Source organism: Sardina pilchardus, chromosome 22, assembly GCF_963854185.1.
Source record: "Sardina pilchardus chromosome 22, fSarPil1.1, whole genome shotgun sequence".
NCBI classification, from domain to species: Eukaryota; Metazoa; Chordata; class Actinopteri; order Clupeiformes; family Clupeidae; genus Sardina; species Sardina pilchardus.
The window spans coordinates 26,470,263-26,604,473 of NC_085015.1; the positions used below are offsets into that span (position 1 = coordinate 26,470,263).

A 134,211-nucleotide genomic window follows, 5' to 3' on the forward strand; every position below is an offset into this window, starting at 1 on the left:
GGGATTTTCACATTTTCTTGCACCACTGTACGTACTATGAAGTCTAAAACACACACATTGTATCAAAATTACGTCAACATGTATGGAATAACATGTTCAATGAAACTGGTCTCATGTTTGATGAAATGTATTTAATGAACTATGATCACTTCTGTAAGTTCTGTAAGTGACTTAAGTCAGGAAGTCCCTTCTCTGGACATGATGTGTTGGCAAGTCCAGATGCAATCTAATTCTGTTTAGTGAGACCCTCAGAAGCATCCAACTCAGCAGAGGGCTCCTCCTTCAGCTGAGTCTCACAGGCTGGGAAAAAAATGACAAAGAACAAAAACAACACTTGCCATGTATCAAAGAATGCCATTAAAACTAAAATGAATAAATACATGAATGTGTCCAGACTTTGATCACATTTTTAGTTGCTTTTATTTACCTGGCACATTACCGTTCTGCTCTTCAAATGAGGTAACGTTGTGGTAATGCCCAACTTTAGCTCCTCTCATTATTTTCTGATGAAGAAAGAAAACGATTAGTTCAAATTCAGAAATTGATTAATGAAGAAATATTAAATCTGCATACTCACATCAGTCTGAACGGATTTGTCCTTCACTCACTAGTCTGTCAGATCACAATTAGTCCACATAATAGACACATTACAGTGACCCGTTACATAAACTGAACTGTACCTTGAAGGAGAACTTGAATTTGGGCATCTTGAAGAAACAGCACCCTGTGGTCTCTTCCTCCTGAGCCATCTCCTGATGGCCGGCAGCACACTCAGGAGCCTTGGTGACCTCAGCCAGAGAGTCCCTCAGCTCGCTCTTCATGGCCTGAACCTGAGAGGAACCTGCAAATAACAGAGTGTTCTATACATCTTCTTCATTCAGAACTGGTTACGTTAGAGCAGGTAAAAGATTATTTTACAGTATATTGTATATCCAGGAAAAATTTGAAAAATGTTCGATCCAGTTGAGGTGATGCTTTAGATACCATCATGAACTTACTTGTGCTTGGAACAAGAGAGCCTTCACAGTCAAGGAGACTTTGTGCTCCATTCTTTGATTTCTGAAGAACACATAGCTATATCATGAGTAAAAGGTATACCCTTCAAGTGTGTAGTACTGTATATTGTTTAGTGCAACACTCCATGACCAACTTAGCTCAATTATAAGCATCAAACTTTACCTTCCAATTGAATTTTGGCATCTTCAGCCAGGATGGAGTAATTTTCTTTTTGGTCTTATTATTTTGCTGTAGTCCAGTTACAGCTTTAATCGGTGGGATCCTAGGTTCAGAAGCTGCTACGTTTGTTTGGCTACAAGTTTTTACAATCTCTCCTGTCAATTTCTCCACAAGGGAGGACTCAAAAGATGGATCTTGTGATTCCAGGGCAGAGCACAGCACATCTTCAGACCCAAACTCTCTAGTAAGATCCTTGTAAACATTTCGGTACATCAGGTGAAAATTCACTTGCTGCGGATGACTTTCATCACCTGTGATACCAAAACGTGTGTCAAGCTCACACAGAATCTTCTGGATCAATTGCCTGGAGATATCCAGAACTTTATCCGGAACTCCGTCCTGATGGGTGGTGGAAGTGCGTAAGCTAACTTTCCTCAAAAGTCGAATGACCAACATGGAGACTAGGGAGGCATAGTCATTCTTGAAATCATCACTGTTGGCAGAAGCAGCACTTCCCTCATTTCCCTCAGCATTTCCCTCAAACATGTTGAGGACACAGGGTGATGTTGTGGTCTCTAGGTTCTGCTGGGAACGTTCTCTGACGTCAATCAACAAAGCACTGAGGATCTCCTGAACCAGTGCTATTTGTTCTAAATCTTCTGCACTCTTAAGAGCAGAAAGATCCCACATCATGGACAATATCACTTGGCTTATGACATGTCTGGCGGAAGCCATTGTTGTTTCCTCTTCACTGTCAGAGGAAACAGATTTGGAAAACAATTTCCTCACCGCATTCTGAATGGCACTGAACATTGTTTCCGATGTTGAGCAGATCCTTGTCATAGACACACCTCCCATGACTCGTGCTGTCTCCACAAGATCTTTCATCCCCGCAACGACATACCCAACAACGTCATATGCTGCTGAGCGAACATTTTGGCTCATGTCTTCGTTCATGGAGTCAATAACATCACAGACAAAGTCATCAACAATATCATCGACAAGATCATCAGCAACAGACTGTGAGTGGGAGCCGGGTGGATAGAAGGCAGGAAGCTCACAGAAGTTTGTCTGACTCTCTGATTTGGTGTTTGACTCATGGCAGGAATCATTGTCAAGAGTTGTGAGCAAAACCTCACTCACTTGCTCGGTTGCTCTTTTTCTAAATTCAGTGCCGGTCAGCTGATCCAGCAAAGGAATTGAGAGTGATATTCCAAAGGCTTTGGCATGTTCAGCCCTCAAGGGTCCCTCTATTAAAACAGGCACACCATTGACTATAGCAACACGTTCTTGCAGAATCTCATCGGCTTGTTCATTTAGTGCCAAAAGCATCTCATCTGTGAACCTCAGATTTTCCTGCTCCAAGGACAACTCTCCATCCTTCTTGGCATCTGACATGCTTGCCCTGTTACAAGGCAAAACACATGTAGATATCTAGCAAAAATGTACTGCAAAGGTAAACTACACACAGTTGACATAAAAGTAAAAATAAGCGCCACAATTCCACACAAGGATTATATTTGGGCATGATTTACAATCAGGAAGCTCTACTTTACGGATGTAAAGATGTAATAAATACTAAACTCTACTTTACTATGATAGATGTAATAAATACTAAAAGCTTGCATTGTATTAAAATAGTCATTCCAGTGATTAATGTGCATACTGAAGTGTGAGTTGCCCTGACCTTGTTCCACATGGAATCACGTATGTAACAGGAATACATAGAACCTTTCTGAGGGCTGGGATCAGGAAACGACGAGTTGTCCGGACCACTTTCGCTACTGGGCAGGAACAAAGCTGACTAACGTCTTCTTTGGTCCCCTAAGTAAACAAAAACAGACCAAAAGCTTTTTCATTCGCATGTTAAAGGATACTTGTTTTTGTTCAAGCACAAGAAATAGTCATAATTATCATTCTCAGCAGTAGAATTCTGAAGACTAGGAACAAGCTGTTTTGGGATACACGCAGGCAACAGTGACCATAACATCTGGTTATCCCTTTAATAAAGAGGTAAACGTTAGGTCATTACGACAAATACAATAGTGCTGCGATGCGCATGTGGAATGCCAAATGGCTATGCTGGCAATCTAAGAAATGTCCAATACCCGTTAAAGGAAGTTTCCTTTTACATTTATTCAGACATGTTCTGGCCAACTACAATACAGTTTGTTTTGCTCTAAATTAAAACTCGACTACACTTTAAGAAGCAGCAATCATTTTAGTAAGGCTAGTAGACTAATCAAAGAGCTAACGCAGAGAGACATTTATCTCAAATCTTAACATTTCAAATCCATAGCCAAGGCCTATTTACAATAGGCCACGTAAGACTTATAACTCTGCGATCGGACTATTCCGGAGCTTACCTCGTTTCTCTCGGACATTGTTAGGTCGGGAAGACAAAGGCCTGTAAATAGTCAAGTTATAGGCCTAACGTCGAGGAATTGCATAGCCTATCGACCTTCTCAAATGAAGTTAGGTTTTGTCTGAGAGCATTTAACTCATTACCATGCAAACTAGGGCCTAGGCTATTATGACCTAATGAAACAGCTGTTTTGCGTCACAATGCCCTGACCTGCTTGCTGCAAAGCTAGGGCTCTACGCTAGTTAAGTGATTTCCTAAAATATCCCAAAATTACTCCACTTGCGTGTTGTGCCTAACAACGAACGCACTTAGCTGTTCTAATATCTCGGTGCTTATTGTTCAAATAAAATTGTTCTAAATCGTCCCTTTAGAATGTAGAAAGGTTAACTTTCGCTATAACGTCCAACACATCACCTCATCGTATTAGGCTGTGTCAATAGCCTATTCATAGCCTATAATATACTGTAAGTGACATCAGTGAGCTGAACAATTGCTGTCTTCGTTAACAGTTTCTCTTCAGTTCAATATATTTTTTGTACTGTACTGTATTCTGTAGATAAATGTGTGGCAGCTGATAATGTTGTAAGTTATTTTATATAGTTATTGTTTTTGCTATTTGGGGGGTTGGGATGGGGGATGTTGGCCCTCAGCCTCACTTGCTGTATATAATTTGGCCCTCGGGGGGAAATAATTGGGGACCACTGCTGTATACCGTAACCAGTCTACAGTAGCCGGTTTCATGCTACCTGGAGCTAATCTGTGACAGTCTGTTATCAGAATAAATGGTTGAGAGCCAAAGACAAGTGACAGCTTTGCATGATCATTACACAACAAAAGAGAGATAACTCTGTTATTGATTTGTCCTCATTCCTATGTTTTCAGCAGACTGGCTTTCAACATTAAGATACTGCTATAATAGGATGATTCTGAACTACTGTAGTTCTAGGCTACTGGTTGTCCAAAATAAACAACGAGTCTAAATTAGTGTCTCATATCCTATATAACAGAAAAACATGCTTTCGCTCTCAATTTTGAATTCTGTCTGAAAGAGTGTGTGAAGTAGGCCTACAGCCATATAGAAAAAATATGTGAAAATCTATCATTTTCATATGGTGTTGAAATGTGAAGCCATTTGTCATAGTGAGTCGAATAGGGCTAATATTGCTTACATTTAAGTGAAAGTTATCATTATCATAACATTGAGCTATAGAGTAGAAGTTAAGGTCTTTTAGGCTACTGCATTTTATGTCATCAGCATAGCTCTAAATTGTTTTCATTTGCACTGCCATGTTATGTATTTGTGTGTTATGTTACTGTATTGCAGACTCAGGAAGTCCAGAACGCATGCCATTCAGACAGTGGGGTTCCAGCACTCTGAGTGGTTCTCCTGTGGTCCGAGGGTGAACAAGTAAACCGTGAAGACATTTTACGATTGTTTAGACTGGATTTTACCATCTGTGTGGCTTCTTCAGTGTACCTCTCCTCTTCTGTTCATCAGTTCACCAGTGTGTTTATTTTATATAGTGGATGCAGGTGAAACTCTTCTGCATGGAGAGGCTGGACAACTCTCTGAAGCAGTGGTGGCACCTGACCAACACCTTTTACATGGAGATCCCAGAGGTATTCTAATTAGCAAACACTTGGTTTGTAAGGGGGGTTTTCCATTGCATGGTATCAGCTCAACTCCACTTGACTCGCTTTTTTTGATTTTCCATTAGCAAGAACTGGTACCTGGTACCTGATACTTGGTACTATTTTTGGCATCACCTCAGTTGAGGTTCCAAGCGAGCTGAGGCTATACCAAAAGGTGACGTTAATAACATTACAGTTGTTTTCTTCAGTGTTGCTATGGCAATCAGCTAGCTTATGATGGTACTTTGTTGTAGTGGAAAACGAACACCTGGTACCAAAATCGAGTAGAGTCAAGTCCAGTTGATCTGATAACATGCAATGGGAAAGCCCCATTGGATTGTCAGTTACCTCTAATTCCTCAATGGTTAGGCTAACACATTGTGTCACAAATTTATTTCTAGGGAAGCTGTGAGCAGTAAGCTTCCATGAAGCTTGTCGTCTACATCCAGGTTTAGACACTTAACTGAAGAGGTGTTTCTATAGTCATGAATCTTCACCCCCATTTAAAACAGAATTTATGAGTGAACATGCAGACCGTTATTGAGGTGGTATAAAGACCATGTTTGTTTCTATTTCTAGCAGTAGTGTAATGGGGTTGTCCATGTGTCGTCCGGCATTGAGATGGAGGCCAGCTTTCATCTGGAGATGGATGAAGTCCAGGTATTTTTTCTTACTGTCACCCATCAATTCTCTACTAAATTTTATTTCTTATCATTACCACAAGGAGAATGGTCTTCTACAGATGGTTGAGATTTTTAAGACCTTCCGGAATATTACCCATCTCTGCAGATGGAAAGGTGTCGACCACGGAACACACTAAAATATTCATTGTCCCCGCTCCTACCTTCCCTTCTCCTGATAATGTTCCTGTCAATACTGATGCTCCTGGCCTGGACACCGCTGCTGGTTCTGATGCTGCCGCTGATCCTGCTACTGCTCTTGACGCTGCTGGTGGTCTTGACACACCTGGTTCTGGCGCTGTACGCGGTCCTGACGCTGCCCATGGACGTGGTGCTCCTGATTCTGCCACAGTCCATAGTCGTAACGCTGCTACTGGACGTTGCCCGTGTTCCTGGCGCCACTGGTCCTGACGCTGCTGGCCCTGATGCTGCCGGCGCCGGCTCTGTCCGTGGTCCTAATAGTGCTGGTCCTGATGCTGGTGCTGTCCGTGGTCCTGATGCTGCTGGTGCTGGCTCTGTCCGTGGTCGCTCTCTCCGACGCTGGTGCTGATCTTGTTGCTGTCTGTGATCCTGATGCTGCTGGTCCTGACGGTGCTGGCACTCTGAACTCTGCTCAAGTAACATGAAGTGCTTATGATAGTGCTACTCCCCAACTTTAAGCTGCAGTGTTCTCCGGTGATAACCTGCTCTTGTTAGCGATTCCATCCTGTCATTCTAATGCGTTTTGACTGTTTGCTGTAGTAGGGGTCAGGAGACAGCAACCTGCTGCCTTGAGGCCGTGTAGGTTCACTCCCTGTAGTAAGTACTGTGCTTGTGAATTAGGAAAACAGAACAAAGGCCACAACAGGTATCACAACAGGCGAAATCCAAAAGCCAGCAGATTAGGCTGGGTTTACCCAGTCTAGCACATGATATATTCTTGCTCACCATTAAAACACAATATAGAGACCAAACATTAGTCACTGACTGGGCGTAAGATATGAATAAGCCTTGCGTCACACTTTATGCCATGTTGCGCCAGGTGTACCACAGGCACTGATCTATAAAGAATACCCGGATAGTGCATCTACGTCAAAATTCTGAAGCCTCAGCGCGGCGGCCATTATGGGACCACTTGCCATAGGAATGCATAGACAGTAAAAGACAGTAAAAGAATGTTGCCGTTCTGCAACAATGGAATTGGAACACCACGCCGCCATTAGGTGCTGTGTCCACCAAACGCGTTTTTTACAGCCAGAGTGCCCACAACCTCCTCCTCTCGGCGCTTCGATAAGTGTTTATTGTTGCTAAGTTACCAAAACCAGAGACGGTTTATAACGAGAAGTGCCATTGACGAGCCCGGCGCTGTTCTAAAAGTTGAACAGATTTCAACTTTGAGCGCTCTGAGCGCTGTAACAAAAAAGGTCGGCGCCGACAGTTTTTTTCCGCCGAGGGCGCTCAGCGCTGTGAGCGCTGAGCTACATAGACTTTACATTGAAAATTGTTGCCGTCGGCGCAAAAAACGCGCTTGGTGGACACAGCACCTTATGGGACCACTCGGGACAGTTCCATTGGCTTCATTGTTGATGGGTCAGCAACAATGAGATAGTCTATCCAGGTATTCTTTAAGGCCAGTTCAAACCGAAGATTTGCGACGGTCTGAGACGGTTGCGGAGAGCAGTTGCGGCTGTGTGAATCAAAAGTTGCAAGCAGTTGCAAGCAGTTGCAAGCCGCCGCTAAACATTCAACATGTCAAATCTTAGTTGCATAGTTTTAGAACGTTGCTGGTTTTTAGAATGTTGCAGCTCGTCTCGTCGCAGATCTTGTGTTTGAACTGGCCTTTATAGATCAGTGACCACAGGGCACAGTGGTTTAAGGGATTTTCACATTTTCTTGCACCACTGTACGTACTATGAAGTCTAAAACACACACATTGTATCAAAATTACGTCAACATGCATGGAATAACATGTTCAATGAAACTGGTCTCATGTTTGATGAAATGTATTTAATGAACTATGATCACTTCTGTAAGTTCTGTAAGTGACTTAAGTCAGGAAGTCCCTTCTCTGGACATGATGTGTTGGCAAGTCCAGATGCAATCTAATTCTGTTTAGTGAGACCCTCAGAAGCATCCAACTCAGCAGAGGGCTCCTCCTTCAGCTGAGTCTCACAGGCTGGGAAAGAAATGACAAAGAACAAAAACAACACTTGCCATGTATCAAAGAATGCCATTAAAACTAAAATGAATAAATACATGAATGTGTCCAGACTTTGATCACATTTTTAGTTGCTTTTATTTACCTGGCACATTACCGTTCTGCTCTTCAAATGAGGTAACGTTGTGGTAATGCCCAACTTTAGCTCCTCTCATTATTTTCTGATGAAGAAAGAAAACGATTAGTTCAAATTCAGAAATTGATTAATGAAGAAATATTATGTAGCACCCCTGTATGGTTTTACTTGTAGTGTTACAGTTAATACAGTGTTAAGAATATATACATTAGAGGGAGGCGCTGTGGCACAGCAGGCTACAGCGCTCGTACCATAAACGGGTCCGAGTACCCACGGGGACACAGGTTCGAATCCGGCCTGCGGTCATGTCCCGATCCCACCCCATCTCTCTCTCCCACTTGTTTCCTGTCTACCTCTTCACTATCCTGTAATAATAAAGGCAAAAAGCCCCCCCCAAAAAAATAAAAATAAATAAATAAAGAATATATACATTAGATACATTAAGAATAGATATTTAATATGTAATACTTACCAGTGATTTACCTTTATGTGCTGTGTAATACTTACCAGTAATTTCCTTCTATGTGCTGTGTATGATACATTAACATGGTCACAAATATTTCAATGGGGACTTTTACTTTGACGGGGTATATCTTGTGTATGGGTTCACGAGCTACGGTAGAGTTCTAGAGAGACGTTAGAGCCTGCAGTTCTGAATTGACGGGAATCGTATATAGTGAGAGTATATAAATGAGTTTAGATATGTAGGAAGTTTTTTGATATTAATGATTGTGTAGATATTGTATATAGGTCTTCGTTTGACTAAAAGTTACTTTGAAAGTGTCTTTGGACGTTTTCCTCGTTTAAAGAGGATAGGGTTTTATTTTACACGGGAGTTTAAGTAGCAGCTAACGTCAGCTATGAACTTTCAGCTTCTCCGCTAGCAGCTAGCTGTATGCTAACGTTTCACACTGCTACTAGCTGCTACCTGGATCGCACACCATCGCGAGGGAGTGGATTTCAGTTAAGTAGACTGGATTGAAGGAGAGACGACGGGGAGGGACATCGTCCAGACCTTCATTCGTTTGGAGTTGTTGGTGAGGAGGAGGCGGCGTTTTGGGCAGGCTAATGCTAGCTTTTCCTACTGGCGCTACCTGGATTACTGTCCCTTATCAACGGCTACGTGAGTAGGAGAACCTTTCGTTTGCTACGAGCTCCAACACGCGCGCCAACGAATGGGTACCCCAGACTTTCTGTTCATGTGTTTACACCCGGGTGTTTATTTTTCTTTTTACTGTTATGTCATGTGTATGTGAGATTACAGTGACAGTTATTTGAGTGTTGGGTAAAATAAATGTCATCATTGGCATTTAATATAACCTCTGTCTGTGGGTGTTCACTTGATTGTGCTCATTTGGCTTTTGGGGCCGTATGCTAACATTTACAGGTAAAACATTAATGGGGTGTTTTTGAGTGATGTATGGTGTTCTACCATTCAGTTAATAAGCTAGTGATAATTATTTAATGTCTGACCTTCAGTATTCAGAGATATATTCTTTGAGGTTAACTCAAAGTGGGGGCTCACACTGTTTATAAAAGATCAAGGGAGGTGTAATAATACAGCATTTTATAATAGCCATTTCCATAGGCTATCCCAGGCCTTTTAGACACCCTAGGTGAGAAGGCCCTTAGACATATCCTGCCTGGTGCATCCCATGTAAGTGCCTCCCTGTGTATGTGTGTATTGCTTAGGCCTGTCAGTAGGTTGCCATACATTTGACTTAAATAGTCTGCTTAGTGGGAGTGTTACACGTGGGGACTTTCGTCCGGGATTTGTTTCAAATGTTGTTGGTTTTTTCTCTGTCTTTTCTGAAGTGGTAATATGACATTTTATGCTTTAGCTTATTGTGTTAACTGAAATTGTAATACTGTATGTTGGTGAGCCTTTCTTGTCTTTAGGCTATATGTGCTATTGTGGGTGGTATATAATTATATATTTTTGAGAAGTTATTGCAACATGGAGGCAGATCAGATAATAAGCTGGTGTGAAGAGAGGGGTGTTGCCCTTAAAAATGCCATTGTGCTTAGTAATGTGCCTGTAGATGTTACAGATGAGATGGTATACAGTATCCTAGACAATGCTAGAGTTTTTGGTAGGTCCAAAGTTAGAGGCCGTTGTCTAGCACGCTGTGGAACAAGCCAGTTAATTCTTGTTGAGATATCACAGGATATCAATAAAGCCAAAATGCCTGAGCAGGTAGGTGTTGGAGGTGAGGTGGCTCCCTGGTTGGTCAGTATTGCTGTTGAAGCTCCGCCAATGAAATTACCTCGAGATCAGGATGTTTTCAAGGCTAAGTTGCAGGCATTCCTGGCCCATGAGGGGAAGACTCTTGCTGACATGCAAGACCTGTGCAACCCAGTTACACCCCCCTCCGCACCGTTAGACCTGAACACCCAGCTTGTCAATGCTATCTCTGCTCTGGTTGATAAATGTCAGACTGCACCAGTAGAAAATACAGCCTACCGCAAACTTCGTTTATTTTCTGGTGTGAAGCCGACTCCTCCTGGAGAAGAGGAGTATGATGCATGGGCAGAACAGACAACTCACATGCTTGACGAGTGGAAGTGTCCAGATTCACTGAAGAAGCAGAGAATAGCTGAGTGTCTTAAAGGGCCAGCAGCAGATATTGTCAGATGCCTGAGAGTGAGAAACCCCAATGCAATGGCAAATGATTACTTAAGAGCCCTTGAAACAGCTTTTGGAACCACAGAGAATGCCACGGACCTCATGTTTAAGTTCCGTAACACATTCCAACTTGAAGGTGAGAAACTCTCTGCATATGTGCTCAGACTGGACAAACTGCTTCACTCAGTGCTTCGTAAAGGTGGAGTGAGCCTGACTGACCTGGATAAGACCCGGATTGAGCAGGTTGCAAGAGGTGCATTGTCTCATGACCTGGTTGCCCTCCGCATCAGATTGACCTACAAGCTTAGATCTGCCCCCAGCTTCACTGAACTGCTCTGTGATGTGAGAGAAGAAGAGGCTATGATTCTGGAGAGGCCTGCTGCTCCTCTTGTTGCTGCATCTGCCATGGTTGGGCCTGTTGAATATGCCACTGTCTCTGCTGTATCTCCTTGGCGTGAGCCCAGCCCTGTGTCTGTTGCTACAGAAAAAGGTCCTTCTATAGAGAGTCTGACTAAAGAGGTGGAAGAGCTGAAGACTGAGGTAACTCGCCTGCTCTCTTTTGCTGTTTCCTCGCCCTCAGTAGCTGCACAGACTCCACCACAGAGTTTCAGCCAGAAGTCAGAGGGAAGGTCGTTTACCAGAGCACATGGAGAGCGACAGGACAAGCCATACAGAGCTGATGTTTTCTGCTACAGATGTGGGGAAGATGGCCATTTCCAGCGAGAGTGCCAGAACTCTGAGAACCTCAAGAAAGTCAACCAGCGCCTCATAAAGCTGAAGCGGCCGGCGGGAAACTCTCCAGGGGCCCAGTAAAGGAACGGACTGGCGTCCCGGCGATGGCACGTTCCACAAAGTGTGAACCACTGAAAAGACATGAAGCTGCACTCCCAGCAGGCCTTATTGGGCCTAGCTCGGTTGTCTCAGTACAAATTGAAGACATTTATGCAAAAGCTTTACTTGACAGTGGGTCTCAAGTTACCCTACTTTATCGCTCATTTTATAACAAGTATTTGAAACACATGCCATTGACTCCGATTGATTGTTTGGAGATATGGGGACTCAGTGCTGAAGAATATCCCTATGATGGCTATCTGTGCCTGAAGCTTGAGTTTAATAGCGACGTAGTTGGAGTAGCTGAGACAGTAGAAACACTTGTGCTTGTGTGTCCGGACCCCACTTTCAAAGGGGAAGCTGCCATCATCGTAGGGACAAACACCTCTGTGGTGAGAAAACTGTTTAATTCCTGTAAACTCAAAGGAGGAGAGAATTTCTTGATCACCATGACTGTACATCCTGAGATTAAAGAGGCCTATAGGAGATTTGAAGAATCGCCTGATGAGGTTGCTGAGACGGAAAGAGGCACAGTTTGGCTCGCTGGAGTTAAGGCAAAGACTGTACCCCCAGGGGGAACTGTGACAGTTACTGGCATCCCGAAATTCCCTGGTCACCTGTCAACTCAGACAGTCCTAGTTGAGCATTCTGAAGAGGGGCCATTTTCTGATGAGATCATGGTGATGCCCACCCTCAAGAAGGCTGAAGATGCCCAAAGTCGTCGCATCACAATTGTTGTGAGGAACATCTCTACTCGTCCAGTAACACTGAAACGTGGAATGCCCATTGCACACCTGTTTCCAGTAGATATTGTGGACAAAGACCCTATAAAGGAACACCACAATGACCTGGGTGAGCTGACACCATCTGCATTCAACTTTGGTGACTCTGCAGTCCCCCTAAAGTGGAAGGAACGGCTATGTGGAAAAATGATGGAAAGAAAAGACGTTTTCTCTCGCAGCGAGTTTGATGTTGGACGAGCAAAGAACACAGAGCACACCATACGAGTGACTGATGACAAGCCATTTCGGGAGCGCTCCAGACGTCTACCTCCAGGTGATGTGGCAGATGTGAGAAAACATCTTAGTGAACTCCTCGAAGCTGGCATCATCTCAGAATCAAGAAGCCCCTATGCCTCACCTATAGTGGTGGTGCGCAAGAAAAATGGTGCAATTCGTATGTGTGTGGATTACAGGACTTTGAACAGAAGAACAGTTCCTGACCAGTACACAGTGCCACGTATTGAAGATGCTCTTGCCTGTCTGAGTGGTAGCCAGTGGTTCAGCGTGCTTGACCTGAGAAGCGGATATTATCAAATACCCCTGGACAAAGCTGACAAAGAAAAGACTGCCTTCATCTGTCCAGCTGGATTTTACCAGTTTGAAAGGATGCCTCAGGGAATATCCGGTGCACCAGCCACATTCCAGCGTACAATGGAGAGAACAGTCGGAGACATGAACCTGTTGGAAGTGCTTGTTTATTTAGATGACCTCATTATCTTTGGGAAGACGCTTGAAGAACATGAGCAGCGATTGCTGAAAGTATTGGACAGGCTGAAAGAAGAAGGACTAAAGTTGTCTTTGGATAAATGTCAGTTCTGTTGCACTTCAGTGAACTACTTGGGACACATTGTGTCAAGAGATGGCATTGCTACGGACCCCTCTAAAGTGGATGCTGTGAAGTCCTGGCCACGTCCAAAGAATATCTCTGCTCTCCGCTCTTTCCTAGGCTTTAGTGGCTATTACCGACGCTTTGTGAAAGACTACTCCCGAGTCAGTTACCCACTCAACCAGCTGTTGAAAGGCTGTATCACTAAAGGCAAGTCGGTGCAAAAGTCTAGAGAAGATACAAATGCTCACAGGTCCAAGGTGGATGAGGAGCCACAGCAGCTGTTCCATTCCTCTGAAGCGTTCGGTCCTAGGTGGAATGACGCCTGTGAAACTGCATTTGAGATGCTCAAGCAAAGCCTCACTGAAGCACCTACCCTGGCCTTCGCCGACCCACCGCTGCCCTACACTCTTCATGTTGATGCTAGCCGAGAGGGTTTGGGAGGTGTGCTGTATCAAGATCAAGGAGGTGGTCTGCGTCCCGTCGCTTATGTCAGCAGGAGTCTCTCTCCATCTGAAAGAAATTACCCCACACACAAGCTGGAGTTCTTGGCTCTAAAGTGGACTGTCACAGAGAAGCTGCATGATTATCTTTATGGAGTGAAGTTTGAAGTTCATACAGATAATAATCCGCTAACATACATCCTCACTACAGCTAAATTAGATGCTGCGGGACATCGCTGGCTTGCTGCTCTCTCAACATACGACTTCAGTTTGAAGTACCGGCCGGGTAAGCAGAACATAGATGCCGATGCCTTGTCACGCCGTCCTCATTTGATGGGTCCTCTTGAAGACGAGTGGGAGATCATTCCCTCTGGCAGTGTCAAAGCCATGTGTCAAGTGTCCTATGTCTGCGGTCAGAAATACTCACAACCACACAGAGCCATTGACCTGCTCGGGGCATCCGAACAAGCTATACCCACAGCTTATTGCAACGCAACAACTGTATGCACCCATCACCTGCCCAAGTTGAGTTCAGCTGACCTAGCTCAGTCACAGCGCACAGACCCATGCATTGGGGAAGTTTTGAGGGCCGTTGTTCAAAAAGATGTGAGTAGTGCAGACAGGAAGAAACACAAGGATGTCTCGTTGATACTGAAGGAGTGGGAAAAGCTAAAGTTGAAAGATTCAGTCCTCTACAGAGTCACTAAGCCGCCAAACAAGCCATTGCGTCACCAGCTGCTGCTCCCACAGGAGTTCCGAGTGATTGTGCTACAGTCATTGCATGATCATTCTGGACACCTAGGGTTTGACAAGACCTATGGGCTTGTACGAGAGAGGTTCTATTGGCCGTGCATGAAAGCAGAGATTGAAAGATACTGCAAGAGCTGTGCCAGGTGTATCCAGCGAAAGACACTTCCAACGAGAGCTGCTGAAATGTCACATCTTAACAGTGATGGACCCATGGATCTCATCTGCATAGACTTTCTGTCCCTCGAGCCAGATTCCAAGAACGTCAGCAATGTGTTGATAGTTACAGATCACTACACCCGCTATGCACAAGCCTTTCCCACCAAAGACCAGACGTCAGCTACTGTAGCCAAAGTGCTGTGGGAAAAGTACTTCATCCACTATGGTTTGCCTAAAAGAGTACACTCGGATCAGGGAAGAGACTTTGAGAGTCGTCTCATTCATGAACTTCTTGGCATGCTTGGAGTGAGAAAATCCAGAACCACCCCATACCACCCCCAGGGCGATGCACAGCCTGAACGATTCAATAGGACTTTGCTCAACATGCTTGGCACTCTGGACCCTGTAGAGAAGAGAAAATGGAGCCAGCACATCAGTTACCTCGTCCATGCATACAACTGTTCAAAGAACGACTCTACTGGCTATAGTCCGTACTTTTTGATGTTTGGACGTGAAGCTCGGCTGCCCGTTGATGTATGCTTTGGTGTGTCCAGTGACAGCTCTTCCGCAAAGTCATACCCGAGGTATGTTGCCAACATGAAGCGAGACCTTCAAGCTGCTTACCAGTTAGCTGAAAGCATGGCTGGGAAAAGGAACGAGGGAAACAAGCAGCGGTATGATCAGAGGGTCCGATACTGTCCACTTGCTCCTGGTGATACGGTTCTGATACAGAACGTTGGCCTTCAAGGAAAGCATAAGATTGCAGATCGCTGGAGTTCAATCCCTTACATTGTACACAGTCAGATGCCTGGTCTACCTGTGTTCAAGTTGAGGCCAGAGAATGGAGTTGGTCCTGAAAAGATTTTGCATCGGAACCTGCTGTTGCCGCTTGGGCAGGAAGTCAGACTGAGACCAGAGGGTACCCCCGAGGTTCCTAAACACAGAAGGAGATCCAGCAGGAGGCTGAAAGAGAAGAGAGCGCCAGTTCCTGAGGCTGTGGAGGAGACCATTGTAGACAGTGAGGACAAGATGTCTGACTCTGACTCAGAGGATGACAAAGTGGGTGCGTACACCTATCAGCAATCACCTCCAGTGTGGATGCAAATTGAAGACTCAGGTGTTCATGCAGAGCCTTTTGGTCTAGACCTTGACCCAGATTGGTCTGCAGCGTTCCATGACCTCGATACTTTACCTGGCGACCCCTGCCGAAACTCGCAGTCTGAGAACACTCTTCTGGAACATGAAAGTTTGGATGACATCCGGCCAGAGACAGAGATGGAAGCCCTAGAGGATGAGGAACAGGAGCATGAGACACAACGGCGACCATACACCACAGAGGTGACACCACAGTCAGATGGAATGACACGTCCACAGAGAGCGAGAAAGGCCCCTGAAAGACTGACCTATGACTCGCCAGGGCAGCCAACCTCACACTCTTCCACACCATTACAGGGTAGTTCAGTAGAAATGACCTTAAGGCCCACAGTAAGGTATATTAGTACACTATTTAAATGGGTGGGTGGAGGAAAAAGTGTCTAGGGAAAGGTTTGGTCATTTACCGGATAGTAATATAATTGTAGGTTCTTTCTCTTTTTGCATTCGTCATGAGGACATGCCGGTTTTAGTGGGGGGAGAGTGTAGCACCCCTGTATGGTTTTACTTGTAGTGTTACAGTTAATACAGTGTTAAGAATATATACATTAGATACATTAAGAATAGATATTTAATATGTAATACTTACCAGTGATTTACCTTTATGTGCTGTGTAATACTTACCAGTAATTTCCTTCTATGTGCTGTGTATGATACATTAACATGGTCACAAATATTTCAATGGGGACTTTTACTTTGACGGGGTATATCTTGTGTATGGGTTCACGAGCTACGGTAGAGTTCTAGAGAGACGTTAGAGCCTGCAGTTCTGAATTGACGGGAATCGTATATAGTGAGAGTATATAAATGAGTTTAGATATGTAGGAAGTTTTTTGATATTAATGATTGTGTAGATATTGTATATAGGTCTTCGTTTGACTAAAAGTTACTTTGAAAGTGTCTTTGGACGTTTTCCTCGTTTAAAGAGGATAGGGTTTTATTTTACACGGGAGTTTAAGTAGCAGCTAACGTCAGCTATGAACTTTCAGCTTCTCCGCTAGCAGCTAGCTGTATGCTAACGTTTCACACTGCTACTAGCTGCTACCTGGATCGCACACCATCGCGAGGGAGTGGATTTCAGTTAAGTAGACTGGATTGAAGGAGAGACGACGGGGAGGGACATCGTCCAGACCTTCATTCGTTTGGAGTTGTTGGTGAGGAGGAGGCGGCGTTTTGGGCAGGCTAATGCTAGCTTTTCCTACTGGCGCTACCTGGATTACTGTCCCTTATCAACGGCTACGTGAGTAGGAGAACCTTTCGTTTGCTACGAGCTCCAACACGCGCGCCAACGAATGGGTACCCCAGACTTTCTGTTCATGTGTTTACACCCGGGTGTTTATTTTTCTTTTTACTGTTATGTCATGTGTATGTGAGATTACAGTGACAGTTATTTGAGTGTTGGGTAAAATAAATGTCATCATTGGCATTTAATATAACCTCTGTCTGTGGGTGTTCACTTGATTGTGCTCATTTGGCTTTTGGGGCCGTATGCTAACATTTACAGGTAAAACATTAATGGGGTGTTTTTGAGTGATGTATGGTGTTCTACCATTCAGTTAATAAGCTAGTGATAATTATTTAATGTCTGACCTTCAGTATTCAGAGATATATTCTTTGAGGTTAACTCAAAGTGGGGGCTCACACTGTTTATAAAAGATCAAGGGAGGTGTAATAATACAGCATTTTATAATAGCCATTTCCATAGGCTATCCCAGGCCTTTTAGACACCCTAGGTGAGAAGGCCCTTAGACATATCCTGCCTGGTGCATCCCATGTAAGTGCCTCCCTGTGTATGTGTGTATTGCTTAGGCCTGTCAGTAGGTTGCCATACATTTGACTTAAATAGTCTGCTTAGTGGGAGTGTTACAATTAAATCTGCATACTCACATCAGTCTGAACGGATTTGTCCTTCACTCACTAGTCTGTCAGATCACAATTAGTCCACATAATAGACACATTACAGTGACCCGTTACATAAACTGAACTCTACCTTGAAGGCGAACTTGAATTTGGGCATCTTGAAGAAACAGCACCCTGTGGTCTCTTCCTCCTGAGCCATCTCCTGATGGCCGGCAGCACACTCAGGAGCCTTGGTGACCTCGGCCAGAGAGTCCCTCAGCTCGCTCTTCATGGCCTGAACCTGAGAGGAACCTGCAAATAACAGAGTGTTCTATACATCTTCTTCATTCAGAACTGGTTACGTTAGAGCAGGTAAAAGATTATTTTACAGTATATTGTATATCCAGGAAAAATGTGAAAAATGTTCGATCCAGTTGAGGTGATGCTTTAGATACCATCATGAACTTACTTGTGCTTGGAACAAGAGAGCCTTCACAGTCAAGGAGACTTTGTGCTCCATTCTTTGATTTCTGAAGAACACATAGCTATATCATGAGTAAAAGGTATACCCTTCAAGTGTGTAGTACTGTATATTGTTTAGTGCAACACTCCATGACCAACTTAGCTCAATTATAAGCATCAAACTTTACCTTCCAATTGAATTTTGGCATCTTCAGCCAGGATGGAGTAATTTTCTTTTTGGTCTTATTATTTTGCTGTAGTCCAGTTACAGCTTTAATCGGTGGGATCCTAGGTTCAGAAGCTGCTACGTTTGTTTGGCTACAAGTTTTTACAATCTCTCCTGTCAATTTCTCCACAAGGGAGGACTCAAAAGATGGATCTTGTGATTCCAGGGCAGAGCACAGCACATCTTCAGACCCAAACTCTCTAGTAAGATCCTTGTAAACATTTCGGTACATCAGGTGAAAATTCACTTGCTGCGGATGACTTTCATCACCTGTGATACCAAAACGTGTGTCAAGCTCACACAGAATCTTCTGGATCAATTGCCTGGAGATATCCAGAACTTTATCCGGAACTCCGTCCTGATGGGTGGTAGAAGTGCGTAAGCTAACTTTCCTCAAAAGTCGAATGACCAACATGGAGACTAGGGAGGCATAGTCATTCTTGAAATCATCACTGTTGGCAGAAGCAGCACTTCCCTCATTTCCCTCAGCATTTCCCTCAAACATGTTGAGGACACAGGGTGATGTTGTGGTCTCTAGGTTGTGCTGGGAACGTTCTCTGACGTCAATCAACAAAGCACTGAGGATCTCCTGAACCAGTGCTATTTGTTCTAAATCTTCTGCACTCTTAAGAGCAGAGAGATCCCACATCATGGACAATATCACTTGGCTTATGACATGTCTGGCGGAAGCCATTGTTGTTTCCTCTTCACTGTCAGAGGAAACAGATTTGGAAAACAATTTCCTCACCGCATTCTGAATGGCACTGAACATTGTTTCCGATGTTGAGCAGATCCTTGTCATAGACACACCTCCCATGACTCGTGCTGTCTCCACAAGATCTTTCATCCCCGCAACGACATACCCAACAACGTCATATGCTGCTGAGCGAACATTTTGGCTCATGTCTTGGTTCATGGAGTCAATAACATCACAGACAAAGTCATCAACAATATCATCGACAAGATCATCAGCAACAGACTGTGAGTGGGCGCCGGGTGGATAGAAGGCAGGAAGCTCACAGAAGTCTGTCTGGCTCTCTGATTTGGTGTTTGACTCATGGCAGGAATCATTGTCAATAGTTGTGAGCAAGACCTCACTCACTTGCTCGGTTGCTCTTTTTCTAAATTCAGTGCCGGTCAGCTGATCCAGCAAAGGAATTGAGAGTGATATTCCAAAGGCTTTGGCATGTTCAGCCCTCAAGGGTCCCTCTATTAAAACAGGCACACCATTGACTATAGCAACACGTTCTTGCAGAATCTCATCGGCTTGTTCATTTAGTGCCAAAAGCATCTCATCTGTGAACCTCAGATTTTCCTGCTCCATGGACAACTCTCCATCCTTCTTGGCATCTGACATGCTTGCCCTGTTACAAGGCAAAACACATGTAGATATCTGGCAAAAATGTACTGCAAAGGTAAACTACACACAGTTGACATAAAAGTAAAAATAAGAGCCACAATTCCACACAAGGATTATATTTGGGCATGATCTACAATCAGGAAGCTCTACTTTACGGATGCACTATGATAGATGTAATAAATACTAAAAGCTTGCATTGTATTAAAATAGTCATTCCAGTGATTAATGTGCATACTGAAGTGTGAGTTGCCCTGACCTTGTTCCACATGGAATCACGTATGTAACAGGAATACATAGAACCTTTCTGAGGGCTGGGATCAGGAAACGACGAGTTGTCCGGACCACTTTCGCTACTGGGCAGGAACAAAGCTGACTAACGTCTTCTTTGGTTCCCTAAGTAAACAAAAACAGACCAAAAGCTTTTTCATTCGCATGTTAAAGGATACTTGTTTTTGTTCAAGCACAAGAAATAGTCATAATTATCATTCTCAGCAGTAGAATTCTGAAGACTAGGAACAAGCTGTTTTGGGATACACGCAGGCAACAGTGACCATAACATCTGGTTATCCCTTTAATAAAGAGGTAAACTTTAGGTCATTAAGACAAATACAATAGTGCTGCGATGCGCATGTGGAATGCCCAATGGCTATGCTGGCAATAAGCAAGGTAGGCTATTCTAAGAAATGTCCAATACCCGTTAAAGGAAGTTTCCTTTTACATTTATTCAGACATGTTCTGGCCAACTACAATACAGTGTGTTTTGCTCTAAATTAAAACTCGACTACACTTTAAGAAGCAGCAATAATTTTAGTAAGGCTAGTAGACTAATCAAAGAGCTAACGCAGAGAGACATTTATCTCAAATCTTAACATTTCAAATCCATAGCCAAGGCCTATTTAGAATAGGCTACGTAAGACTCATAACTCTGCGATCGGACTATTCCGGAGCTTACCTCGTTTCTCTCGGACATTGTTAGGTCGGGAAGACAAAGGCCTGTAAATAGTCAAGTTATAGGCCTAACGTCGAGGAATTGCATAGCCTATCGACCTTCTCAAATGAAGTTAGGTTTTGTCTGAGAGCATTTAACTCATTACCATGCAAACTAGGGCCTAGGCTATTATGACCTAATGAAACAGCTGTTTTGCGTCACAATGCCCTGACCTGCTTGCTGCAAAGCTAGGGCTCTACGCTAGTTAAGTGATTTCCTAAAATATCCCAAAATTACTCCACTTGCGTGTTGTGCCTAACAACGAACGCACTTAGCTGTTCTAATATCTCGGTGCTTATTGTTCAAATAAAATTGTTCTAAATCGTCCCTTTAGAATGTAGAAAGGTTAACTTTCGCTATAACGTCCAACACATCACCTCATCGTATTAGGCTGTGTCAATAGCCTATTCATAGCCTATAATATACTGTAAGTGACATCAGTGAGCTGAACAATTGCTGTCTTCGTTAACAGTTTCTCTTCAGTTCAATAGCCTATATTTTTTGTACTGTACTGTATTCTGTAGATAAATGTGTGGCAGCTGATAATGTTATAAGTTATTTTATATAGTTATTGTTTTTGCTATTTGGGGGGTTGGGATGGGGGGGTGTTGGCCCTCAGCCTCACTTGCTGTATATAATTTGGCCCTCGGGGGGGAAATAATTGGGGACCACTGCTGTATACCGTAACCAGTCTACAGTAACCGGTTCCATGCTACCTGGAGCTAATCTGTGACAGTCTGTTATCAGAATAAATGGTTGAGAGCCAAAGACAAGTGACAGCTTTGCATGATCATTACACAACAAAAGAGAGATAACTCTGTTATTGATTTGTCCTCATTCCTATGTTTTCAGCAGACTGGCTTTCAACATTAAGATACTGCTATAATAGGATGATTCTGAACTATCTACTGTAGTTCTAGGCTACTGGTTGTCCAAAATAAACAACGAGTCTAAATTAGTGTCTCATATCCTATGTAACAGAAAAACATGCTTTCACTCTCAATTTTGAATTCTGATGTCTGTCTGAAAGAGTGTGTGAAGTAGGCCTACTGCCTGTGTGTAATACAGAAAAAATATGTGAAAATCTATCATTTTCATATGGTGTTGAAATGTGAAGCCATTTGTCATAGTGAGTCGAATAGGGTTAATATTGCTTACATTTAAGTGAAAGTTATCATTATCATAACATTGAGCTATAGAGTAGAAGTTAAGGTATTTTAGGCTACTGCATTTTATGTCATCAGCATAGCTCTAAATTGTTTTCTGCTGTTCCATTTAAAAGATGTTTTCAAGATCATTTGCACTGCCATGTTATGTATTTGTGTGTTATGTTACTGTATTGCAGACTCAGGAAGTCCAGAACGCATGCCATTCAGACAGTGGGGTTCCAGCACTCTGAGTGGTTCTGCTGTGGTCCGAGGGTAAACAAGTGAACCGTGAAGACATTTTAGGATTGTTTAGACTGGATTTTACCATCTGTGTGGCTTCTTCAGTGTACCTCTCCTCTTCTGTTCATCAGTTCACCAGTGTGTTTATTTTATATAGTGGATGTAGGTGAAACTCTTCTGCATGGAGAGGCTGGACAACTCTCTGAAGCAGTGGTGGCACCTGACCAACACCCTTTACATGGAGATCCCAGAGGTATTCTAATTAGCAAACACTTGGTTTGTAAGGGGGGTTTTCCATTGCATGGTATCAGCTCAACTCCACTTGACTCGCTTTTTTTGATTTTCCATTAGCAAGAACTGGTACCTGGTACCTGATACTTGGTACTATTTTTTCTGATGTCTGTCTGAAAGAGTGTGTGAATCAATCATTTGCCTGTGTGTGATACAGAAAAAAATATATAGATCTATAATTTTCATATGGTGTTGGAATGAGAAGCCATTTGTCAGAGTGAGTCCAATAGGGTTAATATTGCTTACATTTTAAGTGAAAGTTATCATTGTTATCATCACATTGTCCCCGCTCCTACCTTCCCTTCTCCTGATAATGTTCCTGTCATGATGCTGCTTCTGGTCCTGACACCCCCAATACTGATGCTCCAGACTGTGAGTGGGCGCCGGGTGGATAGAAGGCAGGAAGCTCACAGAGGTCTGTCTGACTCTCTGCTTTGATGTCCGACTCATGGCAGGATTCACTGTCAAAAGTGTTGAGCAAAACCTCACTCACTTGCCTAGTTGCCCTCTTTCTAAATTCAGTGCCGGTCAGTTGATCCAGCAAAGGAATGGAGAGTGATAGTCCAGAGGCATGTTCAGCTCTCATGGGTCCCTCTATTAAGACAGGCACACCATTGACTATACCAACACGTTCTTGCAAAATCTCATCCACTTCTTTGTTTGCTGCCAAAAGCATCTCATCTGTAATCCTCAGATTTCCCTGCTCCAAGGACAACTCTCCATGCTTCTTGCCATCCGACGTGCTTGCTCTGTTCCAAGGCATAAACACATGTAGATGTCTAGCAAAGATGTACTGCAAAGGTAAACTAACAGTTGACATAAATTTAAAAACAAGAGTTACTGTGGAAGTATTTGATGAACTAATTTATCTGAGCAAAACCTGTTTAGGCTTCAGCTAGATGTCATTCCCAGTTTCCCTTAGAATGTCAAGACATCACTGGATATGGATACTTGATGATTGGCACAGTGCATTTGGTCTCTTCTCTGGGCACCCCCCGATCTGATTTTATTTGACCATGAATACGACATATCTCTCTAACAATGCCACATTGTGACACCCTCAGTGCCATGCCCATAGACATATAGGCCATGCCTTTTGCCCGAACCACTTCAGCACCAAGGGGCTGGACAGCTCCAGCCCATTCTTCAGGACTCAAGAATAGTTTCAGGCTGCATCAGGCCTTGCCACAGGGACGACAAAAATCCTCTGTGGTGAGGGTGAGAGAGCGGAGGAAAGTCATGTCTGTTTTTGATTTGTTGTTGTTGTTGTTTTATTCTTTGAAGCCGTTGAGTAAGACGAAGCAATAAACAATGTTAGATCTCAAGGAACCTGCATCTCCTTCACCAGACTTTTCAAATTCAGAAGAGCCCCCCCCCCCCCACACACACACACACACACTCTAACCACTCACTCTGTGGGTAATAAAGACAACTCTTTTGTCCACTGCTTTGCTTGGTACAGTACAATTGCAGAAATATAGACTAACCCTTTATCTTGTCCGTCTGTTGGTGCCATCAGCAGTCAACAGGTGCCTCTTACCTAATCTCAGCCCGCACAGCTTTTGCAGATGGAACTGAGGGGAGGGCGCTGTCCCTGTTGTCTCCATTGCAGAGCTTCTCAATTCCAGAGGCAACAGCCTCGCTGCTGGTCTTGGTGGAAGCTGCTCTGTAGTCTAGCTTCTCAGCTGACAGAGCCTGGCTCACAAGCTCAGTGGCCTCTGCTAACACTTTTGACACCAGCCCCGCAGCCACCTCTTGTATGTTGTTGTCCACAGCAGCAGGTGTATTCACATGAAGACTGGTGACAACTGCTTATGCAGAAGGCTCTCTGAGTCGTCACCTCATCAACCTACGTAGAGGCCACACTCTTGCTGGTATCTGCCCAAACCTCCGACACCAGTCCTGCAGCCACCTCTTTTTGATGTGGGAGAATGCTCTTTCCCACAGAATCTGCTGCCACTTCTTTCTTGACGCCCTCATTTTTCAGCCGCTGCTCCTCCTCCTGGCGGTCGCCAGGATTGGCACGAAAGCAGCAGCTGACCGTATTCCCCATTGTCCTGGGACCTGGCTGGGGGCTCAGCTCAGGCGCTCAGGCCCGTAAGCACATTTAACTGACATTGTACGAAGGATTTTTGACCGAATTATAGAATGACACAGATCGGATTGAGTTGTAGGCCTACAGTATATTTGTTTGTTACACAGGGCTCACGCCTCAGCCCTTCTAGTGCAATTATAGGCTGGTCAGCTAATAGAAACAATTTATGCACGATTCATACAAACTAATAAAATGTAAGACCTTCGTTTATTACTTAGGCTACTTGTTCAGGATGTCACCAGGAAACTTCAGTAGTTGCTTTTTCCAACGAGTAGAGGTTGAACAGTGTTTTACGCTTGTATCCTGAGGTTCAGAGTAAACGGCAATGCATATCTCCTTAAATCTTTATGAGAACAGTCGTCATAAAGGCTACCGAATCGTTGACCATCTATGACGTGGAAGTCAAACCTGTAGGCCTACGTGAGAAGCATGTCCAAGCAAGAAGCAGGTCATCCTCTTTCCACAGATGGACATCAGCCAACTAACATAAAAAAGCATTTATTATCATGACATACGATAATTGATTCACAAATTATTTGGGAAAATAATATTACATAAGTAAAAAATATACAAAATATACACCAATCATTAACATTCATAAAACCCGTGAACATTCGTGAAGTAGTCAAGTACTACTGTACAGTATGTCATGTCAATCAATGCATTCAGTGGCCAGTGCACATTTTTGCCCTTATCCCAGTCAGTTGTGGGAGCAGTTACACGAGATTGTCAGTAATGGGGGAAGAGCACCAGCAACACATGCTTGATAGAGCATCCATAGTTCTGGCTGCACAGAACCAATTAAAGTTAATAAAATATCCTCATAAAGACAGCATCCCTTAACTCTTCATGCATAACATTTGAAGCAATGATAGAAAATATACCCGACATAAAAATAGAGATCCTAATTTCATAATTGTTTCAATGGATCTACTATGTTCAAAATTCAAAAGAAAACAGAATAAAAAAAGATATTTCCCACAATTCAGTTGCTTGACAGTCTGTTGTCTGTGAAGTATTCCTAAATCACCTTTTGAGACTACAGCATTATACGTTCTGCTAAAGCAGTTAGTCAGGCTTGGCCAAGTAGGGGCTGGTGATGAAGCCTTAGGGTCATTAAACAGCCCTATACTCTCACGCAAAGACAGCTGTATAAGTGGAGATCTCATTGGATTAGTTTTAAAATAGCTGTAATTTGGACAACTCAAACATGTTTGCACGCTTAAATCCTACATCATAGAAATGTTTAAAAGGCCTGTTGGGGCATGATAAAATGACAAAGGCTTCTGTATGTTTGTGTCTGTGTGAGTGGGTGGTAGTGGTCACCTAATTGGAAACTAATTGGCAGACGATGGCACTGAAAGTGGGAAAAGTGTCATGGAGTGTGTAAAAGGGGAGGCAAACATTATTCAGTTGTCACGTTTTGGTTTGGCCATACTGGAAAGGCAAGGAGGGGTAGAGAAGGACCCAGCACCTCCCCCTAGGGATAGACTAGTACATCTATATACTGTACTACACCACAATCAGCATTCATCAAGAGAAATATACTCCACTCCATGACCAAGTCCACGTTCATCATGTAACCTACTGTGGCCAAAATGTAGTACCTGTGCTTTATTAGCTACATGTAAGGCTCTGGTTATGCAAGTGGATAACTAAAGAGGACTATTAAAAAGGAAAACCTTGTGGCAAAGATGCACCAGTAACACTAAATGCTGTCAGATTTCCTGTGTTCTAAATTAAAAAAGAAAAGGAAAGGGGAAAAAAAAAAAATCATGACCACTGAAAAAAACTAGAGGTAGACTGGCAACATCAACTTTGATTTTAGGTTAGGTTATGGTTAGATAAGCCTCCTTCAACAGAGAAAATAAAGCTTTGTGAATACATGGCAATGAGGAATGTATGCAGATGCATGAGGCTGTTGCACACACACACTCGCCCATATTGCTGTAGCCAAGCATGGACAGCACACCAAAAGTCAACAGCAAGGTCATGAGTTTCAGGTAGTTTGTATACAGTCATATGTACTGTTTGCAGTTTTCCAATCACAATATATTGGATAACCGTGTCTGCCGATGTGAAAGTAAATGACAGACATATGCTTAACTTATGACAAAATATAAAACAGTACAATTCAAAGTGCTTACTCCCCAATAATGAACTGATATGACTTATTTGTTCACCATGTGAAAGTGAGGCATTTGATCCAAGTCCAAGGTGGATGTTTTTACATTCACCTCTGCTATAATCTCACCACTGAGAGCCTACAATGATAATGGACTTGAATCAGGAGCAAGAAACCATAGGAGTCATCACGTTATTTTCCTAATTGTGCATCTGGTGGGGAACTGCCACAGATCAACTTGGTGCCTGTGTGTGTGTGTGTGTGTGTGTGTGTGTGTGTGTGTGTGTGTGTGTGCGTGTTTTAGGGGGCATGATGAGGTGCATGATACCTAGCCTTAAACAGCAATCAGTCAAAAACATACAAAACAGTTTCTCCATACTTCTTGTGCCACTCTAAATAAGACATATTTCACTTCCCGAACTTCGTATCTGAGGAGAACATATTCTACCTCTGTGTTTCAGAAAGGAAAGCAAGCAAACCAAATCAGGAGGAAGTTCTAGTGTTGTTCTTGAAAGGAGACATCAATGTGGATCTGACCAGGCTGGTTCTAGCGTCAGACACCTGTCCTCTTGAGTGGTGACAAATGCAGACTTCATAACTTGAGGGCCAGGAGAATATCTGCCTTTTCAGGGACTACTTCAGAGTTCAGTTCCCAATCCTGATCATTAATAGGACCTCAAAAAGGGGAATTCATGCCCAATTTTGTCTCAAACTGTAGCTTTTGCCTCTTCTGGTAGCGTACCCGGACCCTAAAACACAGCAAAGTCTGCATTAGAAACAAAGTATTTTATCCTGTCTGACAAACAGTGCACTCATTGCACTCTAGCAACCTCAATCAAACGCTTCTTTTCTTTTTCATGCTCAGGTTAGGATTCTTTACCTGATTTCATGTAGTTTGACAACTTCATTCACCAGGGCCACCAGTATGGTGGACAGGAAGCCCACTAGCCAAACCATTAGGGGGATGTGACCAAGTGAGAAACTCAGGTTGGCATTCCGGTCCTGCCACAGCTGAAAGTCCACTGTGGCTTGTAACACCTGGCCCAGCAGCCTGTTGCAAATCATTTGAGTCAGCCCATCATTAACAGCAAAATGCCTGTGCTTTGTTTTCCCTCAGGTAACTATCTATAGTATCTGTGTCATGATTTTCTCCATTTCTCAAGAGAACGTGAATCAACACGACCCTAAACAAAAGCCATTATAAATGTAAATCAATGTAAATCATAAGTTGAGTGGATATCAGAGGAACTGTGGCACAAGTGCTACCATTTGTGCCACATTTGGGTCCATGTGCCTACGGAGTCAGGCACCTCTTTCTCTCTCTGAAAAGAAAAGCCTACTTAAAAATGCATTGCTATAAATACTATTCTACTACTACTAAACAATTAAAATTTTCAATTCAATTTAAATTTAAACAATTTAAATTTTCACATCTTCAATTAAATTGTCAGCTGTTTTTTTTTACTCACAAATATAAAGCATTTTTTTGCAAGAGATACAGAGAACTACCCCAGCAGTGTATTTGAAGTTTTTTATGCTACATTTCAAAGTTAGTCTAAACAATTGGTAATGACTAGTTACTTAGATGGCTTGAACAACAGGACAAAACAGTAGAGGAAGAGCAGAACAGCAAATACAATATGCTATTGTCTCCAACAGATGTCGAGAGAAGCACTTACACCACAGGCACAGTGAGGCACCACCATGTGTTACTGAAGGGGTTTTTCTTCCACAGAGGCTGAGAGCGATGCACATAGCTCAAAGAGATGACAACTAAAGAACAAAAATTTAATTCTGTCATGTCATTTCTGTATATGAAAACGATGAAGTGAAATTATAACATTTCTATTTGGCCATAACTTTACCTGTGTGCAAGGCCAAGAATCCAGCCATGACCTTCTGTACCAGCAGCAGACCATTTGATAACTCATTAAACCACCCCGGAGCATCAGGACTGGAGCTATGACAAAAAAGTATGCTTTTATTAGCATTTTTGATCAAATAAAACAAATTAATATCAACATAAATTTAACCCTGTTCTTGTGAATCCCTTCATTTCAGGAACTTAAATATGATATTAAAATAATCCGTAACATTTCCATTTTATAACATGACTAAAATGACAAACTATTGAGCAACTCTGTAGGTATTTAGTGATCAGCAGTTTTATGAGAGAAAAGGAAGTACCTGGCAGTAAATATGTGCAAGCAGCTGACGTTGACATCGGCTTTGGTGAAGTTAGCAGCTATGGAACACACCTCTTGCAAGGAGAAGCCCAAACCCAGAAGGTACGTTATCATGGTCAGACCAAATTTTAAGAAGAAGCACCCCAGGAAGTACTGCTGCGTCTGAGGAGTGGGCAGAAGAGGTTTAAAGAAAGCTTAAAAAGTCAAACTATTTGAAGATAAAGAATACAACTGACAGAATACAACTCTCAAACGCATGCTTTACTGCCAGATGAGTCAAACAAATAGAACAATGACGTACCTTTCTTGGAATAGCATCCAAGTTCTTACCAGTGGCGACAGTCATCACTGAACTGTCTGGTGGTTTACCAAGGAAGGATACACTGCAAAAGCAAGCATTAAATGCATTCAACACCATGTTTATGTATGGTATAAACCATGCATCATGAATGTCAGTCTCCAAAAATGGCTAGTGGTGAATGTTGCAGTGTTTTCATTAATTTAAACTTTTTACTACTGTTGCTGTATTTTCTTCAAAAATAACAGGACGAGCTACGTATATAGAGGAATGCATCATTCTGATTTCGGGCTGAATACAAGGGTGTGGTCAGTACACTGATTTTTGTATTTTTTTTTATTTGTATAAAACAATGTCTTGCGGATTATACACAATGCAGTTTGTACACAGGAAATTATTGTAAGATGTTATTTGAATATTTCTGAATTAATCTGTTTGTTCTATATCCTCTTCAGGAAAAATAAGGAGCATTCATAAGGAAAATCTAGTGATGAAGTTAATTTGGAAATGTATTACTGAATAAATGTAAAGTATCTGATACAGGCCATGATCACTTTGTCGTCAAAGGAAGACTTTGCATCATCCATTGCTTGTTAATGATCAGGACCTTGTGTCTTACCTGAGCAGTGGATAGCAGAAGCAAGACAGCCAGAGGATATCAGTGATGTTCATGGGAGGAGGCAGCTGAGTCAAACAGGCCAGGAACTACAACGAAAACAATACAACCAATCACATACAGTACAGTAATACACTATTAACCTAGATACAAACACAAGAACTACTAACCACTTGAGTAGTCAAGGTTTAGGACAAACTGATGTCTTTGCAGTTTCAGGAGTACTTTAGTATTGAAAGCCATTTTCTAAGCTTTGAAGCAGGATCGTCTTACAGCCAATACGGTTTTCAATTTAGGCTAACAATGGCAAAGTACTAAGCATATGTAAACAGCACCCATCAGTGACACAAAGGTGACTGCATACTGCATTGATCTTGAGAAACACTAGCACTGATATTTGATGGGAAATCCCCTTCTTGTTAGGACTGCACACTTGTGCTGGTTTTATTCCATTACAATGCATTTTTGCTTTACCTGAATGATGACCAAGGTCAGCTGGCACTGCAACAAGAACAGGAAACATTTTCTTATCCCATAAGTAGTGTGCCTTGCCTGGAGACAAAGAGAGTATGGTAAGAAGGCGTTAGATTAGATTAGATTAGATTAGATTGCACTTTATCAATCCCCAAGGGGGGGATTATTTTGCTACCTGGCAACCACACACCACAACATACAGTACACCAGTAGGACAGTTGATACTTAAGACAGGCACAGTACAACACACACTACAACAACACATACATACTGTAGGTATGCACAGACACAGGCACTGAAAGGACACAATAATCACAGCAACCTCTGCAACTTAAATCAAAACAGCAATGATAGTCAGTAGCTCTTGTTAAAAAGTCTGATAGCTGTAGGAACAAAGGACCTCCTGAAACTCTCTGTGGAGCACCTCGGTAGAAGGAGCCTTTGGCTCCTACCACTTTTAGTGAACATGCTGGACACTCACTGTTCCAGGATTTCCACAGAACTTGGGCATGTGCCAATTTTATTCAGAATAACTACGACATAGACTACTTCAGTGCAACCGGTGATGTTGGAAAGGCAAGTCTGTTTAGTTGCCTCACTAGTTGTCTCTACTGTCTCGTCAATACACAACATGAATGATGCATTGAAATGTGTTTTTGCGCAATCCCATACTGCACCTGTTCAATGAGCTTCACCATGCTGACACTCTCTCCCTGGTGGAAGGTGACCGAGCAGCCCAGGGAGTTGAGCTGGCCTGAGAGACTGAGGGGAGTGATCTCGTCACTGTTGTCACTGACACTGCAGCCGGTGGCATAACCAAACGTCTCCCATGAGCAGCGCGACGGGTACAGCGGGTCCAGAGCGATGCTGAAAAATAAAGCCCAGTTAGCACAGCACCGACCCACTAGTCAGCGTACATGTCTTTGTGTAAATAATATCAGGATATAAATAAATGACTCGCTTCATAAAGTACCTCCTGGAGGCAATACTGGCATGCCTCTGATTATATATCACAAATAAAACTAAACTCAGTAACAGTGAGCTTGACATTGTCTACATTGGGTCGATGGCTTGATCTACTTGGCATCAAAAGAGACCGATTCCTACCTCAGATCACTCTGAAGGAACAAGCAACTGTTGCGGAAATTGGCCGAACTCCCAAGGCAGCATGTGACCTCCCTGTTCTCCTGCATGATCTTCATCATCTCACACATTGCTGTATCAGAAAGACATGAGAATAAACGTGAGGCTGAACCCCCTACGGTGTGTTACTACTGCTACTGCTAAGTGAGAGCAAACCAGGAGACTGACTTTCAGGGGTGCAGTCTGTGAAGAGTGGAACAAGCAGAGGCACATTGTCGATGTTCTTCAGGTGAGGACGCACTTGGTGAATCCCACGAGGCAGTTTGGCCTTCAGAAAACAAGAGATCCAAAAGTAAGAGGACAGACACAGAAACTGAGCCTAAGACAATAAGTGCTTCTTGCTATTGTTTCTAATAACACATTCAATTACAGCAAACATTGGATCATCAGTAGACTTACTCTAGCCAGAATGATTACTTTCCCATCTACCTCTGCATGTTTAAAGACCCACATCAGCCATTGATTAACCCCTAAAAACTCATCTTAGTTCCATACTAAGTTACTCATTTTCCCCTTCCCATCCTCCCTGGGCTTAAAGCAGTTTGTATTTCTACCCCCTATGACTCATCTACGATGTGGGGAGCTCACTGGGTCCATCCCCCTCTCTGCTTACAACTCCACATTCTTGCAGCTAGATTTCCCATAGGATGTTTCTAGCTCTACTTGGACCCTGCTTACAGAACGCTGCACAATGGCAAGTTTTCATTTTGGAGTAATTATGGTCACCTACAAGTTCATGCATCACAACTGTGATGAATGCATTCTCTATTGCTTTGTACAGTGTAAGAAAATCAATACTAGGATCATAGGAGCTTGATTATCAAACAGCTGACAATGTTATACTAAGGTACTGTAGCTTGCTTTATCTTGTAGAGCTACATAAGCTATGGAGGAGGAGGTGGTCTTTCTTTATATATGTGCGTAAGTAAAATTACAGTTACAACCTGCTACAGTAAATAAAGCCCTAAAAGAGGGCAAAAGGTGCGATGCACAACATACTCGGTTGCAGTCCTCCAGAAAACTGGGCACATCGCTATCAGTGGGCTGGAAGCTGGCGAGGTCAGAGTGGCCCTCCTCTTCTGGTAATAGTGGTCCTTCAGCCTCATCACGGGAGTCTTTCAACAAAAGAATCTTACATTGGAACAACTTCAAATATATATATATACTGTATATGCCTTGTGGATGCAAACTCTACATATTAATGTGGGAAATCGTATAAAAAAAAAAGTAACCCATGAAGCCTGCCCTGCCAAGTTACTGGCTACTGGTAATTCTGTAATTCACCTTGCAGGTGGTCATCGTGCAGCGAGCCAGCCTGACTGGGGCTGGAGGGGGCCCCGTCACACTGGCCATCCCCATTGGGCGTTAGAGAAATGTGGCAGTTCCATCCGGTCTCCAGCCCCATCTTCTCAGCAAACACCTACAGTACAGAGCACAACAAGCACACCCAGGATTCCTCAATTAGCTTGAGCACAAAGGAAACAAATGCGTTGCCATTCAAATACTGTGGCCACAAAACGAGTCAATGAACCATGCAATTTATGAAATCCAAATGTTCTTTTTGTGTGCATAGAAATATAACTCCTCTTCACTTACACTAACAAGTGTGAGCAACTTTATTACTAAAATTTCGATTTGATTTTCTCTTTTTTTTTACTTCAAGGACTTGCCAAACATGGACAGACAAATTACAACACTGTATCCTTCCCATAGTTCTTTACACTTATCCTGACTATTGGGGATACAATTACAACTCGCTGAGAATAGAAAAAACTGAAATCCCAGGATATTGTGACATTGAATGTGAGGTAAATCTTCTTTCTTGTAGCATACGGTGATGCTATAGTACATTACAGCAATTCCATATGTTGCTGTACAAAGATGCTTTATTTTTACCTTGCTGCGCAGTTCATCTTCCATAGAGAAGTAGACAAAACGGATGCAGGCAGTCACCAGTGCGTCAATAAGCCGCACAGTGTCCAATCGTGCCTGGAACTGTGACGACACCATGCCCATGAAGATCTGACCACTCAAGGCCTGCACACAGTCCTCACGCTCCAAGCCTTCACAAATGCCCTCTGAGACACGGTCAAAAGAGAGAGAACGTCAAGAGAATGAGCAGAGAGTTTGACCAGAGACAAACGTAAAACGTACACTAGAAAAGCTAGCACAACCAAAACTGGATTGAAAGGGCTGAATGGCAGTATAGTTATGTTTGCTCGTGTTTGATGCAGAACTACGGTAAGTTGTGTTTCCTGGTCGAGGGGTGAGTAAGTATTTATTTTCCAAAAAAAAACAACTCTTCTCACCACAGTGCTGTTGGACAATGTACGGTATGTGTGTCAGTAACATTTTCACCAAAACCCTCTCCCCATCACTGTTGACTCACCATCCGAACTCCAGCTATTGCGACGACTGCCTCCATATTTGATAGGAGTGGTTCCAGGTAAGTCCAACCCAGAGAACAGAGTTGGGCCTGGAGCCAGTTCTACACACTTCCCATTCAACTGAGACGAGAGGGTGACCTGCATGGGCTTATAGGCAAATGCAGAGCAGTAACCCGATAGGCAGGCACGCTGATAAAAATCCAGCACCTTCTTCCTACAAAGGAAAACAAAAGGAAGAAATAAAAACAACATTTCAGACTGACTGCTGAGAATAGTTGCAACAGAAAGTGTCTCTGATGAGCTAATGCAGTTGATCCAAAAATGTTTGTCTTGTGACCCCGCATGGATATCACATTATATGATATAAACTTATTTTTTAGGGCAACATTTTATGAGATCATTTATGAGGACAAATGAAAATGCTCAAACATTTTGTTGCTGTAATTGTGCAATTATTTGTTTGCTCTTCATTACAGATCATTATTCTGTGGACTGCATTTCAGTTTCAGGTATAATGTTGGGAAAGCCTGATCTAATGCTTGATACTGTGCAGGGACACTTCACCGATTAGCATTAATCTTTGTATCTTTAGACACCCAGTCATGTTTTTGAATGGTCGTGCATCATTCCCTCAATTTGCCTTGAGATGAGAGAAATACGGATTTCAATGTTGGACTTCCTGCTTTCAATGATTTAAAAATCATCATTTTACATCATTGAAAGCAGGAAGTCCTATTCATGGGTTTCATTGAAATCCGTATTTCTCCCATCTCAAGGCAAACTGAGGGAATGATGCACGGCCATTCAAAAACATGACTGGTTTTCTAAAGATACAAAGCTTAATGCTAATCGGTGAAGTCTCCCTTTAATATCTCCATACTGTGTGCTCTAACCAATGTCAGTAGGAGTAGTTCATGTCTCCATACTGTGTACTCTAACCAATGTCAGCCAGTAGGAGTTGTTAGCACCTGTCCTGCCACTACTATACTACAGTACAAAGCCTATATGGTCACATTCTATTATGTGAATACTTTTATTTGCAGAGAGCAAAGATGTACAGTAAATGCAGACTGATTTCAGACCTGTCAGAGCCAGAGAGAGGATAGATGTCAGAACCATCCCAGAAGTCTGTGCAAGCCTCCAATATAAGATCTGCTGAGCCATGTGAAAGCATCTGGACATTACCTGAGTTAGAGAGAAACACAGTTGAAGGCGACAAATCAATTTAAATGGTGCTTTGATCACCAGAAAATATGAAACAAAATGATGGAACTATTCCTTCGGCTATGTAGCTATGGAAGAATGCTACTTACTGGTGGTACCGTCCCGCACGAGAAGGCTGATGAGGTGATTGATGGGAGGCTGGCGCTTATTGAAGTGGTGTGAGCGGCGTGGGGCGGACTCCTGACTCTTCTCTCCCGAGGGCAACTGATACAATGCCAGGTGATTCTCCTGCTTGAAGAGCTCTCTTGCCCCAGGAGTGAAACCTGAATCCAGACAGCACAGTACATCATGTACACGTGTATCTGTATATTTAGTCTTGTTGATAACTGCTGCATTTCGCAAGCTAAGCTGCCTACGTTGCAAGCGAATAAGCTAAGGATAGCTGACTGGATGGTCCTTGCGAACCAAGGCAGTCTTACTGCAATCATGGCGTTGTCAGGTAAGACTCTATAGTGTCTATATCTCAGTGACTTTGACGATATCTAATCCAGAAATTCGATGGGTGTACAAAGACTATGGAGTTTTGTTTGATAATAAACGCTCAACGGTGTAGTGACGCATGGACTTGTTCCTCACCTATGAGCCGTGAGAGTTCACACAGGCCCCAGGGCACATGCAGGGGCAGCACGGCGCCGTGGCTCTCCTGCAGCGCCAGGTTGGACAGGTGGTCGGAGAAGCGGCACAGCTGCTGGGTCACGCTGGCGTTGCACAGGTTCAGCAGGATGTTCAGGCCCAGGGGCTTGAGCGAGGGCAGGTGGCCCTGCCAACCGGAGTCGTCAAACTGAATGCTGACCGGGTTCTGCTGATCCTGAGACAGACTGAGCATCTCCAGGTGGTAGTCACACACAAAGTCCTCTGCTTCTGCTTCGCAGCACCCAGTGGCATCCCCTGCACAGGGCTGTTGCTAGAAGAGAAAAGAGCACCAGTAGGTACATCAAGAGCCTTCATACAGAACCAGTCCTATTTTAGCACATACTAAAAAGGAGCCATCAGCGATTTTAAGCTATTTCTAACACGTAACATTTTTTGTAGCATCTAGCAGATATCTCCTCACAATCCGCTAAACAATGGACCGACGGATGTGACGTCATCCAAAACCGCTGACATCTTCTTGGATAGATGATGTGAATTTCATAAGATTCGGCTGCCATTTCATTCATGTGTGGCTGTATATTACTCTTCAGTGAACACTACAACTGTGTGTGCGTGTGTCTGATGGAGATGTGTGAGATGGTGATGAGGAGCGGGATATACCTGAGACGGTTCCTCTTCGCCGCCTTCTGTGTCGTGGCTGAAGCTGACGTTGGAGCCGGACGGGTGCTTTGTGCGCGAGGTCTGAGGGGCACGGCGGCCCTTTTGTGTGTCGGACGAGCGAGCCGTGTCATGGGAGGTCTCACTGGGCTCCTGCTCTCCTGACATGAGTAGTGCTGAACAGTCGCCCATGGGGAGGCTCAGCAGAGCTTCTCCTTCCTGGACCTGCTGTCAGAGAGGATGAGAGGAGTTGATGGCTGTGTGAGTGACTTCCTTTTACGAGTTAAAACAAGCTAGTTCGGCTTTGAGGATCTTGAGTCATGTGACCAAACATCTTACCTCATCCCGGTCTTCCTCTCCCTCCATTCGGCAGTAGGAATTGATTGACAGGTCATCTCTGAGGTCGTCCTGACTGTCATGAGGCATCTCCACGCGGCCACTGAAGAACAACACAGTCTCTGGGCTGGGGTTGGGCCATGAGAGGATTCCCTGCTTGTCCACACAGCACAAAACCTGTCCAGAACACACACACACACACACACACACACACACACACACACACACACACACACACACACACACACACACACACACACACACACACACACACACACACACACACACACACACACACACACACACACACACACACACACACACACACACACAATTCTATAATTCCCCTTGTGCTAGCCATGGAGCTAACCACTATATGACAGATTTTCAATCCAGCCAGTTGCGACACACTGAATGGCTCACTGAGTACTCACTGTGACTGATCCCAAAGCGTGCAAAAGACTGGAGGTATAGCAAAGTGTACGGGATTCTCCCTTTAGCACCCCCACCAGGTGCCTCCACACAGAACGTAGCATCTCCTACACACACACAAAAGCAACACACACAAACTAATGAGTAACTACCTTTGACAGGAGTTTCTGATTTATAAACTGAAGAGTCTTCTTTCTTTGAGTCATTAGAAATGCTTTTGGAAACCTAAAACGTTTTGGTAAAAGCCCAGAACAAAGACTAAAATTCTATCTTTACAAATTCAGGCTTGTGGTGTATCTGCCACACACCAAAATCAGAGATTGCTATGTCAAATGATTTGGTGCACAACGAAGAGTTTGATTAGAAGGGACAGCAGGCCAGGGTCAATACAGACAAAGCAGTGTTCTCCTGTTGAAATACGGTAGAACTAGAACAAAAGAAAAGGTAGCTGACATACAAAATGCAAGATCATTATAACTTGTGAAAATCAACATGAAAGATCATGTGATCCTTTTTAATTTTTTAAGATTCGCCTATTGATTTTGTATGCCATAGATTCAGAGAGAAACTTACAAAAAATTTGTTTGGTGTGAATCTAGCAGTTCAATGTAATTTATGAGGTTATGATATGATGTTTATCATTTTTAATTACTTGGTTTTGTATATTAAATGAATGACCATTCTGTTTGCAGAGTTTTTGCATGATGAAAGTGACCAGTTCTGACATATTCATTTGACAGTCATATTAATATAAAATTTCACAGCAATGCATACAAGGTAATATCTTCACATAACTACAAAAATCAATACCTATGTATAATTTTGTAGGACACTATTTTTGATATTTTGATGATATACTGTATAGTTATGTGAAGGACAGATAAACAGGTGCCATTCTCATAGGCAATCCAGGAGAAGCTCTGCACTTCAGCATTCCAGGCCATGAACATGTACAGTAGCAAATAGGCTTTAGCAGCACAGCGCTGATCGCTAGATCATCAAAAGACAGTGCTAACTCGGTTGTTGATGGGGTGTTCAAGGTTTTTGTTTACCTTGTAGATACTAGAAATAAAGCATTAAATTACAAGAATCAAAGCTCTCCCACGTATCACTTCCAAAGGGACCATGCGTATGGGGCAAACATAAGTGATCACTTCCAAAGGGACCATGCGTATGGGGCAAACATAAGTGATCACTTCCAAAGGGACCATGCATATGGGGCAAACATAAGTGATCACTTCCAAAGGGACCATGCATATGGGGCAAACATAAGTGATCAGGCAAAGGAGAGGGATGACAGGGGTCAGGCACAAGGCTCAAAGCAAGATAGAAAAACAATTACCATCTAGCATGATGGTAATGATGGTTGGCAATGGAAACAATAACAAACAGAGAAGGTACTTCAACCAAGCAGGATCAAAGCAGCACTAACATCTATTTTGCCAATGGCAGTATTTAAAAGCATAAGTAGTGACCATAAGTAATGCTAAAAAAAAGAAATACATTCAATGAAGCAATGAAAAGCTAGCGCAAAGGACCGGGATGAGTGCTGAACATGAATGGGGGGGGCAACGAGGAGAGGAGTTGTGAGGGTATACCTGAGAGGACACGACCTCCGTGTAGCTGCTTAGTGTGTCCTCAGAGAACTTAGCAAGCTGGAGCAAGAGAAGAGCCTCATTAACAAAGTGGGCCCCTTTTGTTAGCTTTGCAAAGCCACTTTAAGTTCAGGCGTTAAGAGTGGGGTTTGAGCCTTCGAAACAAGGACAAAAAGTTCCTAGATAGCTCGAGGAATACACCACAACTGAAAGGACATCATCCATGTCCTATGAACAGTTGATTTCCAAGGACACAATTCAAATGACAACCAGTCAATTACAAAAAAAGTGGTAAAGGATTGGTTGCTGTGCCTTGAAAATTGCATCAAAACGTAAAAAAATATAATTTCTAATTAAAAATACTGACTTTGCTCTTAGATGACACAAATATGAATTGGAACCGGGTACAAAAATCCATATCAGCTTTTTACAAGGAAATTCAAAATGATAAACATATCTCCGGTCAGACAACTCGAGGGCTGAGAACCAAAGGGGCGCAAGTGACATTTTGGTCAAAATTGAGTTATACATATCACCTGAAAGCTCTTGATGAGCTCGTTCTAACTGACAAAATTATAGAAGTAAAATATTTATAAATATAACGTTATTGAGCAAAAACCAAAGGTCTTTAAATTAACTGTGACCATATAGAAGCAGTTAGATTTGTTTTGGCTCTCCTGTAAAGTTGGTGAAATGTCACTTACGCCCCTTTGGTTCTCAGCCCTCGAACTGCCAAAACTATACTGGAACTAGAGCATGCCAACATTTCTGGTGTGAGCTGGAAAGTGAAATTAACCTGCCTGTGTCTATTAAAGCTGCTGTCAATGTTGCTAGACCCGTACCCGTGCTGCTAGACCCATAATAATGGCACATCTGAAGGATACCATATTTTTCATGCCTTCATGCCTCCAGACTTACTCATCATTAGTCCAGAAGCATTTTCAATTTTGATAAGAAAAACTATTATACCATAAAGTGAAAACTTGCCATTGTATCTCTTAAACAGATACAGTACATTTGCATTGGATCTGTTTCTGGGGTATTCTATATCCATTGAGTTGAAATGGAATTGATTTGCTTATGTGGCTTACCAGTCCAGTGGGAGAGTTGCGGCTGGACTCTGCTAACACTCGAGCTTCCCCATATGCATTGACCAGCACCCACATGACGGGGAACAGTAGAGGAAGAATAGGAAGAACTCCCATCATCTACAAACACAAGATAGGGAGAATTCATAGTCTGTCAGTCATTTTTCAACCATAAATCTGGACGAATGGGACCCATGATTTGTCCAATTTTTTTTTTCTTTCAATTTGCTGATGTTTCATGGGAAACATTTCAGTGAAAATATACTACACAAAAACATGATTTTTAAAGTTGAAGGTGTAGTGTTGCAACAAATTACTGCTGATTTCAAATTACAACTAGGCACACCAGATGACCACCACATAAAGTAAAAAAATGAGTGAATAAAATGAAATAACAATATTACAGACATTTTTTAATAGGCATGGATGGTTTAAGAAAACATGGCAAGTGGACCTATCAATAACCTTTCCCACATACCTGTAACTGGAAGAAGTTGAATAGAGCTGGAGTAAGACTGGGAGGGTCACAGAAATAACGCACTGTGTTAACAGTGAAGAAGACCACCTGCATGGGAATAAAAGATATTAACGACACAGCAGGCGACAGATCATTACATCACATCCATCTAATCAAAAATACAAATGTTACCATACCAACACAGCCGGAGATGCATATTTGGCCATGATGGTCTGAACAGTGAAACGCTCATTGTCCATGGCTGTGATTGGTCGAGACAGAGCCATGTCTAAACTGTTCCTGTTGAAGATTTGAATATGTCAGAAAGGGATACATTTGAAGGAACAGAGGTATAAAGGATTGCACAGGGATTCAAATCCATTCAAACGCAGCGTACAGGTGAGGGCTAACCTGATATGATTGAGCACAGGTGTGCGTACCACCCTGAACAGCCGGTGCTGCTGAGGGCTGTGGGGTCCCCTCTTCTCAATCCCACGGGGTGATGGTGGCGGAGAGAAAGGAGGGAAGAGATCTCCTGGCTCCAAGACAATGTGCTCATCGTCCTACCGAACAAACACACAAATAGACTTTGACTAGTGACAATATCCTATTTCTGATGAATGCAGAATGCAAATAATAACAATAGGAATAAATGATCTATAAATGAAATACGTCAATGGAAGAGTCATGTTATGTCTAGGGCTTGTGGTAGCCCAATACACAACCTTAAACCTATATGATAACAATGTAGATTTCTGGTAACAGTTCATAAACTTCTGCTTCCTCTACCACTATCTCCGTTGACTATACCTGTCTGGTGTTTAACATCTTGCACCCCTGGTAGTAGTATTTATTATTCTAAGATTAATAGTCATCTAAGGTCTCCTATGCAATGTATCTTGGATGTTATTCCTTATTGTAAGTCACTTTGAATAAAAATGGCTACTAAATTAATAAATGTAAATATAAGTCCATTACTTTCAGGAGTTTCTCTCATCTAAGAGTTTTGAGAATGTGGGCCCAGATGTATTGTTTTGCAACATGATTTGTCACTAAATTAACACAACATCAGATGGCTTATCTTCCCTGTTTTCATCCACTCTGTGTTGTTCTTGGCCCAAGATGCCCCAGTCCCAGAGAGAGAGAGAGAAAGAGCGAGAGAGAGAGAGACAGAGAGAGAGAATCACCTTAATTCCTCTGAGAGAAGCAAATGTCTCCTGACCAGGCCTGAGAGCAATAACATCACCCTCAACCAGTAAACTGACGGGTAGATTGACCAGCTGTTCATCTCGATAAGTCCAGTGTAAAGACCAGGATGGGGAGGATGGAGTGTAAAGGTCAGGGTAAAGCGCAGGGGCCCATCGGAATGGCTGCCCTCCACAGGCTTCCAGGTGATCTATAGGGAATAGGGAGAGTTGGATTAGGGTTCAATGAACAAAATATACTCAGACCAGGAGCCCACAATATTCAGAGCAGGAAATGTACACATTAAGACAACATCAAACAGCAGTCTGATCCAGAGTCCAGCAGAATAAGCATCATCCAGCAAAAAACACACAGTAGTTTAGAGCCATGCAGTTCTTCACAAAACCATATGCATGTACAAAAACACCAACAACATACAGTATGCAATACTGTAGAGTACAGTATGCACTATGCAGTATACATACTCATACGAACGATAAGGTCAGTGTTGTCCTTCACTAAAGCCTCACCACTGAGCTGTGTGATGATGGCCTTGAGCCTCCGCACCATTTCACTCTCCTTCAGGCGCTGTTGCCGGCTGATGAGGAGCAGGTTGAGCACGAGCAAAAGGAAAAGGGCCCCAGCATTCACTAGCTCGATCCCACCACTGACAACAACACAGGCCAAAAACAGCACCGTCACTCTTTCCATCGCAGGCACAGTAGCAGAGATGTCATAGCATTGGCTTTTGTATAACCAGACCATGCAACGGTTGTGTTAACATTACAGTGCAATGTAGCTTTTTTTTGTTTAAATGCTTGAGGCATAACCCCCCCCCACCCCCAATCTGATGTTTCATTTTTTACAAACCATGTTCCACAGTGTTGCATATAAAACTAATGTGCACCATACTAAACTTTTCTGAGAGGAGTAGCAATTACTTCACCTGCCATTTGGCTGGCTGCCATAGCAGCAGACCAGCCCAAAGACCACCACCAGAGTGAGCGCAGCCCCTGGCCAATGAAAGCAGGAGTGGCGATTGCTTTGGTGAAGGAAGCTCTGTTTCCATAAATCCTGTAATCGAATATAAAGTCAGCAGTGAAGTGTGAACTGTTTCTGAGATGCTAGAAGTTAGTGTGTTTGTGGACCTGCGGTGGAAGTGAGGGTGTGGTCTGTGTGGGAGACACACATGTTGAGACTTGTCAGAAACGTTTCCTGAATCTCAAATGCTGTCTAATGTCAAAATGTATACCAAAATTAGAACAGAATCCTTAATGCGCTATATTCAGGTTTGTGTACTTAATAATTCTGTAAAATGTATTTTTTTACTTAACAAAACATTGACATAGAACATTAATGAAGTAGGGCTGGCAGACAACACCTTATTGAATTTCAGATAACTAATGTAAATATCAAAACAACTGAGGTTGACAAGAAATGGATACAAAAACACAGTTGGGATCTAAATAGTTTAACTTATTTTTCATGAGCTTGATTGATTATTATTCATGCCTTTGATGGTGACATAAATCAACCTAAAAGACTATAACAACAAGCAGCAATGATGCAGTCCAGCATGATGTAGTTGGCATGGCAACATAATGTCTGCAACTGTCTTGCTTGCTGACAATTTCAAACACACTTTAAGCAACCACCTTCAACTTACCAACAAGGACACTGGGACAGTGACTAGAAACTTGCAACGTGTGCAACGTTATTAAGTGTGTTGGGTCACAGGATTAGTAAATACCTGTAGAGTGGGTCTCCTTCTGCCAGACCTCTGGTGTTGCTCTAGAAGGTTGAAGAGCTGGTTGTGTAACGTCCGGAGAGCCTGAGTTGTAGACAGCCCAAGGGGCGTCAACGGTTCCTCCTAATACAGATAATGATATGAATATCAGAAGTGCCCCTATTGAAAATGATCCTCTATGACCCTACATTTTTTTTAAAAGAATGTCATGCAGCAACATGTAATATTTAGACATACTAAATTTTAGACAACATAAGTGCTGTACCTGCATGTAGCAGTATAGTGACTTTGACACCACTCAGATGGCCATATTATGTATAATATTAGGTTATAGTGAGCTGAATTTTGTATCCCCTACTACACTTGGTTTTCAGATAGACAGGCAGACATAGGAAAAATACTGTATATACTACCCTTGTACTAATTTAAAGGCATGCAATTCTGACCAAAGAAGATATTTCAGCTCAACAAACAATAAAAAATAACTGCTCTTGCTGCTCCCACAGGAACATATTGCTTGGCTAGAACAGTGAATGCTTTGATCTAGGCCACTTTTCATATGATCAGGACTGTGTGTGGACACTGGATGACACCCAAAGCACCCACACAGTACAAACAACTAGAAGACTATTAGGAGCAATGAGCTGAATTTGAGAAACATTGTATTGCATTGGAAATGGGGACCAATTTCCAATAGTATTGCTATGAGCTGGAGCAGACCAGGAGAATTTGGATGATCCCAAAATCTGTCTCTCTATCTCATCCTTTCACTGAGCTCAATTCCCATGGCTATAAATAAAACGTTTCCCACACCAACACAACATTGTGGCAAAGCCACAGAGAGGCATATTCAAAATGCACACAACAAATCGGAAGCTTTTACAAAAGCCCTAAGGGAAAACACACTATAAATAGTAAGGAATGCTCTGACTACAAGATATATTTGTATATGTACATGTAAATGTATATGTATACTTGTGTGATTGTATTATTGTGTGATTAATCAAAAAAAACATATCCGTCTACTTTTTTTTTTTTTTTACAATTGAGACGATACTGAATGCAAATTTCAAATCTTAACAAAATGTCACATTGCATTATTTGTGTTTGAATTATTTGGCAGACAGCCTAAAAGTGTGCAGGTGTGTGTGGAAGTCTCATTTCATTGCACTATAAGTTGAGGCATTTGTTGAAACTTCACACAGCGTTTTGTTATTGTTTGAGATACAGGTTGGTCCCACTTCATTTGTTTTCAGTTCATGGAGCCAGGGCTGTGTAAGAAGATTGTTTGTACAGTGTACTCAGAGAATGGATCTAGCCAATCAAAAATATATTTGCTGAGTGTTACAAAGTGCTTGCCTCATTGTTAGAAATCACTTGGCATTGGTTACCCTACATTTACCTCAGTTGGGTTATTCATTTACTTCAGTTTTATCCTTCACCTATACAGACTATGCTAATCAGTCTTTTCTGATCAGCTGAGGAAAGTTTTGAGACATCCAGTTGTTAATTTGGTCAATACACTGACAAAGAGATGCAAGGGTACCATAGACATTAGGCTACAGAGTGCGTTAATTTAGGTGACATTAACACAGCTATGACAAGAAACCAAATTGTTCTTGATGAAGTAGGAGCATATAAAGGTTGAATAATAGTGTCCCCAAGATCGACCGCTGAGAAACACCACAGGTCAAGAATGTTGGTGTTGAGGTACAATTGCAAAAAACAACAAAGAAGCTTATTTCTTGTAAGGTAATAGGAAAACCTGTCTATCTGCTTTTACCATATGTAAAGCAATGAGATGTGAAGCAATGTCCAATTCTCAATCCAAGTGGTAAGATCTTCTTGAATAAAAGATAAGTTAATAGTTAAATCAAGTTTAAAGGTGGGCCACACCCATCTAAACCTGCATAAACTTCCCAACATATTTATAATTTTTATAACATTAGATACGTAAGGTAGCATTACACTTGAATGCTAAAACCTGCATCATGACCAAATTTGTATCAAGTTACTTTACATACATCACACCTTCATATCTCAACCTAAACCTTCTGCAATATGGCCAAAGTCAACTTCCAGAGGCTGCCTCTCGCCTTCAGTTCATGACAAACCCATGTTGAAATCCACATAAAATATTGCACCAGTTAGAACACAATCTCAAAGATTTCCACTTTCTTCCAGCAGCAAGAAACTTATTGTCCTCTTCAGTCAGACTGTTAATTATTAGAGAACACAACTAAAGCAGGAAGAGCTGATTTGAAGCATAGACAAATATTAAAGGGCCACCCTTTATGCAAGACTATACATTAACAAACTTGGTTTGACCAACAGTACAACTCTAAAATGTTCAAAGTTGCTTTGAAAAAACTCTTAAGGCGTGACAGCCTTCCAGGAGCAGTCTTAACCTAGCATGGGTGTTCCCATCCTGCCTTGCGTGGTGATTTCATTCACGCTGCTAAGGCAGTATGGAAACTATCGCCCTAATTTTTGCCTGAGATAGGGGACCAATTACAGAACGGGGGGGAAGCAAGACAATGATGAGCTATGCACAGACACAATTGATAGACATTCGTGGCGCCCAATGAACGGATCTGGGATTTTTTCAAAGACGAGAAAATGAACGTCTGGTTGCCAGACCACGTTGGTACATCAGCCTCTTAGCGAATCTTTCCAGAAGTAATACATACACATTCAGGCTATTATTATGAGTATGAAATGTGAAAAGACCCCTCAGCACAATGAGTTTTGAGAAAATGAGGAATTCCTTTTAAGAGTAATTCCCACTTAACATCAGGCATGACTGAATGTTCACAATATTGTGATTGCATTGACTACATTCTTGAAAAACACACCCAGCCCTACCCTCACTTAAGAGGCACTGTAGCAATTCCCTACCTGCTTCTTATCCTTTAGCTCCATGGCAACTGCTGACTCCCAGCATGCTCTGTCAGAAGGTGGTGCACTGGTTGTCTGGGGTAACAGTGATGCTGTTATGCCGTGATGCTTTCTTTGCTGCTCAACAACCCTGTGGAATATAACATATCTTCAGGCACTTTAACACATAGTAATGCCTCACAAGAAAAAGAAGCATTTCAGTCTATTAGAAAGGATTTAAACCAAGTCACTACTTCACTTCACCACCTCTTCCTGAAGTAGATTGATTTTGGTTTCAATATATTCCAGGGTAAACTGAGAAGACATGTGTCCTTACATTCAGGTGACATACTGTAGCAAAGAGCAAGGAAATAGTCATGCAAATTTGAGGAAAAACAACACCGACTGAACATTCACGAAACAGTCCTGGTACAGACAGACTATTATCGAATGCAGTCAACAACAAGATGCAAATAGTTCATTAACAGCCGTAGCCCATTAGATAATCCAAGTTGTTAGATGTAAACAAACAACACGTGCAACTGTGATTTAGAACTGTAACGAACAGTGCCAAGGCACAAATCCTTGACATGGAACTTACTCCAGTCAGCATCATTGGCGTATCGTCAACAGTCAAAGTTAACGTTATAGGGTGGCGTACAGTGGGGAAGCGCCAGGGGCAAAGAAGCTATGTCAAAGGGCTAAATAAGAGGAGAATCCCTTACTTTGATTTCGGTCATTCCAAACCGCACGTCTAACCTTTGAGCCGCCCCTTCATTCACGTTAATCAGTCAAGTCAGAGTGGGGCAGGATTGAACAGTACTAGCTTGTATGTTATGTGTTGACACTTAACTGAAAAGACACCAAGTCAAAACAGCCAAACAATTCTAATGCAAGTGCATTTAACTGTCTTCATCCTGATGGACACACTGGCTGTCTAACACAGCTAGCATCTCAACGTTATATGTTAGCTAGCACAGTTAGCAAAGGACAGTAACTGTTATCGGCTTAAGACAAAAGCAATAATGCTGTAAACTCGAGCGCATTACTGAATTACTTCATTATGCTCCACATGAAACTGTGGCTCGTGACTCTGTCAACAATCGCCAACTTGCATATTTCTTAAATGTGTTGGAACATGTCAGATATTAACAGGTCACATATTAAATGCTTAGCTAGCTAATATCAGGAAACCATAGGGTATGCTAACTAACGTTAGGTTTTCAAAGCTTGGCAACATACGCTCTTCAATACGATAACCCAGTATACTGGAAACATCAAATGCATCATCATACCTTATTTTGAGCACAGACTTTATTTCTGGTGTTGCCTGTCTGTATAGTAGGCTACCATCCCTGGTAATACGACCATCCCTGACTCGTACCTCAAGTTCGCCCACGAATGACAGCCATATTCCAGTAGGAAGTGGCGACAAACTACGTAAGATACTGATTGGATGGGGCCGTGCACATGATGTGAGTGTGAAGTGAAACAGAGTGAAACCCATGGTCAAAACAGATTAATGAACCTGTATTTAGGCTAAGTGCAATCACTATGGTAGCCTACCTGGACAAGCGGCTGGACATACACATTTTTTTTATATATATTCAGTTCTCCTGCAGGTTCATCACATATTTAAAAAGCACATCATTCACATTGGCTATCCACACCATCCATACTGTATGCCTCAGTAAAGTCATTTAATTTGTAGCCTATAGCATATTCAAATGAACAACATGGCAGAAACAATATGCCTTGAATATTATCAATTGTGCAAGACGCCATGAATATACTGTAGTTAGGCAGTGTAAAATGAAGTAGGCTACAATCAAATAATACAAAATAGAATACAACAAGAATAAAACAATTTGAACAAAAAAAGGGGTTTAAAAGGGGTAAAAGAAAGCATTAAAATAAAGTAAGATACTAAAAGTGATAAAAACTAAATACAAAAAGATAAGAATGAAGTGAAATGTACAGATAGGTGGAACACCTGCTAGGCAGTGCTGCCAGTTGCACCTCCTCCAGTGCCCACTGGTCAGCTGCAGGGTCATCAGCCAGGCACCATTCCGCAACGTTTCGTTCCTTTAAACCTGGGACGTCTCCTGGTGGCGGAACAGTGACAGGAACGTCTCCCTGTCACCCCCTGCAGCTGACGGGTGTTAACCCTCTGTGGTTAGTTGTTCTTTCCCCAGCTCTTGTCTTTCCTCCTCAACACAAATGCTGCACTTGTCGGCCTCTTCCGCTAGCTCTTTGGTTGCCTTCTTTAGATTCCTCCGGTTACTCCTTCCTTCAGCGCTCTTCCTCCATTCTTGTCATCTCCGCCACCACAACCTCTTTTCCTCTCTTTGCGGTTGGCCTTGGACCAGAACCGTGGTGCTTCTCCCCACCCTAGCCCTGCTCTTCATACCTGGACTCTACTGACAATCTCTTGATGTTGCAGACAACTGACAGCTTGGTTGACCGTAGTTTGGGCGTTCCACTTACGGCCGGTCAGAACCAGTGGCGGTTTTAGGTACGGGCGAACCGGGCGGTCGCCCGGGGCGGCATCTTGTATGGGGCGGCACGAGTGCTTAACCCTATGAGCCCGACTGACGCAAAGTGTGTCAAAAAACTCCGTAACGGGAGTAATTCAGTCTAGAACCGCCACTGGTCAGAACCTTGGGGTTCACATTCCAGCCTGGTCAGTGAACTCTCTCAACTCGAGAACTAGCTTGGCCTTTTCCTGCATGTAGCCCAAACTGATGGATTGAAGAGGCCAGTTTCAGAGAGGCACCGTGGGAGCACCAACCACTTTCGGATGAATGTGTTTCTTTTGGAATAAATGTTTATTTTGGGATGAATGTGTTTCTTTTCCATCCATCATACTTGCAGTGGATGAGGGGGTCTCATTCATTTCCAGTAGCCACATCACCCTCCTATAGAGCGTAAATCGATATCACCAGACCTTGTACTTCCCTGGGAGTTGGCTTTGGTTGATCGTTGTCAGGCCTTCTGAGAGTTGTTTCATCACAGTCCTCCCCATCTGTTTGTCCATAAGCTCTATGTGTAGGCTATATATTGTGAACTTCCAGGGTTCCAAAGACACAAGGAGAGAGTTTCCAGCAAAACGGTTCCTTTTATTAACTCATAAACCCTCAAAAAGAGGTGATCAAAAATGAAACAAAAACTTCTCGATTGTGAGTCTGGAAGTTGGACGGGCCCCTCTTGGCTAATCTGCAGTCCACTCCGCTCTTCAAAACTCCTGGGCACAAACAATCACACTTGAAGCAGTTTAAACAAACAAATTACTGCTTTAAATCAAGGACAAAAGCTTTTTGGGTCTCACTACCACAGCACTGCTTTTTCGCTCTGTCTCTCCTAAACTCAAACAGGTCTTTTTTGGGTGCTGATCAGAGCTCAATCTAACAAGTCACAGCTGAACTCCAATTAGTGGATGTGCTGACATCCCTAGTCTTCAGAGCACCTCCCCAGGGTCCTAGAGCCCTTCCAACATAGCCCAACAACTTACCCAAGGGGATCCGGCGACGGTTTGCCCTAGTGGGACAACAGGAGCAGCTTGGGGTAGGCCTACCACAATATAAATTACTTGGCAGGACTTTTACTTTCTGAACCCGGGATGTCTGTTTAGAACAAGTGGGTGTTGTGGATAGAGGACATGCTGCATTCAGACAAGATTTCTGAGATTTCTTAAACAAAGAGATTGAATTCTCATAAATTCACAATTCATAAATCTATTTTCGTATGCAAGTTATTTGATACATTAGCATGCATATGCATATTAACTTTCACAAAATAATGCACAAAATGTATATCTAGATCAATCTGGTGAAATAATATCAATAATCTATTTGATATGACATACTTATAAAGAAGAACTAATACATATATGAAAACTAATCCTTTTCTTTAAACATTTGAATATGTTAAGGCCAGAAGACATGAGTCTACCTGTCAAATTATATAGTCAATACATGTGAGATTTATTTATATATGCTAATTCATATGCAATATGCAAATAATTTCATTTACTATGCGCGATACAAACATTTCCCAATCAACTGAGAATAGTTTGATAGTGACCTTAATCAGATCGCTGTAGGTTTTGCCCTGTCTAGTAGTCATCCACATCACCTGAGCACTCGAGTTGAATCTGTTAACCTAAGGCATTTGTCGAGACAATGTTGTTCCATGGATGCATAAAATACAATGTAGTTACAGTTTTTCTCAAATGCTAAAACACATTTCACAAACGTTTCCTCCATGTTCCCCAATGTCTAAACACAATACCCTTTTCTAAAGCTACATAAGCACAACCACACTTTCTCACTTCAAAACTCAAACTTTCACACCAAAAGAGCAGCTCGAAGCTTTCAAAAATGTAAACACTATAAACACCATTACACACTACAGCAAAACAATTGAAAACACAATGCTCAATTTGTGAGAAGGTACTTTGTTTCATAACTGCCAATGCATGCCAATTTTAAAACCTTTAGAGTAACGGATCTTCTTAGATCTCTGCAGAGGATTAGGCATTTTAAGAGTTCTTTTCCAAAACGCTATCCACCATTTTACTAATGAATTTTCATAAATGTATTTCTTAAATTTTGCTTTTCAAGTAATCTCAGTGAAACTGTAGGTTATTGGGTTATGTTTAGTTACAGTAATTTATCTTTACTCAATAAAAACAAAACAACTGCATTTTTATTACCTGAAACACACAATTACTGTAAATACAGTAACATGATTTGTTACAGTACAGTAATGTCTATAAAATGGATTTATAGCGTTTTGGAGAAGAGCTCTTCATTTAGAGTTGTGAGTTTCATATGAAGAGTACAGAAATTCTCCAAGTACACTATGTAACACAACTCAATGCTAAAAAACAGAATCTATTGCACACAACAGTACACAACAGAAAACGTGATCAGGGTGTGAAGTTCTTTTATTTTCTTCATTCACACCACACACACACACACACACACCACAGTCACGCATTAGCACCAAGTGTCTTCATTTTTGAGTCATTGTGTGTAATGAATGACGCCAGGTGTGTTCATTGTGTTCAGTTATTGCTGACTGTGGCAAGCATTTTGCATCACATGAGCTTTCATTTGAGAATATGTTTTGCAACATGTGTTTTAGCAAGGAAAAATGTGCTTAGATTTATGAGAACGGAGAATTGAGGCTAGATTTAGTAAATGTGTTTAGACAACTGGTCATTTGGTGGATTGGCTTTTGTGTTTTAGCATTTGAGAAAAACTGTAATAGGGAGTGAACCGGCTCTCCCTAATGGGCTCTGGTGTCAGTTTGTAAAGTTTAGGCAAAGTAGGAAGTAACGTTAATCCCTGACCAATGTGATTGGTTAAGCTGGACCAATAATGTCAAAGTTAATGCTACAGTATGTCTCCGCCCGTTCGTCACCGTGAGTGTGGTTTTAACAGAGAGCCTCTCTGGTGTGTTTCATTTGGTCCTTGGATAAAAGGACTGCATAAGTTTAAATAGTAAAAGCAACTTCCTGCACAACTGTTGACTGCACCTTTAAAAGGGCCAGGGCTTTTGTGTGTGGGAGACCTATTGAACTATGCAAGTTGTTGTTTATTATCCATTTGAAACCAGTCTGTTAATTTAAAGGAAGAGAAAGAGAAAGTATAATGCGAAATAATCCCCTGACAGTGTAGTGTTGATCTGTGACACTTTAGCCTATGATGTGTTAATGTTTCAGCATCAGTGATGTGGAGTGAAAGATTTGCTACAGAAATATTGGTCAAATGAATTCATTCAAAGAAAGTAGCAGCATGAACTCTCTTCAAATCTCTTTTCTTAAGTATCTATATTACAGAATGTTTTATTTAATTGAAACAGGAGGGGAAAATCAAGTTCAAGATCACACTGTGCATTGCATCACACAAGAGCTATCCAAACATCAGATAAAACAAAACTGTTGTAACTATAAAAACAAAGCAAACATCATTACATCAGCATTCAAATGTGTATATTTAGACTTTAATGAACAATAATAAAATCTTAAAAACCATGTTAATCCCTTCTCAGTTGAAATTATAGGTGCAATTAGTTAGATGTAGGCTGTATTCACAAAATAATTATAAATTTTCAGAGGAATACATGCTGAAAATGGACAGTAATGGTATGTAAATTGCAGTTTGAATATATGAATATATTTCATTAACACATCATTATGTGTAATTGCTTGACAGAATGTAGGTAGGACACCATTCACCCCAGACTATGAATCACAAATTCTATACCAAACATCTCTGAGCTCTCAGAAGCACAGCCATCTAAGGGCTACTGTGTAGGCTCCACTTGCTCCTCCATGATCACAGCAATGATGTGACACAGCTCTTTTGCCTAGTTGCAAACACACAGAGACACACACAACATGAGCTGATGAGTTGGTTCATTTCTATTCGGTGTAGATGATTGCTGTAGTATGTAAGAAAGTGTAATTGTGCTTCCTCTTTGTACCTGTTTCAGCTGAATTGTGATGGTTTGGGGATGAGAGCTGTCAACATAGGTGATTTCAACTGCTGGTGTTTTCCCCTTTTTAGGTTGATATGAGCGAAGTGACTGTACTCCTTCTAGAGGTATCATCATTGTTATATCCTGCAAGATCATGTCAGAGACACAGACTGAATGGAAATGCCATGTGCTATGCTATGAAAATAGCCCTACTATATATTAAAAAAAAATCTAATCTGGAGGTTTGAGAAAATAGCACCAGGGCACAATCAGACTATTCATGAAATACAGATAGTCACCTCCTATAATAGAATGGCAGCAAATCTGCCAAACAGGAAGTGATATAAAATCTCAAAACAATGTGTACAAATTGTACAAAACAAAATGTAATGTAAACACAGGAACCCATTTTGAGTAAGCTAAAAACATGTGCATAATTTGATCATGAGGGGGCACTGCCACTGCCATAGCCTAAATGGCTTAGCTACCTGTTGATTTGTGTGGACGCTAACAACTGTCCATGTGTGTTGATTCGTGTGTCTATCTGTGGGAGGCTCAGCCATTTGTCATGACAAGAAAAAAAAAATCACAGGTAACAAATGTTTCCCATTTTCACCAGATTTTCACAGATGATCTTTGGCCAAAACCCGCAAAAGTTATCAAATTAATTCTAAAAACTGTTTTTTTTTTTTTTGTTTGTTTGCTTTGCTTTGTTTATTTCATTTTGGTCCATTAAAATCAGTAGCAACGCCATCTATCGAAGGGAGGAAGTGAGCTCATGACTGTTGTAATTTAGGATAAGCAAATATAATGTGCAGGAGTAATGTTGGCAGAAACTAGGGCTTTTACATATAGGTATTCATTTGAAAATTACACATAGTCAATGTACAAAATAAACAATGTCTACAATGTTTGGATTTCTGATTCCAAGCTTTTCCAAGAAGTCTACACTCAAATATGGCAACCATATGAGTATGAAGATGATGCTGATATGTATAGGCAGAGACGAATGTTGTATGTCCAAGCAAACATGTTAGTTCGGAAATTCCATCATTGTTCTGATGATGTGAAAGTAAGTTTGTTTGGTGCATACTGCACCCCTATGTATGCAGCCCCATTATGGGTCAGCTACAAAAAGGAGACTCTGCGCAAACTTCAGGTAGCATTTAATAACTGCCTGAGGATACTGCTGAAAAAGCCCAGGAGTAGCAGTGTCTCTGTGACTCAGGGCTAAGCACTACAAGCTCTCTTGAGGAACCTAATGTTTAAGTTCATGTCCTGACTTGATAGGTCACCAAACTGTATTATAATGTTGCTTCCAAGCCCCAGGTGCAGCTCGGTCAGATATGAATCACATTTTTGGAAACCTTGGTATGGGTGCCTTTAAGACTATGAACTGTATGTTTGTATACAGTATGTTGTTGATGTTGTATGTTTTTGCTGTTGGGTCTAGAGCCTGTGTAATAAGCTATATAATATAGCTTCAAAAAAAGCTTACCTGTGTTTTAGGGTGGCAGAAAGTGATATCTGCTGCCCTCACTGCCACTATGCAGGGAGAGGGACAGTTCTGGTGATTGACTTTCTGAGCCAGGAAGATGTTTGAACCAAAAAGAGGCAATCCACTAAGGTACTCTGAAGAGATGACCAATGCACAAATGTAATACATTCCATAGTATAAAATATAATTCTGAACAAATCTGAGTTTAACATATGGTCCATTACAGAAAATGTATGATATTTTATTTACAAGTAAAGTGTAATAATATTATTCATCAAGGTAAGAAATTCAACCTTGACAGAGAAGTGGAATGCTATAATTCTAGATCAGAATGCTACTTACGAAGGAAGCGTGTTTTGGCCTCAAATGGATGCAGGGCACCCATGTTTGACAGAAGTTCCTCACAATCAGACTGCAGCTGGTCATTCTTAGCATTCACTCCGTCCATCCTGGGGAGGTACTCTTTCAGTTCAGACCTGGATAGAAATCATAGCAGGATCATACCTGGATCATACCTGATACAGCATCATGACAGTGCTTACAATCACTCTTCTCAATCTAGGCACCTGGAAATGAAATGTGTCCTTTTAACTTTTTTAACTGAGACCCTTAAATCTCACTTAGCACGATAAAGTAAACTTCTATTTCATAAACGGCAAATAAACATAAAGAAGTCGATGTAATTAAACCAAAAGTGTATTCATATAATGCATAAACACTGTTGAGAATCGTATACATTTAGTAATTAAACTCTAGTATTACTCAGGCTAGTAATGTATCTTCCTTCAGATAACATTAAGGAATCAATTAGCAAAATAAATTAATACAAGCTCTTACATCAATCTGGGCCCAGATCTAGTCCTATTAGGCCTGCATGTATGTGCTCACACATTTCATGAAATCATCAAGCGGTGATGAACTTAAATAAAGGAAAACTCTTACTGTGAGGGTGGGTCTGAATTGCCCAATGCAAGGTGCTGAAGTACAGCCAACTCTACAATGTGTTGTACAATTGATGATTTATCCCCAGGGGGCATTAGTTTGCCCTCCAGATAGTCAGCTAGGACCTGAGAAACAGGAGGGAGAAAGGAATTGTGAAATTAGCCAGAAAACGATGCATCGCATTTTGCCAAGAAACTGCAATTCAGAAATGAAAACAGGCTTCCATATTTTGCAGATGCTATCTCCTCTGCCATTGGGCCTCACTCACCAACACTTCCCTGTTCCCTGAATGCTTTTAATTTTATTCTTATGAAAGTTCTATGGAAACTCAACAGCTTCACAAAGTTGTTCGTAAACCAGCGCATTTACTGTACATGGTTTTGATAGCTTTTCGATTCATTGGTAACTTTGGTAAATGTTGCAATTCTGACCTGTTGGAAGTGGAACTCAATGAACATCTGATTTTCAAAGCGCAGAGGGAACTGCCAAACCACCCGTTGGAAAGACAGTATGATGGAGCCGTCATCCAAAAGGAAATCAAACAGGTACTCATTTGGGTGGATGGGCCTCACCACTGTAGCACAAACAGACAGAGAACAGTGAGTACATAAATAGAGTAACTATGTAGGAAAATACATTCACAACAGATGAGCTCTTTTGCACACCCAGCCAGTGCAATGCTTTGCATTATAAAACTTGCATTACAAAATAAACAAAACATTCTGAAACAAGATTACACAGCAAAGCGTTTGTCATTTGAGAGTTTAGCTACCTTGTCCACGGGTTGCTTTGATGGAAAATTCCTTTACTTCCAATGGATCCTCAACACCCATCTCAGTACACATTTCGGTCGCAACCTCCAGGGCCACCTGCACACAGAAATAGTAAATACATAGTTCCTATATAGTTGCTACAAATGCACAGATACCTGTGGACATGAGCTCATCCCTAAGCACATTAATGTGAATGAATAGCAATTCTAGGGATACTTACACTGAAGCTACGAACTTTGCAGGGAAACTCGACACCACCAGGCAACACAATGGCAAGGTGCCGAGTGCTCTTACCAGCCTGTAGAGAACAGAAATGTCACAAAATATTTACAAAATGTTGTCTAGGTTTGATTCTATTAGGCTCTATTTATTTAATGCTCTTTTAAACCATTAAAATGGCTCGAAAAACATTTCACGACTGTGGTACTATGAAAAGGGTCTCTGACTCTCTGACTCTCTGACGCGTAAATGACAGATTTAAGCGAAAGGGGAGAATTTGCACAGGCTGGAATGCGTGTCGTTACATGTTTTTTAAGTTATGCACATGGGAGAATTCCCACCAAAGTGAAAAGTACGTAACTGAAGAATAAGAAACTGTTCAATAAAGACCAAATACATGTAATGGTGCTAAACACACACCTTGTTAAGCACTAATAGTTTATGAGTTCGCTAAAAGACGGAGTGTTGTCGGATACAGAAATTCTGTCCGATTTCTTACCAGCATTGCCTCCATTTCCACATGAGATGGAATATGTCTACGGCCTCCATATGCCAGAGAACGGTTAATGTTGTCCACACAGCTGTGAGAGAGATCTTGGGTGTAAAGAAAGAAGATTCAATTCATTACTATGGAATTTAAAAATCAGAGCAAATCTTCAGAGCAAAGCAAGACCCCTCCGCTGACACATCGGAATCCTGTTCATCCTGTTCATCGGAACTTATTTTCCTGATAATGACTGGCGTTCTATACAGTATCTTTTACTTAAACACTGCATCGCAATTAGATTCCGGAGGACATTATTGCTTATCGGTCAAACAGTATCTAGGATTGGACAGAGATGGCTATTGCATAGTGCACTGCAGAGGGGCTTACTGAAAAATATGTCTGTCTGTATACTCACACAGAACAATTATACCAGATTAGGGGATAATAATAGCAGCATCAGATGCTAATAAAGAAGGAGAAGGGGGTTGAGGCAGGGAGGAGTACCTTGGAAAGGGTTCATAGGGTTCTGGGAGCAGTCTTCAATGTACTGCATGGCGTAGGACAACAGGGTGTTGGAGCATGGGAAGAAACCTGTCACCAGATTCAGTAAAAGCCAGCCCCGGGAACAGCTCTCACTGAGAAATAGAAAGCCAAAGTAAGTCTGATGTAGAGGAAACTGAAATACTACATTACATGTGTGTTCATTTTAATTTTTCTAGACACACACAGACACAGACACAGACACAGACACAGACACAGACACACACACACACACACACACACACACACACACACACACACACACACACACACCAGTGTTTCCCATACATTGACTTATTTGTGGCGGCCCACCACAATATCAACACTGACCACCACACAATGATTTTATGTTGTACTACTTAGATGAACTCCTTTCATTGTAGAGCTATACGCACCTTTGTGCAGCCTCTCTGTTCCTCAACAAACATGCATGCACGTTTAAAGAATACATTTTTAAAAATCCAGCAAGGATTGTTGTTGACTGTTGATGACTGGCTAAATCGCAATTAAATCCAGTTAGCATCATAAGTGCATTGCGCAAATTTGTTTAAAATTTGCGCACAAACACACTACCACCACAAATAGAAATACATTCTGTGGGAAACACTGTCACACACACACACACACACACTCACACACTCACACTCTCACACTCTCACACTCTCACACTCTCACACTCTCACACTCTCACACTCTCACACTCTCACACTCTCACACTCTCACACTCTCACTCACTCACTCACTCACTCACTCACTCACTCACTCACTCACTCACTCACTCACTCACTCACTTGTTTGGATTCCTTGAGATCTGTTTGAGGATCTGGCAGTAGATTTCATCCCTCAAAAATTCCTTTTCCTTTCCTAACTGACAAAGACAAGAAGTCCAGAAGAGTCCATAAGATCAAAGTTAGAAATTGATAAGGGTTTTAAATGAGATTTTAATTGATTTTGATTGTAAACTGTATTGTATGAATGATTGCCACTAAAAGATCGTTTTGGTATATGTGGACTTGGCCTAAGACTGAAGGGGTTTCAGCAATAAACATACATTTAGTTGTATGCATACTACACTGTAGTTGTGAGACTAACCTGAAGGATATGATTGACACAATCTCCCTCTGACTGATGCTTCGTCAAAGGCAAGTCACCCATGAACTGCATTACACCTTTAAAAAGAAGAGGCAGAGGAGCAGGGTTTTACAAGCAATCTGTCAATACATACATTCATACATACATACATGTATCATATTATTAGCATTATATTAACATTTGTATGAAAACTATAACTATAGAACTGTACAAATGATTGGTGTGTACTTGGGTGTGTGCTTGTAAACTCACATGTAAAGCATGGAACTGACAGTTCATTGAGCTCGCTGTCAGAAAACAAGATCAACGATTCCAGGATTGGTTCCTAAAATTCATGGAACAGGAACCAAGTTTAGCTAACTACAGTAGGCTGGTTAATTGAGTGTGTTCAAAAGACATGTAAGTGTAAGACTAATCTAAGAGTATCCACCATCATTATCCACCATCCATAGATAACAAATATCACAACTCAACAGAACAGTACCGTGGTGAACTCAACCAGCTGTACAAAGCTTCTTCCATTTGCAGATAAACCGTTACCGTCTGATCTGAAATAAAGAGGCAAAATATGTCTCTAAATGGAGAGTTGTGGTAGTGCTTAAAGATAGTGTATGTATAAAAAGTAGTGAAGTATATATAAAAGCTATGCTATTAGATATTAAAATGGTATTTGACATGAATTCATTCTTTTCTGACGAATGTTTCCTCATCAATCCTTTGACTGTGTCTGCTCCCGTTACCTTGTGGCAGCATCTCTGAAGTACTTCTGGGCAAACTCAGTCATGGGGGTCTGCTGGAAGTCTGGGCTTGTTTCCAACCCACCCTGCATGGGATATTCTGTGTTTCCGCTGGGAATAGGGGTCCTTAGGGGTGCTGCATTGGGCTGTGCTGGGGAGGTCCTGGAGGGGGTCCTGGAGGGGGTCCCGGTGGTCATGGTGGGGGTCCTGCTGGGGGTCCTGGTGGGGGTCCTGGTGGGGGCCCTGGTGCTCTGTCTCCGGTCATCCTGACGCTCCAGCTGGATGTGATGGTAATCAGGTGGAGCTGAGGGTTGTGTGACTTCAGCAGGAAACAGACCTGAGCGACCACCAACAGAGCCAAACTGCCAGCCTGCAAGAGGGACAAACAGCTTCTTTCACACATTCACACAACTCAATAGGCAAGGTCATTGTACTTTTACCAAAATACCTTTTGATGACTGTTCTAACATGCAATAAATAGCAAACTATGATGAGATGAATTCTCACCATCCTGAAGGCCATTCATATTCATCAGCTTGATGATGTCTCCTTTACGAAAACTGAGGAGGCTTTTGTCATCAGTCACATAACTCTTTAGTGCAATAACATACTCAGATCCCTGGGAAACAGAAGAGAAAAAAAACATAGACACTTACTCCTGTGTGAGTAAACACAATGTTTATCAGCTTCACAAACATTTACAACCAAATTGTTTGGGTTTTATGTGTATTTGAGCAGAACCTCGACAAGTTTTCTGAGGAAGAGCTGGACCATGGCAGTGATCTGGGGGGCATGAGAGGACTGCAACTCCAGAGATTCATTGGTGAGGGAAAACACCACTGTATCAGATCCACTGAGTTCTACTGACAACACCTCTGCATAACTACACACACACACACACACACACACACACACACACACACACACACACACACACACACACACACACACACACACACACACACACACACACACACACACACACACACACACACACACACACACACACAGGATAGAGTAGAGAGAGAACAATAGAAGCATTTAGTGGTGACTGAGGTAGTCAGTAAAGAGGTGTCCAATGACTTTTGATCTATACTCCTGCATAATCACTAATTATCACTACTGAACTACAGCTAAGACAACAACATTGAGGAGTCTTAGTGAATAGTTTTCTACAGCTGCATTAAACACTGTCTATGAATAATGTTCCAACAAAGTCCACAGCATTTTTGAATATTTCTGAGACATGCAACTGCAAAATGTTAAACATATTCCAACATTCCATTATGCATATGATATTTAGAAAGACAGCCACCTGTAACTGCAGAGATTCTTCAAGTGTTGGGTGTTGATCCCTGTAGCCTTGGCCCAGCGTAGCAGCTTAACTCCCCGATGAGACACCCCTAGGAGCTGAGCATCTCCCATGACCCCAGCCTACTCCAACAAAGCACAAACATAAGGATGAGGATGAGGATAAGGATAACTTTAATAATCCCCTAAAGGGGAAACTCAGTGCCACCATCAACAATACAGACAACAACATAAAGCAAAGCACAACATGACACACAACAACATAAAGCAAGACACAGCAACAGGAAAAGCAACATACAGTCAGACAGTAGGACACAAGCAGACAGCAAAGCAGACCATGGCAGTGGACTACCAACATGTGCAACATACAGCAGTATAAGAGGAGGAGGTATTAAAAATAAAAATAAAAAGGTAACAATAAATAATGAGCAATTAAGAAAATCAACCCTGATGTCAGAGGTGCTTATTAAAAAGCCTGACTGCAGAAGGCACAAAAGATCTCCTGAATCTCTCAGTTGAGCAGCTGGGGAACAGGAGTCGCTGACTCCTACCACTTTTTATAAAACAGCTATGAAGAGGGTGGTCATCTTGTGACACAATCCTTTTCATTTTCCTCATGGTTCTCTGTTCTATCACATCTTCCAGGGCACTTTGGCTGAGACTTATGATTGAGCCCGCTTTCCTAATGAGCTTGTTGAGCCTGTTCCTATCCTCCACTGCCAAACAGCTACCCCAGCATACCACCGCATAAAAGAGGACACTGCCCCAGAATCCCATTATAAAAAGTGTTTAAAATAGGCCTGCTAACATTAAAAGACCTGAGTTTCCTAAGGAAGAACATTCTGGACAATACAGCCAAGACAGGACACAAAACACAAATCAGCTAAGTATAGTTATATTTCAATGAATGTGTTGTGTCTGTCTGATGGTGTATCTTTGATCATAGGAATGTGGTCAAAAACAGTCAAATAGAGTGGCGTGCACGTATAGCGCACGTGAACGCTGGGGGCAATAGGTTGCTAGACACATTCAGGACTTTGCTCATACAATTAAGGGATTTTTCTCCCAGGAAAATATGAAATTCTGGCGTCTCAACACACCATTTGAAGAGTGAGAAGTTTTGACAGAAATACCCTAAAGACAGCCCAGAGCAAGCAGGGCCTATCTTCTGTCTGACTAAGGTGAACAGAGGCACCTTATCCATTACCACTTCCTGCTACAAAGAAAATAAATCGTGCCTGTTGTTTTATGTTGTCTACAGACAAACATACAAACCAAGCATAACTTCCTAAGCACGACGGACATCAGAAAGTTTGATGCAGTAGCAAATGGAAGCTGATGGAGGGGGAGTGGCACATGCCCCACGTCCCTACCTACAATGTCTCTGCTTTGCCATCGTTCATGAGGGGGAATATGAAAATCGCCACCAGTGTTGGGAAAGAATCCCATAAATGTGAAAAGTATATCTTCAGAATGATAATGGAAAAACATAAAGTCCATTGGAATACCTTACTCCTTCCTTAATCCTTGTATTTAGATGCATTACCTTTAGGGGAAAGAGGCGTGAGAAGTAGTGCTCCCAGTTGTCTCTTGCAGCCATGACAACTCTCTTCTTCACACTATCATCCTGGATGGTGCTGATGCTGGTACCTACTTGGAATCGGCCTGTTTAAATGACAATGACACCATCTGTAAAAATTGTTGAGGCAGTAGTCGTGGACAGCCATGCACAGAGGCTGTCAAGTAGGTCTATCCCAGACATGTGTCCCAGCTTACACACCCAATAGATCTTTCATCTTGCGTCGTTCTTCACGAGTAAGTCTCACACAGGAATCAGAGAAGGTGTCTCTCATTATCTACAACAAAAACATTGACAGGCAGTTTGAATAACCAATGGCAAAACCTGCCATGAAATGAAGCATATATAAATTAGTGAAACCTTTTAAAATAGGTTCATCATAAATTAAATATATAATATTACATAATGCCTCAAAGGTCAGTCATGTAAACATGAAGTGGGTGACTTACCTGCTCACAAAGCAAGTTAAGGATGTATGTGTGGTTAAACTTCTCTTTAGGATAGAAAACCTACCAAAAAGTCAAAATTACCCATTTACAATGTTGTTGACAGTGGTAACTAACTTAATCAACAGACAGACAACTTATTTTATATGCTGTATTATTATGGTAAGATGTCCTTGGTTAAATGCTTAAATCAGCCAAGTACAGTAGTGAATTCATGACCAGCTCACCTCCTTCCTCAAAAACAGTCTGCCTGGCATTCTAGAGTAAGAAAAGTATACACTGGCAGCAAATCTGTGGATCTGAGAGCGGATTTTATCCTCATCTGACAGTTTGTGTTGATCTGCATAAACAAAGCAAGGGCATTATGTTGTGGAAAGCACACATCCTCTGAAACAGATTGTGGTACAGCTGCACAAACAGACTGGTAAGATGTCGTTGCAATTTGCATTTGTCAAAAGTGTGCGTGCGTTCATTGTTATGGTCATCCCTTTATCTAAGCATACACAAACGCCACTGTTCTTACTAAGTGTAGGTGCAGCTGTAGGCGGTGGGTCTGGGATGGCACGGGCAGGAGCGGGAGCGGCAGGTGGGAGTGGAGGGAAGACAGGAGGGGGTGGTTCTTGGGTGCGTTGAGGCCCAAAGAGATCGCCGAGTGAACGCTGCTTCTGCCTCATGCTGTTGGATATGGAGCGCGGCGCCGGCGGTGCCTTTGGGGGTGCAGTTGCAGGTGCAGGTGGTGGCAGCTTTTGCACCTTGGGCTGTGGTGGTGGAGGTTTCCACTCTCTCTGCTCAACGAATGACATTAAGATTATGCATGCACAGAGGCAATATAGAACTGATATAGATATAGAACAATATAGAACAATATAGAACTGAAAGAACTGAAGTCATGATTTAGATCACCTTCTGTTGTGGAACTGGACCTCTTGCCAAGAGAATGGCAATTGCTTCCTCTTTGGGGTCATTCTTTTTTATAAAGGATTTGGCAGGAACCCTGAAATTGAACAAGCACTGATACTGTTACTGTTACTTTTTACTACAATCAAACTAACACACAACACTTAAACGTACAACTCACAATAAACCCATCGCATATTTTTGCATACTGCTTAATGTATTGCATATTGCTTAGCTTCATCCTACCTAACAGGTTCGAATCCCTTGGGTTCAGGAGGAGGGCGGTTTTGGTATTGCTTGATGATATCACGGATGTTGCGGCTGGGCTCTGGCATGGGAGAGACGGGTCTTGGACTGGCAGATCTTGGCCTCTCGGGTTCCTTTAGGGGCACTGGGGCAGCATGAGAGGAACAAGCTGGTGACTTTTCATTAGACATTTTTCTTTGCCCATTTATGCTTATCACAATCTAAATGTTGGTTGTATAAGGTGAGACATGTCTGCCATAGCGTGTATGCTTGTTTACTGCAGGTAAATGATAGTTAGGGAAAGAGGAAGGATATCAACCTTCTTGTCTCACTGGAGATGGAGGTTTGGGTTTGGGTTTGGTTGGAGGTGGGCTGACAACGACAGGTTTTGCAGGCTTGGGTGCTTTTGGTTGCTTTGGTTTGACATCCTGAGAGCCTGAAAAGACGAGTTTGATTTGAATGAAGTACTTTTAGCTTGATTAAAATCCAGACATATCTTTTCATGGACCTCTTCTCACCAATTTTCTGGAAGAACTCCCTCTTATCCTTAAAGGATTCAAGTTCCTCTTCAGGGTTTGACATGTCTATTTCTGGCTGTCCACACACACACACACACACACACACACACACACACACACACACACACACACACACACACACACACAGAGACACAGACACAGAAATACAAATTATTGTGTGAACAAACACATAGCCGCTCTCACTGAACTTGGCTCGAGTGTTATGATTCTTTGCTTGACAACAGGAGTCACCAAGACTAAGACTGGAACTGGAATTGGTTGGTAGTCCACTCCTAAAACGAATGAGTTGCTTTTAACACATCTCTACGTCCAGATAGGGACAGCACAGTTTGTGTTATTTCCAACACATTGCTTTTTTAATTTGTTTCAAGAGTGTACACAGTATGTGTTGAAAATAACACAACTTGTCCATCTCTATGTCCAGATAGGGATAACACATTTGTTTTAAGAGTGTACAAGTGTTACTACTGCAGTGGCACTGTGTTTGTGGGATCGATAAAGGATATAGGTATGGCTATGGCTATGGTTACTTGCAGCATAAGACCGGTCGAACCAAAGCTGTGGGTGTCTCCTTATCAACCCCACTCGCATGGCATATTGCTTATTTGTTAGATACTGTACATGGTAGAACACCATAACTTAGTTACTGTTACTGTCTACTACACACACACACACACACACACACACACACACACACACAGACACAAATGCACACAGGGTGTCATGGCATGTACCTCTGGAGTGCGATGCTGTGCTGGGGGATTAGGAGGCTGTGGGGGAGGAGGAGGTGGAGGTGGTGGAGACGCCACCCTGGCAGGAGGGGGCTTTGGGGTTTGGACTTCTGGTTGTCTGGGGCGGACAGGGCTTCTCTGACGCCTCTGCTGCTGTTGCTGCTGCTGCTGCTGCTGCTGCTGAGTCTGTTGCTGTGAAAGATTCAGGGCCTGCTCAGTCATCCGCTGTGCCTGAGGGAGAGAGGGGTGGTCAATTAGACTGATCATTCACTGACTTCCATGCATTCTTTAGCTGTGGTGCAGCCATAGACATTCAATAGCAGATAGTGATATGTCCTTCCTGGGCAGATTTAATTTAGATGTCTCTTGTGTATGGGGGGAACAATTAGTTAGGTACACCATTTGACATTCTGTCTGCTTGCAATAAACATTCTGTCTCAGTCATTTCTATGGCTTAGACAAAGAGACCAGAGAAGATATTTCAAAGAAAAGCACCAATATTCAACTCTACTGACCAGCAGCCGTGCCTGTTCATTTATGAAAGCTTGCTGTGCGGCGGTTATTTGCTGGGAATTTACAGCAGGCATGCCTGTGGTGGATTGAGGCATGACGCCTGGCATCATCATGGCTGTACAACACAAAAAACAACAAAAACATAATGAGAGTTGCAGAATAGAGGTTGTAGAAGGCTTCAAATAATTATATTTACATGTGAACATTTGAATTATGTTACATTTGAATCATGAAACTCTTAGTTCAAGGTGTTGGTTGGTGCCCCCTACTTAGGGTAGAGTAGTTTATCCAGACATACTTACAAACTAACGTAATTACATAATGTCTGAGCAATACTGAGCTACATTACATTCACAAAGCTCATTTATTTATTTGACTTAGGTAATGTACATTGCATGGGTGCATAGGGCATGGGCATAGCGGCAGCAGCAGGCATCATATTTGGCATCATTGGGTTGGCATAACCTGCCATCATAGGATTCATGCCCATTCCTGCAAAACAAAAAAAGCATGCATTTTGATGGATAACATGTCTTCATTTGAATAAAATGTGTTGCATAATCACAGTAGCACAATAACAGAATAACAGAACAGAATAAAAGAATGAATCAGGGACAATAGAACAGAATTACTGAATGTCAAAGCCAAAGGACTAATCTTGGGGTTCACCCTCTTCACATGTCAATGTGTTTTTTCTACAACAGTCATCAAGAACTCTGGGTACATTAGCAACCATCAAACCATAAAAAAGCTGTCTGCTGTTATGATAAACTAGTTTGCCGTGAAGCGCACCTGCTGCAGGGAACATGCCTCCTCCTCCCCTCATCCTGCGGTTCAGCATGGCCATGCGCTCCATGTCCTACAAACACAGGACCACCATTACATGAGCTGCAGTGTTGGACGCAACAGGTGCTTCTCAACATGCCTCCTCGATCCTCGATGCTCGATCCTTGAGGGGCGTTCCCACTGATCTATAACTAACACTGGATAGACTATCCCATTGTTTTCGCCCCATCATTCTTTATGTAGATCAGTGAGGATCGAGGACCGAGGAGCGAGGGAGGACGTATAAAAGCCCAAATGAGAGGCACCCAACGAGTCAAGATCAAACGTATTTGGATTCAATGGAATTCTGATCGTGTACAATACTCACCGGAGGCCCTTGGTCCAGCACATGATCAAAGAGGTCATCAACATAAGAATCCATTGGCCGTCCTCTCGATCCTTTAGAGCACAAAGACACTTCCTTATTGTACAGTGCAAACTAGCTTGTAGCCTTCAGCTTACAGCAGTGGTCTATGTATTCTGTTAAGCTTTAGCCATACCCTGTGTTCTAGTGGGCTGGCCATAGTCGTCCCAGTCCTCCCCTGTGGCTGGTGGTAGACCAGGGGCCTGCATGGGAGGGGCAGGGGGGATCACATCATCCAGATCGGTCGTGCCAAAACTAATACGACAACACAAAACATAAAGGCACAACACAACAAAGACACAACAAAGACACATTTGCTTTTGGACCAAACATAGCTTTGAATCTTTTTTAAGTTTAACAAGTTTTTGTCAATTTTAACTTTCTGCTGTTACTGATCAAACACTGAATTATACATATTGGACAATGATGAGTATGTGAGGCATTGGCATTTTATATTAAATATGCACTAGGAAGCTGTGTGAAGCTGTAGATGCTATTGACCATTTAGCCTTAAAAGGTTGCAAATAGTGGTGTGGTGCAAACGCTCACCCATCACTGCTGAAGAGATAATCAGAATGAGAGGAGGGCTGGTCAAGGTGAGCATCAGAGTCCACATCAGCTAACAGGTCCATAACAAAGTCACAACCAAGCAGGTCTGTCCAACTCTCTTCTGACAGCAAAGACACTGTCCAGCCTTGAGGTCTGTCTGGCACTCCCCTATTAGCATCAAATATACATAAAAGGAAAATGACATGGACAGCCTTGACACAAGTGTTATTATCATATTATTGGTTAATGACCTTAAACAATTTGCAAATACATTTACATTTTCATAGGGTAAAAGACCAATGCTATTTCAGAATTCTAAAGTAATATTTTCTACTGTATTGTACCTGAACTTCAGTAGCCAGGAAGCCAGCTGCTCTCCTGTGGTCCATGAGTTCACTTCAGACATCAGACCTTCCTCTACAAAGACATCAAACTTGCTATGTTACTATTTGACCCCTGCAGTACTACTGTATATTACCTAACCACCACACATAGATTGAAGAAACATGGTATATTCTGACATTTCAATACTCAAAAAAGAATAAAGTGTTGTTTTAACTCAAAATGTAACTCATGTACAGCCTTGAATTGATCCTCCGTATGTGTGCAGTAGTCCAATCATGATCTTGTACATCTAACAAATGACAATCTAAAGTGACTGCAAATAGTTTTGTTTGAGTAGTCCCGCTTACTGTATGTTTTACTTATCAGCCAACCTGACACTTGAAAAAGAGCAAGGTTTCTAGTAACTGAGCACCATCACTTGATTGGTTTGTGAAACTGTATGGAATGGAGATTATGGTATTTAACCAAGGCCGGGTTTCCCAGATTTGTTAAGAAACTCTTAGGTGCTAAGACCTTCTTAGGAGCGCTCTAAGGGCGTTCTAAGAACGCTCCTAAGAAGTTCTTAGCACTTAAGAGCTTCTTAACGAACGCGGCCCAATACAGTATGTGGTCTCTTTGCTTTTTGGCTGACTTCTCCCCTCTCCCACCACATCTACCACTACATCTCCCAGCCCATCCGTGCTATTTGATATTGTGACATTAACTAACGTAGATTCCTGTCCAATATCCAAAATAAAATGTCTAAAGTCATCACTCCCAGCGGTTGTGACCAATAATGGATGCAAATGACAAAATTAGCATTTCTATACTTTACCATTGAATGTATTCACATTGACCACCATCTTCCCTTTGCGTTGGTTGGAAGTCCACTCTAACTGGGTTGGTGGGTATCGTCGAGCAGTTGGACTTGGTAGCGGAAGGGATGTAAGTAGTTTGTGCTGACATAGTGAGCGATACTCTTCTGGACCCCGGTCTGAAACGAACCTGATCACACCATAAAAAGACAGACCTAAGCAAGGTACTTGGGACACATTTGAAAGTATATAAACTTCTAGTTCCTTGGTTTCAGAAAAAAAACATTTAACTTTTCAATGACATGATTTAAAATATAGACACCCAAGATAAAGGCTGAAGTTTGGAGAATGACCTACTTGAGAAAAGGTTTGTCCAGTGCTGGAGAGGGAGTGAAGGCACTAAGACAGCAAGCTAGGAGCAGCCATGCCCTGGAGACTCCCTCCTCACTTTCCCGGCCCCAGGTGATGTAGGCTAGTTGAGCCAAGATCTCGTCCCTAAGGGCAGACCTATTCTGGCCTTTCTCTACTATGTAATTCCCCAGCATCACCTCCTGCCAACCGTTCAGGGTTGTGTCACCAACAAATCTAAGTATCTGAGGACAAGAGATTTCTCACATTAATGCCATTTATATACTTTTCCCATATACTTATACTACAACTACTACAAATATGTATAATAATAACAAAAACATTCAAATTCACATACATGCACGCACCAATATCAGATTGCGGCAATCAAATCAAATATGTGCGATGATTACCTCACTTTGTTGTTCTATTTTATTTATTTATTTATTTTAAGCATGACCTTTAGTTGTCTCGTCACAGCAGGTCAGCTTTTTTTTAACATGCACAAATCTATCAAATACAGCTTCAGGTGATCAACTCCTTGTGCTATTGGGAGGACATTCCTCACAGTGCTGGATGGACAACCAAGCTTATTTAACATGACACAACATGACGCAGGACAAAGGACTCAATTAAGCAATAAACCCTGAGAGGCCGTACGTTCCATTGAGTTTAGCGTTGGCACGACACGCCTGGTTAATACTTACTTGGGAAAATCTTATAAAATAAAGGCACAGCAACAAGAAATGTAACAATGTACTCATAGATAACCATTTTTCCGCCAAGAAATACAGTATATGCCTAGCAACGTTGAGACGCAGCAACTCTTTGAACTGGATCAATCAGTTTTAAAAAGAGCAATGTACAGTTGGCAGGTGGCAATAGCAAAGGTGATATTGTATAGGGGATCTGTAAACCTTCACGGGGGTGCCAGTAGCCTAAATCCCTAGCCAAAGAACCTTTGAGCCTAAAAGAGCATTGGTAAAGAGCTATTTATCCTTGATCTTAAATGTGTACCTTGATTTTAACCATAAAATGTGTACCGGTAGCTACATTTCTATTCTAAGTATTCTATCAAGAACACCAGCCCTGCAAAGATAGAGCAGAGGAAATGTTTGCAGCAGCCAGACTTACCAGCTTGTAGATGTCTAAGGCCACATGGGCGTCTTCGGGGTCCAAATGTGTAAGAGGTCTCTGCAGAGAGTTCCCCTGAGGCTGACACCAGCCATCCTAATAGAAAAGGGTACATAAATATATATTACCAGACATAATTGGGCCATCCTACAGTAATAGAGATGGGTATATATTTTACATACTAACACACATGACAATCCACTTTATCTATATAGCACAATTTAAACAAACACAAGGTTTCCGAAGTGCTGTACACCACAACAATGAGGATAAAGGTGATAAAAAATAAAAGTAAAAAATAAAAGCAATAAAAATAACAGTAGGATAAAAGTAATTAAATAGCATAAAGTAATAAGATAAGATAAAACAACATACAATAAAAAAATAAGTAAAATCAAATCAGAAGAAATAAATAAATAAGTGAAGTGCACTGCACGCCTGGAGTTAAAAGCCAGTGAAAAAACATGGGTTATAAGCAGAAATTAAAATTGAAACAGTGAGGGGGCTTGTCTGATGTAGAGTGGCAATACATTCCACAGTTTTGGAGCTGCAACAGCAAAAGCTCGTTCTCCTTTGAGTTTTAGGCTAGTTCTAGGCACTGTCAGGAGCAGCTGGTCAGCTGACCTGAGAGAGCGGCTGGGAATGTAGGGGTGTAGCAGCTCAGAGAGGTACGGTGGGACAAGGCCATTCAAGGCTTGGAGTCATTGGAATGGTTATTTGACTTATTTTGGGTTGAATGACGGCTGGTTGAATGACGCTTCCCCCTATAGTGCCTCTGAGCAGAAAAACCACACATGCAAGTTTTGTGCCACCCCAGACTGACCGATTTAGGAGTTTTGTAAAATATACACGCTAAAGCTGTAGGGAAAGCTCTGCAGAGAAATCTGCAAGCATAAAACGAGCGAAAACGAAAAGCGAAAGCGAAACCGGCAATGAAATTGCCAAACCTGCATAGTTTCCCTTTAACTGAAAAAAGCTGGACTGCACCACAGCTTTAATCTGAGTGTAAAACTTAAGGTCAGTGTCCATCTTTACCCCCAGATTATTAATGATTGGCCTGTGATACTGTGCTAAATAACCCAGATCAAATGGGGGTTGCCACTAAAAACCATGACTTCTGTCTTTTTTTCATTCAAATTTAAAACGTTAAGAGACATCCAGGGCTTAATGCCATGCAAACACTCAAGCAATGGCTTAACACAGAGTCTGGCTTTTTAAGAGAGACATATATCTGGCAGTCATCTGCATAGCAATGAAAAGAGAGACCATGATTCCTGAGAATTGAACTAAGGCTGATTTAACATAAATGGATATACATATATTTTACACACTAGCACACATAATTGGGCCATCCAAATAAAAATGGGTATATATATATATATATATATTACATACTAACACACATGATTGAGCCATCCTAATATAAATGGATATATTTTACATGCTAACACATATGATTGGATTGTGTGAGGTTTGTTCACATTGGCAGGGGAAGAAATATGAACAATCAGTCAACCGGGATTCAATTCTTGAGCCCGCTGTTGTGAGTCTGTGTCGCTTTGGATGAAAGTGTCCAATATGAGGCAGCTTTAACTTTTATTTTAAATACACACACACACACACACACACACACACACACACACACACACACACACACACACACACACACACACACACACACACACACACACACACACACACACACACACACACACACACACACACACACACACACACACACACACACACACACACACACACACACACACACACACACACACACACACACACACACACACACACACACACACACACACACAAAAGCCCAGCCTTGGTTGCGTGGCTATTAAACAGTATAAACAGTACAGATATAGAGCACTAGAATAGATCATTGGAAATTTGAGTGTAGTTTTCTGAAAACATCTTACCTTTAAGACTGTGTTTGCATACTGTGAGAAAGGGTAGCTGTCGATGTCAAGAGGCAGAGAAAGAACGTGCTCAGCCTTGACCTTTGGGGGAGCCACCTCTGTCACATTGGAGCCCTGAGAACGTCCTGCATTACATGATGAGAACAGGAAGCCATTTACAAACAAAACACACACAACACTTAGAGAAACACAACTGAATGGGACCCCCCAACACCCCCCCCCCCCCCCCCGCCCACCCTTTCAATATGCATAACAGGCGAAGGAACTGACAATTTCACTGCATTCTTTACTTTAGTGATGATATGCATGTGACAACCTTCTTGTATCCTTGTATATTTACTAATATTTTATTACTGTAAAATTACTTCATGTAAATGTACTGTAAGACAACATTTTATAGTACATAAGATAATATGAGTGATAATCAGATAAATGATTGTGACACATTACATTTTATATAACAGTTAGGTCTGGACAAAGTATTTGTTATTATCTGATTAGATGAGAGCCATTCCTTGAGTTGGCGATATCCTAGAACATCCCCACTCACCGCTAGTACCGTAATCCCTTAGTATTTTGCATTGAATTGTTACTGTTGTCTATACTGTAGTGTACACATTAATCAATGGCACAGCCATCTCCATACTCAGACGCAGGCTCTACATTCTCACCTCCAGCACTCCGTAATCTGCCCGACAGCTCTGCCGGGATCTCCAACATCCCAACATCCTGTAAGCACAAGAGTTACTCCTAGCTCAGACCTGAGAGTTAAATGGGTAACATTTCAATGTGGAACTACAATACTGAGAGTGGAACTCACCATAGCGCCTAGAGCACTATACTGCGCTTTGACAGTAGCCTTTGGTCTGGTCTTTTTCGGGTTTTCCTGAAAAACATATGTGATCCTTACAGTATGACAACTATGTAGCCTACTACATGACTACAAGTCTAAATCTATATAAGCATAGACAGTAATACACATTTATCTATAACACACACAAAAACAGTGTGTATTATAAACAGCGAAAGCATTTCCAAGGCATTACTTAGACATCTCATCAAGCATTCATGACATTACTGCACCACATATTTGGACTTCTAAAAGTTCGAAAGGTTTGGTGATATTTATCCCTTTCATTGCCTTTGAGAGCTTGCTTCTTACCTGTCCTGTCCTCTCCTAGCGTGTTCAATAAATGACTCTATTCTTAGGTCCACTCCTTTATAGCTGTGGAACAGCCTCTCCTATAATACTCCACCTTAACAGCAGGGTCATAAGGAACACCGGTTCTCCACCCAAAGCAGTGAAGTCAAAGGTCCACAAGCTTGGCTCTGCTCTTCACAGAACACTACTACCTACATCATTCATACTGGTATTTGAGGAGTGCTAATGTTAACAAAACTAGCTAAAACAAACACCGATATTCATTATTTCCTTTTTTTTAAGAGGGGGCGGGGTGGGGATGTAAGCCTCTCCCACACAGAAAAGGGTATCCTTCTCATCACTTCAAAAAATGGCAATAATCATATCACTGTTTGGTGTCTCTTCTCTAAAACATTTTATAATAAGGATTATGAATTATATGAAACATATGTGAGCTGAATTGACACAGGAGAGTGTAATTGTCTATGTTAGTTTATGATGCTGCTGGTAAATACATGTTGAGTAATCAAAGAGGGCAAAGTACACACGCCATACAAAATGTCAAGAAGAGACAAGAGGAAAGTAGACACACACCACTCTATTAAAGCAAACAGCTGTTGTGCATTTTCACGACAAGAAACTGCTATCTATCTACCTATCTATACATATTTACTGTGTGTTGTGCGCATGTGTGTGTGCGTGTGTGTGTGTGTGTGTGTATAATAATAATAATACAATACAATAATGTCAACTCAATACACATCACAAACAATAATAAAGGTACACAAACAATATCATGTTCTCTGTCCTACTTCCAGACCATGCAATCAATCATACATTCAGTCTATCAGCTCAGTTAAGTTGAAGTAAAGTGAGGCTTACCTGTTGTAAGAGCTACAGTATGACAGGTAAATCCATATGCGAGCAGAAGAGGAAATAATGAAGGAGAAATGAGTTTCCTGGCTCAAGGTAAGAGTTTGAAGTCCAAGACAGCTATAACAGGGTGTGTTTATCTGGGAGCTTGAGTGTGGGGCGTGTCCCACGTCTAGGTATGCGTATTTCTGCATGTATTTCCATATAAAACACAAAGGAAAGTTATGAGGGGAAGTGAAGGAGCTCTTAATATCACTTAATCACTTAATAAGTCTTAAATACCTTTTACACAAACACCATCATATGAAATATCATTTTGTTGATGCATCAAAATAAAATTCTCCCCCAACAAATGTATGGAACTCTTAACAGGTAGAAAGAGTGATATATTAATCTACTTGCAAAATAAACATTACTTGGCTGAGAAATGTGAACTCCGATTCTGTTCTGATCTCAGATATTTACTGTCAAATGGAATGATAGATAAGTTGTTGGTGACGAAAGCTTAGACTTTGACCTAAACTAGCTTAGATACAGGTATATGAGGGTGGACGGGCCAGGATATATTTCCATCCTAACAACAACATGCAAATGGTTGCCAGGTAGCCTGATGGATCACATACTGTATATCAGTGAGCACTGTTTACAAGTGAAATGGTGTGTGTGTGTGTGTGTGTGTGTGTGTGGGGAAGGAGGGGATGGGTGGGTGCCAGAGAGAGAGAGAGAGACAGCGTGAGAGAAAGAAAGAAAAATAGAGAGACAGAGAGAGCAAGAAGAGAGAGTGAGAGAGTTAAAGGGAAGTGAGAATCTTAGAGGCCTACCCTCCACTTGCGTCTCTTAATGGTGTTCCTGGTGATCATCATGACGGCCCAGAACTGCGTGAAGGAGCGCTTCAGTCTTTTGTAGTACTTCCTGTGATGTCAGTCAGGCAGGTTTATTCAGTGCAGCGAGGAGAAAAGATAAGACCGAATAAAAATGACTGGTATCTCTATTGTTAAATCTCTATCTCTAGGTTTATCTCCTCATTAGGTCATTTCTAGAAACGTCTCAAAATGGAGGAGATGTCGAATGTTGCAGCAGTGTAAAAGCTCAGCTGTCCCAGCTGTCCAGGAGTCTTGTCTCTTACCTGGCCTGGTGGCCACGGATATGGGACTGGATGACAATAGCCTTTTGTTTGAAGAAGCGAAAATTACGTCTGCAGATGAAGCCCCTGATGTTCCTCTGGATGGTGACCGCTGCCCACGTCTGAGTGTTACTCCAACGGTCTTCCACACGTTGGTATAGGGCCTCCTTCATGAACACCTGTTGGTGTGTGTGTGTGTGTGTGTGAGTGTGTGTGAGGGGGAAAATTTGGAAGGAATGTTTGCCATTGATGTTTGATCACCTTGAAATTTGTGCTATGACATGAGCACACCAGAAAGACGAAACTATGATGAGTTATGAGTGATAAGTTCACCTTAGTGAGTCCGAGCTGGTATTCTCCGTCTTCAACCCCAATGGTCTGTAACAGAGTCACGACCTGCTCTTTATCGGACTGCTCAGGCGGCCGCTGAGCTAGAAGAACACCATACCTACAGACCAGAGAGTTGGGGAGAGGTGAGGGACAGTAGCAGTCTCGATATAACTGGTCCACTGTTGAACCGCCATCGCCTTTCATTGAACTTGTTGTGAATATTAAGGAAAGTCATGGAATGTTATTAGAATGAAGGAAGAGATCGAGGGCTGAGAAGCAAGAGGGCATACAGTAAGTGACATTTCACCAACTTTACAGGAGAGCCAAAACAAACCTAACTGCTTCTATATGTTTACAGTTAACTTTACATTTATAAATATTTTACTTCTATATTCTACTGCCAGTTAGAAAGAGCTCATCAAGAGCTTTCAGGTGATATATATAACTCAATTTTGACCAAAATGTCACTTATGCCCTCTTGCTTTTCAGCCCTCGAGATATACTGTAACCGAATAAATAAAGTGGACGGCCAGGAAAGCAATGAGTACAGCAGTAGCGGAGCAGCAGCTCTGCCTCCCATGGGCCGCCAGTGCTCCAGCAGCCTCTTGCTCTCTGGGACCTTCCACAACACTTGGGTCCGATCAAACTATTTATTCACTTCTTGATTGGATGAGAAGCATGCATTCCAGAGAAGGCATGTCATTGGTGTACTGGTTAGCGCATCGGGCTTGTAACCGGAGGGTTGCCGGTTCGATTCCCGACCAGTCTACCACGGCTGAAGTGCCCTTGAGCAAGGCACCTAACCCCTCACTGCTCCCCGAGCGCCGCTGGTTGGGCAGGCAGCTCACTGCTCTGGGTTGTGTGATTCACCTCACTGTGTGTTCACTGTGTGCTGTGTGTTCACTAATTCGGTTAAATTGGGTTAAATGCAGAGAACTGAATTTCCCTCACGGGATCAAAAAAGTATATATTCTATTCTATTCTATTCTATTGGATATTGCTTCATGATTCATTACCTCCGCCAAGGAGGTTATGGTTTCATCAGGATTTGTTGGTTTGTGAGTTTGTCTGTCTGTTTGTTCGCAAGATAACTCAAAAAGTTATGGATGAATTTCCATGAAATTTCAGGGAACGTCTGAAATGAGCCAAGGAAGAAGCAATTTGGGAGTGAGCCGTATCGGTTTGTATGCAGGAGGCGGTTATGTGTTCGTTTGGTGGAGGTTTGCACTCTCTAGTTTGAACAATACCTTTCCATGAAATAAGTGAAGGGGATGCGTATAGGGAATCCCTCCTTCCTAATATGGATGGTCTCCAGTATCCCAGCATGCCTCAGCTGTGTTGACATGTAGTTTATGTCAAACATTCCTGGTAACTTGCACCATGCAGGAAAATGGGATGTTGAAATATATCTTCGGTAATATTCTAACATCATTACAAAGTGCAGGGAAATAAAAACATATTTAAAAAGGAATATTGTATACAGTCTAAAGAACAGTTGCTGTTAAACAAATTAAACATATTTGCTTACCTTCATATAATTTGGTTTAAAACAGCGGATAAAGGTAGTTTTACATCTGAGAAAAGACAGAATTGAACATGACTAGTCTGGCAATATCTGTATCTGTGTTTGTGACACTAGTTGAGAATCACTGGATCATTTCCTTGCATTTGAAATGAAATCTCATTGCTTCAATATTAACTGTATCCGATATACAGTGTAAACGTGATTAATGCAAGAATTCAAGAACACACAGACATACACTGACATCAAAATCAGTACAGAAGGCCATTTGCACATAGGATTCATCACCTCTCAAGTCGGGTGGTGAGTTCCATCAGTGACTGTTGGAAATGTGAAGCCACTGTTGAGGCCTGGTGCCGGAAACCTTTACCCCGTGATCCTAACTCTTTCTGTTGTTGATGGCGCTCCTGGACCTCACGAAACAGCCCAGACACTATCTGTTGGCAAGGAAACAGCAGGTTGAATATATAAGCAAAATAATCTTTTTTGCACCGCAGATATGACAGTAGATATGCATAGCAGATATGACACAAGTACTGTATGAGGTTGAGGATGCCAGCTTATCCATGTGTACCATGTAATATAGCAAAAATATATATTGTATTGTTCAAGAGGATCTAGTACAAAGCAACAAAACAAAACATGTGAGTGTGACGCTTGTGGTAAACACTCAACTTGCCTTTTGTCGACTTCGAACAAAAAGCTCTAGCACCTCTGGACGGATTTGGTCATAGTTCTTGTTTAAAAAATGTTGGACCTATCAAGAGAATTAGAGGATTTACTAGTTAGAATTTCTCACCATATATGAAAAGCAGAATGAAATGGAAAATGTCAGACTACCTGATAGGTGACTGCTCCTGCATAGTGATAAACCGTGAAAACGGGGAGTGGAATTTTGGGTTTCGAGTAGTAAGGACTACTACAGTGGTGATAGTGACACTTCTGAAGGAAGGTGTGGTCAGTTGCCTGTGACAGATAAAGAATCAGAAGAACTGAATCTATCCATGTCATTCCTTGAGAACATTCAAGGTCAAGGCAACAGCAACATTTTTGTCATACAGTATTAGATCAAAAGTAAGACTTCAAAGCACCTGAGGGAGTAGGGTCTGGTCGTCCAGGATGCGGAGGAGACCATGAGGGCGTGCGGAGATCAACTCCAGACAGGAATTAAAGTCCTGCAGAGGCACAGGATACCACTCAATCTGTTCAGTGCTGTACTCCTCCTGAGGGCAGTCAGAAGAGCAAGCAGTCAGCACACAGGGCACAGGAGAACAGACATCATCATGAGGACTACAGATATGCACTGTCAACAGTACCTGTTCCTGGGACACCACTGCTTTATTGACAAAGTGCTGCAGCTGCTCATTGGCAAAATTAATGCAAAGCTGCTCAAAGCTGTTCACTGCTAGGTCCTGGAAATTGAACATGGAGTTTGTTAGCACACAATTGCTTTCTCCCAAGAGCATACAGTGGCTATAGTAAGTATTCACACCCATGCTAAAGTTGACTAAAAAGAGGAATATAAAATCATCTTTTGAGAATTGATTGTAATGCCTTAATTCAAAAAGTTAGTAAAAATCAAACCGCTAAGGACACTCATTTTCTTTGTGATTGAAGAATGTATCGTAAATAGATAAATGTTCTTCCTTAAATACAGGTTGCATAAGTATTCAACCCCTATGTTAAATTGCCATAGGAGCAGGAGGATTTTTTATATGTTTTTATTTTTAAAGGCCAGCTATTTCATGGATCCAGGATATTATGCATCCTGATAAAGTTCCCTTGGCCTTTGGAATTAAAATAGCCCCACATCATCACATACCCTTCACCATAGCTAGAGATTGGCATGGTGCTTTTTACAGTTAGCCAATTAGCCTGTTTGATGCTCATTGAGCTCAATGCAAATCAAACAGGCTAATAGGCTAACTGGAAAAAGCACCATGCCAATCTCTATCTATGGTGAAGGGTATGTGATGATGTGGGGCTATTTTAATTCCAAAGGCCAAGGGAACTTTATCAGGATGCATAATATCCTGGATCCATGAAATAGCTGGCCTTTAAAAATAAAAACATATAAAAAATCCTCCTGCTCCTATGGGAATTTAGCATAGGGGTTGAATACTTATGCAACCTGTATTTAAGGAAGAACATGTATCTATTTACGATACATTCTTCAATCACAAAGAAAATTAGTGTCCTTAGTGGTTTGATTTTTACTCATTTTTTTAATTAAGGCATTACAATCAATTCTCAAAAGATGATTTTATATTCCTCTTTTTAGTCAACTTTAGCATGGGTGTGAATACTTACTATACCCACTGTATGTGTTATTAGGCTACTGTGTCCAGACAAATGCAACATAATTACAATAATGGAATATAGAATATGCCCATGACCATGAGGTGTGTGGCACGGAAGAGTGCTATGCAATTTTGTAGAGACAATGCCAATGAAATAGTTATTTTTGTAGTCACTTATTCACATGGCAAGTTTAAATACCATCAGGCAGTATACCAGTCCTTCTATATTATTACACATAATTCCACTTATGGACTTTAATGTTTGGATTGTTTTATACATATATGTGTGGATTATTTGAGTTAATAATGTCTGGTGAAAAATTCATGTGAATAGCCTCACTGGAAGTATACTTACTGAAGTACTTATAATTTCCCTGCTGTATGTGTAATGCTAGTCACTTATTTACAACTTTTATAATTATAAACATAATTAGGCTACATTACAAGTACATAATTATGCTTGTGTACCATCTCTGTACAACTCTGGTTGAACATTTGATTCACCTTTGTGAATTAATGAATTTGTTATCAATCTTTACACACTACAAGGAGATATCAACTCAAGTAGCTGACCTCGAAACCATAGATGTCGACAATTCCAACTGTGCTGTCCATTTCAGTAGGAATTAGCCATTGGTTAATACGCTCCAGAAGCCAGTCAAACAATACAGAGTACAGAGCCTTTGCTATGGCATCCCTGATGAATGACAAAATGTTATTGCAAAACATACAGTGTTTTTAGAAATAAAATAAAACTATAATATACAGAAAACATTGACACGTTTTTCTCTCTTTGTCTCTGTCTGCCTTAAACACAGACTCAAATGCATAAAACAAATCTATGAACACAGCTGTTCAACTACACCTCATATCATACCTGGATTCAATGGCACTTTCTACAGAGAGGGGGCAGTATATTCTGTCATAAATAGTTTCCTGCAAAACATACATGAATATCCATTCAGTTGAAATACAGTGACATTCAGCTCTGTTCAGAATAGAGAGTATACTGTATGTGTGTCTGTCCTCACTGTGACCCGATGTGTGATGACTGTCTGCAGAGCCTCAGCTGAGATTTGCAACAGCTTGCCTACTCGCCTGGCTTCAGACTCACTGAAGATCTGTGCCACTTCAAATGACTCACTCTGCATTCACACACACACACACACACACACACACACACACACACACACACACACACACAAATTACTATCACCATCAAGGGCATAAGATGGCAGGTGTGTTGTCTGATCAATCGGACATTTGTGTCACCTCATAAGAGCGGAAACAGATGTTCCCTAACTGTAGGATGGATGATAGCATGGCCCATACAGTTGACAACTCATCTGGATGTAAACCAATGGTCTCCAAGCACTGGACCAGGAGCTGGAAGTCTTGCTTGTCATGCTTCCCTTTCAGGTCACAAGCCCCACCCTGAACCAGATTCAAAAGACACATATCGGAGATGAACTTCACCATTCACTGGGTCTACATGCTGTCACATCACCCCAATGTGTGTCAAATATAATCCAAAATGTGTGTATATGGGTCTTCATCCCATCACATCATGTGCAAAATATAATCCAATATGTGTGTATATGGGTCTTCATCACATCACGTGTAAAACATAATCCAATATGTGTGTATGGCAGCACCTGGTTGAGGTAATAGTAGGTCTCGGCCCCTTGGAGATACAGATCTTGTTTGCTCCACTCATTCATCCCTGACAGCATCTCATAGAAGATATGGTAATTTCTCTCCTCGTTGGCCTGGGGCAATTAGCACAGCAATATCAAATGTATTACGCAGAGCACACACTTAAAACATTACAACAACTGCAGTTATACTGTACATGTAGTCTGACTATCACCATACTAAGCTCAGTCTTTTAAGATTGAACATTATTTGGGGAGTCTGCGCTTTATTTCTGCTGCACAAGATGGGCATAGTTCAAATGACTGTGCGCTATAGGACAGTCCTTCAATCAATCTAACCAATGATCCAACTGTTGGATAAGCTAGTTTGTGATTGGATCCAGAAGATGTGGACAGGAAGCAGGAGAGATAGATGTGCAGGTTTCCAGCCTGAGCTGCAGGGCGAAATCCAAATTGCCTGCAGATCAGGCAGGGTTCAGGCATAGGCCTTTCAAATGCGGTTTGAAAGGCCTATGCCTTTGAACCCCAAGAATTTGCACTGCAATGCTGACCCTCAAATAACTGCAGTTTTGACACTTGAAAGTGTCTGGTTCAACTGTTAAAGAGGAACTACTGTATGCAGGTTTGGCGATTTCTTTGCCGTTTCCTACAGCGTAAGCAATTATAACACTACACAATTGGTCAGTCTGCCTTTTCATGAGCATGATCGCTTGGCTACGAAACTTTCTGTTTGTCAGTGTACCGGCCTGGTGCTACAAACTTGCAAGCGTGTTTTTTCTGCTCACAGGCGCTAGGGGGGAAGTGAGACAGTCATCATTCAACCCGAAATACTGTAAGTCAAACAACCATTCCAATGACCCCAAGGCTAAGGTAAATTACTGTAAGCTAGAAAAAAAAAAAAACCTTGCATAGTTCACCTTTAATACCATAGCTGTTTAGACCACACTTTTATAATTTCTATGCAAAATTACACTATGCTTTGTGTGCAATCTGACTAAAATATAAACTGTATATTCTGAAACTGTGCAGGACACATGTAAGTGAAAGACAATTACATTACCTGGAAGACAACACGTGATTTTTCAAGTAGATACTTTGATAGCGAAGTACCAACCACAACACCACTGTCAAGAAATCAACATCAGAGTTGAGGATTGAGTTTACTGGAAGATAATCACACTCACATTTTTCAAGTAGTTCCATCTTCAGCTTCATACAACTTACTGGCAAATATGGATGTGGAGGTACTTGCCAAAACGACTAGAGTTGTTGTTCAGAATAGTCTTGGCGTTACCAAAACTCTCCAAGATGGGTAGTACATCCATAGGCTAAAACATATTAAAAAAGATATATTTGCTTATTTTCAGTCTGTATAGGACTACTTATACATAGATCATATTCATTTCTGCATTAAAAGTCAACTATTGCACTTCACCTGTCGGAGGTTGTCATTTCTGCCTTGGTACATGGCATTAAGGTAGTGTACAATTAGCTTGGCCGCTTCTGTTTTCCCCGATCCACTCTGACCACTGTAGGAGAAAAGCTAGTATCAAACTGCAGGTGTATTCTGTGGTGTCCAGAGGAAATGCCCGTAGGAATGAGACTGCATGTTTAATTTTCCCTCATTCAATTGTTTTTAAAACATCAGGACAATGTATGGCGTCAGGAAAATGAAAAGGGCAGTACTGTTGTGTGCCATTCCTTGCACTATTTCCCCTCTATTTGAAAAAAACAGTCTAATTGCAATACATACACAGTCCTAAACACCATGACAAGGCTATTATGAAGCTGTTTTATTATTTTCTTTCCTATTTTATTTCCATTTAATTTATTTCAGTTAGCCATGCAACACCAGAATCTGAACGTCTAATACATTTGAATGTCCATAACAATGGTAGAGAATCTTGATATTGTGAGGACACATGAATGACTTAACATGTCTATTTTCAGTAAAGACAACAGATTTTGTTTTTATTTTGAAAAATAATCTTGATTGGGTAACAATGTGTGAAACTGTTTCTTTTAAAAACTAAATTATGTTTGCCTGCACATTAGATCTCCTCTATCTCCATCCTATTCTAACCTAGAATGGGTCTATCAAAGCAGTAATACAGAATTAATGCTTTATTAAAATTAGCTTTGAATCTATTACTGTAAGCATTAACTAATGTTCTCCAAAACTACTTACAATGAAGTGCAAGAACATGCATTTCATCAGTGTTCTGCACCTTATAACGATGCACTGCTCTTGGGAGGATTGTTGAGACTGTCTGAAGGCTGCATCCGCAATCGCATACACATGGCTGAAAAAAATCATACACTGATAAAAAAGAACATGAATGTGAAAACAGGTGTGTCCTCATCATGTACAGCACATACTAAGCCTACTCACGGAGCATTCCTTTGCTGCTCTTTGGTCTGGTACTGTTGTCTGAGCTCCTCCGTGTAGATATGAAGGGGCTTGAATGGGTTTATTGACAGTAGCATGTTTCCTATATAGGTCTGTGAATGGTTAATATAATAATAATGTAATTAACATATCATTTTAATGTTTAAATGAGAAATATATGAGGTGAAAGATGTCCCTGTTACTGAGAAATACGGAAATATGTGTTCATGCTTACATAGATGGCATCCCGCTGAAATCTCTTCTTCAGATTCAGCAGGACAGAGCTCTCACATACCTCACTGGAGACAAACATTTAGTCAGATTTGGTGGGGAGTTTATGAAGAATTATGGACAACATTACCATGCATATACAAATAACTGACTGTTTTGATTAATGACGAGAGACAGAGAGAGAGAGAGAGAGAGAGAGAGAGAGAGAGAGAGAGAGAGAGAGAGCGAGCATGTGTACTAGAATGCCATAATGTACTAGAAAAACTAGAGCGCTCACTCTAATTGTGATAGATCCTCCACCTCATCTACCTCGACAGCTTGACTGCTGCCTGGCATTAGCACCTACAGCTCAAAACATGAAGAACAGGGAAGGGCAAGAGGAATGGTGAGAGAGGCATTAAAACTTAACATATCCTTGAGAGAGTCGCCAAATGTAGGTACAGGTGAAAGGCCCATGCATTTCATGTGTACCTGGGTGCTGTTTAGTTTGCTCTCCAGCATGTTCTGGGTGGGATCCTCTGATTCCCATGGTCCTCTGTCAAGGATGGTTTGAGCCCTGTCGTCATCCTGATACACGGTCCACTTAGTTAGTTTCTCAACAGTCTGGTGGTGGTCTGGCAGCAGACTCTCGGTCCTCAGCCAGTCCTGAGGGTCACCAAGCGCTCCATCACAGTGAGCCCAGTGGACGTCAGGGGGAGAGGAGAAGAGGCCATCCCCCATGAGCTGGGCCACCTCTCGATCAGCTGCTTCTTCGTATATCGAGGACTCCAGCGCCTGTCCATGCCCCTCACTGCCTGCAGACGGGACAGCCGTACTCCTCTCGCCGTCCTCTCCATCCTTGAGGTGTGCTGTCTTCAGGCCACCTGCTAGTATAGGCTTTGACAAGGAAAGTTTGGACAGTTTGAACTGTGAGGAGCCTAATTTGTCTCTCGCTGCCTGTAGGACATTGGCACCATCGTTGTTGTTCAGTGTTGCTTTCTCCTCCTTGTCCTTTGCTGGTGTGGACAGATGTTCTGTGCTTTCATTTCTGCTTGGCTTACTTTCTGGAACATTCTTTTTAATAGATTTAAGAACGCTGAGATCTGGCTTTGCGGGAAGCACCAGACGAGCACCTGGTTTAGGGGGCCTTGGCTCAACTGTGACTTCTGCTCCTCTGTTTGCAGCAGAAGTAGGTGTATTTCCTTGCAACTGGCCCATTTTATTCATCCTTGGAAATACTATTGCATATTTGGCATCCCCAGCATTGGTCTTTTCATCTTGACCACTCTGGGTTTCACAAGGTGATGATATAGGATCCTCGGACGGACCAGCTGTATTTTCCTGGGACACGGAGTTCTTCTGTCGAGTCCTCCTACTGGCTACTCGCATAGCCATTCTCTGTTGAAAAAAGCTCTTCTTGCTGCCGGAGGAGCCACTCTTTTTCTTGGATACGTGCACTACGAGCCATCTTGATACTCCAATGGCTTGTGTGATTGCTCTCATCTTCCGATGTATGTTGCTACCGCGTGGCATTTTCTTCTGTACCCAGCCAGACATACGACGCAATGTGGTCATGCCTTTCTGTTTTGATGACTTGGAGGTCAGTTTTGCAAAATTCAGAGCTGGCTTACGATTCTCGGTCTGGCCAGTAGCTTGTTTCATTTTTATGTCCTCTCCAGTTTCCTTTGTTTTAGTTGACTCCTCATTTACATCTGGGTTTGCCTTGTTATCTTTTCCCTTCCCCTTCATGGTCATCATAAAAAGGGATTTGGTGCCACCGACAGCAGATACTTTAGCCTCTGGCTCTTTGTCTGTCTTGGTCAATGACTTTGTTTTATTTGCCAACTGAAGAATTTGAGATTTTCCTTTTGCTGCTTCGGCCTTGCTCAAACCTAATCCCTTGATTTGTAGAGCTTTAGACACTGCAGGTCCTTCATCTGGTTTATCCTTTTTTTGCAGCATCTTAGATTTGAATCCAATCTTCTGCCCTAGACGTTGAGATGTCATATTTTGTGTCTTGGAGTTCTTTCCTAAGTCTGTAGCCTCCCCTGATGCCTCAGGTTCTATTCTGTCACTTAACTCTTCCTCTGTCAGTAATTCTTCTTCACTGCTAATGGGTGTCTCCATAGCGGCTGCTTTACCTGCTCCTTTCCTTGAGGACTCCTCAGCTGCACTGCTGGTTATATCCTCACCTGGCGCATCCCCGTCCTCCTCCGATGTCCCCTCCACTTTCTTCTCTTTGTCTGCCTCCCCACTGCTGTCTTCACTCAGCTCGGTCGCGGCAGATTCCTCAACACATTCAGAGCGCTCTTCACATAATTCTACACTCTCTCTTTCAGAGCAGATTTCCTCACTCTCAGATCTCTCCTCCTCTATCTCCACCACTTTCACGTTTTTCCTTTTGGCAAACTTTGATGGTTTACTCGTCGCCTGTGCTGTTTTACCTTCAGGCTTGCTGAGGATCTGTTTGGATTTGGCAGTCTTACCTCTAGCTGTGGCTCCTTTTTCAGTGACGACATTGCTCGTCTCCTTCCTAGTTGATATCATGCCTTGCTGGCCTTTCACTTTTCGTGCTTGCTTTGGGGTTTGCATCTCTTTTTTCGTCTTCTTTGGCTCTTTGGTCTGTTTTTTCTTCCAACCCCGTTCCTCTTTCTTATTCTCTGTGACATCCTCGTGTGCAGATAGGGAATCATCATCGGCATCAATACACCCCTGAACCTCTTCTCCACTCGCATTTTTGGGGACTTTAACAGCTTTTCCTGACTTCTTAGGTTGCTTAGCTTCAGGTGTTTTGTTGCTTTCTCTTTTGCCTTCTTTACCCTTTTGCTTTCCACCCTTCTGAAGCGTTTTTCCAGGAGACATCTCTGCACCCCAAGTTCATTAAATGTTAAAACAGTCCTGTAAAAGTGGTTGCAAGAAAAACACACAGGACAATGAAAACATGCAAGCATAATGTTGAGACTGAATATGACTGGGATCATTGGTTTTACAGCATTTAACTAACTATAGTGCACAATAGTACTTTGTGCATCTATGTGGATTTAAACTCAAAGCTTTCAAATAAATAGTGCAATTAAAACTGCAAAAGCACACCTAGCTGACTGTGTCTGTCGGTTGGGTCAGGATCTCTTTCTCAATCAGTCATCATTAAGACAAAGTTTCACGTGCTAGTCATGACCTCTCCGTAGCAGAATTCAGTCTGATAACCGCAGTGAGACAATGACCCATTTTCTAAAAGTATAACCTACAAGGCACAACAACTGAAATATAAAATACATATCCAATAAATCAAATACAGAATAAATGCAGTTTGACAAAACGAGTACTTGTGCAAGCAAAAAAATAGGGAAAGAAAGGGAAAATTCACATCAGTGTAATAATGCTTACCAGATTTCTTGGGTGAGCCACAGACATGATGGCCATGGTGGACTCCAATCCTGCAGAAAGACACAAAGTCTGCACACTCATGCTGAGATGCTGAAAGGACACCCACAGGCACTCACTTGCGCATGCACACACACAAACAACAAATACTCGAGCATCCTGAATAATTTAAGTTTGCTGGATGGCCCATACCATTATGTGGCCATTCATGATGGCAGCTGTTAAGCAGCAGCAAGTAAGGGGAGATGCTGTGCTGGGAATGTCACAATACCTGTTGACATATGAGCGAAATAAACACACTGATACACACAGTGAGAGAGAGAGAGAGAGAGAGAGAGAGAGAGAGAGAGAGATGATAATAAATTAATTTGGAATTGAATTACATATTTGTATGATAGCTTTAGTATATAATCAAAACAGTTTTGTTCTGTTCAGTTTATAACAGAACACTCTGTTAATCAATCACTAATGTCATTCTACATCAATACAACTATTTAGTAAAGTCAGTGATTCATTTAGGTCAAATACAAAATCCAAAACTATACAAGGCACAATTTAAATTCATAAATTTGTTTCAGTCCTAATATTTATGCATGTACAAGAGCACAAACTGATAATCACATCTAAACTTCCCATGGATACAACTGGTTTAGCCAACAGATCAGTGAGCTATTAAGACCGGCGAGTTTTAACACGGTTACCCTCCTCCAACAGACCATTTACCTGTTGGATCACAGACGACAGCAAAGGCTCTCTTTAACACTGTGGAGTGGTTTCATATAACAGCAAAGCGCCTGTGCTTAGACGATTAGAGGACAAAGCAGTCTGTAATAATAGATCACCAAACACTTGGCTCAGCATGCAGAACAACTGATGCATCCTTTATCCATTTAAGTATCTATCTATCTATCTATCCATTGCTGCCTGGAACTGCCATATATGACCAACTACAGAAATGGAGGCTAGACTATATGCAGAGCTTGTGTAATACTAAATGGAGAAATAATTCAAGGAGTAACATGCAAACAATTGAGACAAAACCAGTTCCCCATAAGATACAACATAGGCTCTAGCAAACATGTCTTCTGTACCACATTCCAACATCGTTTTCCATTTTATCACCGCTACAATCTTTTTTTTTAAGTTTAACAATGTTTCACTCCATTTAGGGAAAGTTTCTGCAACATTTAAACAGGCTACGATTAGGCTACTCCTTTGCTAAAAAAAAGTTTAACTAAGTTTCACTTGCATGACGTCATTGAAAAAACATTCTATCAATTGTCTCTGGAATTTCTCATTGGCCTTAGGGGATGTTCAGACTGGCATGCTTTTCTCACCTCCAGGCGCACAAATTCAATTGTTTCCCTATGGAACAATGCGACTAACCACTGCAACATACGTGCTTCACTTTTATAAAGGCTGAGCGTAAGCAGAAAAAAGGAGACCAGGAAGGACAGCTGATTCTTTGCTGGTGCAGCTGGTTAGGCCACCAGGTGGACATGCTGGCAAAACCTGGTAAGCTGGGCAAAAGGTATGTTTTCGCAAGAGCTTTGCTGGTCTAGTTCGTCAACCATCACAGGGTGGTCAAACAAGCTGGTTAACAAACAGGTCAACCAGCAAACCACCTAAGCTGGCCAGGCTGTTTTTTTCAGCCAGGCAATTATCAATGTGTAATAATCCCTTTTAAGCCACCTTTAAAACGATGTTCTCAACGTTAGATGTGATCTAGACAGGGTAACAAGACAGATGGAAATATTCAGACAAGGTGATTATCTGATTGTGAAAAAGTTTACTCAGAAGAGCATAATGTAGTGTGAAATTACAAATGATAGAGTTCTCATACTTGATTATGTCACTACAAAAATATATTCTACTCCCCCGCCAACAAAAAGCTAACACATTGAACATTTTAGGAAAGAGTACCAAAATATCTCCTTGTCAGATTACAAATAACAGCAGCCCCAATAACATTAAATTGGTACAAATTTGCGTTTACACATATATTAAAACATTCAGACAACTTTTTAAAATCACATTCCTAAATTACATTATTCAATGTTGCAATAAAAATACAATAATAAAATAAGACCCAAGCCCCCTTTAAAAAGTTTTCACCCTAATAATTACAGCATATTAGGTGCTACACAGTAAAAGAAAGTACCTATCTGATATTAAAATATTCACTGTACTATTCTCTACCTGGACGGAGAGGGAAAGAGGTAGCAACGCTAATGCCTTGTGAGTACTGCAGTCAAAACCATCACATGTGCTTCCACAGACACTTCTGACCAGCATACAGGAAGCCTTCTTTGCGTAATCATACACAGTACTGTGATGTTAGCAGTGAGCGTAATTTGTTTTTCCCTTGTGTCGTTGGTTAGGCGCCCATGCAGATGCAAGGAATTGTGTGTGTATATATATATATATTTTAAAAACAAATCACATAGGTAAAAAAAAAAAAAAAAAAAAACAGTATGAAAATAATTACATTAAAACACTCCTTGGGCACCCCCTCACAAGACAATCCATGTGTTCCTTTAACTGTTGAGGCTTGCCTGCTTTCAGATTGTGCAAAGGTAACGCCCCCAGGTATGGTAAGGAAAGACTGGGGAATGAGTGGTGGGTTTAAGCAGGCAATGGAATCAGTGAAGAAACAGTGGTAGGTCATGGCAGGCACAGGTGGTGCGGTCACTTGTCTTCTGCGCCCCTCGCAGTGGTGTGGCTTCATGCATCAGACTCCAGACGGAGGGGTTTTGGCTAAAGGAGTTCAGTAGTTGTGGAAGCAGTAGTGTTTAGGCCGTACTAGCAAGGCTGGAGTATGGGTCAACTCCAAGTTGTAGGCACTCTGTACAGTCAATCTGTGGACAAAAGAGATCACATTGAGAAATAGCTTGACAAAACTAAAGGAGGAGGTGTAAAGGCAGAGAAAACAAGGACAAATATAAGCAATTTTTGGATATAATCAGAGTCAAATGTCCTGTGCTTGGGGACTCCCTACAGCAGACTAATCTCTAACTGTAACACCAACACCAAAGATAACCTTGTGTGAAGTGGTCACCTTCCTTCGTCAATGTTTGACTGACCCCTCTCCATAATCACCATGTGTTAGGACAGGGGTGGCTAACCAGTCCATCAAGAGCCAAAAAAACCCTCTCAGAAGGACCGCACAACAAAAAAGATGCCTACATCAGGCCTAAAACAGCAACAGTGACTTCTAGGCCTACGCCTAATGAGTCATAGGGTTACAGTTTAAATAGCTCTTCCCTTTTCCATTCAAAGTGAGACAACTGGCAGATGCTAAATGATAATTTTCTACAATATCAAGCAACAAAAATATCTGAGACACATCACAAATTCCCCCTCACTGAATGACTTATTAGCACGAGCAATTCTCCAATATAATAACTGATATCATGCCAATGTGACCATGCTCCATTCATTATCTAAATGCAAATGAACAAACAGAAAACGAGTCTACTTCTCTTCCATTTAAATAGCCTACCTTTACCTAGTACTTGTGAAGGTCAATGGCCCTCATTTATCAACAGAGCGTAGAGACCAGCGTATATCTGAGCGCAGAATTCATCAAACTTTCATATCACTCCAATTCCAGCGTAAGAATAAACGTGTGTTGATAAATGTGGCGGCTGGAAACAAGCGTGATTTAAATATCACGCCCCTATATTATGCTGGTTTTAATGGCCTCGCCCCTAGAATTTACGACATGAAGGTGCATTATACGTCCAAAAGAGGTCATTAGTGATCTCGAGCCACAGTGACATCCAGCTGAACCTTGTTAATTGTTCATTGTTAATTGTTAATAACCTTGTTAACCGTACAAAACTGAAATTTGCCCTTTGAAAATAATTTAAAATATATATGCCTAGGCCTAATTCATGAATGTTGCGTTTGCCAAAGAGAAAGTGATCATCGCCTATGGCTATTCTAAGCCATGAAATGTGTCAATATAACATGCTACATTACAGCAAATAGGCTGCACATGTACAGGAAAGGTGTTATGTCTGAGATAGTCCATCAATTCAACTATTCAACCTTCTAATGCACCGCCGATTTACTGCTGCGCGATGCTATGCCGCCTGAAAAACTTGGTGATACTAATGATGTTCCAAACATCAAGAAAAACCTCTGATTCTGGATTCTGGCCTTCAAACAGATCAACTTCCTTGCAACCACATTAACAATCTTTCCATCCACTGATAGGTGGACTGATAGGTCCATATAATGACCATTAGTTTAAAGAGGCACTTCAAAACAACACCTCACTTGAATTTATTGGTGTTCAAAAAAGTTAAGGATTATTTGATTATTAAAAAGGATTAAAAACAGCATCACTTGCAAACCTCGCATCATTTGTTAAAACCACTGCTGGAAATCCCTTACCGCTATTACTCAGCACCTTGGTGCCGGAAGGCTTCATATTGTTCTCTGTGTGTTCCCTTGAGGAAAAAAAACAAAAAGAAAAGCGCACACATTATACCTTAAAGTTTTGCACATAACGTGGTAATTAAGTATATCCAGAGTGAAGACTCACGTCTGATCTCCTTCTAAAGACTTTTGGATCTCTTGTAGAACTTCTGTGAAACGAAGAAAATAACATTAACAAAATGCTCACCATAGAAAAATAGCATTGGCACTGTATAGCCAAAAAACTGTCACCAACGGTTATGGCGCACATTCATGCATTCTCCACGACATTGTTTCAGCAACCGTATGCAATCACACATTCGCTTGTCTAGAGTTGCATTATCATAGAGTTCTATCATAGAACTTCTATGGTCTCAAGTAGGACACTGTGGTGGCCAATTCTTCTCATCTGGTTTGATCTGTCACAATGATTCCCCATCCTTCCATCCTGCCCCTCCTGAGATTTATTAAGCGGACACTATGCAAATGGGTGCGTTTCAGCACACACAATGTAGTAAGAACTCATGAATTGGACACAACACAGTCCTGACTCCTGACCTTTAACTCAATGCAAGTCTTTGGATGTGTTGGTGACACTTTCCTGTTATCTATAGAAGATAGAACATTTCTTGAGGAAAAATAAATGCAAATCCAAGTACATCCAAAAATAAATGTGTGATATTGCATATGGTTGCCAACATAATACCACTGCAAATTGGACCTGTAATCAAAGCTAAAGGTGGTTCACAATTTTTGGCCAGAGCGTACAGGAATTAACATGAGCAAATAGATCATACACAGCCCTTTCTGTTGATAAACACTATGCAGCAAGCACCCCAAAAGAAATGTACTGTACAAATACAGTTCCATATTGAAATAGATATGATCGTTAAAATGACCATCCATGCAGACTAGACGCGGACCAGACAAAATGCAGATTCACAGACAAGAATAAGCATACATGGCAAGCAACACAGAAAAGGAGAATTGGCGCCATCTCCTCTAGTGAGAGCCTGCTTCAACTGGTTACTGGTTACTGGTTACTAGTGTACTCACTCTCATCATTCAGCAAAGCATGCTCCATTACATGTCTAGCAGAATTCTCTGAAACACATATGTACACATACACAAACACACACACACACACACACACACATACACATATATCAATTGGATGAGCAGAAGCATTTAAGAAAGCATGCAGAAAACAAGATCAACTGATCACTACACAACTGCGGGCGTGCGCTGTTGCGAGTTGTGGCGCTGTGGATAAAAGCACCTGCTAAACACTAGTCAGTTTTTAAGTCTAGCTAATCTAAGCTGAACAATGGTAGACTGATTCATTCTTTGACAGAGGGTCTGGGAAAAATTTGGGAAGGGGGTGGTCCCTCAAAGAAATGGCAGTGTGCCTTTTCATTTGGAATGCGCCAAAAAACATTCCATAATAAGTCAAGAATACCTCTGTCTCTGCTCACAGACATTTAACACCTACTATGCAATGCACACTGTACAGGCTTATACAAATGTGGCTATGATGTGTTCATGGAATATCTTAGACAACCAATCAGCATCATTATTATATCTTGGTACAAGCATCGTGAGTGCTGATTGGTTCATGGAGGGTAAAGAGATGTATTCCTTATTGGGTAGGTATTGAAATTTTCCATTATTGGTACTAAATGCCTATGGTTTCAGAGCTTTGGTGGCAAGGACACCTAAGATTAGAAACAAAGACACGGAACAACACGTTTTAGCCTTAGACATTGTGTTGGTGTTCTGTTTAAAGCAAAACCAGATGGCTATTTGAAACTGAAATTGAATATGGCTGCCCGTCTGACTCATTAAGCAACTTCAGTTAGTGTTGTCATTATTGTGACCAAATTATAAATAGATAAAAAATAAGCAAAAAAAAGGTATTAGTATCAGCCCTAATAATGAATATCAGTTGATGCTTTTTCCATAAGCAAAGCATGTGAAGCACGTAGCCATGCAAGTTCTAATAATTGAATGCCATGAGAGTGAAGATCAAAACAAGGAACATTCATCTCACCATCATCACTGTCTTTTCTGACTCCCCTGCAAAGGCAATTAAAAACAAAGATGAAGTCTTTGCAAGACACTGAAGTAGTAAAGTTTGTCTGACACACTGACACACACACACACACACACACACACACACACACATACAAAGTAAAATGCACCTGGTCTAGGTGTACAGACCTGCCATCATAACCTTGCCCATCTCCAAGACTGGTCCTGCTGGGATCAACAGTGGAGGTGGGAATATCTGGCAACGCCACTAAACTCCGCGGCTCCACCACCCAACGGGCAGACAGAGAAAACCGCTCAAACTCCGAAGGAGAAATCAAATAAAATCCTATGGGAGGAGAAACAGGGAAAATATATGTTTTAATGACAGGTTGGCAGACCAAAGCAGAGGATGTTCGGATGGACAACAGTCCCTCTGGTCAGCCCTATGCTTTATGGTTGAGATGGTGTTCTTATGTTCACACACGTCATAACCTTCTTCCTCCATACAGAACATTTTTCATAATGGCCAAACAATTCTAGGTTTGTTTCATCTGACTAGAGAACATTCCTTCAGATTAAGGTCTCCGTCACAGTGCTAATCTGAATCTTGTGGAAGGCTGCCCCCAGTGTTTGATCCAAGTTACACAATTTAAAGTCAGTGGCACTAAATATTAGCTTGACCCTCCATAGCCAGCTGACCACTGGGGATAAGGGTAGCCTGTGTAGACTTTTGACCCTCTGAGAACGTGATTACATCTATTGGACATGATTCCTTTTGTATCTATTCTGATGTTCAATTCCAGAATAATAGTAAAGTACTTGGACTATCAGAACTAACAGAGGATTGGAATGGATTATCAGGGGGAAAAAAAACAAAAAACTGTGAACGCATTTAGCTAAGATGTATGTAAACCTTCAAGCTTAACTAAATAGCTACCCATTAACATGTTTTTTTTTTTATAACATAACTAGTAAAATAACACAATTTATAATGAAGAATTTCATTCGTGGCCAGTTAAAAGCTGAACTGTCTGCTAATAGTTACACAGTAACATGAGCAAACTTTAAAACTGAGAACTGCATAAATCAACAGATTTTTTTGGTTCATGGATGTCAATGGGGGTGAATATTGAATAATACTGAAAGCTTAAAGGTAAGGGAGAGTGCAACTGCTTACCCTGGCCATGCTTGGTGAAAACGCAGGAAGCAATGCCACTGACATCCTCCCGACGTATGCAGGGGTGGTGCACCTGCATCTTGATGGCAGGAAGAGAGATCACATGCAGTTCACCTTGATTGCTCAACACCACGAGGCTGTTCTCCCCGTAGTCCTCCACCCTACTGCTGCCAAACAGAGCCACGCCCACACGACGTACTCGCGAGCCATCAATTGCTGTCAACTTCAGCTTGGTCTTTGTGCTCACTTTAGGCAACGTGAACAGCTAGAAATGAACACAACAACACCACACAGGACAATTAGACAATAGAGAAAGACACTCAGTTATTTCTATACTGAGGACAGTTATGTTAAAATTTAATGTGTGCGTTTTCCTTCACTACAAATAGCCTAGACAACGTTAAAACAAGGTTAAATAACTCTTCTTCATACTTATGTACCTCAAGCAAAGCCTAATAGTCTGATTGCTGACCTTGAATTGCTCTTCAGATATAACCAAGAGGTGGTGAGAGGCCAGCATGTCTGGACTGCGGGCTAGATCATGGGCTACTTCCAGGGGTTCAGGGAGGGGTACTCCTCTTCCATCCAGGACTGCTAGACCCACGACAGGAGCACGATGCATCAGCTGGATCTCTTTAGCTAGAGGGTGAGAGAAATCAGACGCCATCGCTAAGTCTTGACAAATCACTAAGGTCCATCTTCACAGTGTATTCAAAGTGCTATAGCGTCATCTACCTGACTGTCAACAACAAAACAAACTCACTCTTCACTCCCACTCCATCAGTACTCATGAGGTCTTTGTTGAAAAGGAAGTTTGAAAGGTCCTGATACACTGACACATTGTAACGGTAACTTTATTGCACCAGGAGGGAAATTCATCTTGGGCATCAAGTACCACTACTTTCTATAGATAACGTTACTTTATGAATATTACCTGTAATATACCTACATGTATAACCTATAATATTGACATAATGACAAAGTTTATACAGTTCAGGCGTTTTTAACTGGAGAAACCTTCATGATATTCATTAAGTCAGATGGGACGTCAGTCTAACCTTGCTGGGCAGTTACTGGCTCCTCCATCCTATGTTCCACTGGCGGTAGGCGTAGCATGTAGGCAAATACAGCACCACCATTTGTTCCAGCCCACAGAGATGGTGTGTTATGGGTACCTGAGAGGAATTATAATCTGTATGACTACACATTCTATCTTGCTTTAAATAAAACTTAAAACTAAAAAGTTACACAAGGTTTCTTCAATATTCAAATAAAGCAAAGTCAAATATAGGCTCTGTTTGAAACGGTGGGACTGGGGAGCAATGGGAGCAGTGCAGTTTGACATAAAAATAATAATAATAATAATAATTTTGCTGCCCTCTAAGATATCTTAGAGTTAGCCAAACAGTCATTTTTGAAGGCAGCATCGATATATCCTTCATGCTCTCAACTACCCTTAACCCTTTGTGAAAACATCTGAAACAGCTGTGAAAAGTAAATAAAGATGGCACATGACACTGATAATGGCTGCTGAATCTTTTGAAATGTGATGTTTGACATTGTTTTGCTTAGATTTGTCAATTTCTAGCAAGAAATAAATACTCTCTCATCATACCATTGCTACAACCATTTATAGCGTCTAGTCTGATATATTTGCCACCTGCTAAACAGCTTTCTACCGTTAGCCTGCTAGTTTCCGTAAGTAACTTTAGTTAACCTTTTTTGATAACGTCATACCGTAGTGTTGACCAAATATTCTAGAGTGCTACACTCATTCTTAAAAGATGCATTCTAGTCTGGTGAGACAGCTGACTATTTAGGGAGGGAGGCTGCGAGTCACTTCCTTCCGCTTCAAACAGAGCCATAAAGTTAACAGTCAAATTCAACTGTCAAATCATGTGTTTACATTTCACATGAGGTATTATAAATAGTGTGTTGGGGAGGTGGGGTGGGGCTCTGGGGTTGGGTCGGGTGATAAAAATATGTGCAGTTCTTGCAACCACTCACTGTCAGTAATGAACGAGTCTGCGAAATAGAGTGTTCTAACAAGACCAGTGAAGGAGTCATCGGAGGAACGAGCTTCAATCCTTCGCTGAACTGGTGCCAACTCCATTTCCTGTAGAGCTTCTGCCTCCAGCTTTGCATTGATCTCCTGCAGCTACTCAGGGCAATAAATACACAGACACACATACACATACACAATATTACATATACAGTAATAATTTAGCATTAAAATGTACTACTGTATATGAATGAATGACTGAAATCACAATCATATGACATATCATTTTAGCAATGTGATTAGAGAACATTTTCATGACCTACTTCTGGTAAACCACCTCAGGATACAAAAACAGAAGTTGCCGTGCTAGACAAGCCTAAGGCAGTCTTATCAGATGTTATGGCTCAACTGTGTAGGCATTCCTGAAGCAATGAGCCATAAAACGGAAGTGGTTTGTATAGTGCCACCTCACCTTAGCTGCATTGGTTGTCTGATGTTTGCGCATTGACACACGGCTGCGGCGGATCCGACGGAATGATTGACGCAAAGATTTCTTGATGGATTTCACACGAGACAATGGGCCCTCCATAGCCAGCTGATCACTGGGGTTAAGGGTGCACCTGTCACACAATAAGCAGCACACACACAAACACACCTCGATTACAAAGAGCTTGAGCAACCAATTGTAAAATCAGAACTGAAGAGACATTCACATAACGGTAATACAAATCACAAATACAGTGAATGTAGAATTGTTTGTGTTCACAAATCGACAATATGTTTTTTAACAATTCAACAATCAGTTTTCATTTAGCAATATTTCTTCTGAATAACTTTATTTGTTGATTTGATTACCAATGTACATTTGGCTTCACATATGTATTGGCAAAACAGAACTCTCCAATGACCGAGGGACCTGTAAATCACCTGGCTAGAACACTGCTCTTCTGCTGATAGTCATATACACCAAACCCATGGCTGGTCCCAAAGGCCACCAGTTTCCACTCCGAGTGAAGGGCAATGGCTGTGACTACAGCTGGAGGCTGACACTGCACCAAGGCAAAGGGCTGGAATCCAGGAGGGAAAGAGACAGGCTCCTCTCTCACATCCAAACGGGCATGGCCTTTCCAGCGGAAGCCATCCTGGCCCTGGAGCAAGTCCACAACTGTGGCTGGAACCACCTGCTCTGCCATCTCATCATTCAGCTCGAGCACCAGGATCTGGTTGAGACCAGAAAAGATCAGAAAATGTGATCAAACATAATATATGAGAATAGCTCTCTTTGTGGACTTTACTGGTCAATTGAGGTTTTTGTTGGGGTAAAACTATCTGCCAGGCTATTCACAAAACCCTAATGGAAGACATTAGTATGGAAAACATTTTCATTCATTGATTTTTCTTCTTCTTTTCCTTTTTCTGTACATATGATCTGAAGAATGAGATTTACAATATCACACTGTAAAGACGGACAAAACATCAAGTAGCCAGGTCGGAAAAATGCAGTGCAAGACAAATTAATGAGGATAACAATTAGGATACGATATGCTTTCACAAAATATTATGAAAACAGGAAATAAATGTAAATGATATTAAAATGATACAAAATCAGGAAATATACAATGAACAAATTGCAGACAAAATATGGGTCAATAATTGTACAAACAAAATGTCTACAAATGTAATAGTAAAAAAGCAGATAAAATTTTCGTGTGCATAGTTCTGTGTTCCATGTTTTGTTGACGTTTGAAAAGAAAACAGATTAACATAACTCTTACACAGATTAATATAATGGAAATAGTTAGCCATCATTGTCTGAGGGTAGGCAGAAATATAAGACGATATTATGAACAAAGATAGACTGTCAGCCAGGTGTCCATAACTTCCCCTAAGAGTGGTACACAGTTCCACAGCATAAAAGGAGAACAGTAAACTCTTTCATCACTTACAAAGGCCAATGAATGACTGCTTAGCGCTCATTTAATGTGCCCTGTGGAATATTGGGTTAGGTCCATCCACATACAAATAGAACATCTATGTCAACATGAGAGTTCGATCTTTTGGTTTATTTAATCAGTATGATTATGCGTTCATACACTGATTTACTCCATTTTTGACAAGCGATGTGTGGTTTCCTCTGTTACTATTTGAGGGTTGGCAGATTAAACAAACAAGCCTCTGAACAAAGAACTAACACTTCCACAAAATAACCGTACAATTTGTGAGCCTGGAAGTTTCAGCAAAGCACGTCTAGGGGTGTTGTTAATTTCAATAGATTAGTTGAAATTAATTAATTATCCAGTGTCAGAGTAAGACAAATTTCACTACCTGAAGTGTATTCAAAGGATACGATAAATAGTTCAACTACATTGAAATCTGCTTAGTAACTTGTGTGTAGTTCACTACCGAAACTACAAACTATTTTAGCCTTAAAAGGGAAGGATTTTCGTAATCAATAAAACATTAACATTTCCTGCCCTTTCCATTCTTGTCACTGTGGTCCTCTAATGAGCATTTGTGATGTCTGCCTAACCCTACAACGTCACCGTCGACACTCTTTTGGACTGTGATTCCTCGTTGGTGAAATGATTAACATGAAGCTCTTCATTGTAGACATAGTTTTGGGATTTTGAAACTGTTCAAAGACTCCTCTATCTAATTCATTCTCCTTACAGTTTCGGTTTGTGTAGGTTTCTGGCTATTGCTATTATAATGATTTGCTATTGTTATTACTCTGCTAAAAATCATTTAGTCTATTATTAGTAGTATTTCATATAGTCTATATTACAAAATATTGCAATTTAAAATGAACTGTTTCAAGTATTGTTATTATTGTAAAAAAAGTGTACTTAAAGGAATACTTCAGTTTTTTCATATTAAACTATGTTATTCCCTTAACTTAGATGAGTTGATGCATACCTCTCACGTTTCAATGCGTGCACTCACTGGCTCTGGTGCGCAGCACAACTTTGTTAGCACTTAGCTAGCCCAGTTCATTCATTAGGATCCAAACAGAGATAAAGTTAGAAGCGACCAAACACCTCCACCTCCACCACAGGCGACTTGGTAAAGATGGAAAATATAGCCGAAAGGTGACACTTCATCTCATGTAGTCCCATTTTTAAAAAGCTGCAAGAGGTGAAATGGACATGGATACAGCAAAAGGACATATAGAGTATGAAGCCTGACCAAGTTACCCTCTTAGTTTTGATTGATCACATGCAAAACATCAGCTGAAAAACAAGACTGAATTTGACAATGTAATGACATTTCTGACATGACTCACCTGTCCTGCAGTACCTGCTACCGTCAGGTAACCACTGTATTTACAAAGATGGATCTTCTGTATGCCAAGTCGAGGGTCGTCACTATACGGATCAAAGCATCCAACCTACAACACCAAGAGCCACTTTAGTTTTGCAAAAGAGGTACAACACATCAGTACAACACACACAAAGTGAGTTCCAGGGCTACCTTGCGGAATGGTGGCCACTCTCCCTCTGCCCCCTGATTCAGGTTGTCATTGGGGTCTGCATCTGTGTGGAAAACGCCTGCTGTGCTGAGCTTATACATGGGATACAGGCAGACCCCAGAGGCGTCCCAGAATCGCACAGTACCATCTTCATGTCTGTTGACGTACAGCAGAGAATAAGACAAAATGATCTTTGAAGGTACAATCAGAATCAGAATCAGCATCAGCTTTATTGGCAAGGTTTGCAAAAACAAACAAGGAATTTCACTCCAGTTAATCTTTGCTCTTGAAATACAACCCTCAACAATAACATAAAAAGAAAAAAAATACAGAGAATAGAATTGTTATTGTAAGGAACGCATCAAAGTTTCTTTTGTCATGTTTCCATGAGAACTTGTGGCCTCACCGAGCTGACGTGTGCCTAGTTGGCTCATTGACCTGCCATGGTCTGATGTTTGCAATTCAATAGCCCTATTGCCCCAAAGACGTGCGAGTAAGGGCTAGCCGTTTCCCTACTATCAGGCCAAAGCCGAATTGACAAGCCGAATTGAACAATGAACATGTTACATTTTTATATAGCGCTTTTCTAGACACTCAAAGCACTTCACAGTGAAGGGAAACCACACTAACCAACACCAATGAATGTGTGTGTAGGCAAATTGCTTCCCCATGATCACTTTGTGATTAATGGCCGCAAGGGCTACACAATTTCAATTGGCATGATTATCCGTAGATTTTTAAGCATATTTGTATCTAAGGGAAGAATCCGCACACTACAAGTCTTTGTGAAAATAGCTTTACTGGTCGCATATTTTTATGCCATTATTAGGATAGGACAGTGAAGATAGACAGGGAGTGAAAGGGAGTGAGAGGATGTTTAATTACTAATATTCAGAGTGATTCATATTTAATGCTATTTTTAGATAGCCAAAACTCCCTTTTGAGCCAGTGGTGTTTACTACTGAATATGAATAAGCAGAGGCGCACTCAACACCTTAGTGCTTCAACTGGGTGCTTACACTTTCTTGAAAATAAATGCACTCAGCAGTTTCTTTTGCTTTTTAATCGCCTCACAAACGTTTCGGGTTGACACCCTTCTTCAGGGTGAGATGTGGCGATTCCACCTTTGACCCCAAGTAGGTGTGCTTAAATAAACTCGATCATCCCCTTTGACCCCGCTGGTACCCAGCACTCTCCAACAGGGGGAGAACCAGTGTCAGTATGCCCATCAATTAAACCACAGTTAGCAAAGAACCAACATTTGAAGCCCAAAGAGTTCATAAACATGCCCAGAACATACAAAAGATAAACAAAAATGATATACATAAAAACAATATAAGTGTGCCAGACTTACGCATTCTACTACTGAATATGAACCATGAAAGCATGCTAGACATGGTGCTCTACTGTAACAATATACTGAACTGCCAAATTTTATCTTAGATTCAGGTCTTCAGGCCTGCGAAATGTATTGCTGAATTAACTTCAGAAACACCACACTGCAGAGGAAATAGGAGTCTACCTTGGGAAGGGTGCTTTTTCACATGTTAGGTTAATCGTTAATATTCCACTGAGCAAAATACAGCAACAGGAACTACTGAAACTAGACTCTCCCTTGATCTGGGTATGACCTCAACACTGAGGCGGTATCGTGGGCGGGATTTAGGACAACACAGAGGGGCTATCAGCCGCCGGCCAAGCAACTTTCTGCCAATTCAAGCCCCAGCCTTGATCACCTGTGAGCTCGAATATCGCCTGGCGCCTACTGAGTGTGGCTCAGCGCAGTGTGGCGCAGTCAAAGTTGTAATGAAAACAGAAATTAGCGTGCTACACCACAGGTATGCATAGCCACCAATTACAATGGAAACACGGTTATCCATGCATAATCCCATGTTCCCTTTACAAAATGATCAGTTGTACTTCAAATCCAACTGAACAAGTCTGAATAAGCTGTGGCTTATGACTATTGAACAAATGTGTCACTTGTAAATGCTCTAGCCAAAATAGGAAGTGGAATCCTATTACAAGTTCCGGCGGCATTCACACATATACACACCCTGTAAGGAGGAGGTCCCTCTGTGGTGGTTCAGGGGCCAGATTCTGTCCACCAGTAATCGGCCAGGGCTATGCATGTTGAGTAAGACAAATAAGAGGAACAGAGATAAACATAACATAGGTGAATGCACACAATTTCATTATATATAAAATTTTACTGTTTCCATGTTTTACACAAAAAAAATCCACCAACCTTGCTTGAGTAGTGTGTGTTTTGTAAATCCCCAGCAGCTAGTATGCGTTCCCACAGCTTCAGGGGAATGCTGGAGACATGATGTGAGCAGGTGATAGCTGAGCAATGCAGTGGAACCAGGTAGGGTGTTTGAATAACAGGCCATCCATCAGACTGGAGATCCACCACCACCAGCTCTTCCTCCACCAACACCACAAGAGCACTGGGGTCTCCTACAATGATGCAGGCAGGCAGACAAACAGACAAACAGATAGATAAGAGAGAGAGAGAGAGAGAGAGAGAGAGAGAGAGAGAGAGAGAGAGAGAGAGAGAGAGAGAGAGAGATGATAGAAAGATGATAGATAGATAGATAGTTAGACAAATAAATACTTTAGGTCATATCTATTTACATTACTATTTTGATTAATCTTTTTGCTGGAGTGTTAATATGCATTTACCTGTATGCTGGTCTCCTTCTCTGATAACAAAGAAGTCAATAATGCGGGATGTGAAGTCAAGTGCAATGTGAGTCTTGCTGTGGATGACCGAGATACAGTGCCTGTCCCCATAGCTGGCACGGGGCATACCCCCGCTGAAGATCAGAAACGGAGGCCTGCGTAGTAACCAAGAGCATCAAGATTAAGATTAAGCAAACTGGTTTGGATTAAACCAAAGCAATTCATAGCTCAAGTGACCAAAACAGTTGGTCAATTTTGGACATCTTGGGTATGCAAAAATGGATAGCACAAAGGCCCTCACACTGCATCTCAAATGGCGTACTTCTGTTCTTGCAATACCTAATCTGAGGGAATGAGGTGCATGGTTCCCCCATCCCATTATAAGAAGATGCATTTTCACAAAGGAACATTACATGACGCCTACAGACATATTTTCCTTTACAGAAATGTAAACACCTTACTGTCAGTACACAAGCTACATTGTCTTGTGCCTTCACCCCTCATGTTATCCCATACAATAGTTGAGCATAAACACAGAAAATGGATAGACCACTAAATGCAGGAATGGATGCTTTTCCAGTCTGTATTTCACTTATTTTCAAGGAACTGTATGTAAGAAATGCATTTCAATTATTCATAAAATGGCCCTGATATGTCACTAGACATTAAGAAATCATGCTCATTTCCAATACTTATAATATCACCGACAACAGTAATGGACATTTCAAATATTCATGACAGTTGGACAGAGTTATGCATGTTCGTGCAAAGTAACGTTACGTTAGCGCATATGGAGGAGGTGGGTCATCGAATTGAAAAGGTATCGTTTGGGAAATAAAAATGGCGAGTGAGCATTATCAGAGCCTGTTTCTCTGTCATTATTCTGAGAGTGAGACGCTGAGGAAAACAATATTAGCAGTTGCCGTTGGTAGCTCCTTGTGACAGCTCAGTGCCCAGCCTAACATGGCAATCTCGAGTCAGGGGGGAGAGGGAGGGGATACACTGCTCTACTATAATTTGAAAGTGATTGCAGCACCTGTTCTGGCCAAAATCCTACATACAGTTCCTTTAAATGATAAATCATAAGACCATCACTGACCTGATGAATAATATCAGATAAAAAGGTACATAAATTGCATGCTGAGTGGGGGAAAAGTCTGACTGCATTGTTCTTAATTCTTAAAAGCATAGTCAGCATGGACTATCCCATGTTGTGCATATGTATGCCTGTATCTAAGAATGTGTATATGGATCTGTATCTAAGTATGTATGTAAGAATGTTGCTTGAGAACTGCTTTTTTTTGTTTGCAAACACTTTCTACTGTACAACACATATAAGCATAAGCACATAAGAAAACACACACATCATGCCAATAAATTAGGCTAATGCTAATGCTTGTAGTAGGAAAATAACTTCTGTGGAGTGTCAGTCTGGAGTCCTGTACAGCAAAAGTACAGCAAACTGTGTTTCCTTAGGCAGACATGTTGTTAAATATTAACTGGAGAAGGTCATGTGAAAAACTCTGGGTTAATGACACAAAGAGAAAACATACATCTCTCACATTAGTTAGAGCCCAAATAAACATACCCTTGTTTTGTGGGAAACTGAAGAACTTTGGAAATGGCTTTACAGGGGAAGGAACCTGTGTGTGAATGAGGAAAGCAGTAATTACTTTTAAGAAACAATTTGGTGGACAACTTTTGTTTTGACTAAATATAACATGCTACTGTAGTCGACTACATTTACAGCATAACGTTTAGCTAATAGCAATTGTGACAACAAGGCTAAACATTCCAACATGACAATGTGGCAGACATGCTACAGATGATCAGGACGTCAACTTACCGTAAGGAGTATCCTGCTTTTCAGGCTGTGACTGCACATCACCTTCCGTTGTTAGCCAGCAACAATAGCTGCCATCACTATGAGAACTAAGTATTTGCTCTCCATCTTCCATCCACCAGACACTCTCCAATTGCTACAGAAAAAAACCCCACTTTATTACTTAATGCTACTGGTGTTTACAGAACCTGTCTATTTAGATCAATTCTGTGGGACATATTTTACAGTATCATCATCATCATAGTAAATTCATAGCCATTGTTTCTAGAAGGAACGTCCCTCCGCTTCGTGTCGGGCCGTTTTACCGTCTAGAACGTGCATTAACTTTGTAAAACCGAACGGCGTGTCGTCCATTATCCCTTACTTATTTTATACAATACTATTATAGTGCTACTAAAATACATATTATATCATCACCATCATCATCTTACTCACTGGATTATTTTTTTACACTGTTGTTTTTATCGAACGTTTTCCAAATAGTCATAAGTAAATTGATGAGCAAAGCACATTAACTACACAGCGTTTAGTACCTGAGTGCCCAGGAAGTGCTGAATGGCGCACTGTCTATCCAGGTCCCACAGCACCATGAGACCACGACCATAGCCAATCAGCACCTGCCTCGGGTTCAAGGGTTTCTCCTGCAGGGCCTCCACACACTCCAGGTTTCGGCGGGTAACATATTCCTCTGGGATTCTAACAGAATAAGTCAAGATTACTGCTGGAATGTGCAAACAAACTGAAAGTAACTGAACACAAAGACTAACATTATTTTTAAAGTGATTGTATACAAATGAGTGTGTATGAATTAGACAGAAAGGGGATGTTCTACCTGGCCTGGACATCCTCCACACTGATGTTCCTCTCCTCAAGTTCCCGAAAACCAGGCACCTCCACCACAAAAACATGGCCACCCTCAGTGCCCAGCAGAAGCCATTCACCTGATGAATGTGCCAGCACTGTAGTTACCCGTGTCACGCTGGGTGGAGCACTGCCATAAAAACAAAATAGAATTACAGTGTTGGGGTGGTATGCATCCTTGTAGCCGCAAATTTCTGGTTGACAAACATTTGTGTGGCGAGGCATGCTAATACATAAACTATAGTTTTGAAAGAATTTAGTCCATATGAACATTCATACCAAATTTGAAAAACAAGCTTCAGGGCATTCTTGAGATATGCCACCCACAAAAAAGAGACATACATGTGGTCAAAGTGACCTTGAACTCTGAGATGAACTGATTTGGGAAGTCAGTGTCTAAGTAAATATTCGTGCCAAATTTCTAAAAAAAACTTTAAGGCAGTGTTCAAAGCATTTAAAAAAAATCTGAAACAGCGCTTGGATACCAACTAAAAATTCTACCAGAGCTAGTGGTGACTGTGGTATAACATTAGAAAATATACAAGCTTAAAAACTTCTTGTTGAGCAACACATTTGAGCGTCTGGACCATAAATCGGTCTTAAAGAGGCATCTTACCCAGGTGGTCCAGTGAGAGTGAAACGGCCCACTTCCAGCAGCTCAGACACACCATGATGGGCTCTTAGAGTCCACATGTGCAGACTGTTGTCATCCAGCAGAGTCACTAATTCCAGCTTTAAAAAAAACAACAAATAAAAAACATACAAATTCAGTTTTCAAACTATCGCCCTCTCCGAAAAGAGCCAAGAAAGACAAGAGTGATGCTAGAAAACGTACCTGGTGGGGCAAGAAGTGCACCTGAGTAACTGTGGCATTCTCATCATGCAGCCCCATAAATTCCACACCTGGGGATCCATATCTTAAGACTTTGATAAGAAAAACTCAAACATATACATGAAACATAGTAGCCAATGGCTGTGTGGTGAATATCAAGACTGCCATGCACATCTAGAGGCAATGAATGAAAATACAAGTACTGTACATATTTGCATGAAAATACAAGTACATATTTGCATCTCCCTTTGTGCTACTCTGGTCTAGAAAGGTTAAAGCTGAAATTAGGACTTTATTTTGCTTCAGAGCAATTAGTTCGTTCACATTTAATCCACTTCCATTCTAGCATATACTGTACATAGGTTGCAAATTCACTCTAGTGTATGAGCCATTACTCTATTGGTTCAATTTCATGACTGAAACAAAACAAGACAGACTATGACTGTATTTTTGTCCATTTGCTATGGGTATCAAGTAACTTGAATTTCAGGTCTATAACATCATGGAATTAAAGACTATCTGGTTTGACAAATGATGCATATATTTATGTCAGCAGGTAATAGAACTCGTTACATAAGAATTAAAGGATCAAAGAAAAAGAAGATATCCAATGACTGATTTTGTGTATGTTGTATCACAAAAGATACTACCATAAACAGCTTCTATTTCACAAGACCATTTACAACCCTATAATTAGGCTGGGGAACAAAAGGCCTTATTTTAGCAGATATCCATCAGCCCTCATGCTTATCTGGCACCCAAATGAATAATTAAGTGAGGTTCACACGGAGTGGCTACCAGCCAAAGACTGCTCACAATAGACTCCAGCAACTTATATCTCAATCTTCCATTTAAAGTGCTAACATAACATGGAGGGGGGGTGATGATCAGAGGGATGGTTGGCATCATACTCTGCATTTGCGTCAGTCTGTCACATTCTAGTTGTGATAAATCCTCGTCCAAATGTTGATGCATTTTCATTTTCATTTGTGATGAAAGTTGAAGAAGATGATTGTGCTGAACGCATTCTACAACTAATCAGTCAAAACATGTAATGTACAATTAAATATATATATCAAACCTGATTGTCAATACAATTGGTGTATTTGTTTTGCCCCATGACCAAGAAAGCCTCCGTGAAAAAGAAAAAAAAAATGATTTTTTTCAAACAAGGTTAAGAAGACACTACAGGCTGAATCTGTTAAAGGATACAGTTTGATGGCCCCAGAACGAGTGCCGATTGCAAGCAGATCTAAATCAGGGCTGTAACCAAGGGCACTTGGCTGGTGAGGGAAGCCATGCTCCACAGTCTGAAAAGCAGAAAGAGAAGAAAAATGAGCTACAGTGAGTTGGTGGGGATTCTGGGGAATAACACCTGCTGTTGTCTACGTTGTACTTGCATACCTTGTTGAACTGATACAGTTCCTGCTTTAGCTTGTCACGTTGAGAATCATGCCCGTGCCGGCGAAACCTCTTCATCCTCACAGAGCGAGTGCTATTGCCCCGCTATGTCCACTCCTATTTTACCACAGTCAGTTTCCTGGGAAAGACAAACAGAGATTAGAAAGATAATCTAGTTTAAGGCCATTTTTTATGTTAAACAAATAGACCTAGAAGGAGACTCTATTTCAATCCATTTGTTTAGCTTGAGGTTAAAGTAATCAATAGACTGCAAAATATCTGGTATTGGACTAGTGTGCTATGGGAATCTGCTCCGAGTTCATTTGCGTTCAAGACTGTGATATGTAGGGTTGGGCACCAAACACTTCACATAAACATTTCAAGATGTATCTGCTTTAAATAGAGGGGTGCACTACATAGGCTAGCACAGTGGTTCTTAAACAGGGGGTCTGCAAAAATATGGGAGAGGTCACGAAATTATGAATTATAGAAATTTTTCATAATGGTTTCTAGACCATCCTGTTTAAAACAACTGGGTTATACAGTAGCCCTAGATGTGGGCTTACAATTTACCGTGTTTCCACAATATTCCTCCAAAAGTGGATGCTCTGTTAACACATACTCAAATCTCTACCTGTGAGCTTGAAGATGCTGTACGTAAGCTTACCAGTGACAGAACACTATGCAGTCTTTTTGCCACCGGCATTATTTTCAATACATCATTTCAACTCTAATGATATGGCACATGTCATGCCCACATCACATTATCCACAATATATTGATATAATTCCTCCCCATAAGAATTTATCATTTCACGATATTAACCTTATCATGGACGGCATGTTTGTTCTGCGCCACAATGTGGGCAGCTCAGATGCAGAAAAAAACGGCAGTGAAAGGCTGAGTTGAGACATAGGCAAGGAACAGGCGTTAATAACTGGTCTTGATGATCAACAGGATTAAGTGTTGGCCTACTTTTTAAACTGTTTGTGCTTGATTAGCTCTACAGACTGTAAAATGATGTAACGTGGTCAAGATGGTAATAATGGTGAAATGGTGTGCATTATGTGTGCTGTCTTAGGCTACATCCTGAAAGTATTCGAATTTAGCTGCAAGATGAATTAAGAGTCTGAGGAGAGGATCGGGTAAACACTGTAAACTAATCTCACAAACAAGGGAGGGAACTCAACAGGTGCATCTCAAACAATCTGAATATCATGGACAAGTTTTCAAAAAAGAGAAACTTTCATATAATCTAGATTCATTACACAAAGTGAAATATTTCAAGCCTTTTTTTTTGTTTTAATCTGGACTATTCTGGTTCAAAGCACATGGAAATCTCAAAATCTCAACATATTAGAACGAAGAATTTACAGAAATGTCGACCTGACAACAGCACTAATCAGCTAATTAAGGACATACACGGACAATGGTTTCCTAAGCCTTTAATCTCTGTCTAGGCAGGGCAATGGGCTTTTCCACAATATTCTATTTTTTGGGGATGCACCAAAAAAGCGACTCATCTGTGCTTCAGTTCTGTTCCAATGGGATCCTCTGGTTGACATGAAATTACCCTATTGCATCTACATAATACCAGTGCAAATAAATTACCACCAAATAAAGTGAGAGAATAAAAGACAGATTTGAGAAATAAAGTGTGAAAAGTGTGTTGTCTTCAATGACAGGCCTAACATTTCTAGTAGCAGAGGTAAGCTATTGAAGGTCTTCTAGAATTTCAAACTCTCATACAAACAAGCATTTTCTTACTCGACAAACCGGTTATACAGATAAACACAACCACCCATTACTTCCTGGTAGACTGCCATCTGACTCAGTAACGTTACACACCTGAAGGGACACACCTCTAAAGTTAGGCCTACACGAACATAGGAGCATAATGGCGATAGCCAGCCAAACATTACACCATTATACAAACTATAGACAACCAACCATTTCATCAACAGTTAAGAGAAAGCACAGTATAAACTATATAAACACACACGTTAATTGATAGTAATATACTTGTACTAACTTTACCATAACCGGCTGAACTATCAGTAGGTTGGCTGAAACACAACCCAGAAAACTTACTGATGCGCTAGCAAGTACACACGATGTGATGATTTAAGTTTACACATAAAGGAGTTTGTTGCCAGAACAAATACAAACTGCGCTAATTAACCTGGGCAACTACAATCACTGATAACCTGATGCTGAGCAACATAAGTAAATGTTAAAGTTAAATGCTGGGGGAAATATTGACGTTAGTCATCGAGACCAGTCAGCTAACGAAACATCTGCTTAGCTAGCGTTAGCTAGCAACCAAACGTCACCTGACTTAACGTTAGCTAACATTAACAAACATTCTACTAAGTTGTGAACATATGCCAACAACAGTCATCTTTGCTATGATTACACGATACCGGTATTACCTTGACAGATTATGTGACGATGTACTTAAAGAATACGTGTACCTGCTAAAGTATGCATGCCTTTGATATAATTGTTTTTCTTATTCTTAACGGTAAAGCTAACTTACCAACCGAGCTAACTTCAGCCAGTTGGATGTACGGCTGGTTAGCTAGCGATAATTAGCTTACAATCGAGCAAATGTTATTGAATAGCAATTAGCCAACAATGAAACTGTTCCTTTTTATTCATTTATTAGCTACATTTGATTTCTAGTAACCTAACATTAATCTGCAAGTGATATAAGCCTGGTAATGTTACCGTTGAAGCATATGAGTTAGCGCAGCTCTGACTGAGTTGGATCAAAGCAACACCTGTAGACACAGCACCTGTTGGGACAGCCAGGAAGATTTAAAGATGACATTAACCTACCTGGATGATTTTCGCTTTCCCAGGAGTCGCCAAAGCGGTAACGGATCCTGGACTAACTTTTAGTTCCTTGAATTGTAGCTAAGTTAGCTGACTTAGCTTGGTTGGTATTCCTAACGTTAACGTTACAAGGATGTCCAAAACGAGGAAGCAGCTTTCTTGGTGGAGCAACTTTAGCTCCACCAAGCTAGCTAGATAGCTAGCTAATTTACAAAAAGATTGTCGATCACTAACTGTCGTTTCAGCTAAGGGTAACAACCATTTCTTGATATCCCGTTGAATAAAAATTAGCCCCTCTGTACACTCCGATGCAAAGAAGACCAGTTATTTCGAGGATGTTAGTTAGCTAATGTTCTCTCCTCTTTTTACAAAATCTCTTCCGGTATACTCACTGCCAGTCGGGGCAAAGATCAGGCAAAGATAGACCCTCCCCCAAATAAGAATGGCTGAGATGGTATCAACGTAGTAGGCTACCCTGGGTTAACCCCCCATAAACCAACACTAAGGATTTTATTACACAGCTTTATTTAATTTAATCAGCCATTCAAATATTCGAACCGAAATTTCCTCAAATTATTTGTGGATTTGTCCTTAAAATCTAATCATGTGTCATTTTTGAGCAGTTTTAGTCTGTTTTCAAATTGTAGGCTGTACAGAAGTTGTAGGCTATTGCATTCATGTTGGTGTAGCCTTATAGTCTAATTGTATTGTGGCTTTGGCAAACAGTTGTGCATTTACAAAAGAAAATGATGCCAGTCTCCTCAATGCCTTGCCCTTGGCATCTTGCTTGAATGAGCAAACCTGGTGGGAGTGATGCATTTCAAGTAATATTCAAGTTAAAAGACAAGTTGTAGGACAACAGAAGAATAAAATGCTACCATTTGTTAACAATTCTGTTGTTAGAAACTGTGGTGTAAGTAATCAAGACATTTTTTTTCCTGAAAGCTATGCTGCTTTGGATGGAATAGCACTCGGCTCACATGGTCCACTGTGTCATGGCCCACTGTGAAACTGTGAAGTGCTTGAGGGCTCCTCGCACCCTTTCTGATTCTGAGCCCTTTCCCAAAGTCTGCATAAGTGTGCACTCTATTCAAGGGACCTTGCAGTTAGCATTGTGATATGTAACACAGGGTTAGCCAAAGGGAGGTTGGAAGCTTGAAAAAATTTAAACAACTGCCAAAAAAAAACAGCTAGAAACGCAGCACATTTTTGGTGTTGTCAATTTAATGATATGTCACAGGTGCTGTCCCACTCCTGTTATTAGAGTTTTGAACCCTTACACCTGTCGGCACCTTATCCATGCCGCCTGCCCGATCTGTTCTGCACTTGTACAAGACTTCCGACATTACGCACAGAGTGTGAATTGCCCCACCAAAACGGAACTAACGTTAATCATCTTGGAGAGGTGTTCCATGGATTGACAGTAGGTCAGAAAAGTGGAAAGAAGATTATATTTGTTTTTGACCGTGTTTGAAAATGATGTCTGTAGTTTCAATGAACGCAACGATGATGCTAATAAGTAATAACTAGATGTATCGCAAAGCGGTAGAAAATGGCTGCTCAGTCCTGCATTCTCTCTGCAAAAATAAATCACGCTTGTCAATTTGTTTCACCTACTCCATCCCCTACTGCAAATTTTATGCATTTTAATGAGTTTGCATGTGTGCACTTGCTTCTGTGCATGCCTGTCTGTCTGTGAGTTTTCGCTTGTGAGTGTGTGTGGTGGGGGTAATGGGCTGTGTGTGTAGGCTATGTGTGTGTAGGCCCTACATCTGCTTTTCTGCATTTGTGCGTGTGTTTGTGTGTGTGGGGGGGTGGGGGTGGGGGGGGGGGGGGGTAGTGGAGTGTGGGTATGGGTGTGGGTGTGTTTGTGCATGCGTGCGTGTACGTGTTTACGTGTTTGTGTGTGTGTGTGTGTGTGTGTGTGTGTGAAGTGAAGTGGCTTCTGATAAGTATTTTGCTCCACCTTAATCCACCTTTTAAAAAAAAATCCTATGAGCCAATTACACAGTGTCCAGGTGTCTGGCCTAGTTGATGTTAATGATGCCTTAATTGGCAGGGTTCCAATCAGATTTCGGAACAATCTTGGGATTTTTTGATAAGGAATCTTTGGTTTCACCAGGTCCCTTTCAACAGGTGCATTAAATCAAGCAAGAACGCGCCATCGGACCACATGACTTCCCACGCGTTGGTTGCCAGGTAACCTGAACGTAAACAGTCCGGAGCAAAGATAGAGCGTGGAGAAAGGCAGCACTTTCTAGTGAAGAATTTGGAGGGGCCCTGATTGTCTGAGGAGCATTTGTCATTATTTTTTTTAAAGATCTTATCTAAAGGTAATGTGGATAGCCTACAGCTGGTTTTCTTTCGTCCATTTCAGAGCGTTAAATAGCCGCACATTAGCTGTTAAATCAGAGGCGGACAATTAGCTGACCTACCGGCTGCTAATTAGCTGGATTGTAAAATTTCATCACAAGGTGACTTGATGTTAATGTTACGCTAACATTTTGAGTTTTTCTCTCTGGAAAGATGTCTGCAGGACGGACCATGGAAGGGGCTGGCTATGTTACGTGGTGGGGCTTTAGCCCAGCTTTAGATCTCCTAGACGTCGGTGAGGCTACATCATGATTTAATATTTGTTGATGGGAATGACAGTTAACGTAGCCTACAATAAGCCATAGACCCACATACTGTAGCTGCTAGCAGAACTAAATAGCAATCTCTGTTGATAATGCAAAGGTCCGGAGAGACAACATGGAGAGTTGAATGTCTTACTAGTGGGCTGCAGTGATCCTCGGCACATCCTCAAGACTATTGCTGGTATGAAAGATATAGATACACTATCGGTAAGTGATGGCCAGCCAGGCCTACAGAATAGCACCATATTGCTTTTTAGAAACATTATCATCCTATTCGATTATCCTTACATTCATTTTTGTTTTATCATTTAATGATAAGGTGTGGGTAATTGAGAACAGTATGGAAGTTGTGGCACGACAGTTGCTTCTTCTCTTCCTTTCGTTAACCTCAACCGACGGTTTGGGGCTACATGGTGAGTCTAATATCCTGTTTATATTTCAATAATGATAATAACAATAATAGTAATAATAATACATTTTATTTCATGACACCAAAGGTGACCAATTGTAAAAATAGAAAATATGAAAATAAAAGTCAGTCAGTCAATATCTTGAAGAGATTTGAATAAGCTTTAAAGTTAGTAATGGTGATAGTATCTGTAGTCTGCTACAGCTTGGGGGCGAGAGACAGTTGAGCAGAGTAAGAGTAATCAAAATTATGTTTTTGTAGCATGTTTACTTTGTGGACAAGGTAGGTCAACAGGTTTTGTGGTTTCTTTGGACATCACATTCTACCTAAAACATTGAATGTGGAAGTAACCATGATTGTGCACGTGGAAGTAATTATGAATGATTATGTTGGACATTTCTCAAGGTTGTCTGGCTCTACAGTGTTAAGAATCTGCATAAGAAAAAATACCTCCTATTCTCTTACTGTGTGTTCTGGTTGTGTTATTGCAGAAAAGGTGGAAGTGTTTCTAGAGGTATTTGGAAACTCAGAGATTCGTAGTCAGACTGAAGAAATCCTAAGATGTGCTGCCACTCAGCTCTCGTTATCAGTATCTGACATGCTTAGTGCACAGATTCATCCCTGCCTGGACACAGGGCTCCTTAAGGTGAGACATAAGCTTTTTAGTTTTCACACACAATCTCCATGTGATAATGTTAACAGAAACAGGTCTAAAGGTAACCAGTACTCTGTAACCCATAAACCTGTAACAAATGTAACAAATGTATGTTACCTCCCTTACTGTACTACTGTATACTGTCTATTTCTGCTGCCTTTGTCCCAGTATAAGGAACGAGATGAGTTGGCATGGATCTTCAAGCAATGGCTGCAACCTCCATCACTTAGCCCTTCGATGAGTAAGGCCTGGGACAGTCGTGTGAGGCAGTATTTGGGCTCCCGGTATGACTCTAAACATGGCTGTTATGACTGGGATCTCACCATGAAGCTTTATCAGAAAGGGGTTTGTACAATTTGCACAATACACACTATTGCCAATCTAGCTGAGACTGAATGATGTGGTTAAAGATGCAACACCCATTACATATAAATATGGTGGAAAATCATGCACAGACAGGTATTTGTAGTAGAACGGTCTATTCTGAAGAGGCCTGAGAATTCCATTGTGCAGTTCCTATGCTGTGTTTTCTTGTTCTGCATGTGCGTTCTGTTGTTCTACTGTATATGTCATATAATTCATGTCATAGATTTCCTTAAGGATCAGTAAAGTAGGTATTGTTATATATTTACACACCTACTATGTGTGATGATCTGGCAAATTGAGTTACAGTGAATCCCACAGACTGTCCATTACGCATGCAAACATTTATTTAGTATTCACAACGTTTCGGTCATGGACCTTCCTCAGGTGAATTTCAAATTAAATAAATAAATTCACTTGAGGAAGGTCCATGACCGAAGCGTTGTGAATACTAAATAAATGTTTGCATGCGTAATGGACAGTGTGCGGGATTCTCTTTTTCAAGTATAACTGGGTAACCTATTCCGAAGCACCTGTCCCCACAAAAAAGGTGTGCAAAAGCGTTTTGTAAACTAAATTGAGTTACAGTGACACAACATTCAAAATTGAGATTGTGGTATCAATGGGAAGAGAACATGATATGCTTTAAAATGATATCCTGGTCAAAGCTATATCTTGAATTGTTGTCAAGATAGCATTTTGATTCATGACATCTTTTTCCAATAGAAAAACTAAAAACAAAAAATCACTTTTGACAGGTAATAGGCAGGTACAGGTAAGATGTGCCCACTTGAATAATATGTTTTGTAAATGTACATTCTTATCTTGACCATGATACTGAGCACTGTTTTTTTAATTTCATACAACGTCAAAAATGAAAATGTATATTTTCAATTGTGCGACTTCAGACTCATTTTGCCAGATCGATGTGCATATTCTCAACCTTTTTGCAAAGTTGTGAAGTCGCAAGATCACACATTCCTGAAGGAATTGAATGTGGTACTTTCATTTGAAGCCATCCCTTTACACGCCCTTTGAGACACACCTTAAAACAATAGCAGTTTGCATGGATGTTGAAATTCTGGGCCAATACCGGTACTAATGTTTGAAATAACAATTTTGAGCCTCCATGGTGAAATCAATCGCATGATTGGTTTTAATTTTGAGCAAGCTCATAAATGAATTTTGCAGACTTTTTACTGTAGTCCTGTTTTGCTTGCAGCATATCAGCTTTTCATTGCCCTTTGTGACCTATGCAGCTGTTTTCTCTAATTCGTACAGTGTGGTGTCATCAGTAAGCAACAGTATGTGAAGTGGCGGGACACAGGTTTGGCTTTTGAGCTTAGAGAAGGACATTATCAGAGAGCCAATCAAAGTCTGCTCTCCAGCCGCATATTCGGTCATGTAAGTAGAACTACAAACGCTAGTATTAAATCAGATGATATATAATGTACTACCTGAATTCCAAAGCAATTGGGATGCTTTGTAAAATGTTATTTTAAAAAGAAATGCTATGATTTACAAATCGTGTCAACCCTATACCCAATCAGCACAACCACATATTCTTTTATGCTTTACACTGTACAAGCACAACACATTACTTTCTAACATTCCTGTAAAAACATAAACAGGAACATTTCACAACTAATTAGGTGAACTGCGGATGAAAAAAGAGCACCCCAGAGAGTCTCAGAAGTAAAGATGTGGAGGTATTCATTATTCTGTGTAAACCTGTGTGGGAAAATGATAAGAATAATGTGTCTTATCATGACATTGTGAAGGATTTGAGGATTTCAGCATATACAGAACATAACATCATTAAGACATTCAGAGAATTCAGATAAAACAAAGGACATGGCTGAAAAGTATTGGATGGCCGTGGTCTTTTGGACCTCAGGTGGCACTGTGTTAAAACCAGACCTTTTTCTGTAAAGAAAATGATTTTATGAGTTCAGTAAAACTTCTGATAACATTGTCTATGAGCACACCTTACTGCTCCATTCACAAATGCTAGTGTGAACTCTAAATATATGTTATTTAGACATGCTACAGAAATACCATCTTATCTGAGCCGGAGCTCATTTGAAATGGACTGATGTAAAGTGGAAAAGATAGTTTAGGTACTTTTCAACGGTCCAACGTATCCAACTTGTCATAGTGCTCAGTTCAAAACTCCCAAACTCCCATTGGCATTTTGCACATCTGGCAAGGCACAATTAATTCTGAACTATGTACATAGGGTTTGAGCAACCAGACCATGTATTTACAGGGAAAACTTGAATATTTCAGGAAAACAATGGCAAAATGAATTCTGTACATATTTAAACAGTCATTTTCCACATAGTCCAGGTGCTAAAATGGTATGTCTGCAGTCCAGACCTGTCTAATTGAGTGCATCATGGAAGGAAAAACATGATTAAGAAGCTCCCAGACTGTTGAGCTGTAATCCTATATCGGGCAGAAATGGGACCACATTTCATTCTCAAAACTCTAGTAACTGATCTCTTCACTGGCAATAATGCCCATATCCCAAATTTTTTGAGACGTTTTGCTGCGTTTAAATTCAAAATGAACATATCCCCCCCCCCCCCAAAAGCAATCAAATGTCTCTCCTCCAACATCGATTTGTCTCAATTAAATATGATTTGTAAATCATAGCATTTTCTAGATATTTATAGTATATACTGTATGTAATTGAAAGCTTCCCACTTGTTTGAATATTGCATTCATGTATGTTTTTTTGTTTCAGAGGAATGAGAGGGTTGCAGTAAGAGGTTACTGGGGTGATATTGTAACCAGCCCATACCTTTGTTTTGGCATTGAGACGGATGACAAGGAACTACTCAAAAAGCACAACAACCAGCATGTTAAGGTTAGAGAAAAATCGCAAAATGGAGTGAAATTTATTCTGAAAATGAGTTAGCAGGAGATTGATCTCTGTATTCTTTTCTCTCTGTATTCTTCTCTCTCTCTATTAGACAGCACAAGACATCTCCTTTGCAAATGTGCTGGCTCTGTTCCAGGCCCTGTCCAACAGGGGGAGCACTCTGACAGCTTGTCTGCAGGCCAGTGAAAACAACGACCGAGAGGAGAGTCAGTCCCAAACATCTGAGATACTATTAGAGTCAAACTCTTCAGCCAGTCACGGAAAAGAGGAACTTCAAAAACATCATGACTGTCCAGATGGTGGCATTTCAGAGGAACGCCAGCCTCATTCAGAGACAAAGGAGAAAGCCATACATTATGGTATTTGGTTAACATATTACTGCTAATAAATTGATCACTTGTTTAAAGTAATTTAATTAAGAGTGACTTTTCACTGGTGGAGACTGAAAAATACTGGTAGTGTTTTAACAACAATATACATTAGAGTTGTCAAGCAGACTCCACAAAAGGTTTCTGACACTTCTGGCAGCATGCAGTTTTAAACCCTTTTATCTCAAATCTCCATCTAGTTTCCATGTTTTTCCATTGTTGGTGTTGTGATCTAGCATACAGCATGGGTGCTCTACAACCGTTTTATATTTTGTGATAAAGGAATGCTGTAGTGCGTGCGTCATAGGTTTAATACAGTATATACAGCCCAGATATGGACCTAAAACATGCAGCCCATTTCAACCAAGATGTGGACCTAAAACAAGCCCGCTGCTTTAGATGCATTTTGTGATCCCTTGTTCCCCCACTGATTGTCAGTTTAGTTGTGTTATGACTGCCACTAGCAATTTTCAGTTGACTACTCCTGAGACATCACACCACTGGCGCACATGAAACTTAGTGTGAATGAAGTCCCACTAGGTTGGTTAGTGTTTAAGTGGCACATTGACACATCCCATAATGGCTTGGTTGTGGTGCAGCACCATCTAGTGAATGATGTCAATGGAAAAATCATTTATAGAATAGAAGAATAGAATACATACTTTTTTGATAACCACGCAGTATACCACGGCTGCCCACAATTTATGTCTGCCCACAGTTATGCCCACAGTTATGTCAATGCAAAGACTTGTTTTTTCACTCGTGAGTATCTTGTGTTAAGAAGGTGAGAACTTTTTTTAGTATATTTTTGGGCTCTTCGCTTAGAATTAAATAGGACAGTGAATATCTTTAGGAAGCGGATGAGAGAGAGAGAGAGAGAGAGACAGACAGACAGACAGACAGAGAGACACACAGAGTGAGAGAGATATTATGTGGGATCGGGAAATGACCAGGCCAGGTTCAAACCTGTGTAGCCACATGGGCCCTCTCACAAAATTGGACGTAGGATAACTGACATTCTCTGGATGCAAATTTCATGAAATTCCATCCATAGGGCGCATTACAACATATGGATTCTATATCTAAAAAATTGCTTAAGGTATGATTTTGAATCTGGTATGCTTACACTTGGCTTCATTTTGACACATCTTCAAAATGTACATTTGGCTCTCTCAACAAAATGGCTGCTAGCGCTGAAGAGAAATTCAGCTACCAAAATAAGGGTTGGTGCTTGATTGGATCAGCCGCGTGCTCTTGGTGACACTCAAGCTGTACCTCAGTGCAGTTCAAATCCTGTGTTTGTACAGGCGGTCACATTTCCTCAGTAGCTTCCTATAAAGTCTAGACACTGGATTTACCATACTGTTTTTTCTCACAATTATTGTGAATGTTGCACAGCACTTGTAATTGACATGTTGACGTTGTTGAGGCACAAACATAGTCTAGATTCTGCTTAGATGGTTTAGCATTATAGCTGGCCTCTTGCGCTAGCCACTAGGAGGATAACTGCTTCTTTAAAAGAGAATCAAAATAGCTTGGACCGAGCCACCTCAGGAGCACATATGAGATGGGTGTGATTTTAACGTCACTATCGATAGCCTTTTGCCAGCATTTCTGGTAATTGATTTTTCACCAATTGTAAAAATTTTTGGCCTTACAGAGAATGTCTATATTTTTGTTTAGATAAAATGGTGTGACTTCTGTTCTTTTTTGACATCACATTTGTAAGATATGTTCGAGTGTCCTAATGTATTTTTGTTTTCTACAAAAACAAACTCTGTCTAACTGCTGTCTTACAGAGCTCATGACTGTGAATGGTGTGAGGGTTTTCTTCCTCCCTCTTGACTCTCTATCAAAACTCCCTGAGAAGCAGAAATATTCCCAGTTCTTTAACACCATCTATTGTTCAGCTAGGTAACATACATACAGACGTATCCACAGACACAAATGTATGTGTAAGATTATGATTTAGCATGTTCTTTAAGTTTGTTTTAATAGATCTAATTCAGTGCATGTAAACTCTTTCTCTCCCCCTCAGTATGGTTCATAGCTTAAAACCATCTCTGAAATTAATCGCAGCATCTGAAGCAACTCTCATAGTGGAGCAGGGCAAGTGAGTCTATGTACTGTATTCAACCCAAGAATGTCCTATATTCTAAACCAGATAAAACAGGTGGAATTATGTTAATTGTCTTCTTCTGTCTAATTGTATGTGTCTGTTTCAGGTACCTGCTGGACCTGTCCAAAGAGCAAGAGGCTGGTTTCACGCAGAAAATAAAAGAAATCACTCGAACGGCAGGTTTCAGTCCTACACAGGAGGACCCCAGTGATGAGCATGCTGTGTTCACACTGCAGCAGCAATGATAACATCAAGGTGATATATTCAACATGTTGATGATGGAGGTCATATGGATATATATATATTAATTTCATTGTGTGTTGCTTCTGTTTCTGGAGGGATATGCTGTGTCATACGTTTTAGATGCTTAGATACTAGCTTTCTTTTTAACTTTATGATCAACATTTGTCTGTAGTGAAGATAAAATGTAATTTTGGCTATAGGTGTTGTTTGTTGTAGTTATGTTACATTCAATAGTGAGATATTCTAACAAAAAAGAAAAGAAGTAAGAAAGTCAGTGAAGTCAGTCTTGCAGACAAAGAATGTTTGGTGAAAAAGAGTAAAGACATTAAACAATATAAATTCAAGTCACGTGGCAGTTAGCGACACAAGCACCTCTGGATTTGCAGTCTTTGTCATCAAACAATTAATTTACATTTCATGTGTGTTCCAAATACACTCACATCTGATGTGTGCACCACATTAGCTTTTCAGGAAGCACTATTATGGGCTCCCGGGTGCAACCAAAAAACTGTCCAATGTGCACCTAAGATCTTGCCTGTCTAACTCTGTGTGCATACGGCATTATTTTTTCCCATTATTCTACAATAGTGGATGCAAATATGAAACACTACCACAAGGGTAGAGGAGTGCCCATAGGAAAGGGAAAATTCAAAGGAGATCTCTCCTTTGAGCTCAGTTTAACATCAATGTGAGATTCTTAGTTTGAACTTTTGTCTCAGCTCAGTTTTTTTTTTTAGCCAAGGGTCTATTTCTGGATGTCTAAATTTTCTGTGCGGTTTTGAAGTTGTTGTGAAACAACAAAATATCCATATAACTGAGGCCTGGGGGCAGTGTCTACCTCATAGTAAATATTAAATAAAGACACTGACTTTGATCAAAATAGTGTGACAAGTTTATGCTATTGAGAGGGGCCCTGCAGACAAACCAAGGTGTTTTTACCTTTGTAAATGTAAAGAAAACATAGAGAAAATGTTATGTTGTTTGTACAGTCAGTGTAATCTGCTTTACTCTCCTTCCAGTTGCTGCCATCTTGCAGCTAGAAAGTCTTCGCAAGTCGATTACCAAATGATCTTCCTTTTGCTTCCATTGACAGTAGTTTGCGCTGCATTCAGTAGACTTGTATGGACTTCTTCCTCACAAGATGTTGACAAACAGAAGAAGAGTAAAGGTAATGCACTGACAGACTGAATGTTGGCAATAGCAACAACAGAACTTGTTTTTTTTTATCTTAGGAGTTTTGTGAATAGCTGAAAAAATTATCTTAGTTCTCTTAACTTCTCCCACTTCCCAGTTGCCCATGAACGCACCAATAGCCTTAACTTTCAAATCATTGGTCCAGTCTAACCAATCACATTGATCAGGGATTCCTAACGTTACTCTGCTTAAACTGTACAAACTGACAATGAACAGCATAGGCTGTCAGGAAAAGATGTATGTGGGCCTACCTTTGCTGTAAATACATTTGCACGTTCTTCCAACTGCAACTTTTGATGTTTGTAGGCATTGCCTGCATTACTACTATTCAGCCACTTTCGATTGTGAAACTACAGCGGGGATCACACTAGCCAGCGGCAAGCGGCAGTGGCAAGCGTAACGCAATGCTCAGACCATAATAATAAATCCAAAACGTTCTATCCTGTTCATAAGTTCAATCTTTGTTGTTACGTTCTTAGACGTATCTGATTGGCCAAAATACCTAAACATTCTAAAACTGAGATTGATGAGCTGAGTGTTGTGCTTCAAAGTTGAACCAAGTTCAACTCCCAGTTTGTTCAACGCTAGCGTTATGCCAGCGTTGTCACCGGTCCGCTGCCGAACCATAGAGAACAATAGGAAACCTGCCGCTTGCCGCTGCCGCCTAAGTGAACTATGGTGTTCTAGACTAGTATCTCCCTGAAAGGACTTTGATCATGTTCAGGATAGTTGGTGTTTAGATGAACACATAACTGGATTTCTCAAAACCAGGATAAGTGTGTGTACATGGGGTTCTTAAAGAGGAACTATGCAGGATTGGCGATTTCATCTCTGGTTTCGGTTTCGTTTTTCGTTTTCACTCGTTTTATGCTTGCATATTTCTCTGCAGAGCTTCCCTGACAGCTCTAGCGTGTATATTTATACATATATAGGCTATATGTAAATATATAAATTGCTAGCGTGGTTCTTCTTGTTCCTTACGCGTCTCAGACTTCCAGATGTAAACAAGGAGCAATCGTCTCCAGCAGAAACTGCAAGGTTGCAATAGCGAATAGGGACACTGAGGGCGGGAGGAAATATTACTGTTTTCGATGAAACTGGTCAGTCAAGCAAAACAACGATTTCTGAGCGATTTTATGACTATGAAAAAGTTGCATGGGGTCTCTTTAAATCGGGATATGATGTTTACATGCACGAACCGGGATACTTCAAAATCCCGATCATAACCAGTCCAAGATACTGAAGCGCATGTACTGTAAATGCAATCATTGGGACAGATTAGATGTGATGCATCCTTGGCTTTTAAATTATTTTTCAACACAGAAATCTGCATTGAATCATCACCCTGTCCAACTTATTAAAGTTCCATTGTTGATCCATGTTGAAATAGACAGCTTTTGTGTTACCGAAAAGGCTCAATATTAGATTCAACTTTATTGTCAATGTGCAGAGTCCAAGTATGGATATAAAGAAATGCAGTCAGCGTTTAACCAGAAAAAAAGCCAAAAATCAGAGAAGTGCAATGTGAACAGTATAGACAAGTAGTGCAGTATAAGCAGTATTTGACATATAGTGCAGTGTGGGTAGTAGTATACAGTTGAGCAAGTAGTTTGGTTTACAGTAAAGATATATGCAATGCATTAACAGTAACATATGAAAGCAGAATAAATGGGTTGGTTGTCACTGAGGCACAGAGTTAATGTTCTTCCTCTGGACCTGCTGGGACCTGTAATGTCTCCCGGAGGGGAGTGGGGTGAACAGTATGTGGTTGGGTGAAAACAGTCTTTGATGATGCTGAGGCCTTACGCAAGCATCGCTCGATGGAGTGGAGTGAGGAACCGGTGATGCAAATGCTGCTTTCCAGTCAGAGGCAGAGGTGATAGAGTTGGCGACGATGCTTTCGATGCGGTAGAAGTTCACCAGCATCTGAGGAAACAGGTGGCCCTTCTGGTGAGCCTCATGATCAGGGTAGAGGTGTTGAGGGTCCTCAGAGATATGGACACCCAGGAACTTGAAGCTGGTGACACCAAGCAGTGAAGGGCCATTGAGATGGCATCCTCCATAAGAGTGTGGTTAGCAGGTCTTGAGTTGAGCCAGGACCCACCTCTCATAGCACTTCATGATGATATGGGGAGTGCAACTGGACAAAAAGCACACGGGGACAGCTGCTTAGGCTAATGACAAATTGAATACGTCAGTCCAAACCTCCGTCAGCTGCACAACACAGGCCCTGAGGACATGCCCGGGCATACCATCAAGACCAGCAGCTTTATGTGCATTAGTCCTGCTCAGTGCCGCACACACGTCAGTGGGGGAGACTGTGAGGGGCTGATGCTCTGCAGAGACCACAGCCTGCACCTACTTGTTGTCCCTGTCAAAGCGGCCACAGAGGTGGTTCAGCTCATCAGGCAACGCGGTGTTGGTGGGTGGGGCGCTGGTCTTAGTAGGTTTGTAGTCTGTGATGGCCTACATGTCATTACAAATGCTGTGCAACAAGGACAGGAGCTTTATGAATATACCACTATGCCAAGACAATAGTGTGTCTTTATCAGAAATATTACATGACGTAGTAAATAATTACTTTTGAGACTATTTTGTAACTCAGATATGAAAAAAAAAACGTAACCCCACTTCCTACTCTACCCCATTTTAGAAGATCTAATGTGAGCACATTTTCAGAGACAAAAATGTAACATAACTGCAGACTTGAGTTGTTATGTTATGTTAAAGGTTGGGTACGGAATTAGCAAAACGGACGGCAGAGTTTGAACATATACAACCTCAAGTCCCGCCCTCCATGCACGAGCGACAATTCAAATGCGCAGCGCGAGAGCGAGCCAGGCTAAATGAAATGCCATCCTGGCGTCTACAGCACTATGAGCTCTAGTCTCCATACAATCACTCACATCAACTTCCCCAATTACATTCTTTATTCACCTCCAAAGGGTTGTAGTACATATGGTTCAGTAGCCATAGGTGTGTATATTTGAACAGAATCTGGTTTGTTCTTACCAGGGCGATTATCTCCTGAAATATCCGAGTTTAGTGCTGCCCCGTTGGTTCGCCTATTCCACCGTAGCTCCAAGCTGTTAAGTTTCGATTTCATGTTTACAGCACTCTTCGTGTCGGTAAAATGTAATTTTTGCTACATAGCTTATTTATTGCGTGGGTGATTGAGTTTCCGTAGGTATCCGCTGCCTTAGTTAGTTTGTATAGAAATGAAGTGACACATACAACAAGAGGGGAACATGGACGTGCAGCAGCAGGCAGTTGGTTTCGTTTCAGCACTGACTCGCGGTCAGTCACCAGCTTTCGAAAGGGTCGCGCGCGGTGGGGAGGGGGAGTAGGAAGAGGAGTAAGACGTTAGATTGACGAACGAGCTGTGAAATGATGGTATGGGGTGAGGAATTCTATTGGCTGGAGTTTTTCGAGCCCTGCCCGTTCCGCAGATGATTGACGTGTTTAATTTCCATTTCAGTGCTTCCAACTTAGTGGCTATAAGTGGGTTAGGAATAGGATTTCAAGTGATTTTGCAAAAATGGCCAACAAAGCTAATTCCATACCCTACCTTTAAGCTACTGAATACATCTTCATTTTATTATCATCATTTAAAAATGATAACAATATACGTTATATTCCTATAGACAAAATGTTAACAATCGACTGGTCATTAGGGAATGATGGCACATGCATGTGTTATCTCAGAATCCTTTCTGGATAGGCTATGCAAATTCATTTGGCTAAGCATTGTACCAGTAAATGAGGAAATGACACCGCATGTCCAAAGCTGTGCACAGGAGGGAGGTGATGTGGAGAAACAGGGTGTGTTAAGAAAGCCTGCAGGCGAGCAGGTTAGTTTTACAGAGTCTGTTACTGTGGTAACTGACCCAAAGTTTGAATGAATTCTCTTATTGGAGCGGAAAGCCCAGCGTCTCCCTGATTTGGGATGTGTGTCTTTCTGCGTTTGATGAAAACAATTCAAGTTCCTTAGAAGGGGAAGACTGATTAATTTTTCTTCATTGAATGAAACAGAAAATGTAAAACAACACACATCTTTATCTTATGTCGCTGTCTGTGCACACTTTCAGATACTAGCACAACACCCTTGCCCCGATAGGGGGCAGAGGCTATTGTAATCAAGTCCATCTGGCTTTCCATCTGCGTGCGTGTGTCCACTCACATAACTTGAGTTATGTTCTGGTCTAATTTCCTTCAGCGTTTCATAGTGTTCCACTATGATACCAAAGAACAATATGGATGAACTCATAATGGCTAATAAGAGGGGTCCTTGAGACCCATAAAAAGACAACTGTGTGGTGCGCACAGTTCAAATGATGCAAACTAATGCAGCTGTCACACCGGGTTTCGGTGGAGGATCCAGGAGGTCTCATTTGTGCTCCTGGCACTCCCTTGTGCTGAAAACATTACATCTATGTCTCCTCCAAGCACATTTGATTAGAGTCTGTGTAATGAAAAAGGCCCTTGATGAGTTACATTACGTGTGTTTAGCTAATCAGCAGTGCCACTGATGAATGGAGTCAGGAATGCAGAGCAGGAAAAGATGAAAAACATGACTAGCAGCCTAGCAGGGAGGCTTGCAACCCCACGTTTAATCACACCACAATGATATCTGAAAACAGTTGTAGATATAATTAGAGTGCTTTTCCCGATAATCTCTTGTATATTATCACAGACGGTTACTAAAACAGCTGAGGGATTAAAGCCTCATCACAAGTGTAACACAGTGGTGCAAAGTAGAAAGGAATTTTGTTTGAATTAAAACACGATCAGTAATTGGGTCAGTCAGACTAACCCGCTGATGTCATCAGATTTTCACATCATGAAATGCTAGAATATGTGTAATTCTAAGCTGAAAGATGCATAGACAGACACACAGATAATGAAATACAAGCACATTAGTTGCCCTTGACCATATGTACACTCTTAAAGCAAATGTGTTGAAAACAACACAACTTGTGTCCAAATAGGGACAACACAGTTTGTGTTGTTTCCAACACATTCATTTTAAGAGTGTAGAAAACTGTGAGAGCAGCACATACTGTAGTAATCCTGCATATCTGAAATACTTTTCAGATTCTCAAAAAAAAAAGAAGCATTAGACCATGAGGAAACCCTCTGCCTCCATGTTTTACATGTAAACATGCAAAGAATGTGCTGCACTACAGAGCCAAAAGATAATGGCAGGTTTGGGAGTGTTGTTTAATTACATTGCACACAAACGTTTAAACTTTACATTTGACTGACATGATTAAAAAAAAGCACTTTGTAAACTCACCAAGAACATGCATTTTGTTTTTGTTTTTTTGTTTGTTTTTTATCAGTGGTTGAAAACATATACAGAAAAGGGGCCTGGTTCTGTGTGGATAGCTCATTCATGATTAGATAAATACCATGGAATACAATATGGATACAGATTAATGAGGTATTACACTTCTGCCAAGCATCAACAAGGAGGTCAGGTGCACAAAACAACTTTGTAAAGGTAACAATTCTGTGAAATACTGGAGGCAGAGAAAAGACAGCACTCATATTAGTTTTCCTTTCCTAAGCATGCTTGGCTGTTTTGAGGCACCCGAAATCTATGAAGCCGTGGTGATATGTCATCCTGACCGTTGAATCGGGTCCACCACATATTCCTCTTTTAGCATGGATGCAACTTTACTTCTGAGTTTGGCAGTCTGTCTCTCCTTGGTCCCTGCAAAAAAAAATAAAAAAAAAAAACGTTTTATTACCAAGAGTTGTAGGCTGTCTGCATCTGCTGCTCTAAACTCACACGCACACAAACTTTCCACCCTGTTGGCTCTCGTGTCTCAGAGAAAGGCATTTGTCTGAGGTGGACCTTGCTTCAGTGTGGTATGGAATTGATTAAGTCACAAACCCTGAGCCAAGAATGAGGTCGCTTTATCCATCATACCTCCATCCCATTGCCTATTACGGTAGTCCTCGACACCTATTGTTTCATGAATTGGCAGTATGATAAAAGGCAAACTATTCATATCTTGTGGAAGCTAATATTGCAAATGAAATTCAGTTGCTTCACACTTTGTGTAGACACTGCCAGGTAATTACAAGGTAATATCACAGAAGGTATGCATTTCTAAACTGTGAAATATTTTGTTGTGCAGAGTGCAACAGGAAATTCTGGTTACATGGTTTGATAATGACCAATGTGCATCATTATTGTATGGGATGGATAGAAGAATGGCTTGTAAATGTGCTATCAAAGAATATCAAAAACTTTAGAGCAAACATAGGAAAAACATGAGAATTTATTTCAGTGGTTGGACGTCTTGAGCCACAAAAATATATCTGTGGGGTGACTCACTGTTTCATCAACTTTATACAACCACTTTGTAAAGTCCTCTCCATTGTAATGACCTAAGGGTGGGGTCAGGACTCTAGAGGCTAATTCATGACTCAGTGATTCCTCGGGTAGGTAGATGGAGATAGATAACCCCTGGCATTGCCATCTTGGAATATGCCATCAGGGAAGAAAAGACTGAAGCAACCCAGATCATAACACTGCCTCCAGAGACTTTTACAGTGGCTACTATGGATGACGAGTGAGTTCCACACACACACACACAGTGTCACAAGAACTCATTGAGTTGAATTGAAACTAAACAGCTGCGTGGCCATAGCAAAACCACTTGTTTGTGAAGCTAATTGGAAAGAACGCTTTCATCTGCTAGAGGGCATAAGAATTGGACTGTGGCACAATGGAAAAAGGTCATGATGGTCTGATGACTTCAGATTTGCCATACTCTAGAGCCGGGCAGGGCAGGTTATGAAGAAAAGTGCATGGCACCATGTACCCCCATGTACCCCTCATGCTTTGCGCCCACTGCACAAGCCTGCAGAGGCAGTCTTATGTCTGGCCTCAATTGTGCAGCACATTTTGTGGTTATGAAATCAGAAGGCTACCTAGATCTACTGAATAACTGAATATTTATTCCCATCAAAACCCCATGTCTATTTACTAGCATGTTCGACACTTTTGACTTTGTTCTCCTTACCAACAAACAGCAATAGCACATTGCATTTATATAGTGTTTTTCTGCGTACCAAAAGCACTTTACATTTAAGGGGGCACGCCTTACTACAACTACCACCAGTAATCACCAGTCAGCAGTATTATTTTCTTGGCTTGCTGATTCACTGTACCCGTATTTTCCGGACTATAAGTCGCACTTTTTTTCATAGTTTGGCTGGCCCTGCGACTTACAGTCAGGTGCGACTTATATATGAAATTTAACATGTCTGGCCATGGGTGGCCATTCACACCTTCTCATCATTAATATTATAATGTTGGCCTCTGTGTCTAGTTACAGCCTCTGTCTGTTCTCGGTCTTGGATTTTGTGAATACATTTCTGAATAAATGCGACTTATAGTCAGGTGCGACTTATATGGCATTTTCCTCTTCATGAGGCATTTTTTGACTGGTGCGACTTATACTCCGGTGCGACTTATACTCCGGAAAATACGGAATGTAGATATATTGTAATGTGAAACTGCAAAGCCTTTAGGTATGTCAACCGAAACCTACTCGGTTGTTAAGTCCGACGTCACAGACCCAGCAGCTATTTTGTGAAAAGACGTTTATTAGCGCAGCCAGGCGCTTGTAAATGTTGTCATCACCACCTTTGTTTTAGCGGCTTTAAAACAAAATCGCTAAACTTGAACAAAGTAGGCCTAATCACTGTAGCTATGCAGCCAGATGATGTATTAGCCTAATGGGTAACGTCCAGGCTTCCGCGAGAAATATAGATTTGATTAGGTTGAGGCAACAAGTCCGTATAAGATGACAATTTTCTTAAAGGCTAGTCAGAATAGCGGAAAATGATAGTTTATTTTACTGTCTATGGAGAATAACATGTGAGTTTGAAAGCTGTTGGACCCGGAAAGATATTTATTATCCCATTATTACATCATAACTCTCAAGAATATTTTTTTCCACAAAGTTCAAACTGTGTCCCTAAATGCAAAGAGGAGTGGCAGAAGAGTGATATGGTGACAGACAGGGGAAGATATATTTTCCTACAGTACCATAGACAAAAGGTAATGTTGACGTGTGAGTTTGTTTTTCCTTTCAGTGTTTGTCTTGGCTGGCCAGCTGCCATATCCACAACTTTCAGAGGTCTTATTAAGCAAACTTCAGCAGCTGTTCGACAGTCACCTCCAGAGGGCATACATTTAAGATAAACATCTGTTTACCATCTGTTGATAGAATTACTCCTGGGTTACTGTGAGCCTCATTCAAATGATGGGAAAAAGGCAAAGTCAATGAGCAAAGTGTGTCTTGCATGAACAAATGAGGCATGTGGGAGCATTGATGGTTCCATTGATGGTTGCACTTAGGACCTTGCTCATGGCAATACATTATTAATTATATTTTATTTAGTTATAAATTGGCATTTAGCATAAATTAACTATTAGCATAAATTAGTTTGACTTGGCACTGCCCATCATTTATGTAGGTCCCCATATCTTCTAATAATTGACTTTTGCTATAAGAAGCTGAAAGATGAATTCTCCAAACAGAACAGAGTGTCAACTGAGAATTTGATGTGTGAAAAAGTTATTAATGTCATACTTGATATAGATATAAACTCTCTATTTAAAAGGCTGATAATAGGTTCTGACTGATGTATTTTCTGACGCAAAAATGAGCGTCACCTAAGACCCTGAGCTAACTTATTTTTTGCTTATCAAAACTCAGTCACTGAGAATGGGATTAATGAAAGTCCAAAATCCATTTGTCGAAAAACACAAGATAACGTATTCTCCCAGACAAAATTAAAAAGCTTTGTTTACATTTTGATAGTTGGTTGTGTTGAACAATGCTAATTTTACACTTCCCTCTGTCATCATATAAAGTCTGCCCCATGCCAGATAAACAGTTAAGATGGCTCCTGGGTTTTTTGGAAATCGGCTTCAATGGGGAAGTCTCCAGAAGGACCTGCAGAGCAATTTCAAACAAGTCCATAGGGTCCCGGGCTAATAGAACATTAATTCAAGAGAATAAAACAGCAAAATCTCAATACTGGTGGGGCATTTAGTCACACACAAGATAAAACTGCAATGAATGAATAAATGAATGAATCTGCAATGAACCTTATATTGTATAGGCAAGTTTTATGGGTTACATTGTGTATCAGGTTTGTATCTACTTCTGATTAAGCTAGAAAAATACTTGTTTTGAATATTTAAGGACTCGGAGTATAACACCAGTACATATTTTCTTGAATATATGTATATTCTTGATAAGTCACTAAAATGAGACTAAATAAGAAGGGAGAAGTTCAGCGTGAAAATTATCATTTCTTATAACCCATTTAAAACATAACTAATGGCACACTTTGGGAAGCTGTATATTCTCCAAAATAGGCAATGAATTACATAGGAATGACAACAATACAATTTAGATACTGTTCTCCACAATAATCATGACATCCTGATCATGCCATCAAACATCCAAAAAAAACGTGTCGTGAAATTCTAACTTTTCTTTCTAAGAGTGGTTCATAAAGGGCAGCTGATAAGCAGATAATTCATCAGAAAAGATTTCTCAGGGTTCTGTGGAGTGGATATGAGTCATGTCTGTGGGCAAACGTTTCTCAGGATCTGAAGCAATTTGAAAGGAAGTGGGATTTAGTGACCTTGTTGAAGCTATCACAGCAATCACTTCTCAGCAAATCTGAATTTAACCAAATCCCACAGGACTGTCATCTTCCCAGTGTTACTATGGGACTGGTCTCACACAATGTGTTATTACCAAACTCGTGTTGTGAAAATTGCAGTGGATTTTTAGGGGATGATATCACATTTCCCTCAAAAACACCACTCATGCACATGCGCACGCCCTCTCAAAAACTCATGCCATAATGATTAAATAGAGCTCACTCACTAAGAGGATATGTGGCTATAACATCACTATCTTATTTATCATCAACACATTCAGTCATATTACATCTTAATGAATACGCAAAGAATTTACATCGTGGTTGATTCTCTTCAATTTAACCCAAACTATATAATGCTTCAAAATAGTTAGATATGAACTTGTCTCCCCGTGCTGGCCTCCTTGCACTGACTCTAAGTGAAATTCATTGAAAATCCTCACATGCATGATGTATCCCCCCTAACCCGATTCTGCATGGCTTGGCTCCAAAGGACTTAATAGTCACCTTATGTCCAATAAGACATTGTTTACTACAAGAATATATATGACCTGAATGAGGGCTAAAGGTGATTACAAATCCAGGTGTTCAGTAAAGAGGAGAGCAACTATCATGGCATCTGAATTGATGCACACGCTCTGCGCACGGGGAGCGGGCACAGCTTCTGCCACCCACTTTGCCCCATCCTGTGGATTGTGTGCTGTGCCCCGAGCCCTGCCCTAGCACACCATTTCCCCGTCTTGTGCTTACGGCATGCTTCATAGCACTTTAATTACTTCCCCTGCTCCTCTGGGACACACCATAGTGCTTTCCCAGACCACCCTTTCCATTCACAATAGAGTGTTTACTGGGAGCAAAACTAATGAAGACAGGCTATAGGATGAGCAGAGCGACTTAACAAGTCACTGGAAAGACAGAAACGGAAGAAATAGAAAACAGCTCTTGCCACACAGACGTACATGACAATAAATAAAAAAACATTTCTTAAAAATAAAAAATAAAAACTCTTAAGAAGATGACATTCCTTTTTGAAACTCACTGGAACATCGATGTTGTAAAATATACATTAGAGCGCTTAAGTCCCTTTTTTTCATGCCCTTATTAAGCTTTTATGTTTTTATCTAAAGTGATTACATGTGTGTAGGGTCACTTGAAAGCTCATGGAAGGCAACGCATTGGGTTATCTAAACATCAGTGGTTATCTAAACATCATGATAAGGCATGGGATGTCCTGTGTGCGTGTTTTTGTGTGCGTGCCTATGTTTTTAGTATGCCAGTTCAGAGGCAGAGTCAGCCTTCAACTACTCTACTGAAGCGAGACCTGGAAAGAGCCGTGGGGAAGCCAACGGGTAGAAACCCTGTAATCAAAGCTTCTGAATTTTCATTTAAAAACCAGTCCTGTCAACAAGGCATGTCCCACCTTTATGTTCCAGTTACTCAATCCACCATGCATTGATTCAGTAACTAAAATCAGGTCAAGAGATTTGTTTTTATCAGCTGGATTTCTGTTACTTTTCAAGTTTCTCCCATTTAATTGGAAATGACAATAACTGAAATCAGAGTAATACGCATGATTAAGTAAGAAGAGCAAGCGGAGACAGAGGAGATGCAGGAGTTAAGTGGGAAACATTATGTTCTTTCCAGGATCACTGGGAAAGTATTTACAAGCATGCAACAAAGCAAGAAGCAAGGCTATAAATGAAGTCAACTGTCTTGATTCAGTTAGGGTGCGGTGGACAGTTTTACCAACAAGCGTTTCCAGTACACAGATACAGTGAGAGTCCTGCGCTGTATCACGTTTGCCACTCTAGGTAGAGAGGTTAGGCATATGAGGGAAAAGCTCAGGGGTGCTGCATGGGGCTCATTAGCACATTAATGCAGGATTAAGGGCGTGAGCTTTACACACTCACAGCTCTTTACCAGCTCATGGCCATTACTCATGCAACAAATCAGACCTGTCAAAGAGACGGACCCTGTATATGGTAACAAACAGTCTTCTTGTCTTCTCAGAAATACAGTGTTTATGTAAAATGCACTGGCATATAAATAATACAATATTGGCCCCAGCCGTGGCGTGACTGGCTAGGGCACCTGCACCGCACACCGGCGACCCAGGTTCGATTCCCGCCCTGTGGTCCTTTCCGGATCCCACCCCAACGCTCTCTCCCACTCACTTCCTGTCTCTCTCTACTATCCTATCATTAAAGGCATAAAAGGGCAAAAAAATAATACAGTATTGATGCAATGATAAAAAAAAAATTCTGAACAAATGATTAAAGTCATAAAGCCTAAATACTTATAGCAATACTACTACTACTACTACTACTTCTACTACTAATAATAATAATAATAATAATATAGACTCATTTTAGTGACTAAATAAGTCACTAAAATGAGACTAAATAAGAAGGGAGAAGTTCAGCTTGAAAAAGCTATGTAAATTGGTGTCTAGAAATCTGGATTCTGCTAATAGACATTTCATTTGCTAGAGGAAGATTTATTACTCACTTTAACTCTCATTAACTCACTATTTGCTTTTGGTGTAATGCAACTAAAGCTGATGGTTTAAACTCTTAGATTTTATCGCGTTTTGAGCCTTTAGCTCACAATTCTTCCCTACATCATTAGAATTTGCATGTTTCAATTTGCATAATAGATAGAAACACGCAGATTACCATTTTCTTTAGCCAAATTGCTGATACAGTAAGTGTATTCCGTTATTTAGCTGACTTATGTTGCCTTTATGCAACATCTAATATTTGGACATTTGGACCCTCTACTGTATAGAGGAAAAATGAACACGTCGGGTCAGATTTTTTGTTTGTGTAGAAGGATTCTCCAACCATGGCGGCTTCTCTTGCAACAACACAAGAGATGATTCTCACTATCAAGGATACAAGGATACAATATCATTACAAATAGGCAAGATCATTTATCACTAAATTAACAGTACAGATAGGAACATTCGTCGGAGACATTTTCCTTCTTGCTCCTCCAAAGTTAGCAGTTCTGGTAACTTATTAATGTATTTCCTGTATTTGTTTTCCCAGTGTGGTCTCATGAACAAATTCTTTGGAGATATTTAAAGGATATTTAAAGTCGGGTCCTCCAAGTTTACAGCAGGCATGAAGTGCTTCCTTATTATCCTGCCTGAAACACGTCATGGACTTGACCAGACTGTATGTTGATTGAACTGCTTATTGAACTCACCATATCGATTGGGTGTCAATCATCTGGTCAAGCCATCTTAATCCATGACGCTAGCCTGGCAAGCCAAACTATACAGAAATGTATAGTCTGGAGTCGGACCATTCACAGAGCTGAAGCCTGTGGGTGCGATGAACCGGTGTCTTTCAAACTACTCTGCACGTAATAGGCCAGCACTTGTGACCACTCGTAGCCGGTCGGCAAAACGACAAATACAATCTTCTTTAAAATGAATGACTTGAGTGCTTCTTTCTGCGCAACCTTCAAAGAAAAACCCAAGTCTTAACTCTTCCAAAGCCGATTCAAACGAGTGCGCTTCGTTAGCCACATCCATCTTTCGTTGTTCTCTATGGTTGTTGCAACACAGTCTCACACCCAACTCGTCAAACGAGGACGCATGGTCAAGCCCCCTGGCGTCAATATCGGAACCCGAAGGTGAGCTAAGGCGGGCTCAAGGACTCTGTACACAGATAGAGCGTTCTGATTGGAGAGGCTAACTTGGTGCCGAACGCAGGCTTGGCCTTAATGGTGCGGTCACACGCTTGCGTCCACCAATGTTTGCCTCATTTCGTCACATTTCCATGTAACGAAATGAGGCATTGTGGAGTTATACTTGCTGTTAGACCAAGCGTAAGCATATGCGCCCGCATGCGACCTGCTGTGTCCTGTGTACAGACTCGCTGCAGCATTACGCACCCTACTGGAGGTCTTCACTAGGGGGAGACTATAGTAGCCTAATATCAGATGTGGATGTGGCCATGTGCCATTGTTTACTCTCATGATTGCCCCCAGCTTTGATGTCGATAATGCATCTTGCAGTCACTTTTTTGGCCATGACCCCCCCCTACTTTC

The 134,211-nt window shown here is 41.3% G+C and overlaps 7 protein-coding genes and 2 long non-coding RNA genes across 14 annotated transcripts in view; 2 read left to right on the forward strand and 7 right to left on the reverse strand.

The window, feature by feature from the left end:
• Window positions 1-116: 116 nt before the first annotated feature.
• LOC134069651 (uncharacterized) lies at window positions 117-758 on the reverse strand. The gene is made up of 2 exons (XR_009936847.1): window positions 428-758; window positions 117-300 (listed from the first exon to the last, which is right to left on the reverse strand). It is a non-coding gene; the product is annotated as an uncharacterized LOC134069651 (long non-coding RNA).
• Window positions 759-771: 13 nt separating this feature from the next.
• Window positions 772-3,628, reverse strand: LOC134069719 (uncharacterized). The gene is made up of 6 exons (XM_062525747.1): window positions 3,543-3,628; window positions 2,864-3,000; window positions 1,180-2,581; window positions 999-1,059; window positions 815-841; window positions 772-779 (listed from the first exon to the last, which is right to left on the reverse strand). Exons 1-6 carry the CDS (start codon window positions 3,558-3,560, stop codon window positions 772-774), a joined length of 1,653 nt encoding a protein of 550 aa, XP_062381731.1. The 5' UTR covers window positions 3,561-3,628.
• Window positions 3,629-7,824: 4,196 nt separating this feature from the next.
• On the reverse strand, window positions 7,825-8,223 carry LOC134070724 (uncharacterized). The gene is made up of 2 exons (XR_009936967.1): window positions 8,136-8,223; window positions 7,825-8,008 (listed from the first exon to the last, which is right to left on the reverse strand). It is a non-coding gene; the product is annotated as an uncharacterized LOC134070724 (long non-coding RNA).
• Window positions 8,224-10,311: 2,088 nt separating this feature from the next.
• On the forward strand, window positions 10,312-11,565 carry LOC134069720 (paraneoplastic antigen Ma1-like). Its single transcript, XM_062525748.1, has one exon. The coding sequence runs from the start codon at window positions 10,312-10,314 to the stop codon at window positions 11,563-11,565; it is 1,254 nt and encodes a 417-aa protein (XP_062381732.1).
• Window positions 11,566-24,823: 13,258 nt separating this feature from the next.
• tmem94 (transmembrane protein 94) lies at window positions 24,824-47,169 on the reverse strand. 3 transcript variants are annotated; one of them, XM_062525769.1, is made up of 32 exons: window positions 47,058-47,169; window positions 45,784-45,913; window positions 42,889-43,008; window positions 42,085-42,212; window positions 41,669-41,805; window positions 41,141-41,349; window positions 40,365-40,516; window positions 40,151-40,253; window positions 39,975-40,061; window positions 39,500-39,616; window positions 38,412-38,468; window positions 36,816-36,920; window positions 36,385-36,558; window positions 36,049-36,270; window positions 35,371-35,698; window positions 34,884-35,057; window positions 34,653-34,755; window positions 33,573-33,784; window positions 33,080-33,261; window positions 32,468-32,603; window positions 32,183-32,298; window positions 31,352-31,451; window positions 31,148-31,256; window positions 30,718-30,907; window positions 30,041-30,118; window positions 29,570-29,655; window positions 28,954-29,035; window positions 28,654-28,814; window positions 28,332-28,426; window positions 28,146-28,239; window positions 27,347-27,517; window positions 24,824-27,215 (listed from the first exon to the last, which is right to left on the reverse strand). In XM_062525769.1, the coding sequence occupies exons 2-32, from the start codon at window positions 45,805-45,807 to the stop codon at window positions 27,143-27,145; spliced, it is 4,125 nt and encodes a 1,374-aa protein (XP_062381753.1). In that variant the 5' UTR covers window positions 45,808-45,913; window positions 47,058-47,169; the 3' UTR covers window positions 24,824-27,142. The 3 variants fall into 3 exon arrangements, with proteins under 3 accessions (XP_062381753.1, XP_062381752.1, XP_062381754.1); XM_062525768.1 differs by having other exon boundaries at window positions 36,049-36,273; XM_062525770.1 differs by lacking the exon at window positions 38,412-38,468 and having other exon boundaries at window positions 36,049-36,273.
• Window positions 47,170-51,609: 4,440 nt separating this feature from the next.
• On the reverse strand, window positions 51,610-85,490 carry myo15b (myosin XVB). Its single transcript, XM_062525749.1, has 64 exons — window positions 83,121-85,490; window positions 82,927-82,991; window positions 82,654-82,717; window positions 82,422-82,531; window positions 82,258-82,332; window positions 81,465-81,558; window positions 81,254-81,357; window positions 81,090-81,153; window positions 80,030-80,143; window positions 79,647-79,808; window positions 79,406-79,519; window positions 79,252-79,310; window positions 78,948-79,071; window positions 77,391-77,486; window positions 77,166-77,297; window positions 76,915-77,040; window positions 76,754-76,831; window positions 76,363-76,511; window positions 76,081-76,126; window positions 75,800-75,924; window positions 74,556-74,670; window positions 74,226-74,344; window positions 73,921-74,011; window positions 71,906-71,971; window positions 71,757-71,814; window positions 71,086-71,210; window positions 69,158-69,253; window positions 68,033-68,268; window positions 67,696-67,865; window positions 66,881-66,953; window positions 66,537-66,704; window positions 66,124-66,242; window positions 65,952-66,022; window positions 65,591-65,657; window positions 65,189-65,290; window positions 64,801-64,913; window positions 64,289-64,516; window positions 63,534-63,609; window positions 63,335-63,451; window positions 63,016-63,160; window positions 62,776-62,866; window positions 62,396-62,657; window positions 62,100-62,212; window positions 61,876-61,935; window positions 61,628-61,703; window positions 61,394-61,512; window positions 59,852-59,970; window positions 59,278-59,419; window positions 59,044-59,155; window positions 58,540-58,906; window positions 58,284-58,347; window positions 58,052-58,124; window positions 57,800-57,876; window positions 57,499-57,575; window positions 56,672-56,802; window positions 56,180-56,274; window positions 55,682-55,759; window positions 55,461-55,557; window positions 55,120-55,262; window positions 54,689-54,813; window positions 54,089-54,222; window positions 53,747-53,880; window positions 52,255-52,392; window positions 51,610-52,137 (listed from the first exon to the last, which is right to left on the reverse strand). The coding sequence occupies exons 1-64, from the start codon at window positions 85,488-85,490 to the stop codon at window positions 52,075-52,077; spliced, it is 9,516 nt and encodes a 3,171-aa protein (XP_062381733.1). The 3' UTR covers window positions 51,610-52,074.
• Window positions 85,491-87,781: 2,291 nt separating this feature from the next.
• llgl2 (LLGL scribble cell polarity complex component 2) lies at window positions 87,782-109,965 on the reverse strand. 2 transcript variants are annotated; one of them, XM_062525909.1, is made up of 26 exons: window positions 109,580-109,965; window positions 106,742-106,877; window positions 106,550-106,647; window positions 105,341-105,422; window positions 105,122-105,237; window positions 104,477-104,635; window positions 104,178-104,340; window positions 103,648-103,780; window positions 103,390-103,444; window positions 101,802-101,956; window positions 101,365-101,576; window positions 101,173-101,240; window positions 99,119-99,272; window positions 98,931-99,035; window positions 96,575-96,867; window positions 96,120-96,267; window positions 95,653-95,803; window positions 94,704-94,820; window positions 94,118-94,284; window positions 93,646-93,910; window positions 92,658-92,814; window positions 92,488-92,513; window positions 91,494-91,541; window positions 90,565-90,607; window positions 90,414-90,469; window positions 87,782-88,870 (listed from the first exon to the last, which is right to left on the reverse strand). In XM_062525909.1, exons 2-26 carry the CDS (start codon window positions 106,814-106,816, stop codon window positions 88,866-88,868), a joined length of 3,051 nt encoding a protein of 1,016 aa, XP_062381893.1. In that variant the 5' UTR covers window positions 106,817-106,877; window positions 109,580-109,965; the 3' UTR covers window positions 87,782-88,865. The 2 variants fall into 2 exon arrangements, with proteins under 2 accessions (XP_062381893.1, XP_062381894.1); XM_062525910.1 differs by lacking the exon at window positions 91,494-91,541.
• A 1,807-nt stretch (window positions 109,966-111,772) lies between these two features.
• Window positions 111,773-120,426, forward strand: LOC134070135 (dynein axonemal assembly factor 3-like). 3 transcript variants are annotated; one of them, XM_062526382.1, is made up of 13 exons: window positions 111,773-111,909; window positions 112,103-112,184; window positions 112,313-112,419; window positions 112,532-112,625; window positions 113,113-113,267; window positions 113,445-113,621; window positions 114,921-115,043; window positions 116,389-116,511; window positions 116,618-116,885; window positions 118,694-118,808; window positions 118,933-119,007; window positions 119,120-119,268; window positions 120,350-120,426. In XM_062526382.1, the coding sequence occupies exons 2-12, from the start codon at window positions 112,103-112,105 to the stop codon at window positions 119,256-119,258; spliced, it is 1,458 nt and encodes a 485-aa protein (XP_062382366.1). In that variant the 5' UTR covers window positions 111,773-111,909; the 3' UTR covers window positions 119,259-119,268; window positions 120,350-120,426. The 3 variants fall into 3 exon arrangements, with proteins under 3 accessions (XP_062382366.1, XP_062382367.1, XP_062382365.1); XM_062526383.1 differs by having other exon boundaries at window positions 120,353-120,394; XM_062526381.1 differs by lacking the exon at window positions 120,350-120,426 and having other exon boundaries at window positions 119,120-120,088.
• Window positions 120,427-125,088: 4,662 nt separating this feature from the next.
• The window catches only part of LOC134070065 (urotensin-2 receptor), an 18,798-nt gene continuing 9,675 nt past the window's right edge, over window positions 125,089-134,211 (reverse strand). The window contains exon 3 of the mRNA XM_062526272.1: window positions 125,089-126,166. The gene's annotated coding sequence lies outside the window, so the exon portion shown is untranslated. The remainder of the gene's footprint in view (window positions 126,167-134,211) is intronic.

What these genes read in the sequence shown, in the direction of transcription:
- LOC134069720 (XM_062525748.1), top strand. Translation starts at nt 10,312, where the DNA reads ATGCCTGAGCAGGTAGGTGTTGGAGGTGAGGTGGCTCCCTGGTTGGTC.
- llgl2 (XM_062525909.1), bottom strand. Translation starts at nt 106,816, where the DNA reads ATGAAGAGGTTTCGCCGGCACGGGCATGATTCTCAACGTGACAAGCTA. An exon ending in ACACACACTACTCAAGCAAG is followed by an intron (nt 101,241 to 101,364) that starts GTTGGTGGATTT and finishes CAACATGCATAG; the next exon opens with CCCTGGCCGATTACTGGTGG. An exon ending in TGCTTTGCTGAATGATGAGA is followed by an intron (nt 90,608 to 91,493) that starts GTGAGTACACTA and finishes TTCGTTTCACAG; the next exon opens with AAGTTCTACAAGAGATCCAA.
- LOC134070135 (XM_062526382.1), top strand. Translation starts at nt 112,103, where the DNA reads ATGTCTGCAGGACGGACCATGGAAGGGGCTGGCTATGTTACGTGGTGG. An exon ending in TTTAGATCTCCTAGACGTCG is followed by an intron (nt 112,185 to 112,312) that starts GTGAGGCTACAT and finishes GATAATGCAAAG; the next exon opens with GTCCGGAGAGACAACATGGA. An exon ending in CCAGCCGCATATTCGGTCAT is followed by an intron (nt 115,044 to 116,388) that starts GTAAGTAGAACT and finishes TTTTTGTTTCAG; the next exon opens with AGGAATGAGAGGGTTGCAGT.
- tmem94 (XM_062525768.1), bottom strand. Translation starts at nt 45,807, where the DNA reads ATGGAGCTAAAGGATAAGAAGCAG. An exon ending in CGGAGGTCGTGTCCTCTCAG is followed by an intron (nt 36,921 to 38,411) that starts GTATACCCTCAC and finishes GTGTGTGTGTAG; the next exon opens with GAGATGCTACGTTCTGTGTG. An exon ending in TGACCTTGGTCATCATTCAG is followed by an intron (nt 29,656 to 30,040) that starts GTAAAGCAAAAA and finishes TTTTCGTTGTAG; the next exon opens with TTCCTGGCCTGTTTGACTCA.
- LOC134069719 (XM_062525747.1), bottom strand. An exon ending in GTGATTCCATGTGGAACAAG is followed by an intron (nt 2,582 to 2,863) that starts GTCAGGGCAACT and finishes GCCTTGTAACAG; the next exon opens with GGCAAGCATGTCAGATGCCA. An exon ending in CTCTCTTGTTCCAAGCACAA is followed by an intron (nt 842 to 998) that starts GTAAGTTCATGA and finishes TGTTATTTGCAG; the next exon opens with GTTCCTCTCAGGTTCAGGCC.
- myo15b (XM_062525749.1), bottom strand. Translation starts at nt 85,490, where the DNA reads ATGTCTCCTGGAAAAACGCTTCAGAAGGGTGGAAAGCAAAAGGGTAAA. An exon ending in TGCTGGACCAAGGGCCTCCG is followed by an intron (nt 65,658 to 65,951) that starts GTGAGTATTGTA and finishes CTGTGTTTGTAG; the next exon opens with GACATGGAGCGCATGGCCAT. An exon ending in CCCTATGAACCCTTTCCAAG is followed by an intron (nt 56,275 to 56,671) that starts GTACTCCTCCCT and finishes TTTACACCCAAG; the next exon opens with ATCTCTCTCACAGCTGTGTG.